This window comes from Cheilinus undulatus, linkage group 6, assembly GCF_018320785.1.
Source record: "Cheilinus undulatus linkage group 6, ASM1832078v1, whole genome shotgun sequence".
Lineage (NCBI taxonomy): Eukaryota > Metazoa > Chordata > Actinopteri > Labriformes > Labridae > Cheilinus > Cheilinus undulatus.
The window spans coordinates 26,131,237-26,275,415 of NC_054870.1; the positions used below are offsets into that span (position 1 = coordinate 26,131,237).

Sequence of the window (144,179 nt, forward strand, 5' to 3'; positions counted from 1 at the left end):
TAATGCATTTATAAAAACTTAGCACAAAAAGCAAGGAAATTTGTGTTTGGTAGATTTTTTCTTTGTTGTAACAATGCTTCTTGGCAATAAATCTTACACCATTGGAAAGTCTGTTCATTACCCTTTTAAATGTTGCCACATTTGTAAGGAACATACATTTATGGGATGAGCAGCAGAGCTGAATATGTGGGTTGCGCCCATGAAAAATTTGCCAAATCTTTGTTGTCAATGCCAAACAGCTGATTCTGCCATTGACTCTTGTTTGGTGTTTGGTGGACTGGATGATTGAAGTTTGAAGAAACAAGACATATTGACAATTTAACAATTTATTCATTTAACAAACAGGAGCCTTAGTAGCGTGTGGAAGAACCATACACAGCCACAACAGCCTGGTACCTCCTCCTGATGCTGGTCACCAGCCTGGTCACACACTGCAGTGGGATGGCATCCCATTCTTCAACCAGCATTTGTTGCAAGTTGGCCAGCGTGGTTGTGTTGCTCACTCTGACACAAACATCAAGCCCAAGCTGATCCCACAAGTGTTCAATGGGATTGAGGTCAGGACTGCTGGCAGACCATTCCATCTTCTCCACTCCCAAATTCTGGAGGTAGTCTCTGATAAACCCCGCTCTGTGGGGGTGAGCATTGTCATCTTGAAGGATAGAGTTCGGTCCCAGACTGTGGAGAAATGAGATTGCCACTGGTTGCAGAATCTCATCTCCATATTTCTTTGAATTGAGATTGCCTCCTATGATAACAAGCCTCGTTTTTCCAGTGAGGGAGATGCTGCCCCGCACCATCACACTAACTTCACCAAAAGATGTTACTTTTTCGGTGCAGCAATCAACATAGCATCTTCCGCGTCTTCTCCACACTTTGACCCTACGATCCAACTGCAGTAGGCAGAATCTGGACTCATTGCTGAACATAACGTTCCTCCACATGTTGAGGTTTCAGTGCACATGTTGCTGACACCAGCACAAACAGGCCTGACGGTGAAGGGCAGTCATTGCACGCCTCCTGGCAGGCCTATGAGAGAGGAGATTGGCTGCGTGCAGTCTGTTCCAGATTGTCTGGGCAGAGAGCAGTCGGCCATATCGTCCTGTAAACGTTGACTGCAAATCTGTAGAAGACAGCCTACAGTACCTAAGTGCTGACAGGGTGAGGTCTTCTTGGGGTGTCGTCTTCTTGGGACACCCACTTCGCAGCCTGTCTCTGGCATCTGCCTTTTTATGGAACTGGGCCTTCAGTTTGGATATGATACTAGGGTACACTACAAACAATGTCGTATCTTGGTTTTGCGGAACACCAGCTTGAAGTTGCCCTATCGCATGGGCCCTATCCAGATCAGTCAAACGTGGCATGCCGATTCTTGGAGCAGACACCTGCTGACTACTGTAGCAGGGCGCATGCGCATCAGTCAGGCAACTGATTGGCAGCACCTGGTGGTACCAGAAGCTCAAAACAAGAGTCAATAGCAACAGCAAAATAAGCTGTTTGGCATTGGCAGAGAAGATTTGGCAAATTTTTCATGGGTGCAACCCACATATTCAGCTCTGCTGCTCATCCCACAAATGGATGTTCCTTACAAATGTGGCATCATTTAAAAGGGAAATAAACAGGCTTTCCAACGGTATAAGATTTATTGCCAAGAAGCATTTTTACAACAAAGAAAAAATCTACCAAACAAATTTCCTTGCTTTTGGCATTAAGTTTAGATGAAAGAAAGGTCTTTGAGGAGCCGGCTGGCCTGAAGACAACATTATTGTGTGTAGAGGGAGTGTATTGCAGTGCTGCTGGTTTAATGTCAGAAATGGTGTAAGAGGATAGAAGGAGCAGAGGATACAGAATAAAAATAGAGACATGAGGGGATGCAGAGGGTGACAAAATATAGAGAAAGGGATGAGGAAGAAAGCTTAAAAGACTGATAGGATGAGACTGATGGATGAAAAAAGATAAATAAAGATAAGAAAGAAACCCTCTGCACCTTGAACACTATGCACTGGGACAGAAATCAGAGGCTTTTTGCTGTTGTCCATGGACGACTGGATGTCTGTGGGGTATTTTCTTCTATCTGCAATGATTTTACTTAGTTGTTTTTCCTAAACTGAATATGGTCCCTGTATGGTGTGGCACCCAGAGAACATACACAATCTGCACAGATTGTGAATATAAATATAATGTGAATATAAACCATGGAAATATGACAGATAAAGGCATAAGGTTGTTCTCACAGCCACAGAGACTGAATTAAAAGTTGCTCTCCATCTCTCCAACTTGGCACTGCTGTGGCGTGCAAGCTGGTGTCATATGAAGCTCTCTGTCGTGATGGATGGATCCAGTGTGATTTTTAAGGAGTGAAAGTGAAAGAGCCACACTTTCATCCTCACTGATTACGCACAGTGACACAGTACATACAGTGATGTTAGCTAGCCAGTGTTAATTTGTTGATACATAATAATAAGGCATACTCTTTTACTCACTAGTCATGAATGTCACGCTGCACGCACATTTGAATGCGCGTCATTTTGACCCATTTATGGAAGAGTGGAGTAGTAATAAAAAGAAACTGAATTTCATAAAATCTATAAAAGGTAAATTTAAAATTTAAATGGTATGATATCAATAACCTTTAATTTTTCGAGGAATAGCTGGAATATGAAATAATAACTATTTTTGATTGCAAAGATAATGCAAGAAAACAATCTTCAGTCATCATTTTTGACCCACCTCTGCATCTAAGGGTTAAGAGATAATAAGCATGATGAGCTTGTCACAAGAACTTAATGATTATGCATCTGAAGTTTATTTTCCTTTAAAGTAGAGCAATCCAGCTGAAATGCAGGAAATGATTAAATGTGGTTGCCATGTGACTGTTAGATGTTTAAGATATTAAAGAGCTGTTCATATGTCAAACAGTAGTGACACATTGTTTTGGATGCTCAGGTGATATTAAAGAAATAAGTTTGAGAGGTTTTTTTTCAATGGGATCTGGTGTTGCTCAAAGAAATCAAAAGAGAAAATGACTGAGAGGACTGAAGGAAAGCCTTAAAATAAAAAAGGCATCACAGGAGATCAAGTGAGCAACAAAAAGAAAATCAATATTTCATTTTGCAGGCAAACATCTTCACAAACAGTGCTGGACCTCAACAGCTGAGCCGTTGAGGTGCTTCATTCAGCAGAACGTGATTATTTTACCCCCTGCTTTTTAATCTTCCCAGAGATGAAAATGATATGATGGAGTCATCCAAACGCACCTCAATGCCTCTCTAAGCACTCTGCTCTGGCCTCTGCTGATACTTGATTAAAATATGATAGTGATGAGTGGCAATCAAAGAAAATCAGCCAGCAGGAATAATGAATAGGATCGATTTTTTATCATCAGTCCGTATCCATTGAAGACACATTGCTTAACATTGTGTCAGATATTGGAGAAGGAGGAATGAACAGATTATGAATGTGGTTTCATGATGGATGGATGGAGACATTTCATTACATTAATGCGAGAAATCTTGTTAATTAAATTGCCATAAAGCCAGATGATTAATAGGAAACATTTCACATAATGACCTGTGACCACAGATATGAGGAAAGGTAATGGTTAACCCATGTTTGATTTCATGGTTTTGTCCTGATATCATCTACCTATCAGTGTTCCACTAAATGAAAGAAATTACAGAATAACATGGGTTATCAGTCAGACTGACAGCTGAAAGATGAAATAAATTCGTTTAACATTAATTAGGTTGTTTTAGGAACTTATTGATGAATCAGTTGGTGCAGGTTTGAAAGAGCACTACCCTGGTAAGAAAGTCTAGTTCTTGACCACTTTCAGGATGTCTCCTGTATGAGTTAAGCATAAAAACATGGTTTGGCAAAGCATGATGCAATGATCACAAACCATTGTGAAAACAATATGGTGGGTAAGCATGCTAGACTAGTGGCAGAAACGATCATAAATAGATTAAAAAATAAAAAAGACAGTCAGTATCAGAGTGATTGTTGTGGATTTAATCTTTAAAGACACTGAAAAGTCACCCAAGTTCCAGGCTGACTAGAAAAGCCTCTATTGGTGCTACAAAGGCATGGACAGCGTCATTGGAACAACAAAATGGCAGGTTGCAAGAGGGAAAAAATAAAGTCTCTGTGATTTATCATTCAAAATATGTAATTTTAAATAACTTGTGTCTCTTCTTGTCATAACATTCAACAGTCTTAGAGGCTTAAAGCCATGATATTTACCTCCCTGTGGAGTCATAATGCAGGAAAGAGGCGATCGTAACACAATTGATGACGGGATAAGCAGCACTGTGTGTGTGCATGTGTGACTGTGTGTGTATTTGAGCTCCTGCAATACTTAAATGCTACATGAATTTCCAGATGGGGACTAAATATCATCCTGGTACTTTATCAGTGTTAGTGCCTCAAAGACTAATGATGGTGAAGCTTCATGGTACTATCATAGAAATGCACTGTGAAAACAACTTTTCGTTGTCTTTTATCTACGAAGGTGAGAAAGTGCTGCTCAGATTATTATATGTTTCTTACATAGGGAGCAGAGGGCTGCCCTTTTTCCTTTTTCAATATTTCTCAGAATTGCATTATTAATGCCCTTGTTTTCCCTTATTCCCTTATTCCCATATCAAGTTCCAAATTGTTTTAATAATCCAAAACAGTGCAACAAAAGTTGTTCAGAGCTGTGTGTTTGGCAACCAGACTGACAGAAATCCAATATTCACATTCCTTTAGCTCTGTTTTGTCTGCCTCACCAGCTTTGCTAAACCCACTGATGACAGCTGAAAGGCTATGTTTTATTTTACTCAGTTTCCCATAACCACCAGTCATTAAGATCTGTTAATTTCAGATCTGGAGATAGTATCTCAGTATCTCCAATTTTCCTTGGAGCCCACCCACCCATCCCACATGTACCTAAGAAAAGTGTTTCCCCCCAGGACCAAAGAGAGAAGAAGTGACACTCTTTTGCCAAAAATCAACATTGATTTAACTTGTTTCACTGATAAAACCCTGAAAAAGGCCTATGCATGCTTTTCTAATCAAAAGAGACATGTATACACAACTTAATAACTGCTTTTTCATGGTTTTAGTCAATATTTGCAGATCTAATCGTGGCAGCCTCAGAGCAGACAAAGCCTCCCGCCCCCCTAAGATCTTTGGGCCAAAGAAAACATGATGATGAGTAAGTTCCTTAAGATCATGAGAGAATGTCTGAAATCAGCCTCCTATTGTTGGAAAACAACTGTTTTAATACCAAAATGATCAGACAAAAATGTGCATATTTTAGAAAACAAGGTAAACACGGCCTGATCTCTTCTCAGGGCTTACAAACAGAACAAAAATAATTCAGCTAAAAGACGTTTAACTGCTTCTATGGGCTGAAAACCTTGTCTGTGAGGGGTATAATTTCTCCTTTGCTTAACCAACAGGGGGCAACCTTTAACAGAACATTTTCTCTTTTAATAAAAAAGTTCTAAATGGGAAAAGCTTAGCCAAACATATCTTAGGATAAGGGTACACAGACAGCTCAATAACATTGTGTTACTATCCTAAAACTGTTCTGTTGTTCCTGCATATCTAAGCCAGGCTTTGTGGGGCTTCTTTTTGTTGCACGTTTAGTTTCAGTAGTGAAGTTTACTCTGCTGCTGCTTCTTAAATCTCTGTTGAACGTAGCTACCTCTGCCGAATGCCAAATGTGTTAAAATGCAAAGTAGCTCTTTCTCTTCTGGAAAATGTGAGGCTAAAGGCTAAAATAGAGAAACAGCAAAGAGCTTCTTAGTCAAATATTAATCAGTGTTGGATGTATCTGAGGTCACAGATTCTGCCCCTGTGGCCTTTGTTAAACCAAAAGAGAAAATGCGTGCAACAACCTTTCAAACCAGGTCAGGGTAATGCACACAAACACTCACACATGCACCCCCTCACACTGCTTCAAATTCATATGAGAATTTCAATGTGGTCCCTGTTCAAAAGAAAAAATATATTCACACAGTCAAAGCCCTCACCACCACATAAACACACAAACACAAACAACCATATTACAGAGATGGCTCTGTCTGTCCTGCAGCCTCCTGTTTTTGTCATCTGTGATAAAAGAATTTGGTGATTCAGAGATACAAATGATCAATTAATTGAGCATTAGTTAATAAAAAAAATATTAACCTTTCCCCCTTCCAAACAGTTTAAACCACTGACTATATATTAGCTAACCTACACTAACTTAATGATTAAATGTCTGAGGTCTTCCAGATTGATACCATCCACAGCAGAGCAGATTCTTGTGTCTAATTTGGAGCAGACACCAATGTCCCCTATGTTATCATTTATGAGAAAGGGTCAGCAGCCAGTCAGCAGAGAGAACTTTAAACATTTCAGCTTCACTCCCAGGTGACAGTTGCTCCTGCCATACAAATATACATACTATGGTTTTTACTAGGGATGTCAAATTTCCTGTGGCTGATACCAATCTAGATCATATGTGGGATTAGAGGACACCAGCCATATCTAGTGATTTGTGGTAGTGTACTGGGACCTCCTACAGGTGTCAGTGTAGCCTAATAAAAGGAGCATAACAATCATCCTTACTCAGCTAACAAGATGTTTTTATTTACTTTGTTCAACAAAGTAGAGCAAAAACCGCCAAATAAGGAATGCAAAAAGCATCCTTTAGTAAGAATAATTAAATTACACTATTAATGATTCGTTTATATAAATTAATCAACATAATTACTAGCAGACTGAAAAAAAACATTAGAGGCCCTTTTCAATAGGCTAAACAGTGCAAATAGTCTAATGAATTTAATGCATCTCAGAACATTTACTTAGTGGCAATATGCATACGATACCATAAAATAGAATACAATAAAACACAATGTGATGCGAGGCAATAATACTGTAACGGACTCAGTTGTTGTTGTTAAGTTGCTCTTTTGATGAAACACGTTCTGTTATGGCTGTTACTGAGTTTTCCATGATGTCAATGAACACACCATGTTCGGCAGTGTTCATGAGAAACCCTATACCTGTCTGTTATGAGATTCAGACTTGTGATTGGTTGAGAGTGCGTGCAGAGGAGGTGCTTGTGTTCGGTGTATGTGAGCATCTCTCGTTTTGGTGGGCGTCTCTGGGGGACGAGAGTTTTTGGCTGCATGCAAGAGAGTTGGAGTTTCAGGCTGCAGATCTGTTGTATTGGTGTTGGCTGCGGCCCACAGCAGCCCGTGTAAAGCTAGAAATAAAGCCTCACAAACGGTCAGACGTCTCGTGGCTGATTAAGATAGAGAACGCTACAATTGGTGTCAGAAGTGACAAACTTTCTGCCGACTTGGCTTACCCTGTGATGCTAACTGGCTAGTAGCCTCGGCTGTTCCGCTGTTTGACTGTTCCCACGGATGAGAAACATGCTGTCGGGAGACCTGGCGTGGTTGAAGGAAGAGGAGGAGGATGAACAGGGGCATTACGGTGCAGCTTCAGCTCGGAGGACAGCGGAGCATAAGGCGTGGGTGAGAGATATGACTATGAAGATGGCATCTGAGGCTGGTTTTGACTCTCCGCACCTTTCCGGCGAGAAGGGCGGTGGTCAAGCGGACAAAGTAGCGGCTGTTCAGAGGGACGTGCCTGAGCATGTTTCACCACATGGAGTGGTCTCCTGACCTACAATGAAAACCCCCAGGTATGATGGTAAAGCAGACTGGGACGCTTTTCACGCACAGTTTGAACTGTTAGCTCAAGCCGCTAAGTGGCCAGTGGAAGAAAAAGCTCTCCAACTGGCTATGTGTCTGGCGGGTGATGCGCTGTCAAGCCTGCTGCTGCTTAGCCCTGATGATAGAAGTGACTATGAGGCACTAGTTGGAGCTTTGAGGAGAAGATTTGGATTGTGTTCGGCGGATAGTCTGCTCCGCTCTGAATTGTGTAGTCACCAACGTAAACCTGGGGAGCCGTTGAGAGAGCTAGCTAATGTTATCGAAGGGCTAGTACACCGCACCTATTCTCACATGTCTCCCGCCATAAAGAGTGAGTTAGCATGGGACCACTTCCTCCAGAGCCTGCTGCCTGCCGATCTGCGTGTCCAGACTCTTCTTGCTCACCCCAAGTCTCTCCAGGAAGCTCTGGAGTTGGCTACAGAGAGAGAAATGCTGTGTGCAGCCCCCTCTGTGGCCATGGATTGTACTTCACCTAGGGTGAGAGCAACCAATGTGACTGAATATAATGCTACTGAACCTGCGGGTGGCTGAACTGTCCCAGCTTGTCCGTGCAGCTACAGTGAAGGAGGAGAGATGGCCCGGACTTCACCAGCAGAGGTGCTGGGGGTGTGGCCAACCAGGTCATCTTGTCCGGCACTGCCTGCACATCCCTATCAAGCAGGGAAACGGGACTGGGTCCGCGTGAACGGGACCATGCGGACCCCCAACACTGTTTCCCGACCATTGCTGCAAACTGTGACACCCCAGCTGGCCAACCACACTTTGCTGGGGTGTGACACAGAAGGTGAGCTGGAGAGAGTTGTCGTGCTGGGCCGGACTTGGGTGGGGGACTGCTGGTATGCCCCCCTGTCCGTTGGGAAGACAGGCTGCCCGGCACTGGTAGACACAGGCTCTCCAGCGACCCTGGTGAGACCAGAAGTACTGGACAACTCGACCGCTGTTTACCCCACACTGTTTAAGCTGCAGACAGTCACAGGAGAGCGGGCCCCCATGGTTGGAGAGACAGTAGTGACACTTGGGGTGGGGAGGAGATCGGTCCGCTGCCCAGTTTGGGTCGCGGCCCTGGATGACTGTATACCAGGGCTGGATGTCTTAGGGGCACTAGGATGTGTAATCGACACAAAAAGGGGAACTCTGAACTTTCCTGATGGCCATACCATCCAGATGCACAAGCGACTGCCCCAACCACATGGCCCTGCGACTCACACTGTGACCCTCCTGACAACCGATGCCCCACCCAAGGCAGCCTCCGAGCCAGCATCAATCCCCAGCCTACTTTCAACACCAACCTTGCCTTGCTCTACCATAGCCACCACAGCTCCACCACAATTACCTACCTTGCAATCGGCCCAAACCCCCTATGTCCACCATCTGCAACCGACGCCCGGAGAGACTTCCCTCCCATCTTTACCCTCACCTTCCGCCTCGGATGAGAGAGTTTCAGCAGTGTGGGAGGTCTGGAAAAAGAACTCTGATGGACTGTCTTCTAAAGAACAAGGTCTGCTGTGGCAGCTATTGCTTGAGTTCAAGAACTGTTTTTCACTGACAGAAGACGACGTAGGCAGGACCAACCTCATGAACCATCACATTGACACAGGGAACGCACTACCCATCAGAATGAGGCCTCGGCGGCTACCCCTGGCAAGACAAGCAGCAGCTGACAGAGCCCTCAGAGACATGCAGCGGGCAGGGCTGATTGAGCCTTCAGACAGTGCCTGGGACTCTCTCGTTGTTATGGTTCCTAAAAAGCAAAAGGATGATTTGCAGTTCTGTGTTGACTTCAGACCCCTAAATAAAGTGACCAAAAAAGACCCTTACCCACTCCCGCGCATTGATGAGACTCTGGATGCGGTTGCTAAATTGTCCTGGTTCTCATCCTTGGACTTACGTAGCGGATATTGGCAGGTTCCCCTCGCCCCTGAAGCCCGCCACAAGACTGCTTTTATCACCAGCAGGGGCTTGTGGCAGTTTAAAGTCCTGCCGTTTGGCCTCTGCAACGCCCCCGCCACATTTGAGAGGCTGATGGACAAGGTGCTGGCTGACATTCCCCGCCAGGAGTGTGTTGTGTACCTGGATGATATCTTGGTCCATGGGGAATCCTTTGACATGGCTTTGGAAGCTCTCGGGCGTGTGCTGGGGCGGATTGCAGGGGCTGGACTGAAACTACATCCCCAGAAATGCTGCTTCATGAGGCGCGAGGTCACGTTTCTGGGACACAGGCTGAGGGGTGGTGGAGTCGGCACCATGGACGAGAAGGTAAAGGCAGTGAAGGAGTGGCCAACCCCCCACTCTGCTGCTGACCTGAAAAGTTTCCTGGGCCTGGCCTCTTATTACAGGAGGTTCGTGAGGGGGTTCTCTTGCATTGCGGCACCCCTGTTCCGCCTGCTGCAGAAAGGGGAGCTTTTTGTTTGGACTGAGGAGTGTCAAACAGCGTTTTCCACCTTGCAGAGAGCCCTCGTAGAGGCACCTGTCCTTTCTCCACCAGACCCCAACTTCCCTTTCATCTTGGACACAGACGCCAGTAGTGCAGGTTCAGGTGCTGTGCTGACTCAATTTGTACCAGAGGGAGAGAGAGTGATAGTGTACTTCAGCAGGACATTCAACAAAGCTGAACGTCGCTACTGTGTAACCAGGCGGGAGCTGCTCGCTGTGGTCAGTGCCATCCGACACTTCAGGTACTATCTAGGAGGCCTCCACTTCACAGTTAGAACCGACCATTCCACACTACAGTGGCTGTTGTCATTCAGAGAGCCTGAGGGCCAGCTGGCACGCTGGATTGAGGAGCTGCAGGCATATGACTTCACTGTGGTTCACAGACCGGGGTCACAGCACTGAAATGCCGACGCACTCTCTCACCAGCCCTGCTATGTTGATGGTTGCAGTTACTGTGAAAGAAGGGAGGTCAAGGAGGAGCAGCTGTCCTCTGTGAACTGTGCAGCTCTGAGCCTGGGAGCCGGGAGACCGGCCACCCAGACAGCCGTGGCAGTCGACGCAGGGGAGTGAGTGCTAGAACAGGAAGAGGATGCAGACATCCGACCAGTTCTTTCCTGGGTAGAGTCCCAGCATCGACCCCCATGGGAGGAGGTTGCCATGAACTCTCGAGCCACAAAGGGCCTCTGGTCAATGTTCGAGGCCCTGCGCCTGTGTGACGGAGTGCTTCAAAGAGGGTGGAAAGAGCCAGCGACAGGGGAGGCAAGGTGGCAGGTGGTGGTACCAAAGGCCCTGCGGGAGACAGTACTGCAGGCAGTGCATGGTCCTCCAGGTTCAGGACACTTTGGAGTCACTAAAACACTGCGGCGTCTCCAGCAAGGGTTCTACTGGGGCCAACAGAGGCGAGACGTGGAGGACTACTGCCACCGCTGTGACAGCTGCACTGCCCGTAAAGGCCCCACAGAGAGGTCCCATGCCCACCTCCAACAGTTCCCCACAGGGTCCCCTATGGAGAGAGTGGGGATTGACGTCCTTGGGCCGTTTCCCCGCACGGACAAGGGGAATCACTACATCCTCACTGCCATGGACTACTTCACCAAGTGGCCGGAGGCATACAGCCTCCAGACCAGGAAGCAGAGACCATAGTGGATGCGCTGCTGGAGGGGATGTTCAGCAGATTTGGGGTCCCTGAAGTTATCCACACAGACCAGGGAAGGAACTTTGAGTCCCGCGTGTTTGCATACATGTGTGAAAAACTAGGCTCCCACAAAACCCGTACCACGCCCCTACACCCCCAAAGCGATGGGCTTGTTGAGAGATTTAACCGCACGCTAGCGCAACAGCTAGCCATCGTAACATCTAAGCACCAGCGTGACTGGGACGCCCATCTTCCCCTCGTGCTGATGGCATACCGTTCAGCGGCCCAGGACTCCACTGCTTGCTCCCCGGCCCTCCTAATGCTGGGCAGAGAGATCAGGACCCCAGCAGAACTCATGGTTGGCAAGCCTCCTGACACCCCTGCCGACCCCCCAGGCCATGAGTATGTCAGGAAGCTACAGGATCGCTTGGAGTCTGTCACACAAGTTTGCCAGAGACCGACTTATCAGAGCAGGAGCGAGACAGAAGAGGAACTACGACGTGCATGTGAGAGGAAGACATTTTGTAGCTGGAGAGTTGGTCTGGGTGTATAACCCCCAGAGGAAGAAAGGCAGATGCCCCAAACTGGACAGTGACTGGGTGGGGCCCTGCAAGGTTCTGGAGAGACTGGGGGAAGTCGTTTATAGAGTTCAGCTGCCCCCGGGGGAAGGAAAGTTACTCTGCATCGAGATAGGCTGGCCCCATACCGGGGCAGTACATCGCCACAGGAGCCAGGAGACAGACCGAGGAGAACAGCGGATGCCGCAGTGACCTCCACCCAGGCCCCCACTGATGACCCTGGCACCTCGTCTTCCCTCACGGAGACTGAGACTGCTTCCCTTCTTCCCTCCCAGTCCTACCTCCCCAGTTCCCCCTCATCCCCTGCCAGCCATTTTCCAATCCTGGAGCCTGAACTGGACCCCCTGTCCCCTTCTCCTCGACCCCGGCGGCCCAGGAGGGTCCGTAGGCTGCCCCCCCGTCTGAGAGACTTTGTCGTCCCCTTGGGGACGAGGGACTTTGAAGGGAGGGGGTAGTGTAACGGACTCAGTTGTTGTTGTTAAGGTACTCTTTTGATGAAACACGTTCTGTTATGGCTGTTACTGAGTTTTCCATGATGTCAGTGAACACACCATGTTCGGCAGTGTTCGTGAAAAACTGTATACCTGTCTGTTATGAGATTCAGACTTGTGATTGGTTGAGAGTGCTTGCAGAGGAGGTGCTTGTGTTCGGTGTATATGAGCATCTCTCGTTTTGGTGGGCGTCTCTGGGGGACGAGAGTTTTTGGCTGCATGCAAGAGAGTTGGAGTTTCAGGCTGCAGATCTGTTGTATTGGTGTTGGCTGCGGCCCACAGCAGCCCGTGTAAAGCTAGAAATAAAGCCTCACAAACGGTCAGACGTCTCGTGGCTGATTAAGATAGAGAACACTACAATACGATATGATGCAATAAAAAAATCATACAATACAGTACAATGCAATGCAAGGCGATGTCATGCAATGCAGTGCTACAAGATGTGATACAATATATAGCGACAGGACACACAATACAATACTGTGCATTACACTGTGACATGATGCAACAAGATGCAGTACATTAAAATATGATATGATACGATACAACACGATGCAATATGATATAATATGATACGAAACAATACAGTTCAATAAGATACAATATCATATTATATTACACAAAACAAATTGTCACTGCGCCAAGCTGAATCTGTCGACACCTTCCCCCTGGTGCGCCGCCACACCCATCTCTGCGCAGCCTGGTCTACCAAATTGCCAAATTGGCTGCGCACGGTGGTGCGCCGGACGAAATTACCACTGCGCAGGGTGCGCAACGCTCCGCCACCCTGCGCCACCCTGCGCTGCGTGACGAAAATAGAGCCCTAAGTGGGCTTAATACAACATTTAAGGGATCTTACCATGGTTGTTTTGAGTGAAGGGTGATGACACACCTACTGTAGAAGCAGATACGTTGATTTTTTTTTCTCCTGACAGTGAATGAAGCTGCTTACACACACTGCATAGTATCTCTCTGAGCATAAGACACAAGGATAGTGACCATGGGTGTTTGGTCTATAAAATCAGAGAACTCTGATTGATCGATCACATGCTCATTATCAAAATCAGCTTATGATGATCAGTTGCCATTCACTGATGCATTTCTAGTTTCAACCGATCACTAATCTTCTTCCTCCTTTTTAACACCTAATAATCTGTCCTTTTGCAAGGAAATATATGAATATACAAGAAAATGCACAGAAGTACATTTTAAAAAAGCAAAGTTGAAGCATGACTGGCACTATTTCATCATATATTAGCTTGTTTTATTGGAGGACATATGCCCCTATCAGTGACATCAAGGTTTCTACAGATTCATTGGAGTCAGTTGAGTAAAAAAAAATAAACAAAAACTGTGTTTACATGATTTTGTATGAGCTTTGATCTTTAAATAGTATCAAATAATAATCTGAAAATGGTTGGCAATGAGCTCTGCTAAATGTCACTGAGCACATTAGGGGTTTAGATTTGTATCATCAATGTTCTGTTTTCAGAGGGGAGGATTTACACCACACAAACACACACAGTCAATCAGGGCACTTAGCTGTGAAATGAGTTGATCTCAGTGTGACTGAAGCAAGCAGCCACAGCAAAGAGCATCAAGCCTCCAAGCACCCGCTCTCCTTTTCATTTCCTCTTTTACCCATCACATGTTAAACACAAGCTCCATCAGCTGCACATCACTGCCTCTGTGTGTATTTGTGCAGGATAGTGAGTGTGTGACATGTGCGTGGGGGTCAGACTTTGAGTTGCTTTGTGTGTCTAAGTGTGTGTTTGTGTGTGTATGTTGCGCAGCTGTCTTCTGCCCTCTGCTGATTGTAACACATCCTCCAGTCCACTCTGAAGACCTCTAAAGCTGACAGCTGAGTGTGGTCTGCACAGAAACAGAAGAAAGCATACAACCAAAAAAAACAGTTGTCACTGGCTGCCTGTGAGCTGCATTTTTATTGTCATGGTTACAGCAGAAGAAGAAGATGCAACACATTGCTGTAGACTACAGACTTCATTAAATCTCACTGCTAATCTTATGTGTCTTATGTTTAATGCAGTGGTATCGAATCAGACATTGAAATCTTTTGACTTTTAGTAGGACAAACATATAGCAAAGTGTAAAATTTTGGCACTGTGACAACCGTGATGAGAACTAGGAAAAGAGATAAAAATGCAGTTCTGTTAGGGCCTGGTCCTGCATTTTGCAACTCAAAAAATCAATAACATCTAAGCTTATCAATTATGCTATCATGTCTCATGGGTTCTGTCACACAATGCCATTTATCAGATCAGTGGTGCTAAAACATACACTAAATAGACAAAAGTATTCAGCTGCCTATCCATTGTACTAACAGGGACTGTTAGTATTTAAATACATGGGATTTTGAATACAATGCAGCCAACCCTCCTTTTGCACCTAAAACAGCCTCCACTCTTCTTGGGAGGCTTTCCACAAGATTTTGGAGTATTTCTCCAGGAATTTGTGCCCATTCATTCTGTACAGCATTTATGAGGTCAGGCACTGGTGTTGGATGAGAATGCCTGGCTCACAATCTCCGTTCCAGTTCATCCTAAAGGTGCTCGATGGGGTTGAGGTCAGAGCTCTGTGCAGGCCAGTCAAGTTCTTCTACACCAAGCTCATCAAACCATGTCTTAATAGTTCTTGCTTTGTGCTCTGGGGCACAGTCATGTTGGAATAGAAAAGGGCCTTCTCCAAACTGTAGCCACAAAGTTGGAAGCATAGCATTGTCCTAAATGTCATGGTATGCTTAGCATTAAGATTGCACTTCACTGGGAGACATGGGGCCTGAAACAGCCCCATATCTATATTCCTCCTCCACCAAACTTCACAGTTGGCACAATGCAGTCAAGCAGGAAACATTTCCATGGCATCTGCCAAACTGATTTTACGTGGTCTTCTGCTTTGTGGCTGAGATGCTGTTGTTCCTACATGCTTCCACTTTCTAATAATATCACTTACAATTACCTGTGGAATATCCTTCTTACTGCAAAGGTGACATTTATCATAAAACCATACATAAAGTCACTGACCTCTTCAGAACGATCCATTTTGTATCACAAATGTTCAAAATGGCTAGGTGCCTGATTTTATGCACCTGTGGCAACCGGTCTGATTGATACACTTAAAGTCAATGATTAACAGTGTTGGCCAAAAAATTGTCTATGAAGTATGTAACAATACTTGATTCTTGTGAGAACTTTTTTCATGCTTCTAAGAAACTTTAAAGTGAAATCTTTGGAGTGCTGCAAAATTAGATAAACCATGACCGGATTTTTGTTTGATTTTGGGGGTTGCAGGGGGGGTTGAAAACGGGGTTGCTGAGAGACACTAAGCTGACTTTAGCTGGTACTGTGAAGATATGCCAAGCTAGTAAATTAGCCATGCGGCATGTTAAACTTTGAGTGGCACTGTTAGAGATATGGACATAAACTGCATGGCTTTCCATCACACAGTGACAATGAATTCTGGCATTAAGACTGAAAAGACTTTCTGTATCAATCTGAACGATCATGTTTTCATTTGTCAAATTTAACATTTTATAAAAACAAAACCATTTTATTTGCATGTCAATTACAGCATGGATGAGTAAAGATGACTGATGAGGCAATTGTCAGAGCATAATTATGATCATTTATCTGAAATACTGAAGGATGCAAACACAGGTCCAGACTATTCTGTTAAATTGCACATTTTTGTTGCACTCTTATGACAAGATTCAAACACAGCAATGGAAAAATGTTTGGTTTGTGGGTTTGCTCTAGCAGCACGACACAGGAATGTATAAAACTGTGGTTAACAAGTTCATGGGGTTTTGTCACAAACGTTGGTAGCAATAGAGCCAAAACAGCCAAATGTCATGCATATAAACCTTGTGCCAGACTCTAAAAAATACTCTGTTTCTTCTTGTTTTCAAAGATTTTAAAGTTTCAGCGTCTTGGTTGGTTGCCTATTCTCCACAGACAGGAGGTGTGAAAAGATTGGCAGCCATTAGTTAAATGAGTACCTGCATGTCTTAGTCTCTAATTCACACCACCATTATTTTCAAGTCCTATTCTTTTGCATTTCTGCCTCATGAATGCGCGTGTTGTTTTGTAGCTCAGTGGCCAATCTGTCAATCTCACACAACCCGAAAAAACAGCCACTTAAAGCCATTGTAGATCTTTGTAGATTAGACATAATAGATCTGATGTAATTAGGCAAACAGCAGGTCATGTTTTTAAGGTGTTTGTCAGAGCTTTGTTCCTTTTAGACAAATAGCTGCAACAAAAGCAGAGAGAAAAACTTACAAAAAGTTGAGCTGCATATCTCTACATCTATAGGCAACAAGGTTGGTGATAGATAGGCCTGTTCACTTTCTCTGAGGTAGGGACGAGGGCAGGTGAGAGAGGGAAAAGAAAAGAAACAGGAGAGAAGTAATGAGACGGAATGAGCAAGGAGCGAAAAAAAGAGGCATAAATTGAAGGATTTTAGGGAAAGAAATGTGAGTGGAGGTAAGGACGTGGCCACAATGGATCAGAAGTAAAAGACAGTGATTAAAAAAAAGTTCCTGCATGAAAGAAAACAAGAATGATGGTGAAAAATAAGAGAAGGAATGACAAAATTGGAAGAGAGACAGGAAAAGGGTTTAAGCCCAGGAATGCTGACAGACAGTTCAATTTTATTTCAGGGAAACTTGAAAAAAAATAAACACAATGTCATCAGTCAGCCTCAAGCAGCTTTGTAGCTCACCTTCTGTTGTGTGTGAGTGTGTGGGTGTGTGTGTGCTCTGCAAAGCCCCTGCTGCCTTTCAACAAATACCAACAACCGGTCCACATAAGCCGCGTGATAAAAGGAGTAGCGGCTCACAAACCGCTTTAGTCCCCCATCAGTTCCTATAGGAGAGTTTTTACATTCAACCATGATGGCATAGTGATGGTGATGAGGCTGAGGAACAGGGGAAACACAAGCTGTACGACCTCGATACATGGGTAAAATATTACATAAATGTGTGTTTTTATCAAGGATGGAACAAGAACTTGGAAATATACTGTAGTTAGGTGGTATAATCTTCGTTTGAACTTTTTTTCATTTTTAAGTGCTGTGTGGCTATTATGGCCACAGCCATAACACCCCCATGCCTACAAACAGTACCCTCACAGTGTTTGTAAGTTTAGGGAGAGAGATGGACATGAGACTGAACATCAGCTAAAACATTTTCTTTCCCCTTTCATGACCTATGTCAATATAGAAATCCTGCACGAGCAGAGACCACCTCATAAGATGATGGTTGGTGTTTCTCATCTGTGCCAGAAAGACAAGTAGATTGTGGCCTGTAAACACCACAGCGGGCATTGAACTGGACCCCACATAAACCTCAAAGTGTTGCAGGGCAAGCAACATGCACAAAGGTTTCTGCTCAGTGGTACTGTACTTCAGTTGGTGTTTGTTAAACCTTTTTGTATTTTTTTATTATTTATAGAACACCAACATTTTTGCAAATGTCTCTGTAATAGGCTGCCACTCTAAAGAATAGAGAGAGCTCACATCAAGTTTGAGGCACAGGATAATCAAGGATGGCTTAGATTTTTCTTTTGTGAGGGCACATCTGGCCTTCCTCCTTACCGAGGTAAGTTATTGTGGCCCTGCTAAGTTGCATTTGGCCAGGTTCAGAGTGAGGGATGCCTCCTGCAGCAGTTGAAAGTAGTATTACTCACTTAGGTTGTTTTCACACCTGATAGTTGGGGGGGAATCTGTCCGTTTTGGAATGGAAATTGCAACATTGTTGCATTTTCCTTTGGTTTGGATCGCATTCACACTGCTCTTGGTCAAATGGACCAAACTGTCTGATCACCTACAACCTCTGCCCATTAGGGCGCTGACGTCACAAACAAAAGGTGGCAAGAAGACAAGAATGTGTAGAAGAAGACAAAACTGGAAATCCATCTCCTTCCGCCAGTCTTTTCTTCCACATAAACAATGAAAAAAACACAGAATTTACACTGCCTTGGGGTTTCTGCTCTTGCATTTGGACATTATGAGCAGGCAGCAAGGCGGTGAGGTGTCCAGCATGTCATTCTTTACATGAGACGAGTAAGCCAGCACAGATTACGACGTGTTGCTATGGCTACACAGACACCAAGCGAAATACGTACATGTATTGAGTGTATCAAATCACACATAAATCACACATAAATCACACATAAATCACACATAAACTCTTACATCATTACGCTTTATGCGACTTCCTGCCATTGGTTCACAAGTTGGTCCGCTTTGCTTTCACAACTCAAATGAACAGCACCAGGGTTGAAAGCGGACCAAGACCCCCTGTTTTAAAGCGGACCGGAGTCCGCTTGTTTGGTCCGCACCAGAGTTTGTGTGAGCTTTTACACCACTCCAAACGAACCGGACTATCCAGGAAAACAGACCAGAGGTCGTTTAAAGAGGACCAAACAGCTCTGGTGTGAATGTGTCCTCAGTCAGTCAGATACATACAGACCCATGTGTAGGGCTGACCTAAAATCAGTGCCTAAAAGTACTGATAAAGAAGTACAATAACAAAATAAGTGAAGTAGAGGAGGTTTATCATGGTATTAACAACAGTGCTGGCTGTTACACAGAGGAACCTTAAAACAACAATTGCAGAAATTTGTAAATGGGAGTTAGCAAATGTTATTGATGTAACAAGCTCTATTTATAATGCAAAACAATGTTTACACATTATAGTGAAAGTGAAAGTAAATGAAAGAAAGTACTGCATAATGAACATAATAAATCCAGGCAGTTATTTTCTGTGGCACTAAATCTTTGAAAGGATGGCGAGGTAAAGAATCCAAAATGCTTGTTGGTCTGCAATCGTAATAAATCCATGTAATTAAAAAGAAATCTAATCTCATCTTAAAACTATGTACACAATGGATTTATTCACATATGTGACCTTAATTTTCCAAACAGACCTCTATTTATTTCTAATGAGGCCAAAAGAAACAAAACAAAAGCAGTAAGAGCAATTTACTAAGTAGGCTCCATATACTGAGCTTAGAGAAGACATGAATACCATCTGCTCTCTAAAGCTACGTATGTTTGATGTTTGGTATGTCAGTTTCTTTTAGATCTCTGGATATTTTAGTCCGTACTCAACCTTTAAATATGGAATGGTCAATGCAACACAGACAGCAGCTTCTGATACCAAAAAATTGAGTCATTCACCTGAATGTTCAGCATTCGGTGATGTGTGTATATCTGATTACCAAGGATTACTAAAAGAATGAAAGTGTAACACACATGCACACACACATATAAAGCACAGTGTCTCCAGTGAATTATTCTCGCTGTGCAGGGATATTGAGCCCTGTGGGCAATGTTGTGGTCTAATCATAGACACCAAGATTTGTTATGCTCCCTGCTTGAGTCACACTGTACATTTAGAAACAGAAAAAAAACTCCTCAGTATCATGATGGGAGGAAAATATTTACCAGCTGCAGACTATGATACTGTCAAAGAAGCTGAAGCTGCAATCTGAACCTAAAAACAGCAAAGACGGTGAGTTCCAGCAGATAAGGAATGGTGTCAAAAGAGTACTCTGCGCTAGGAAATAGTATAAGAAATAGAAATTAAATTTGACATTTTTAATCAGCAGCAATGGTGTGGTGATCGTGGCACTCCTTAGTTTTATTTTGAAAGTTTCTGGGTGTCTGTTTCCTGTGTGGTGTGTTTTGTTTCTGTCTTCACAGAGATTGGGCGCCTCCCTGCACTGGTTCTCACAGCGCTATTGCATCTGCACTCAATCACCGCAATCACCACCTCCTCTTAAACTCTGTGGCGAGGCTTCTCAGGCGCCAGATTATTCCCACATCTCATGTGGTATCGACCTCTCACTCATGCATTTGTGACTCTCTCACAAGTATTGCAAGTATTGCCAGTGTTCTCCTGTGCCTGTGACTAATCCTGTTCTCCTCCGCCTTTTCCAGTGCCTTCCCGTGCCACCTGTGCTTCAGCCCAATCTCTGCCACGCTGCCACACTCTCACTACGGACTCTCTCACCTACTTCCTGCACAGAACCTCATGCCCTCACGATCTCCCCCCTCACGTCCTGCACCCTGGATTCCCCTCCCAACCTCCTCTAAATCCCCCACAATAAATTTGTTAAACTGCTTCTTCTGTTTCCGGTCTGCTTCTGGGTTCAACTAAAAATCATAAACCAATCATTACAAATGGAGCCTAAAATCAAACCTTTGCAACTGCCTACACCTTGTTACCAACGTTTAGCATGTTCAATTTTAGCGCTGTCAATAATTTGCACCTTGCTCTGTATTCTGTCCTTTTTATTTTATCAGCAAGTTACCTGAGACGACATTCAAACACAGTTTCTCTGCTGCTTGTCAAAGACTAATACCAACGACTATGATTAGAGAGCATAATTGATATGTTCAATATTTCCAACAGAGTAGAGTCTAACACCATAGTTGGACACCAAAACAGCTTTTTGAAACTGGTATCTGGAGTTGCTGGCCAACACTCAGATTTGAAGAGAGTCCATCCCAAACCCTTTGCACTGGTGTTCCACAGGGATGTGAACTGAGCCCACTGGAGTATGCCATTTTTACCTATGACTTTTGGTCCATTCATACAGCGGACGCCTTGCTCAAGACAACAAGCACCATCATCAGTTCACAAATGGGATTGACTCTTGTGGTTTTATTGTCTGACTAGAACTACAGCCTGGCAGTTTTATGCCTTACAAGATGTACATTTGCCAAAAGTGACGGACTGGCCGTCTGGATAGTTTTCGTTTAACAAGAATATGATGTTGGTGAAGCAAGCAACATTTGAGATTACCTATTCTAACTATCTAGTCCTTATTTATGAACGTATTGTCATCAGAATGGCAATATTTGGAGTAAACTTGGTAATGTTATCCACTGTTCAAAAAATGACAGTCTATCAATGGCCATAATATTACAAGCTTTATATTTATAAACCAACCAATTCATCTTTTTTTGTATAGATTGATAACCTAAGTTATATCATGACACTTTACCAAGACAGGTCTAGACCATACTCTCTGGTGTGGCCTGTTATAGTTGACCTTGGTCAATCGTTAATATTTTAATAGAGATGACCTTATTGTAATAGAAACCAGTGTTAAACACCATTTAATATCAAAAGCTTGTTTTTTGTTTTTTTTTTTTTTGTTTTGTTTTTGTTTTTTGTTTTTAAAGAAAGAGTGAAAAAAAATCTGTATTTAGGTTTGTTGTATGACAGGTCATAGTGTTAAGAACACCTAGTTCAAATTTAAAAAAACAAACTACAAGTTTATAAAATTAAGCTTTAAAATCATGAAAAATGAGCCCCACTGTGGGTTCATGACATCCCCAGCCCACATATTTGCCCCATCCAAATTAAACCAAGCCAGGAAAGAGGAGAAAAACTAACAGTCTAAATCCAATTCAGTCACATGTAGATCTCAGTGTTTACAACAACCGTATTTGAATATACAATGCTCAGCATAAATGAGTACACCCTTATAGATTTGTCAGAAAACCTTTAGTTTCCTTTCAGAATCAACATTTTCTCTGGGATACTATGCCACAAAATACTCCTACAAATGTGGGCCACTGTTTGGAAACAAGTTTTGTTAAATAGCACACTCAAAAAGGTAATTTTCCTAACAATACCATTCAAGACCATGTTGCAAAAATGAGTACACCCCAATTAAAGTCTAAGGAGCCATGCAAAATTTTAGACCACAAAATTCTAATTAAGAAGAATCCAACCACAGGTGAGTCTAATGATTTATTATCAGGTGTCCAGTACACAATTGGCTATAAAAGGGCATTACTTAACAAAGAAAACCCTTTCCCATTTCATGCCGTCAGCAATGGCACCACATGGAAGAGAAATGTCACAAGACCTGAGGACGAAAATCATTTCTTTACACCAGAAAGATGAAGGAGGAAGGAGGAAGAAGAATTCCAAAAGGTGTTCTTGCAGTCACTGAGATATTGAGTAAAATTGTAATTTTCAAAGGGGTTGTACTCATTTATGCTACAAATTTTAGATTTCACTTTACAGGGTCTTTAAATAAACAGCTTGTCTGTTACAAATGCCAGGGCCTTTTGTTGAGCCAAATCTGTCACTGTTTGTCAGACAGTGAAAGAACAGTAGTGGGTTAAGAAGGAGGGCTTAAGGTGGTCTTTGGTCATGACCTTGTACATCCAAGATGTACTGAGTTTATCACTGCATCAGAGTGAGTGTTTGTGCAAACTTTAACGAGAGTGCCTTAAAGCATTCTTGAAACAGCGTGTACAGATGTACTTATAGACTAATGTACTGACAAGCCCAAAACATGATGCCTCCAGTCCATGGCTTTGTGTACAGGAATGAGTTGCAGAACACAAGTTCTGCTGACAACCTCATTCTTTTCAACATGAAGTCTAAACTAAGGTTATGTTTTACCAGACTCTACATGCCTAACACCTCTGCTTAAAGATCCTCTGTTGCAAACATTATTGACTAATCCATGCTTACCACGATAGTAAAACCCATCTTTTCCCAACACCTCATGAGTGGGCCTTACATGCCAAACATACCCAAAATAACACACACAAAAAGCATCTATAAAAATCTACAACACCCACACTGACTGATGTCTCTACAGTGAAACAGCTAGATTGTGTGGTACCAATTATCAACTTTTTAATTGCACTGTGTGCCAGGAAATAGGAAATCTAGAAGGTGCTTGTTGTATTTCCGTTATGCAGTGTAGGATTCAAATAATGTCACAGGAACCTTATTTTACCCCCAGTTAGGTTGCTTTCTGGGAATGATAAGTCTAAAAGTACATAGACTGTGGAAAAGTACCATCAGTGGAGAATTTCACTAACTGGTGATTTATTTCGCTAACCTTTATGCGCCTTTTGACCTTACTGGAAACACCCAGCAATGGACTGGAGAAACCTTGTTACAAAAGTAACCCATGGCAGTCAATGGAAGGTTTACTTTTGGTACAAATGTAACCTATACATACACTTAAGGTAACTTCAAGTGTTCACTTCATGGTAGCACTGAATGAATGTTCAGTGATCCCCAAATGTTGGCCTGTGGGCAAGGTCCAGGTAGTCAGTCCATTTAAGTGGCCCACATGGACCCTTGTCAAAAGGTATTTCTAAGTTGAGACCTTCTGCACCTAGCCCTTATTTGTTATTTTCCTTTTTTATTTTTTTGGATGACTTTGATACAGGCTTTGAGATTTTAATTACTCTACTTCCACTACAGCTTATACTGATTATAAACTAGAAAATTACTCAGAGAGCGCAGACCTCCGCCATTAGCCCTAGCTCCCAATAGTAACGAATCCTTTAAAAAATTCCTGGATCCAGACGGTGATCCGGATCACTCCCAAAATCTAATCAGTTCTTCTTCATGCCATTTCTGCCATTTTCTGAAAATTTCATCAAAATCTGTCCGTAACTTTTTGAGTTATGTTGCTAACATCTAACTAACTAAATAACTAACTAACAATCTAACTAACAAACCCTGCCGATCACATAACCTTCTTGGCAGAGGTAATGAAAGGTAAGTGAAGTAAAAAATAACATCTACAATAGTTATTGTGGAAAACTAGCATGTATTTCAACCCTCTGCATGGTAACCTTTAGGCAATTTGACCCTGAGGATAAACTCATTGAAGATTTGTGAAATATAACTAATAATGTGATGTTGGCACTCATCAGAATTTATGGGGCAGAAATGTAGGCATTTTCTATAAAGCTAGTCCAGTTTAACTTACAATAGAGGAGACACTCTAGCTTTTCATCACTGTTTTCTATTTCCCTTCTTTCATTGCCTTGTCTTTAACTTGCTCTCTCATTGACCTGCTTTCTTGGCCCCTCTTGTTGGCAGATGGAAATGATGAGACCTTGGAGCATTTTTCAAGCTCTATCACCTTGTTCACTGCAGCATGATAATGACAAGATGTCCCCTATTCTTAGGACACTAATAGATTTTTAAGGAAGTAGATAGATGCACATTTATTACAGTATAAAAAAAATGTCAATTTCAAGTTTGATGAAGTATAGACACAGAGATTACAAGAGGGGCAAAGTTTTAAATTCAGCTCTTCAGCCACTAAGCTGCACTGTGTTTCCACAGTGATGTGTGATTAAGGAAAAACAGTGACAGATACAAATTCAAAGGAACTATGTGACAATTACTTTTGCATTATGCATTTCATGTCTTGCATTATTACTTTTTTCTGTCTGCTTTTTTTGTAGATTTATATCCTTTCTTGACACACTGTAAATAAATTTTAAATCAAATATCACAAATCTGAATTAAACAGAGCTTCTGCTGCAATATTAAAATTTACTGCCATGATTCATCACCAAACTAATGATCTGTCTGTGGAGCAAAACTCCTCTCTTGTAAAGAAGTCTTGCAATGCAATTACACATTTGCCTGAACAGGACAAAAGTACTGGTCAGACATACATTTGGGTCATTTCAGGAGCTTGTACACAGTACAGTACAAAAGGAAGGACACTAACTGAGCTGTAGAGATCCTCTGTGGAGATGGGTCAAAGTTCTACAAGGACAACCATCACTGCATCTCTCCAGCAATCTGGGCTTTATGGTAGAGTAGCTAGACGGAAACCTCTCCTTGACACATGAAAGCCTGCTTAGAGTTTGCAACAAAGCTCCTGAGAAACTTTCATACTGTGAGGAATAAGATTCTCTGGTCTGATGAAACTAAGACTGAACAGTTTGGCCTCAATTCTTAACATCATGTCTTGAGGAACCCAGGCCCTGCTTAGCACCTGCCCAGTACCATCCCAGCATCATGCTGTGGGGGTGTTTTTCAGCAGCAGGGACTGAGAGAGACAGTACAGAGATACACTCAATGAAAACCAGTTCCACAGTGCTCAGAACCTCAGAACCTTCCAACATGACAATGGCTTAGGACTCTGTTAATGTGGGTTTTGTTTAATTTGGGTTGCAGTTTCTCATTTAGGAGTTGGTGAGAGGTCCCGATGCCCAACCATTTGAAAACCACTGATCTAGATGTTCATATAAGTTCACAATGAATGTCTTGGTCCGTCCTGTAATTCTCCTATCCTGATGACATTAGACAGAACAGCTTCAGGTGCTTTCCACAATGGCAATGCTTCACTTGATCCTGCCAAAGAAGTCTGACTGTGCATAAAGCAAACCAACAGCTGGTTATGGAAATACAGGTCACAAGATGTCAGTCAGTCACCATAGAAAAATCGTATTATGCAAATCATCCCCTATGCTAATTAACTGAGTGCTAACCTAAATTAGTTTAACCTAGACTCTATATCATCTGAGAATAAGTGAGTGTGTTCGCCCCCTGGTTTCTGTGTGTTGGTGAAAGTAATATTGTCAGAACTGTTCTGGAGACAGTCACCCTGCATTAAACCTGTGTCTGACCGCTAAATCTACTGCCTGCTCACTGAGCCAAGATCAGCCTAATCCTAATCCTTGAATCTTGTTTTTGTAACAGTTCTACATTTACCGAGTAGAACAGGGGTTACGTGTTTGTGTTTGGGTGTGTGGGTTGATAAAAAATAGAGAAAAAAGACAGCAAAGGCTGTTATCATGCTTATTATGCAACAATCTCACGACAGAACAACAAGCAATTTTATAAACCAGCACTATCAGAGTACATTAAATGATTCTGATCTTAATCTGGTTCAATAGCACGAGGATATAGGGAAATGTGCTTCACAGCAAATAGAGCGGATATTAGAGGTATTATGGCCTGTCTCCACTGAGGACCTTTTATGGACTAGCAGCACCCATACCATACAAAATCAATTAGAGATGCATGATCTTGGGTTTGTGCCCATATCTGATATTCCCAAACTCATTTTAGCCAATACTGATACCACCCTATTTTATTGTAAAGGAATCCTAGTGTCTCCTGGCTGAGTCAAGCAGAGCTCAGAGGAGTGGGGTGGTAGTCAGTCTGGTAGTTTTTTTACATTTGGGGCTTCATTCAAAATGTTCAGAGCTGATGGTTAGCACCCTAGAGTGTGTAGCACCCTGGGCAACCACCTATATCTGAACATACAGATGTAGATTTTGCTGATATTTAAGGCAGGTATGTGAGTTATACTGGCTTTATGTATGTCCTATGTCTCAGTTGTAAATATCAAGAGAAATTTTCCTATCTGCCAATATTATATTTTTAAGCTAATATCTGCCAATATGAACATAATGCAAATATATTGTCCATCCCTCAAATCAATGCAATTCTGCATTTCCAGTGCTGTCCTTGGACCTCCCGGTCTTACTATACTCTTGTGAGGGCTGGACATTGACTGATGGCCAGAGGCTCCGACTGGACTCCTTTATGACAACTTCTCTTCTGCAAATCTTTGGGTATCATTGGCAAGACTGTGTGTCTAGTGCAGACATGCTCAGATGAGTGAGGATGGTAAGGTTCAGCTGCCAGATATGCAAACAGCAGCTGCGCTTTCCCGGGCCTGCCAGGACACTGCCAGCTCACTGCATACTGGGTGCCCAGTACCCGGTGGGCTGGTCCACACTCTCGTGGATGCATTTTTTGACATCTATCTGGTTGTAAGAAGAAGCATGAGAGTGCAAGGGAAGTGACAATCATATTGTTTAAAAAGGTGCTGATCGATTTTCTTATCAGGGTACATAAATGACTCTCAATCACAAAAGCATGATGAGTGCAGCAAATGTTTTTGCTTTTGACTCTGTGTTTAACGAGTCTTACACTTGGGTCCATTTGTTTGGTTTAGTATCACAAATATTGGGTTCTGATGTTGAAATGATTTAATCTCATCTCTTTATAAACCCCTGTTCACCTCTTTCTCCACCAATGTATGCCACTTTTCTGCACTTTTAAACAATTTTGGTCAATTTTATCCCTATTCATCTCTTTTTCTGCCCTTTTGTGCCAATGTTTACATGTTTTTGCCATTCTTTTGACAATTTTAAGGGATTTTGCCACATTTGTGATACATTTTTGCTATTTTAACCAACTTTTTCCACTTTTTCGGCGCTTTACACGTATTTTGACCCATTTTAACCTCTTTTTACTACTCTTTCTGCCGATTTCTGCCCCTGCTAAATTCTTTTTTGCCAATTAATTTGCCACTTTTAACTAATTTTTGCCACTTTTAATTCATTTTGGCATTTTTAACCAATATCTGCCACCACTTTGGCCTTCTTAACCCATTTTGACTCTTTTTAGCCCCTTTGCACCACTTTTTCTGCTCATTTTTTGCCCCTTTTTATCAGCTTTTCCCCTTTTGTCATTTAACTGATATTTGCAACTTTTGAGTCATTTTTGCTATTTTAACTAATATCTGCCACCTTTTTGCCACTTAAAACCCATTTGGGCTATTTTTAGCCTCTTTTCTTACAACTCTTTATGCCAATTGTAACAATTTTTCCCTTCTTTTGTCATTCTTCTTGTTGCTTTGACAAGAGTTGTCTTTATTCAGGTTAAAAAGAACTTAAATTTACAATATAACATGATTTTCCTGATCTCCATGAGCCCCCCATTTGACAGGACCCAGAAAGCTCTCCTCTTTATCCCCCCTTATGGGCAGCCTTTATGATAACAATATCATACGATAAGCTAGTTCCTTTCCTCACATACAGCTACACTTTTTTTTCAAGGGTACATCTTCCAGGTTTTACAGCAGCTGCTGATGCCAGGCCACAATTCCATTTCATTGTTTCTAAATCTTTTGGGAGAGAAAAAAAAAACAAACAAACAAAAAAACAAAACAATAACAACAACAACAACAAAAATTTGGGTTTTACTCTGACCCTTAGTATGTCATTCCCTACTATCTCATCTCTGATTCAGCTGTATCCACTAAAAGCACAAAACTTAGACGGAAGCAGCAGTGCTGCCATACAACCTTTCTAAGCAATGTCATTACCAGTGAGGCATTTGTTTGTGGTTATGATTAGCAAACAAACAACAATAAAAAACTATTATTGGACTTCAGCCTTTAAAGTTACTTTGTACTCATCTGATATCAGATTTCTGTTGTCTCACCATTTCATCAAGCCACAGTGGGTTACAGAAAAGAGCCCATAAGGACTGTCCTGGTTCCTGCTGATCAAATAATGTCCCAGAGTCATAAACATCTACACACACACACACACACACACACACACACACATTAGCTTGTGTCTGGGCCTGTAACACTCTTAATATGCTGATTCAGTGTTACACTTTACAGTTGATATTTATGGTTGTTGTGATTAATTGAGGCAATAGTTTATCATAAAGTGCAGCAGTGTCCTTTCAATTTATGGCTCTAACAGGCAGACATAAGGCTTGTAAAGCAGAAACGCTGTAAAATAAAAAAAATGGTCTCACCTGGCACATCTTGTATATTATTATATGAGGAGGACAGGCTGCAAAACTCTCTGATGGTCTGTGGAGGAGCTAACACATAGAGTTCAGTCTTTCTCTCTCAGAGAATTTTGGCAAAAACTATGAGACAATAATGTGAAAAGGAAACAAATGAATATTTTACAGCTTCTATCTTCTATGTGCAATATATCATGATCAAATCTTACTCACTGCACCCCTACAGATATGTCTGCAGGATCTGAAGCAGCATCAACAATGCTTTTACTGAGCACAGTTGTTATAAATCAAAATGTCACACAAGAATGTAACATAAATGTGTTACAGTGAAGGTAACATGAACAAAATTAATTAAATTCGCAGATGAGCATCACAGTTTTCACTCCCAGGTCATCTAATAGTATCTCTTTATCTCATTAAAATTTTCCCACAGAGTTACACTGGAGCTTACCTGTCATTATTTCTTATTTATATTAGGTAGGTACCCAATTGATATCAGGAATATGTATTTATTGATTTGGCTTGAGTTTCTGATCATTTCTGGCTGTTAGGGAAAGGAGGGAGAGAGGGAATGACATCAAAGTACAGAAGCCTGGAGTCAAACCTGTGGCCAGTGTGTCCAGGACTTAAACATTTGTATACGGAGCTCCTGCACTACTGACTGAAGTGAACCAGTGCTCCATCCATAGCTTAGTATTTTAAGTATAATCTTTAAACAGAAATTATTTTGCCTCAAAAATGATATTTTCCTACACTAAAGGCACCGCTATCATAATAAAGATACTAACAATAATTCCTCCCTCTCCCACCCGGGCGATATTGTGTCTACTTCAAGCTTGGGTCCTCTACCAGAGGTCTGGGAGCCTGAGGGTTCTGCACGGGAACTTAGCTGTTCCTAGGAGTGCACACCTCTGGACGGAGATCTCAGACGTTGCTCCCAGTATCTGCTGGAGCCATATCCACCCAGCTTGGGGGTTACAGCCCCCAGTGCCCCAATCACTACTGGCGATACTGTTGCCTTCACACCCCACATCTTCTCTAGCTCTTCTTTCTGCCCTTGGTATTTCTTGAGTTTCTCATGTTCCTTCTTCCTGATGTTCCTATCGCTCAGTATTGCTACAACTATCACTACCGCTGTCTTCTGATGTTTATCGACCAGCAATGTCAGCCTGATCAGCCATCACCATCATGTCAGTCTGAATCTTTAAGTCCCACAGAATCTTTGCTGGCTTTTTCTCAACCACCTTAGGAGGGGTCTTCCATCTTGACCCTGGGACCTCCAGTCTATACTTGGCACAGATGTTCCTGTTCTCTATGCCAGTTACCTGCTTATGCCGTTCCATGTATGCCTTGCCTGCCGGCATCTTGCACCCTGCTGTGGTGTACTGCACTGTCTCAGGGGCTTGCCTGTGAAGTCTGTTGCTGAATAACACTCCAATATTGGATTTTTGCATGTCTAAAAATCCCTCTGTTTTGGCCCTGCTCAGAACGAGCTGTTTCTGTGTCTGTAGCTTTAAAAGTTAATGAGCTGTCTGACTCCGCCTCTCTTAGGAAATGGATGTGGCTCAGGAGAGGAAGGCTGAACTTTCTTCCAAGTGGGGAGGGCCAACCAAACTTTGGGGCGGTTCTAACTCCCCACAGGACATCATGAGGGGGAAATCTGAAAACGGCTTGTTTCAACACACTTTGACTCTTGGGGGGATTGTGGACAGGCCAGGGGCACACATTTTTCTAGAAAAGCCTGAAAAAGTGTATTTTGCATAAAATGTGACCTTTAACTTGTGTTGGCGTCTAGCTCAGTCCCTCTCTCTTTCTCTCTGTCAGTCTCCCTTTTTAGTCCTTGAAACTGTTTCATGATGTCTGATACCAAGCTAAGACGACTAGCTGGAGGAGTCTACTAGCAGCACTTTCTGTCAGAAGAGTTTATACTTGCTAAACACAAATAATGTAGTGTAAGAACAAGCATCAAGCACAAAGATTATTAAAGACAGATGTATCATTCTGCCTGATTCAAGTCACTGAACCCTCATAATGACTTGAAGCCTACATACAGGTTTTTGCCTCATTGATACAGTTGTACAGAAAGCTTTAGTGTAATTCTTACCTCACATTACCTCCACCAAGGAGGCTATGTGATCGGCAGGGTTTGTTAGTTTGTTTGTTTGTTAGCAACATAACTCAAAAAGTTATGAACAGATTTTGATGAAATTTTCAGGAAATGGCAGAAATGGCATAAGGAAGAACTGATTAGATTTTGGGAGTGATCCAGATCACAGTCTGGATCCAGGAATTTTTTTAAGGATTCGTTACTATTGGGAGATAGGGCTAATGGGGGAGGTCTGGGCTCTCCGATTGCTTTTCTAGTTATTGTTGCTTCTATCATATCATTTTTGTTACAACTGTTTTCAACATTATTGTTATACTGTAGTTACCATAACCGTCTTTATTTTCTATAGTTATTATTATTGATTCATTTTGATTGTAAACATAAAGTTTCCCTTTTTTAAGATTTGTTTTGGGGCTATTTTGCCATCATTAAAGAGAGATAGGAAAGCGGATAGAACTGGAAACAGGGATGAGGGAGCAGGGAATGACATGGAGTGAAAGAGCCACAGGCTGGACTTGAACCCGGGCCTCCTGTATTCATCTGAACCCCATCTGTGCCCCAAAGGGAGGATGAGTGTTACACTGTGAGAGCTCTCTCTACCTGATGAATCACTGCCCCTTAGAGGTGACACTGTGAAGCATGTAATTGGTTGGCCTTTCTTGGAGTGATAGTAGGGAATCATCAGAAAAGTATGGTTTAAGATGAACTAGCTGGCTGGGAATCAAATATTTTATTTTATAAATGAAAGTACAGGCTTTTAAAATATTGATATTGTAAGTAGATAGTATCTTGAGTTGAGAAAGTAGAGGTGCTGCTAGCTGGGTGCTGAATTTGCAAGTCTTTTAAAACATTTTTGGATTAGATGTAGTTGAAGCAGGTTAGAGGAGTGGGTACTGGCCTGTACTGTACTGCAATAGCTAAGATAAGTATAAACTGAAGTATAATGGCCTGCTTAACTGTTGGGCTTTGTTTAGCCATTGGTGCAGGCCCACTGGTGGAAAGGAGAGGCTATTAGCCAGCTGCTAGGCAACTAGCATGTAGTGCAAGGGTATCCAAACTATGGCCCAGGGGCCAATTGCGGCCCTTGGCCCATTATTAATTGGCCCGCAGCAAATTCTATAACATACATGAAAAATGGCCCCCATTAGAACATGATGCTCGTGCTTGACTGTAATGGATATTTGATCTGTTTTCTTATTGAATGACAAGTATAGTTTTGTGTTACCTTGGGGGCTCGTCCGAGACAGGAACACAAAACTATACTTGCGTGTCAATAAGAAAACACAGAAAAAAAATACTGTTTGTGAAGACAGTATGAATTTATTTGTATCAGTGTATATTTTAGTTTTAGCACTAGGCAGTGCTGCTGTGCTAATTCTGTAAACAAACATTTTGACAGGAAAATCTATCGATGTGCTTTTTTTCGGGACTTAAACTAAGACAACACTGTTAATTCTCTGATACATGGAGCGCCATTCTCATTCTGACTGGGGCAGATCCAGTGATAGCCAGGGACAACGAGGGCTCAACTGAAATCCGATAGCCCTTCTTAAAATCCTTGAAATGACTATTTGCGTTGTTAGCCATTAATTAGCAATTTAGGCATATCCAATCGCTAAGCACATCTCTACCTAAATTAGACTAGATTTTCTGACTGCAATATCATAAAGGTGAGGTATGATAGTGGCCCCAACATCCTTGAAACTTTCAGTTTGTAAGGATGATGCCATTGTTTATTGACTTGCAGTACAACAAAACATATTGACATATTTCTCTGAGTCGTCCCTTGATTGGATTGATCGTTAATGTGATTCAAATCAGACCTGACCATCTTGTACAGTAGAGATGCACACCATAACTAATTATATAAACTTTTAACCTAGTTTTAGATTGGTCAAAAAGGAAGAGCAGCTGATAGAGGGGCACTGCCATCTACAGGGCTACACTGCATTGCTAAAGGTTTTATTTTAGCATGTCATATACCCTCAAGCAAAAGCTTCACACTGTATGTCACTGCCATTTTAAATGCCTGTCAAATATCTTTATCACATCCAATTCATTTGATTATCATCCTTTATCAGTGGAGTGTGACGGATGATTCAGATTTCATGTATAATTATCCTGAACATCTCTTCCGCTGGTCAGACCTGAATACACTTGTTAGAAACAGTGAGCGTGCACGTCTCCTCAGCACGTGCACGCACATACTCACAGCAGCTTCTATATGCAGACAAAAATAATGGCATACAGCTACAGAGCATAATTACAGTGCTTTTTCTGAGCTGTCATGTCTAATAACCACTCAAAATCTCCTGGTCATACCCAATGAGACAATGACATTGAAATGTTGGAAAGGCTTTCTTCAGATTGTACATTAGTCACAGTGAGAGCAGACTCTGACAGACATTTTTCAGACCATTCAGAGGCAGAATCTTTAATCACAAAGTAAAATAAATGTTTAAGAGATGACATATCAATTCACTCGCCAGACAGGAAGCATATTTTTATGCAAATTCAGATATATTGATCTTTTGAAGTGGAAAGGGAGCATCAGAATTCATGGGGCTCTTTTTACGCAGAAAGTTTTTGTCAATTACAAGATGGTACTATGAAATTAGAATAACTGATTGACTTGAAATGAAATTCTTGGAAAGTGTTTTATTTTATAAGCAGCAGATGATATTGGTACTCATACTAAAAAAAAAAAAGGCACAATCCTTGGACAGGTCAAATAAGTCACCTTTAAAAAATCAGATGAACTCTTGTAGAGAAATGTCCATTCTATGGTGACTTATGTTGTCGCTACTTCCATAGAAAGAAATTAACTGTTTTGATCTATACAGTGAAAAGATCATTTAGAGCTCTGATGAAAAGATCAGGCTTTAATAATACAATTCTCAAAGCCTGATGTTCTCTCTCCCCTCTAATAGTTCTGTCTAAATGCCACATATACTCTGCAGTGCTGCCCACAATAGCTCCACTTATCATCGAGGTGACAGGCACATAATAATGCGGCTCTATGGCTAATGGCTCCCACACACTCAAGGCTTAAAATGTATTTTTCTCTGACTACATAACTCCTGCCCTCCTCCTTCTCAAACATGATGGGATAATACATCTAACAAAGGCAATGCTTCATGGGTAATGAGAAGCATTAATGTAGATGGACTTGTTCTTAGCCCAAAGCTAAAACCTTTTCATATCAGTTTGCTTCAGTCTTTTATTCACTTTCCAGACAGATCTTATAACCTTTACAATATTATAGTAGGAAACAATATCAGGAAAAAAACTGTTTAAAAAGCACTTTTTTTCTATTGAGTTTTCTGTTAAAAGCTTGAGTTAATAATAGCCTAATCTGGTGTGTATGTTAATGACACTGCATTAGATTTGATAATAGCAACAACACTATGTTTACGGTAGTATTAAACATTTTAAGCAGTTACAAAAAAAAAATTGTCAAATTTTTCTAGATAGTTCCAGAATATGACAAAAGCCGGGCCTCAGAATTTAACCCATATCCATGTTTCATCACTTTAAACCCCTTTTTGTCTCTTGTTACTTGTTTGTTTGTTTGTTTTTTACCACTTTTGACCACTTTTTAGGACCATTTTTCCAATCCTAACTGCATTTCCCAACGTGTAACATCTATTACTGTGACTTTAAACCCGTTTTTACTACTTTAAAAATTGAATTGCACCTTTTCTGCTCTATTGCCACCTTTAAACCATTTTCATCACTTTTTCTGCCATTTTTGATCATTTTTTGCCACCTTCTACCTGTTTTTCTCTCTCTTTTAGACAATTTTTTCCTTTCTTAACCCATTTTAACCACTCTTTATCCATGTTTGCCTCTTTGAACCAATTTTTGTAGCCTTTTAAATCCATTTCATCATTTTTTTCCGCTCATTCTTGCCTGTTTTAAGCCATTTTGCCACGTTTAAAAAAATTGCAACCCCTTTGTCTGCATGTTTTTGCTACTATTACCTCTTTTCATGGCAATTTTTGGCAATTTTAACACATTTCACTGTTACACCCATTTTTTTTGCCTTAAAACCACTCGTGTCTTTTGTAAGCCATTAACCCCTTTTAATTGTGTTTTAATAAAAGGGTTTACATTTTGAAGAAGACTATATTCTACAACATAAATGAAAGTGTTTTCATAGTTGCTTTGATAGAGGTGATTATTTTTCAGGTAAAAAATGAAATATGGTTATCACAGTTTAGCTTTAAAATGGACCAGGATTTTCCTGACCTCCATGGGCCCAGTTTTTCTTGGCTCCAGAAAGCTCTCCCTGGGATAAAGGGGGCATTAAAATATCACAGTGATTAACTTCATAAAGGTGTACCACTTGGCGCTGTCTTTGGCCCACTAAAGCATTAAAGAAAGAAGGACAGAAATCTTCCTTTTCCAGACTGGCCAAAGCTACTGTATGTTAAAACCATGATGGTCTGAGAAAACTGTGATGTTAATGTACGTATGAAAACATGTCTGAATCATTTCAGAACGGTGTAACAGAGATATCATCTCCCCTTCATCTTCACTCTGATATCTTGATTTCAAGTTAATGATTTCTATCATGACAGCTGGAAGCCTGACATGATTTTTAACCACAGCCAAAGTTTGATGAGGAAGAAGGAAACTACCTGCATCTAGAAGCCACCTCAGGGCCCTGCAGGGAAAACATGTTGAGAAAAATTTGCACTGAACACTTAAAGTAATCTGTTTCACAGCACACTAAGGCTTTCCAGACCTGCCAGGTAGTTAATTGCATTCACCTGTTGTCCCAGATGGAAATCAGCCCGTGATTAGACTTAATGGCAACATCCTTCCCCACACCGCATGTTAAAGCCAGAATCCAGTAATGAGCTCAGGTACTGCCAGAGAAAACAGTCAGGTTCGGTAATCAGACGACAATTACAACAGCGTCATTATAGGCACCCACTTTGTCTGGGACTGAGTGACATTTGACAAAAAAAAATATATTTTTTGCTTTTAATTATGTTCAGCTGTGTGGGCCATCTGATTGAAACCACAGGTAAAAAATACAAACTATATGAAGTGTCAGGTTAGTCATGTAATGTAACTGAATTGGCAAAGTATAGAAACTTGATTTATTGTCATATGATATGGAACATTTTCAGCATATTTTTATGAAAACTGCATGTTCACAACTTTTACAGATAGACATACTTTCTGCTTATTATCCACGCCACAGAGTGTACTGTAAATGACCATTTTAGTGCAGTGGTGGGATTTGTTTTTAAAACCAGTGGTATGAGGAATAACTGTCCTGATTATTTTAGTATCACTGATGCTAGTACGATCTGGCAAACAGGTAAAAGAGGTGGTTATTAAGTCCATCACTTACACCTTTTATTTAAGAAGAGAGTTTAAAACATGCAGCGTTGTCTCTGTATGTTTCTCATCATCATTCCCATTCTTGACTTTTTCCTGCAGAGCCCATATGTGTTTTTCTTTCTTGTATCTTACGTTTCATTACTCTCCCTTCACCTGCTCAGATCTGTCCCTGAGGAAATGGTGGCGGGAGTGTTATCATGTGTGTTACAACCTGATCTCTCCTGCGTAAGTGTACTGTATGTATTAGTAGGATGTGTGTACCACCTGGTGATAGACCTTCTAAATCACCATCCCAGTAGATGAGTGATCACTTAGGCATGCTGCTGAGAGCCCTACAGGCTATAAAATCAGGAAAGGAGACTTTATGCCAACAAATGAAGCAGGTATTACAATCTGAAATGAACCATGTGAATGTGCACATGGCTTGTTGGTGTATCTGTCTAAAAGGGGACATGGGCATTGTAACACACTCACCAAGGACTATCGCGTCATCAGGGGACATTCTTCAGGTTTGTGTGTGTCTAAGTGTGTTACAGTGTTACAACATCATTTTTAGAGTTTTTTTTTTTTTTTTTGCAAAGATGCACATAAGCCCCAACCTTTTGATCCAAAGTCAGCAATGTAAACCCCTGAGCTATCTAGACGCCTGAGTGTGACAGTGAGGATTTGTCTTTTTCTCACTTACATAAAATAAGTTTTAGATTTAAGTTGTTTTTTTTAACTTCCAAAGTCCTCATGTGTACATATGAGGACAAAAGGTTTTGTTGGTTTTTCTACAACATAGTAATAATTTCTGCTACAAGACTTTCTGAGATAATTTTTCCTGAATGTCCCATGAAGTTCAACAATTTTGTTTGAAATTACAATTCCTATGACATTTTTATGGTAATGTCAGTGAAATTGTTTGGATATTTGGAGGAATTTGCTCAGAAATTTTCATGTATTTTCATGGACACTTATTGGATATGTTTGTATATTTTGAAGCGTTTCATTGGATGTTTGGGAGAAAATGTGCTTTTTTGCCCTTTTCATTAGGGAGATTTGTTTGGATGTTTTGTGGCCGTATTCTAAAATATTCAGACATTTTCATGGAAATTTCAGAATCTCATTTGTAAATTCTGAGAATTTTATTTGACTTTGTTGTGTTGGTTTGGATTTTTTAGGTATTTTTAATGGAGATTTGGGAAACATGCACACTTTTGACAAGTTGACCAGGAATTTTCAGAGGATCCTTTGAAATTTTCAAGAATATTTAGATGGCTGTTAAGGGGAATTCTCTGTCATTTCCATGGATTTATTCAACAATTTCCAGACATTTTTCTGAGAAATTCAGGAAATGTATTTGTAATTTCAGGGAATTTGTTTTTGATTCCTTGGGGAAATCTGCTTTGGAATGTTATGGAAATTTGGAAATTTGGAGCAAACTCATTTGTACATTTTTGAGATTTTGGAAATTTTGAGGTTAGGAGGGTGGAGTCCTGTGAAATTTTCAAGAATATTTATGGAAATTTCAGGGATGACAGTTTCATTGAATTTGAGGTGAATGTGTAGAGATTTTACAGGGAACTCGCTTGAAAATTGCCTGGAATTTGCATTTACTTAGGGGAAATACTTGAAGAAATTTTAAAGTACTTTAAAAGCATCATTCAGGAATTTTCACAAAAATTTTAGGTAATTTCTTTGAAATTTTCAGGAATTTGTGCAGATTGTGGAAAGTAAAATTTCAAAGAAATGGAGAACTTTATTGGAAATTTAGTTCATGCTTGGGCTTAACAAATCCTTGTGGTCCATCTGCAGATATTTGTGGACATTACTTTTGGTACAAACTACTTCCTGTACAAAGACAAGGCTTAGTTTTTACAATAATCAGGTCCGACTGATCCCAAATAAGAAGGAGAGAGTAAAAATGCATTCCAAACAAAAACTCAGGTCTCAGGAAGTTGATCCATAGAAAAATTCAATTTGTAGAGGAAAGCGTAAGGTTTGCTTTTTGAACATGTTGATCTAATTTTGCACTTGATTTTGTAAATTATTAAATGTTGATTCTTATCAAAATGTTAGAGTGACAGAAAAAGAGTGACAAAAACATAGAGGGCATGTTGCTGATATCATACTGTGGAAGAGCATGAAAGCATGAGCAGCTCTTCCAACTGTGGAAAAGCTGGAAAAGCTCAAAGGTCAAATTTGTTCCTTTAGGGAAAAAACACTAAAAGGCTCCGTTTGTATTTGTTTGCTTATATGAGTGAAGGAACATCAAGACGGTTTACCACCTTGATGTGGATCTGAGAAGTTTATGGCGTCCAGAGGCTGAACACATGGTAGGAATGACGCCCTCCCTGCTGTCGGTTGTTTGCTGTCCTGTCATCTGAAAAAGCTCTGACCGTAAATGACTACAGGTGATGGCTGTGTGTGTGTGTGTGTGTGTGGGTGTGTGGGGGTGGGTGTGTGTGTGTGTGTGTTTGCCATGTGGGTAAAATAAACAATAAATAGATTCTCTCTGTAAAATACTTAAAGGAACAGATCGTCTCCTTCACTGTGTGCATGTTTCTGTGTGTCGGTGTCTCTGTTCAGTTAAGTGAACGAGCTGCTGGGCGATGTTTCAGCATGATGACATCATTTGTTCGCCCTGAGCATACTCAAGTGCATCCAAATCCATCTCCACTCTCCAAAAATGAAATTGTATTTGCACTTTGTTAGTAGGTTTGTGTGTATGCATGTGGGCTTGTGCATGAGTGTTGGTGTGTTTAAGGGTAAATGGCTCCATGTACCAATTAATAGTCATCTGGAAGATTGTGTTCTCATTAATAATCTGATGAGGAACAGCATGACTGCAGAGTTCATATTTCAGATGCGTGTGTGTTGATGAAAGAGTAGAGTACAGTGTATGATTCATAAAGGTTATTTATAAGTGACGGTAGCCAAACCAGCTCTTTGGTGTGTGAGGAGGAAACATGTCTTTTCTGGCTTCAAAACTGAACCGAGGTCTCTGCTGCTCAAACCGTTTAGAAAGCTGTCCAAAATCACAGAGCGTGATCCAAACAGATCAAGGATCAGCTGTGTTTGTCCAATAGCTGCCAAACTAACAGATTAAAACTGAGATCATGATTGTTAAACAACTACTAATTGATTTTGCTCTATCTGCATCTGTGCGCAAGTTTCAAATGTTTGGAAAAAACTCATTGTATAGCCTTTAAAGCATAGGTTCTCAAAGTGCAGCCTGCGAGCCAATGGCGGCCCACAGAAACATTTCTGGCGGCCCGCGTAAGTTTTTACATATATTCTGAAATGGACTGCACACAGGACTGTTATATCCCAAATTTGACTATGGGGGCAGAAAACCCCAGGGATTTTGTGTGCATTACAATGTTTCTCAAGGTTTTCTCAAGTTTTGCCAGGTTTAGCCTAATTTATTAATTAAAACATGTTTATTGCACATTATTGGATGCAGACCAATAAATTTAAACTGTAAAGATGCAACCTGGTCATTAAAATGATTACAAATGGGATTTTTTTCTGTTTTTTTTTTTTTCCTCCATTTTTTTTCCTCCTGCAGCCCTCAGTCCAATGTTGGGTTCCTAAATTGGCCCTCAGCTATCATAACTTTGAGAACCCCTGCTTTAAAGGTAGCAACATCTGTAAGAAAATTATTTTGCTTTGGTCCAGGCCTGATCATATGATATTTCACACTTTTACATTTTGAACTAAATTAATTTAATTCATGTTTTTTTTCCTTTTATTTTCATCAAGCTTCTTTCAGAAAAACAAATCGTATCTTGCATTTTTCACTTACGAGTTAGGGCCATAAGCAGAAGTATTATTATTATTATTATTATTATTATTATTATTTTACATTTCTTTTTACATTAAAAATGTAAGCTTAATACAGGACCATCAAAAAAGTATACGTAGAAAAGAAGAAGTTAGAGAGTGAGATCTCAAGTGACTAAATATCATCTGTAACCTGATGTTTTAAATCTAATGCTGTCAAGTGATTAAAAACTGTTGCATCACTTTGCATCCTCCTTATCCCCCAACAAACCCACACACAGTCTGTACCTCTGCTCAGTCTTCACAAGGCTGTCTGTATCTCTGCCTCTTCACTGGTGTTTTGTTAGTCTTAAAAGTGACGCTTTCATTCTTCATGAACAAGTTTTGATTTTACTTGTGTGTGCAGGAAGCTTCTTGTTAGTGACATTGCGAAAGTTTGTAATGAAGAACGTGCTGATTCATTTGCCAGATTCAATGTTTGTCATCAGTCTGAAATATTTGTCCAAGTACCTGCCCAGTCACCATCATCTGAGGAGAACGAGGCTGCAGCTGAGCGCAGGGTTTAATTGTACTGAAAGCCAGTAGATATGGCCCCTGCTGGTGTAGCAATCAGCTTGGATGTAGCTATAGTATAGCAGCAGGTTTATCAGAAATGCTCATATTTCTTTATTGATAAAGAACAAAGAACGGCACAGAAAGCTATCATGGAGGAAAAGATGTTTTTCGGTCTTCTCCCAACCTGCTTTGGCATTAGTTTGTGATAATTATGGCAGGGCTTAGTTTTGCAGTACAGCAAGCCAGTAGCATTGACTACCACCGGTGTAATGATTTGCTTGAATGTATCTTTAGAATAGTGGCAGTTGTCATCAGATCCAGACAGCATTTCTTTATTAAGAAGTGCAATGACCCACATTGAAAGCATTTCTTGGCAGGGAAGAGGTTTTTTTTTACTTCTCCCAACCAGCCCAGGCATACGTTTTTTTTCCAACAACAAGCCCCACTGTTCATAACTGCAACAGCGCCTTACTACACGCATTGAGTGCCATCCAAAACCTTAGAATGCAGACTGAGAGTGAGTAGTTAAACCCTCCATCAGTGAGTCTGCACTGATGCTGAATTACTGAACACTTATGACACCTTATAGTTCCTCATGGGAGATGCACTTTGATTAATGTTATCACCGGCACAGACTTCCATCCATCCATCCATTTTCTATTCTATATTTTATCCTGTTGGGGATCAAGGGGGCTGGAGCCTATGCCAGCTGTCAGTGGGAAGGGACGATAAGTAAACTGAAATGATTAATTCACTGTTCACCAAAATCAGAATATTTAATTCATTTAACATCAGACAACATCAATATCATGATGGCTGCTGCTCTGTGCCTATATGTGGAGCACTTTTTACATAGATGAATAATCCACTTTAAAAACCTGAGGTATAATGTCTGAAGTACTTGTATGGCACTTGTTGGCTGGTTGGTGAGCATCACCACTGGATAAATCTGAAAAGTTGCCATGCATTTTTACCAGTGAGCTCCTGTTTCATTCATAAAATTTATGGCCAATCAAGCCTTCATACATGCATTCCTTAAAGTTAAAAAAAATGTGTTCTATGAATTAAGAACATTCAACTCAATTTGATGTCATATTTGACATGGATAGTATCTAAGCATGCTGCTTTAGATACAGCCTAACCTTTCTGAAAGGGTATTAAGGTTTGTCTGGAACAGTGTGCAGCTTATAACGTTTCCTCGATAACAAAGCCCATGTTCAGTACTGAGAGAACTTAATGCAAAAGTGCTATGGATGAAACTCCAAAATAAATGCGGAGAAATACAAATTCCAGCTGTGAGGTGATGTGACAGCTTGGTTTTGGGGCAAGTGATGAATCATTATGACGTTGATACTGGGCATTGGAATAATGGGGGATGATTCAAGTTCAGTCTGACTTTAGTCTGAGGGACACAAACGTTATTTGAATTGGGAATGGCGTGGTTATTATTCAGGTTGGGTAATTTGTTCAGAATGATAACATCTGTTGCATAACAGACAAAATAGAGAAGCTTCTTAAAGTGTTCTTTTTATTCCACTCAACAGAGTGCTTATGCTCTCTAATGTCATAATCATGAAAAATCCACTGAGTTGTTTTGGCCAGCATTCACCTGCTACTTTAATTTAAGTGGTTAGATAGCTTTATGAAAATACAAAATAATCATTCTGTTTTCAAGAACATCTACAAAGTTTCTTGTCAACTGTATGCACAAAATACTGTATCTGTTAATTTTTTTGGCAATAAATGTGAAGATCTAAATCCACCTGGCTCTCTTTGAAAGGGATGCAACCTCGTCCATTGCAACATCAATGTGGCTAATTTACCTTCTCTGTATGCTGCATTCCTTTATTTTTCATATAAAAAAGCTGAAAACAATTCTGATCCTATGATTGTAAATCATTTATTGTACTCTTCCTGATCTTTTAAAAGGCTTTTTGCCTGGTTGGCTAAAACAATGTCAGTTTTGGATCTTGCAGTCTGTTACAGTCTGCTCCATGGTCACATTGCCACTCCAGCAACTCAAGCTCTCCACAAGGTTCAGCCGCCTGCTTATCTCTCCAGGGCCATACACTGTCCTGTTCCCCCTCCATTATTTCACCTCTTGATAGGACACCCTTGGATTTCTCCCCCTTTATGTAAGTTTGCAGTATCAATCATTCCCACAGTTTTTGTGCTTTCTTGTCCCCCAGAAGCCCTGTTCCAATTTATCTGGATATTTTTGTTTGTTTCCGTGGCTGTTCCGCCTCTGTGTGTGTTGGCATTTCGCACCTGAACCTTTAATGTCTCTGCCTGTGCACTGTGACCTGTTTACCTGCCTACTTACTACCCTAGTGCAGTGGTCAAGCTCTTAACATTTGTAAGTGGGTTACCCTGTCCATGCAATGTCACCGTTAACAGTGAGAAAAAAGCGAGAAAAGACTATTTCATTTCCCTTCTGCCTGTGTCCAGTTTCCCTGCCTGTCTGCTAGTTATTGCATAACTCCAGTCTGGGTGTTTTGATCTGCATTCGGTTCCTCTCGTCATCACTGTAGTCCCCAAAGGTTTCTTAAAGTATTAGAGAAGAATATAATCAAGTTTGTAATAATTATCTCACTTAGTCCTGAGCATTTAATCTTCATATGTCCTGTACAAAAGTCCCCCAATATTTATGGCATTAGCAGCTGGATAGATTTCCTCTCCAATACTGGCTGGTACCACATTTAAGCCCAGTATTACAGTAGTTGTTTTTAGATTCAGCTGACTTGAAAGGTTGAGATGGTTAACAAAAAGATTATTATGACTCCCATAATGAAAATGTGCAGGCATGCATTGACTTCCCTGCACAGAATTTTCATTTTGTAATTAAAATATCAGGAGTCAAATTCAAAATGACAGTGTCAGGAGATTTATGACATCCACCCTCACCAACTTTGTCCCTGCCCTAGAGTCTGTTTTAATGATAGGCTGTGAAGCGTGAGGCACTGAGGGAGTGTCAAAGTCTTGCCAACTGTCAGAGTTCCTCTGTGAGCGTGTAGATAGAGACTGAATATGACTGTAACTACAGCACTTGTCATTTGTAGTAGCAAAGACCAGAGAATAAGAGAGATGCATACAGACATGGACAGCAGAGAGGGTGGATGTGTGAAACAAATCTATCTGGCATGTCAGGTTACTGTTAACCAGCTTCCACCCTAATTATCAATCCAAATACTCATGATTTATTTACACTTTAACCCTTTAATTGCCAAGTTTCTCTCATGATGCAGCCATATTTTATGGCCTAAATAACACAAAACATGATATATTTTCAATAAACCTGATGTAAACTAGCACGGAGAGAGCCCTCGCCATGATTATGGAATCAGAACTGGAGCCCACGGACTCGGACATGGGGTCCGATATCGATGCGGCCCCACTACGCTGGGCCACGGCGTAGTGGGTGGGTCCTGCAGTAAGCCCTGTTTTAGTGGGGATGTACTGCAGGGTGTTGTTGTGAGTCGGGCTCCAGGAAATCTCTCTGTCCCTGGACATCTACTGCCGGTCTGCATTTTCCTCCTCTCCCTCGGTGGATGAATAAGAGGTGCTTGAAGCCTGCTGCATCCATTCCTCCTCGGCTGAGGAAGTTGCGTCCGCGGCCACATCAGCATCGGACCCTGTTTCCGAGGTCCATGGACACCGGGTCCGATTCCATGGGCTCTGGATCAGATTCCATAATCATGGCGAGGGCTCTCTCCGTGCTATATCCCTCATCTCTATCTCAAAGTGAAATGAGGGGCTATCCTGATGCAGTGATGTGCGCACTGTGCTCCACCTGCAGGTGTGTGATCAAAGTCAGAGTCTTTTTTTTGCAACTAACTTTTATGTGCTTAGGAAGGTAAGTTTCGGCCCCTGTATTTTTCTTTATTTTACGTATTTCATAATATAAAGTTTCAACGTGCTTTGAATGTTGGCAGAAAAAAATATCAAACTGAAGATGTAGAGTAGGTGCTTCTACAAAGCCACCTGCACCTTTTTCATCAGTGCCACATAGGCTATGTGATAACCAAGCAATGGGCACGCTGTTAGACAGGTGCGCGTGCACACACACACACACACTCAAATACATATTGCTTTCATTCACAGACACACTGGCTTTCATGCCAGTGCAAACATAATGTCTAAGACTTAGCTAAGGGAGAGGGGTAGAAAAAGACTGCAATGGCTATGGTAGAAGCAGAAACTTGCTCCTGTTGTGAAATTTGAGAAATGACCTCATCAGGAAGGGAATCCCACCAAGCACAAAACTTGCAGTCACAGGCTTCAAATGAAGCGGAAAGAGAAGACAATGCATGATCTTCACGTTGTATTCAAGCAGGATCAAAAACAGAAATTTTAATGGGTTTCAATCTGCACACTTTTGTGCTATGGAGAACAATAGGGTGGATGTTGCGTGAATATTGTTTACAGTGGGACACTTTTTTTTTTTCTTTTTTTTTTTCAAAACACCCCAAAAAAACATCCTTGACATTAGTTATCAACAATATGCATGAAAATTAAAACAATTATATAGAAAAAACAAAATTCAAACAAACTAGTGTGCATGGAGAGTTATAGGGTTAAGAAGCTTCATTGTTTAAAAATATGTGTATATTATGTTTCCTCCACAACCATGTAGTTTTTTTAATTATTATTATTATCATTTTTCTTGTCCATGTTGACTCTGATTAGCCGGCCTGCTGGTTGTCAATCAAAGTGCCAGCGTGACATTTGATAATTGATCAATGTGGATTTGATCAAGAAGTGATGCTTTTGTGCTCTCTTTAAAGATAAGAAATATCCAGATATATGTATTGTAATTCAGCTAAACAATTCATTCACCCAAATTAGTTCTGTGATGCTCTGACACACTGACAACAGATGATTTAGGGGAAGACCAGCCCTTTTTTCCACTTAAAGCACTAGTTCAAAGGGTGTTTGAGATATTGTAGTCACAAGAATGGCCAGGCCATCAGCTATCACTAGCACAGAGGCATATCTGAATGAACAATTGACAGAGACTTTGTCCAGGCACTCTTGTTACTGAAACAACAGTACTGATACCTATTGTCTAAAAATGTAGCTGGTGGTCCACTGACCTTTCACTGTCCCTGACCTTGAGTGGGGAAAACCAAACCTTCCAGCCAGGCCGACAGACAGACAGATGAACTGAAAAAGAGAAAAAGAGAGAGAGAGAGAGAGAGAGGAGAGCAGGGTTATTTTATGGTGGTTGTGGTTCACTGATCTTAATTGTATTGTACATGGTGTGGCTCACAGCTACATCTCTCCATGTCAAAGAGAATTAAAGTTACAGGAGTTCAAAGTAACTTTAATGTTGGGCTGCGATGCCCTCAGCCCTGCGTGGTTCCACTTTTATCAGCTGGCTAACTCTCCACAGTCTGGTTTCCACTGCAGGCCAGAGATTACTCATTACACTGTTTACTAGGAGTGGGGTGAAGATGTTTTCTAATACAAAGGTGCCCTGGAGCAAGGCTCTGAGAGGATTGAAAATGCTCAATGGGTGAAGAAATGCCAATCAAACTGGATAAATGAAAAATAGGAAGAAATACAAACAGCAGGACTTTAATATATCACAAATATGTAGAGATGCGAACAGAACAGCAATATTTGTTATGTTGTTTCAGACTGGGTGTGCAGGTGGCTGCATGGCAGCTTAGTTTGTACTTCAGTGTGCATGTTAACAAGTTGGGGTTTTCAGACTGCCTGCATGAGTACTGTGTCTCATGCTAAAAATGCATAGCAAGGCGTGCCTATTTTTATCACAAGCTATATATCTCTCTGCCAAATAAAAAAAACACTATTAATAGAGAGTCTTATTTACCTTGATTTAGCAGCTATGTTGGACTTGTTTTTAAAAAATTTAACAGGGAATATTACCAAAGTACAATCACACTTCTGGTTTGCGCAAAGCAAAGACTATAAAGACATGGTTTGATGAGTTTGGTTTTGACTGGCCCTAACAGAGCCTTGACCTCAACCCCATCAGGCACCACTGGGTTGAACTGGAGCGGGGATTACAAGCCTGTCCTTCTCGTCAGACATCACGTGCCAACCTCAAAAATGCTTTACAGATTGTATGGGCAAAATTCTCAAAGAGATACTCAATCAAAATCTTGTGTAAAGCCATCCAAGAAGAGTGGAGGCTGTTATTACTGCAGTAGCTTCCTGTGTCTTCACAGAAGCTTTGGATAAATCCTTCACAACTGATCCAGGACAGTTTACGGTGAAATTTTGGCAATTGTTTTGGTGCCTGCAACGCTTTAAGGAACTTTTACACCCACTGGAGGACCTTTGTGCATCACACAAGTTCCTAACTCAATTTCTCTTTGTCTGTATTTGTAATCCTTTTTTCCTTTTCAAACTCTCCATCACTGATTTTCCTCTGTCTCTTTTCTTCTTCCTAAAGCTCTCTTCACACAGAAGAAATAGTCTCTGGGGAATTATTCCACATCCTTTTACCTTCATGAACAATCCTTCACAATGGATCATTAGAACCGCAGAACTTATCAATGACCCTGATGCAGCCGTGTGAAGTCAGGTCAAGGCTTTACACCCTTTTAAACACTCACTGACATTGCTGCCAATGAAGACTTTGAAAATCTTCCTCCGTAGATTCCTTTATATTCCTCTTCTTGCAGTCAGTTAATATAATCAGTTTTGCAAAAAGGAAACTAAAAGGAAGAAGAATCCAAACCATTTTATTTAATCATACTAATCTGAATTTGTTCTAGTCTGTGGTTATCAAAGGAAACTCCGCCTGTTCATCTCCACAATCCACATAAAAAAAAAGACATGGGGATGTGTTGGCATTTAGAATCCCTTGAAAGGATTTTTGCAGCAGGCAAGGATAGCAGAGCTGAGTGTTATGGAATTGCTCAAGGGTTAACAGCCGCTGTAGGGTAGAGAAAATGGAGAGAGTGAGGGACTTTATGTAACAAGACATCATAAATAGAGTATGCCCGCAAAGCTGGCCCCTATGGCTATGTTAGGTGTGTGTTTGTGTGTGTGACTACATGATATCCCTGATGACATTGCAGACTATTGAGGATACTCCTACTGCTGGTGAGAATGAAGATTAGCTAGTCAGACAAGTTAATCCTTCTATCACTGTAGATGCTGACAGTATTGATAATAACGATACAAAGAAAGACACAATCTGACAAGTGTTCAGCTAGGGTTTTATCTGGAGACATTTAGCAAGTTGTAGTTATAATGGAGATAATTTGAGAGGAAATAAGAAACAAAAATAAAGAAAAGAGGAAATGGTCGACAATATTAAAAAACTCAAGCAAAGGCAACTTAGAACTTCAATTTGAGCAACTAACTCATAATGAAAACAAATATTGTCAGCATATTTATATAATGAATAAAGCCCAACCTATTTTTTGTAACCTACTTTACTCTCTACTCTCAACTAATTCTTCTGCAGTCTTTTTATTCATCACTGTGTTTGTGCTTTTGAAAGTGGACTTATAACATCCATGTTACCATGCTAGTTTGACTGACGTCATATTTGTCTCAAAGACAGTCTGACTCACCTAGATAATATAGTTTGAAATTAATTCCCTTTTGCATTTATTCACCTCCATCAGACCACACTGGCCTTGGTGTCGTTTGCAACATCTTTGCTAAGGTTTGATCAGGTATGGGACTATATACCACCTCTGCACTACACCACATCAACCCTCTGTACAGCTCTGGCCTCTTATGGCCATCATCCAGGCCTACCCCAGGCCCATGCCCTCCAACCATCTGCCCCCTTCATAACACTCGTGGTTGCCCCCAACATCTGGACCAGCCCATTGGGTTCTGTGTACCCATTATGCAGTAAGCTGAAACGGCCTGGGAAAGCACACCAGGAGCAGTAAAGGTGCAGCCACCATTCCCATATCAATCAGCTGGCCCTTTCCATCCTGTCAGCATTAGACCAATCATACCCAAGAGATAACCAAAGAGAAGCTGGCACAAAGAAGTCCAGCCAAGACCTCACTGGCATCAGTTGATGTTCATGCCTCACAAGAGTATAGTAAGACTGGGAGAACCAAGGCCCAGAAGACTGACTTTAGTCCGCATGCTCGAATACCAGGAACTGCGCACTGTCTTGCTCAGTGAATCCTTCGCCCCATGTGCAAGTCCAAGTCTGTGGTTGATCTCAGCCTTGCAGTCAGCAGATCCATAGATTACACTGCCAAGGTAGGTCAGCTGCTCTACAACTTCCACACTCTCACCACTCACAGAAACTGATTCCATGGCAGCCTCCATGCATCCCCAAATGCCTGGATCTTTGTTAGAGTCCAGGAGACGTGCAATCCAAACATTTCGTCTACAAGTACATGCTCAATCTCTTTCTTTGTGATGCCATCATTGGAATGCCAAGTCCAGTGCCGCAAATCAGATCTCTGGAACCAGCAATCCCCAAGCTCAGCCTGCTGGCAAAGTCAAGGAGCATGAGGAGCTGTCATCTCGTCCAGAGCCACGCGGACCAACACATGCCTTGTAGCCCTCAGTGCCAGTGGTCGCATTGAAGTCACCAAGAACAACCAAGGCATCACCCATGGGGACCAAATCTAATCTGGTGTAGAACAATTCTTTTGCAAAGTTTACTCACCTCTGTTGAAGCATAAACTGGGACAAAGAGTCAAAGCCCAATGAATGGGTCAGTCCTGAGTGCAGTAAACACTCACTGGCAGGCCTTAACTCTGTTATAAAGGGGGCCAGTTGACTCGCAACCGCCAGTGCCACCCCCTCAGTGTGGCGTCCATTAGCATGGCCACACCTGTAGTAGTTCCACCCATACTTGTCCCACCAGTGCAAGGGCGCCTCACCTCAGAAAAGACAGCAATGACAATCCCAAGCCAAACCAGCTCCCTCAACATCACAGGTGTGCGAGAGTGCTCCTGAAGAGAAGTCACATTCTAGGCACCAACACAGAAAGACTGCCTCAAATTTAACCAAAACAGACGCCCTTCAGCACCACCAGCAACCTTTAACCTACCTGATCGACTCTTAATGCACAAGGATTTCCCCCCTCATCCTTCAGCAAAGGTCCCAGTGGTTTTGCCCTGCCGCCTTCATATAATGTGCAGCCCGTCTAACGGCTGTAGCGTCAGGAGTACAACCCTTGCACAGATCTTTCATTCGTGGACCACACTGGCCTCTATCGGGGGGCCAGACCAGGAAAATTTGAGATTGGAATCAACCAAACAAATTATAGTTAAATGATGGTTTAATTGCTACGAGTGCATGACATGTTAAAGAGAGCTATTCACACTTTTAATCACAGAGTAAAAACTTGATCTCCAAAATGAAGTTCCAGGACTGTTCACCAGTCCTTTGCTTCTTGTAGTTGATGACATCTGAGCAGCACAAATTGCTGCTGAAGGAATAACGCTGAAGTAACTGTAAGGACAGTGGATTTTAGTTGGTTTTTTTTGCATCAGTGTGGCACCAAAAAGCTGTGAAAAAGCATCCCTTTTGCCAATTGGGATGACCTGGCAATGCAGGGTTAACAGAGATAACTCTTCGTCCTTCAGGAACAATAAGCTCACAAAATTTCCAATCAATCTACAGAAAGTTGTTCAGCCAGAACCAAAGCTTGGGATCCACCAGAAACACAACCTCTGTGTTATTTGAACTTCAAGAAATAGTTTTTTTCTTCTCCCTCTTACTCTTTGAGGATCCAATCTCCTTGCTGTCAGAGGAAACAGTAATGGAATCCATAAAGACCAACTTTAAATGCATTTCCTACACATAAGAAAAGAAGAAAACCTTACACAAATGTATCTTTAACCCTGATGAGTTCAGTGAACTTCATTACGGTTCCTAGAAAGGAAAAGGTTGGTTCGAAATACATGGATTAAATGCCACTCCAACGTAACATTAGTTCTTGAAGGGGCCTAACACGTTTTTCATTTCTCTCAAGGGTATCTGGACAGTACAAAGTCGCCTTTCCATGAGTGATGGTTTAAGTTATCAGGCTGGATTTACACGTCGCCAGAAGTATTCACACTTGAGACAGAGTTATGATGGTTAGAAACTAATGGTACTACAGAAACAACTCTTACCCAGACCAAGAGGATGCCATGATCCCAGAAACAGATAGTATGTCATCTAAAGAGAGTGAGACTCTGCTAAGGTCACAGTTTGTCTTCTGTGGACTAGACACTTCTCTCTGACATGAAAGTGTTTCTGCTAAAGGGAAATGATGATGGCTGTAAAGCACTCTCTCCTTTAGCTGAGCAGACAATAACTGTTGGACTTAAGCCATGCATCCCAAACAGGATGTTCAAGACGGCGGCTGTTTTTTGTGGCATGAGTCACTCCGGATGGACTGAGAAAAATGACATGTCCTTTCTGCGTTTAGTGCTTATCTGATTTGGGCATGAATAGATTAAAATAGCACCAGGATGCTGTGTTGGAGTGTCTTCTATTGAGTATGTGTGGAATAATTCACATAAGAGTGTTTTTGTGTGTCCTGTCTACTTGTGTTACTCAGTGAGGAATCACTGCAGAGCCTCTTTTCAGCTGAAAAATTAATTTTTGCGGCCACGTGAGATTTCCTGATTGTATTTTCTGTGTTGCTGTCACTTACATTACAAGTAGATAACAAGCTATGAGACCTATTTTTTGTTTGTGTTTGTGCTGATGTGGCATTCAAGCAGATATACTGTTGCTGGGTCAGTAGCAGAGTACCCTCTGTTTACAGATTTTCATTGAAAATATAGTCCATGAATAGTCAGTATTTCAATTAGACATAATTAAAGTCATCAGTGATCTTGAACTTGAGAAAATGGATCTTCTTTTATCAAGAAATCTATTTCTAAAGTCAAAAAGCATTCTCTTTTACATTTATCAGCCAACATTTCCTCTTGAGCTCTCGTTGACATCATTTTCACAACTATTATTTAAAACCAACCTCAGTCACAGTCTCATTATATGTTTTTGTTTCCAAAAAAGGCCCTCTTCACTCTCATTGTCTGTTACCCACTGTTACTCAGCTAATTGTAAGCACACAGTTAAAAGAGGAGCCATTTTTATCTCATGGTAAATAATTTAACAGCTTTCATTATTCAACAAGTGTAATAAGTGCAGAATGCTGGTTAAATGAATAATGGAATGGCGGTCATTTAGAAAACACATTTCTCACCCGGTCTAACTGGTAACAGCTTTTTACATCCCTGCAGTGTATTCAGGCTGCCTTCCAGTGCCATGCTGTGCTGAGCCATGCTGTGTAAGCTTACATGCATGCAAATGGGACCTATGCACACTGACCTGACTGCTTAGCAGTGCAGTTTGTCTACATTTTGTCCTTTACACATGCTTGGTGGTTAGTGCACAATCTTTATCTCTTATTTGCGTGGGTTTGGAAGTCACAAAAGCAGTGCAGTCCTTTTGTCAATCCAGCCATTAATCTTTTTAAAGCCAAAAACCAGTTGTATTTTTTCCACAGATTTTCCAATAGCATCCAGACCTGTCTAAGGATGAAGTGATTTGAGTTTGGAAAAAGGACTGTTGACCCATTTGTGCCAAAATTTTAAAAATATTTTTATCCACAAAATCAGCAGCAGCGTGTCTGTCTGTGTCGTTTTGCATGCCACACTGTTGCTTCTATTGTCCTTGATATCTCTCAGAAGACTTCTTGGTTGTACTGGTGTGAAACTGGTGCCAGATCAAAATCATATAGGGTAAGGATTTTCTAGAAAATCCCAGAATGTTGTGCTGAGTCATAATTCGGTACTTCTTTTGCACTCCATTTACCTTGGATGTTGGAGCTAGGACTGATGTTACATTGGACTTGGAAGTGTTCCATTTGCTATGACCATGTCAGAGCAAGTGACAGGGCAGGAAAACAACAGGACTTTGTTGAAACACACCCACATGAAATGTATTTGGATGACATGGTACACCTGCTCCACGATGCCCAGTAAAAGTAAACTTTCTTTAAAGCACCTCTCCCTGCTCATATTAAACAAGATATGACAGCAGATGTGTCACACAATGCTGATAGAATCATTCACTGAGAAATTAGGAAATAAGGGATTAAGAAAGAGTCCTGGGCAGGGCTCTAGTTATGTAAATTGGGTCTCATGTTCTGTATGAAAATGAATAGTTATTATTTTGAAAGAGCTTCCCTAATTAAGAGACAATTTTATAACATAGAAAATGTGAAATGTGAAGGTGGCCAATAGCACTGATTTATGAAAAAAAAATTTAAATAAATAAATCATGACAAATGGAGCTGGAACATTTTGGGCCCAATGCCAGCGATATGTAAACATTTATATCTGGAGTTTAATTCTTTAAAAGTCTACAGTATAAAAAACAGTTACCTCAAGTTAGTTAAAAAAATAGATTTCAAAGTGTTAAATAAAGTGTTTCTGGTCTAATTTTTATCGCAAAATGCCTATTTAATGAGTATTTTGTCAGATTGTGGTACAACTGAAATGTCTGGGTTCGTTGCAGAGGGATCTTCTGTAAGCAGGATGTCTAAAATAACCAATATCAGCCAAATTGTGCTTTTTTTTTTGTAAGTGGCCCAGGGTGCCCTCCAAGTGGGCCAAAACTGATAAATTGTCTCTTTGGACCAGATAAAGGGCCTTCTAAAGGGTACATGACCGATTAAATGTGATGAAGTTCATTTTCAGTGATATCTGTACTTGTGTATATCTTTGTGAAATATAGGCTACGATTTCATAGTTAAAAATCCATCATCTGTCATATTACAGAGGTGGAGAACATTTAATCATAATTAGTGGTGGGGCTCGATTAAAAAGTGTAATCTAATTAATTAGAGGCTTTGTAATTAATTAATCTCAATAAATCGCATATCAGTATTTGACACATGAAGCAACATTTTTCAATTGAAATGGATTTTGGTATATGACTGAATCAATTAATAGACACATAAATGAGCTTAAACAACAAAATCATTTTGATTTTCATCACTGAGTGTTAACATAAAGTGCAATATTATGATTGCATTGTTTGAAATTTTCTTTCTGCATGGCAGTTCATAATTTGGGTCAGACGACAGTATCTGTAGCACCGCTTCTAGCCCCTTATCTTCTACCACAGAGAGTGGTTGACAGTCAATCCATTTTGCCAGTGAGTTTGTTAATTTGATAGGCAAATTCTTTCTTGCACAATTTGCACACAATTGTGCTTTTTTCCGGGTGTCCATCCGGTAGTTTTTTAAAACTAAATTTTCAGCCCACCAAACCCAGCAACGACTTCTCATAGGTTTTCATGGTGTTTGTCATGTTGTGTCCTGTGCATCAGTATTACTGGTATACTGGGAACTCTTGCAATGAGAAACGTTCCACGCTGTTGGGAGTGCAAAATTAAATTGTGATTAAATGCGTTACTTTTTTATTGCGTTATTTTTTTCTGTAATTAATCAATCTTAATTAACGTGATAAAGTCCCAGCCCTAATCATGATACAAATCTTTAATCTTAACAGGCAAGAGCCTGAGTGTTGCAAAACTGAATTTAAAAAAACAAAGTAAGAAACATATTGTTGCTGTTGGGCCAAAACCTCCTATCTCAATTTTTCATCATTTTATTTTATTTTTTCATAAATCAGTGCTATTGGTCACCTTTACAGCTGCCAATAGTTTTTTTTTTTTTTTTTTACAAATTTCAAACCAATAAAAAGTGCCAAAACAATCCTAACTATGGATTCTGAATGGACCATTCAGTGGTTAATAGTTTGAAAAATAAAGTACTTTTCCCCCTTCCCTGGAAAATGGAGGTTTTGGAGACAGGAGGTTATGGCTCAATGGCAGCAATATTCTAAATTCAGTACATATGGTAAAGATACTTCTAAAACCAAAATAAAGTCTGCATAATCTCCATGTCTTGACTAAAAAATGCTAGGCATGGTCAATGCCTTCTTCTGGATATCCAAACAAAGTATGTTGTTTACATGGCCTGCCTATCAGCAGCTGTCAGTCATTTCAGCACCATTATTTATGGCTGCTGGAAAAAAGAGCATTTTTAATACTTTTCCCTGCCATTTTTCACTGATTTTAAATCACGAGGAAGAATTTCAGAAGTTGTATTATTTGAAACTTGTTTTAAATACTGCTAAATAAATGTTATACTGCTATTAAAGCTACATCTAAAACCCCAAACAAGCCCACCATCTCCACTTCTCTGATACCCATATTACATTTTATTCAGCTCCAAATATCTTAGTATTTTACTCTGTTAACAGGTTAAAAACAGCAAAACTGGATGGGCCTCAAGTTGTTTGGCAGTCAGCCAAAGTTATCCAGGCCATTAAGTAATTGTGATAAGTAAGACCTTTACTCGAGCCCAAACAGTGTCTCACTGGGTTATCTCACTGTCAGACAGACTAAGCAATGATGAATAATCCTCTTCAAGGCTGGCTCATCATCACTGCAGGTAAAATGATGATGCTGCTTTTTCGTTTTTGCTTCTAGTCCTCTCTCGCTCTCCCACAGTGAAAGATGACACAGTCTGTGTGACATTCAAAGAGTTTTGGCAGAAAGAGACAGATTGTAGATAATGAACAGACGGCAGCTGGATGAGGTTTGGGTGAGGTAAATGTTGAATATCAAGCTTATTTGTTAGATAAACTCTGTCTAAATCATCTGAGCCTGAGGGGAAATAAGGAATCTCTCTTCATTATCCGTCTTCTGATAAACTCTTTTTTTAGCTCTTACTCCTTTTCTTTCATTTCTTCTTAAAATTTCTTTTTCTTATATAACAAGTCTGATTTCAAAGGCACTTTGCCATTCAGTCACTAAAGACGGATGTCCACCAATTAGTCTGTTAAAGGCTGTATCAAAGTTTGGCATGATTCCCAAATGTGAAGCCAAAACGTGTGAAGCTCCTCCTACTGACTGGCTGCAGAACAGGGCATAAGAGCTCCATGCTTACAGATGCTGCATGGATGAAACTGGGGAATCAAAATATATTTCTCAAACACAGCCTGTTGATTAATACCCTGCTGTTTTTTTCTGTAATTGTTCAGCTTTGGTTATTTATTTGATGCATTTAAAAAGGAGTGACTGGCAGCTCTGTTCATAAATGTGGCTCCTGTGTGCACCAGATTTATAGAGTAGAGGAAGAACAGGCGAGAGGTTCTCTAACACAAGAGTCTTTGACCTCCCCAAAATCCTTACTGTTCACCACAATTGCGCAATTGATGAGAGCAATTCATTTACATTGCCCACATGATGCTGGCCCCACCTCTTTATGGGTAAAACTGTCTGATTGAATAGCTGTAAATAGGAAAGACAGTCTTAGTCTTAGCAGTTAAAACACTTATAATAGTGGAACTATACAATGTTTGACAGTTATAGAAAGCCCAATGGCTAATAATGTGAACATAACAATGATTACTATTCTGAATTAGGTTCACAAGATTACAAAATAAATATATAGGTGTGTTTGAGTGTCTGTTTAGAGTTTCTTGATCAAACTGGATAGAGGACCCCATCTTGTGATCGGCAGCGATGCAGGGGTTAGCCCTGTTGCCTCACAGCAAGAAGGTCCTTGGTTCACTTTCCCGTCAGAGGAGTTTGCATGTTGTGCGAAGTTGGCATGTTCTCCCCGTGCATGCGTGGGTTCCCTCCGGGTACGCCAGCCTCCTCTCACCACCAAAAACCATGCTTAAGATGTTATGTTAATTGGTGACTGTAAATTGGCTGTAGGTGTGAATGTCTGTCTCTATATGTCAGCCCTGTGACTGACTGGTGACCTGTCCAGGGTGTACCCCGTCTCTCGCCCAATGACAGCTGGGTTAGGCTCCAGCCTATCGTGACCCCCAACGGGATAAGCAGTACAGAAGATGGATGGATATTTTGAGGTATAATAATCTGACACCAAAATTGTATGTTAGTAGTCTTAGCACAGTTGGACACCACCAAAAAAAACTCTTTGTCTTTAATGAGAAAACAGATTTCTACAAAGTAATTTCAATAAAAATAAAAACTTCATAAATATTAACCCCTTTCACGTCAGTATTTAGAGGATGTGTCTTTGCATGTAATCACAACACAGTCTGTGTGGATAGGTCTCAATCAGGCTTGCACATCTGGACACTGCAATGTTACTCCACTCTTCTTTGCAAAACTGCTCAAGCTGTGTCAAGTTGCACAGGAATCAGACATGAACAGCCCTTTTCAAGTCCAGCCACACGCCTTCCAGGACTGGCTGCTGAGAAACATCCCCAAAGCATGATGCTTCCACCAGCATGCTTTACAGTGGGGATGGTATGTTTCTGGTGATGTGCAGTGTTGTGTCTACCAAACATAGCGTCTGGTCTGATGGCCAAAAAGCACCATTTTGGTTTTATCAGACCAAATAACTTTCTTCCACTTGACCATGGGGTTTCCCACATGCCTCCCACAATGCTTTGACTGGTGAAGAAAAGTTGTTGTAAGCAGAGTCTCTCCCATCTCAACTGCTGAAGATTGTAACTCCTTCAGAGTAGTCATAGATGTCTTGGTGACCTCTCTCACTAGGCCCACTCAGTTTGTGAGGACAGCCTGATCTAGGTAGATTCACACATTTGCCATATGCCTTTTTTCTGACTTGTTTGGAGTGTTCTTTTGAGTTCATGGGTAGCCAGGAATACTGATAAGCCAGTGACTGGACCTTCCAGACATACGTGTCTTTATACTACAATCACTTGAGGCGCAATCACTGCACCCAGGTGCTCCCCATTTCATTAGCTGTAAGGCTACTAGCACCAATTGACAGGACTTTGTTGAATTAGGTCAGTCAGTTTAAAAGGGGTGAATATTTATGCAGTAATTTATTATAAACTATATATTTTTGAAAAAATGACTTTTGTGACAAAATAAAGCCAATATTCTCACAGCCTGGTTTCTGGAGAATCCTTCGTCTGAATATTTTATGTCTTTATTGATGATCAAAAAAAAGAAGAGAAGGAAAACCTATGGGGTGATGTTTTAAACTGATCCATTTTGAACTGGGCTTAAAGTTTCAAAAATATGTTGAAGTCCATAGTTGGGCCTCAAAATGCTTCTCCAGAAACCAGTGAGTGATATCATGGGGACTACGTTCATGCTTGTATTGCCAGTGCTTCTCCCTCTTTCTCTCCAATTTATATTACAAAAAGTAATTCTATTGACCAACTATGTCAATAAAATGATTAGATAAACAAAACCACAATGTTTTATATACCTTAATTATAATGTAAATTCTGTAGGGTGAAATGTTCTGATAACACCACCATGAAATGACTTCTTTTATCACTCGCCAGTCTTCCTCCTCTCTCCAGGTACTTGCTCTTTTCCATGCTTTTATCTTGGTGTTATGCTTTAGTGATTCTCTTTCTTTTTCTCTCATCTTCCTTTTATTCTCTGCGGGTGTCCATATGTTTTCCTCCTTATGTTTTCACCCTCCCTCCCTCTTTTTTCTTCTTCATGTCTCATTAACTTAGTCTCCTCTGGCTGGCACCTCAACACACGCACACACACTTCCCCACATTTCTTTTTATTTTCTGTCATTTCTTCTTCTCTTGTGTTTTCATTATTTTATTTTATATCCATTTAGGTGACATCAAATCTCTTTGTTTCTATTTAGGTGGCCAGGTCACATCTGTCTGATGAAACCACTGGCTTTCTACAGCTCTGGTGCCAGAAATATACTTAGGTACTTACAATTCCCTTGTTTCCCTTCTGCCCTGTTTTCCCTTTTCATCATTGTTTCCCTCCATCCTTCATCCCCCTTTCAGCTTAGATTGCTTAATCCTTTTATTCCCTCTTTTATTCTACCTTCCCATCATCCTTTTGCAAACCCCTCACTTTCTTCACCACTTCGACTGCCCTCATTTCTCCATCCTTCTCTTTCTTTCTCGCCCCTTTTGCTGCACATGTTCTTGCCTTCCTTCTCCTTGTTCTCTTTCTTTTGCCCTTTCAGTTCTCTAGTTATTATCTAATCTCCTTTTTTTCTCACTTCCTCTATGTGATAGCCCCTCAATCCCTCTTTTCCTCCTCTCGCTGTTTCCGCCTCTTGCCTTCCACCTTCCTTTGTTCACCTCACCTAACACATTTCCACTGAAAACTCATTCCTTCACATGCTTTCTTCCATTTTCCTCCAATCTCTTTTGTTTATGTCAAATAAAAGTACATGCCGGCCCATGTGCACATTCTGCCACCTCTGTCTCCCTCTCTCTCTCTCTCACACACACACACACACACAAACCCCTAAACACCTCAGCTCTGAAAGCACTTTCTTGCAGCTTTGACCACTTTTCCTTTTTTTTTTTTTTGCTCTTTTTGTTCTGTTCCTGTGCCTTTGTCTCTCTCCTTCTTCCAGTCTTCCTTACTCCCTATTTTTTCCCTCCTAAGTCAGCTGCTGCAGGAAATGATTTTAAATATATATGAACATTTACACTTTATGAATCCTAAAAAGGTTGTGACTAAAGAAGAGAAAAACCAGAGACAGTGTGAAGCCATGATGAACTTGGTAAAAACACAATGATTTGGAGAAAATGTCTCACTGCCCTAAAGAAAAAAGAGCTAGGTAAAGAAACAATATCATGAAAATGAGATGTTGCCAAAGGGAGGCCTTTGTGCTGTGTTTTTAAAATTTATTTTACCCAGTGTAAAAATATTGCTCATAAATAGGGAAATTATGGTTAAAAATACATTAAAATGCATAGATATCTGTAAAAAATTACGCAAGATTTGTTACTTGGCTAGCCAGTTAAGGGGGCCCTGTGCAATATTCTCTCTTCCTTCTCAAACTAACGCTAAATGCATAAATAAAAAACACATAAAACAACAAGCATCTTTCAACGCGTTTCTGCATCAGTTCACATGAGAAACAGAAGACTAGTACAGACCAGCGACTTGTCATCCTGCAGCTCTGAGCAGGGGCATGCCTACTAGCAAAATTACTCTTCACAAAACACAACTTAAACTTACTCAAAATATTACAACATCGTCACAAAACTCTAAACATGTTAGAAAGTTATTTTGGACATGCTAGCTGTTTTTATGACCGTAACCTACCTGAAAAAGGGGAGAAATAATCTCAAGAGTGATTCTGTGCCATTTCCTCATCAAGAGCATTTAGTAGAATGAGTAAAAGACAGCATATCCCCCTAGCGTGTCCGTGAGGCAAAAGCAATCGATCACAGATGATCTTAGCTCAACCTACTGAGTAGAGAAAGATAAACATTAATAAATCTCACTTTTAACATTAAAGAATGAGATAAATAATGTGTTTAAACCCTCTTTTAGTACTTAAACTATTTCTTGTTACACCAAACTGATTTTAAAAGTATTTTAAATGTTTTTAATATTTTCAGTCACTTTTACTGAACTTTCTTATGCACATATCATGCTCTTGAACTAAATCAAATTTATAATAATCTTGCACATCATTAACTTGTTTTTATCCTTACTTATTCATGCATAACTTGTCACACACAAGGCAGATAACCAATAATTGATAGGTTTTTTTGCTTCACATGATCCTGATGACTCTCAAAATTCAGATTGAGGTTGGAAGGACATTGCTTGGGAATGGAGTAAAGTTTGTACATTGTAGCTCTATATGGATCTGCGCAGTGCAGTTTATAGTCAGAGGAAGTTTACATATATTGAGTATGATCCCTGAAATTGACCAAAAATATATTCCCACAGATTTACAGATTAGCCTGGAGGCTATCAATATCACGAATGACTTAGTCTTGCTGACCTGAAAAGAATGAATGGTGCTCTAAAAATTAGCTTGCCCTAACTTACTATATGAAGTCTAATGATTCGTTTTTGCATGTACAGCTCATGTGTGATTGATTATGAATTAAAACACTGAAACTGAAAAACATTTATGGAACAAAAGTCAGGTATTTATATAAAGAACATCCATTTTACTGAGACAGTCCAAATGTTTTGTGCTGAAGATGAAAATAGTCTTAAAAACTAAATTTCTGGGGGTGATGTAACATCAGCCAAGAGATGTTACGCCAACTGCTGGCAGAGTCTCTATCAACAAGACATGTAATTATTTATCAAGTGGAAAATTGTTTTTCCCATATTGGGCCGTGCAGCTAAGGGGCAGAAAAAGTCAAATTAAGGTCACTCGTTCAGTCATTTATTCCGGGGATCTGTGCTTGTTCTTCTGTGCACTGAACATCTGTGTTGATGCAGAGACCAGTCAACCAGCAGCTTCACATATCTACTCAAACAAGGTCAAAAACAAAGCGAAAACAAAGGTGTACTGTCAGCTCCTGTCCCATTCTGTGTGAGGAGTGATGAGGAGTAGGAGGAGAGAAGAGGAGGTGTCAGAGAGGGGGCAGCAGGGAGTTGGAGTATCGATCCACGTCAGGTTAAGATGACCGTAAGACACGTCCGCTGGGAGAAGACTTCAGCTCACTCTAACTATGTGCTTCTCTCTTTCTATTTCCTGCTGCTCTCGGCTTTTGTTCACTCTGCTGATGTGTTTTTGCCTCATTTCAGTTCACCTCAAGGTCCGGGGGGGGGGGGGGGGGTGATGTTTATATCCTGTTTCTGCTGCAAAGCTAGTTCAGGCTACGTTCATAATGAAGCTGCTTCAAAGTCTCTTCTCCTCACCAGTATGTTTCTTTACAATCTTTTGTTGAAAAACACAGAATTTACAGAAGGAAAAAAGTAGCGTATGAGCATTGGACCAATGTCATTGTCGACCATCTTCAATGTTTTGTTTCTGTGTCTCATTTGAGAGGTTGCATCCTTAAAATGGGATTATACCTCTGATCAAATCCTTGCTGAAGCGTCCTATGCCACAGTGAGCACTACATACTTGTGCATTGGTGTGTGTGCACAGTTTGCAATAACCAGGCCTGGAGTGGCTAATCTGAAGCACCAGGAGAATTCCCAGCAGGCCGGGCTGGTCATAGGGTTATGGATGTCAGTTTACAGTGACAGTAGGCTAAATAGATCATGAAAGCTGCACTCGTGAGGAATGGGAGCAAGCACTCAATGCGCAAGTAGCATTTCCCTTCACATCTCCATTCTCTCGCTGTACCTCCTGACAGTAATGTTCTCTGATGAACAGCCAATCAGTGCGCTTGGTCGGGGATGTCTGTCTGTGTCACTCTGACCGGATGTGGTTTTGTAACGTTTGTTCATGGAAAACAGTAAGCTCCAAAAATTATGAAAATAAACAGCAGAAGATGTATAATAAAAAGGTGTCAGTGGCAAAGTTAGATTAAAAAACAAATAGCCTTCAAAGCTGACACTAAAATTTAAATTTTTGCTTATTTTTATATGAAAACAAGCTTTCAGCTTGCTTTAAATGTGCCAGGTACAAATAACAGAGGCAAGCATTTATGAATGAATTTAGTGTATTGTTAAATAGGTTGATTTATAGAAGTTGTATGCAAATAGTATGACACAGCCTAAACTTAGTGTGACAACGTAGTGCAGCTATAACCCCTCCACCAGTTCGCGACTGAGGAAAAGCAACACCACCAAGCACAAGCAATGCAAGAGGCAGGGAGATCATTTTTCTGTTTAGGCAAGAGCTGCATGACTTTAAAGTCATAAATATTTATTCAGAAGAACAACCAGGCCTGCCTACAGAATTTGGGCCCCTAAAACCCCCAGAGAATGGGCCCCTCAGCTGTGTTTATTAATGAAATCAGTGCGTGTGTGTTGGGTCAGTAGCATTGTGCTGGTATTGTGGCTAACAATTATCTCATTTAGGAATTAAAAAGTGAGTTCTGATGTTGCAATTACTTATTCGTACTACTTTTAAACCCCTTTTCAACATGTTTTCTGACCATTTTTGCTCCTTCTTTATTGCCAGTTTTAACCCATTATTTCTGTATTTTACACATTTTTGTCACTGTTTTGCTAGTTCAAAGCCAGTTTTGCCCCTTCTATTTGGCCAATTTCAACCATGTTTTGGCACTTTTTTCTATTAACTCATGTTAATGCTTCCTGTCCCTTTTGCCATTGTTTGGCCATTTTTTAATTCCAATTTTGCTGCTTTCCACTCAGTTTTTACCACTTTTTAGCCCTCTTAACCCATTTTTGTTTGCTTTTTCCCAATTTTTGCCCTTTTTGTCATTGTCAACCCATTTCTGCTGCTTTTTTTGTCCACTTTTGGCACTTTTAACCCATTTTAGCCACTGTTTGGCTCTTTTTCCCTGCTTTTTTATCCATTTTTCCCACCTGTTTGGCACTTTTAACTCATTTTTGGTTGCTCTTCACTCATCTTTACCACTTTATCACCCCTTCAACCCATTTTTGCTGCTTTACTTTGTTTCTTTTGGCACTTATTTCATTTCATTTATTTTCTGGCAACCTGACACATAATGGCTTAGCTCTAAAGTCTGACTTTTCTAATCGTTGATATCAATGTGCCAATTCTCATCGTAAAATCACCAATAAAAAGATATTTCTGTTTTACATAACAGTTTTACATTTTGAAAAAAGGCTATATTATACTACAGAAAAAGTAAATAAAATTCACATATTGTTACTTTTACTATTACTCAGGTTAAAAAAACTACAGATATCACAGCTTAACTAAACAATGGACCATGATTTTGCTGACCTCAATGAACCCCCAATTTAGCTGGGCCCCAGAAAGTTCTCCCCTTTCTTCCCCCTTATGGGCAGCCTTGAGAACAACAGCATAAACAACAGTGGGAGTTCGGAGTCCAAGTTGCAGTTCAAAGATAAAAGATCATATAACTGAAGCAAAAAAGCATGATTGATTTTCAGAGAGAAAGGAATCTGTACAGAAAAGCAATAAGAGGTGAAAGGAGAAGTGGAGGTGATGTTTAAACTACTAAGAGCGCTGTGGAGTGTCGGGGCTGAAATATCACGATTCTGTGATTTACACTGATAGGAGGTCTTACTTCAAGCCAGAGGCATCAGCCTTTGATAGGATACGAAGAGTTAAAGATCAAATATAACAAGAGTATGCCAAAGGGAGTAAGACAAGATGTAACATGAGTCCTCTTGGGCCTTAAATTTGTGCAGAACACCTTGGAAACAGCTTTTCTTTGCCCTCTTTTTGTTATGGAAGAGCATTTAAACTCTCCTTCTTAATTTGGGGAAGAAAACAAATACATTCAGTAGAGTTAAAGACTATCAGGAGTCATTTGTTCTTAATGTCTTCATTTAGAGCCCCTGCACACCAGTGTTTACCCACAGAGGTGTTTCACTTGATTTGCTTGATTAGGTTTTTTTTCTATGGGCTTTTACAAATGATCCTCTTCTATCAGCATCCTTAGATCATTAGGTAAAACTTTTCCTCTGTCATTCTTATCAGCAAATGTTACTAAAAGTTAACTCAGACATAGATCCACACAGAGAGAGCTTTAGCAGAGGAACTAACACATCTGCAAAGGTTGAGTTCATTGGGTAATATACACTGATATGTTTTGGCCATACATGCAGGCATGCTTTTGTCCAATCAATACCAGGTCTTTTATTTTCACATTATACAGAGAGCCTATGCTATGTCCTCAAGAGGAGGCCATGGCTCAGCTCCCTTTCTAAGTTTTATTCCTTCCCCTCATTCTCAGCCCCCCTGCCCCTTGAAGCAGACTTAGAAAGGGTTATAGATAATCTTTCCCTATGAAATGGGCCCCCTTCAAGCTCCTGATATGTCATCAGTCAAAGAGACTCAGCCAGCGTGTCCATGTAGGCCGTATGCAGGCTGCAATACGGGTCCCATGTGGACTTATCAGTGGTGGCCCCACCTGTGATTGCTCATGTGGACTTCAAGTACCTGTAAGATCTCTTTGGGGCCTATAGTCTCATATGGGTAGGTCCCAGTTGAAGTCCATGAGAGCAATCAGGTCCACCATTGAACCCACAGACAAGCCCATGTTGGACCTGTAACACAGCCAAAATATAAACCATGTGGGGCCCATAAACAAATTTAAAAAAAACACCCAGTACAAACTTCTCTGATTTAAAACACTAGAGGAGCTATATTTACCCCCCACTCCTCCCACTAAAGCCAAAACCAAGAAAAGTGACTTAGACTTTTACATAAAACTCTGAATGATGCTGTGATTAAGGGGAAATCCTCTTAGAGAAAAGTATCAGCATTGATTCTTTCAACAAAGACTCCCACCTACCACAGCCACACAGCCGGGATGTTGCTTTTTTCCTTCTTCTTCTTAGCTTACAGCTTTCAACACATTGAGGGTGAAAGTGGTGTAATATTGAGGAAATTATCCTGAATATTATGTAATTGAGACACATACACACTGTAAAAAAAATTCCGTTAAATTTACGGTAAAACGCTGGCAGCTGTGGTTACCAGAGATTTACTGTAAAAATTACGGTGAGAATGTATGAGAAAAAACGGTGTTTTCATTCTACAACTGTAAATATTACAGTTCAAACCTGTTTTTTTTTTAACTGTAAATTTCTGTTAAAAAAATACAATATTGTAACCGTTTATACAAGGATTTGCTGTAAAAATAACAGTTATACTGTAACCATATTTACGGTAATTTGCTGTACAACTTACTGTAATTTGATGTAGAAGTTACAGCTCTATTACAACATTTTCTACAGGGATTGGCTGTAAAAATAACGATAATGAAACAAACCTGTTTACGGTAAATTACTGTAAAAACACCAGAAATCCTGTAAACCTAAATACAATCTATCTCAGTAATAAAAACAGTAGACCCGTATAAAGTTAAACGGTATTTTATTATAACTACTTAAATTTTACAGTAAATTACTGGCAGCTGTGGTTACCAGAAATTTACCGTAAAAAATACAGTACAAAACATGAGAAATTACAGCTGATATTTGCAGATTTTACGGTAGTAGCAAAATACTGCCCAACTTTAAATTTTACAGTAAATTACTGGCAGCTGTGGTTACCAGAAATTTACTGTAAAAAATACAGGACAAAACATGAGAAATTACAGCTGATGTTTGCAGATTTTACAGTAATAGCTTAATACTGCCTTACTTTAAATTTTACGGTAAATTACCAGCAGCTGTGGTTGCCAGAAATTTACTGTAAAAAATACAGTACAAAACATGTGAAATTTCAGTTAATTTGCTAGATTTTTGCAGTAGTGCCCTAATACTCCTACTTTTAACAAAAGATTCAAGCTCTCTGATAAACAATAAGAAACTCTGCAGTTATATGTTTGCAATAAAAAACCTTTCAACACATCTGATAACTTGTCTGTATACTCACAAAGCAGTTTAGATCTTGGAAGAAAAAGCTTGTGTCCATATGTATGACAGGTAGTCCTTGGTGTAATGCATGAAGATGAAACAAAGTCACTTGCCCCTAAATGATTCAAGAGTAATGAGTCCAGTCTTGACTGAAGAAGGCCTTCCACTTGGGAAGCTTCACATGGCCAAGAAACTTCATCTTCTTGAAGACTCGAGCACAGTTCATCAGGTGTTCTACTTTGGACTGGCTCCATCCTCTCTGCAGGAAGTACATATACAAAACAAAGTTAGAGTGATTCAGTGCTTCAGTTTAATGCCTACACAGATGTAAATTTGAGAAAACTAGGCTCTAATAAGCCATGCTTACAATCAGCACAACAGAATAAAATAAACAGTGTGTACAGTACATACAGATCATTTCTATAATAGAATATGGTGAAGAAACGCAAATGTACCCACAAGTGCCAGCTATTAAGTCAGCAATCACCTAACAACAGCCAATTACTTTTTCCGTTATTGATTATAATGAGACAGTTATGACATATTAATTGCAATTTGCTTTTCCTTTATAGTTTAGAGCTGTGGTGCCCAGGCTTGTATCCACTGAGCTCCCCCCTCCTTCACATATCCAAGAAGATACGGAACCACAAAAAAAAGTGACATAGCTATTGCTGTAAAAACTAAACATAAATTTGAATTGATTTCATTGTTTAAAGAAGTTTTAATTTTGGCATATATTTTTAATTTTAGTCTTAGTTTTAGTCTTTAAGTGAAATGAATTTTAGTTTCAGTCACATTTTAGTCATTTCTGTCCATTTAGTTTTAGTCCATAAAAGTCCTCACATTTTAGGTTTTACTTTTAGTCCAAGCATTTATTGTCTTGCTTAAATCTGGTACCAAGTCATAGTGGAATGTTCTCTGCACCCTGCCAAACCTGGGGTCCCTGCTTTCTATAGCTGAGAGACAGAAGAGCTACAGCTGCATTGTTTTTTGACAGAATTACCCACAGTGGAGAGATATCATGGATTTTGAATGTCCAACGAAAACTACATTACATTCTAGTCAAAAACTAAACTTAGTTTTTGTCAGTTTTAGTCATCACAGATCTATTTTTGTTCGTCTAGTTTTTGTCATGGAAAACAAAGCTGTCGATGAACATTTTTAGTCATAGTTTTAGTCGACGAAATTAACACTGATTTAAAGCTACACACAATAGCCCAAACCACAAGTGTTAGCAAAAGACCTTGGTATGAACCATTCATAAGGGTTATATTGTGATTTTAGGTAGTTGAACCACAAGATAAATATTTGCAAACTATGCTCTTTATTTATATATTTACTTGTAAGACCACCCAAATAAATATAGAATTTGCTTTTACATGTAAATATAATATATAATTTTATATATAATTTCTATATAATTTCCCTTTAGGGATGAATAAAGTTATTATTGTATTGTATTAGGGTAAGCCTACCCATTAAGCCCAGGCACCATTTAAGCCCACTTGTGACTTTGAAGTCAATTTAAAAAAAAAAAAAGAGGGGCCTGTCTTATGCTATACATTATTTTGTCCAATCACACAATTTCTTAATTATATGTCAGTTTTTGTTTGACACCAATCACATTTGTAGATATTGAAAAAGGCCCGCCTACATTTGTGCAGTCTCAAGAAGGCTCAGATAAAGTCGCCTCAAAACTTTGGTGTTTTGGGACCCCTCAGAAAGAACCTCTTTTCAACCATTTTCAGCCACTGACTTGTTAAGTACATTCATATTATGTAATTTGAGAGATTATTGATTTGTTTTTTTGTGTATAAACAGGTAGTTTTTTGTAATTTCTTACTATTTAGTTTTATGTGAAAAGATGAGTCATGCTAGCTAGCGTAGCAAGCTAATCACTAGTCAATACATGTAGCCCTACTGATAGATACACTGCTTAATGATTAAAAATGATAAGTACACAAACTAAGTGTTTTCTGATTCATTTTACATAAATCTTACATAAAACTTTGAACAAGAATTCCTTGATAATTCAGAAAGTTTGGCAGAAGAGGAATAACTGTGATGGCAAGTTTTGCAGCATATTTAGGCTACAGGCATTTCTTTAAACATTTGTTTAATTTTGGTGAGAACATATTATCTTCATTTCCCTGGTAGTCACTGTAGTACCATTTAAGCCCAGTGTGTTCCATTTAAGCCCATCTTATGTGTTTCAATAGAAAAAAATGAAATTTTGAGGTTTGATAGCTTTTCGCTGTAATCATGTTGGATGTTGTTATACTAACTTCATTAACACGAGTACATCACAGATCACACACTGACCAGAAGAATTGTTATGTCAGTTAATTTTTCATAATAAATTGTTTATAGTGAGAAAAATGCCAACAAAAAAAGAGGAATTACAGCAACTGTCCTAAAATCATCATTGTTACAGCCAAACATTAAATCCAAGTTCAATAAGATATTGTTGATTCACTGTAATGTCATTTAATACTTTTAAAAACAAACACATTTTCTTTATTTTGTCAATATTGAATCAAATTTTGTCAATATTAAATAAAATGTTCAATGAAATGTTAAATACTGAAGCCAATGAAAATTAGGTTTAGGCCTACTTAGTCATGTTTGTGGTGGTCCATTGTTACAAGCCAAACATTAAATCCAAGTTCAAAAAATAAATTGTGTTTAACATGTATAACATGTTACTGAATTAATATATGTTTACTACTTGAAAAATGTAATGATTTTTTAAATTTCTGTCAATAAACGTGGTTGTGGGCTTATTTGGAACACACGTGGGCTTAAATGGTACTTAGGTACCAATTAAGCCCATGCCAGACTTTTGACTTTATTCATAACATTTCTTTAATTTGTTCTCTAAAATATGCATAAGTAAATAAATATACCTTCAAATGAGGGATTAATCCTTCATTCTAACAAATGATCATGTTTATAAACCATCTTAGTATCTATGAAAAATACGTGAACTTAGATTTTGGTGGGCCTAATGGGTACACTTACCCTAAATGCTTTGGGGTACAAAAGGATTTTGCTGTAACAAAGATGATGGGCGCTGAATTTTAAATCAATCATAATGAAAACATATGACTCACACAGAAAACTGTATTGGCCCCCATATGGTGTGATCATCAGAACACTGAGAACAAGCTGGACAAAGCAGTGGCATGGCAGTATTCTGGGTATTTCTACATGACCAGATTAATGCAGTGCTTGGTGTAAACTACATAAAATAAACATAAAATGGCTTCATGTTGCTTAAAGAAAGATTAATCTAAAGAATTTATTGAGGTATGTACAAATGCTGTGCAAGGCTTACCATTATTTTTCCTTGATAACTGGCGTCTTTTTAGAAGAGTGGAATACCGGAGACAGTATAAAGTAATGGAGTCCTAGTCACCACTAGCAGAAGAAACAGGACCTTAAAAAAGAGTAAGGAAAAATAGAAAGACAAGGTAAAGCACCAAATCATGTCAACTTAGAAGTTTTGAACACTTATGTATGCACTGATTGCAAAGTACTATCCAATTTTGAATTCACTCAAAAAAGGAGGGGACCCAATCTCTTCTTGTCCCGTGAGCTGAATGTCTTGTCACATCCCTTGTGTTTTGTGGCAGAAGCTACAGCAGACACAAAATGCAGACATACATGTAGAGTGATCCAGCTGTCAAGCAGTTATCAGACGGGTGTTGCTGTGTTTATATGTTCTTCTAAAATCAACACTAAGCTGTGACTGGTGCTACCCTCTCCACTTAGAGTGTGTGTTGATCCCACAGCTCTGTATGTCATCTTGCTTGCCCTTGCGCTTTTTCTGCTCACAACAGTTTTGGTTTAGAAAAAAATGCTGCACATCTATTTCTTTTTTGTTTTTAAATTTGAAAATTTGGATACTATCAAACCTAAAAATCTGAACCAGAATCTTTATTGTCATTGTACACAAGTACAACGAAATTTTGCACAGTTCCATTCAGTGCAATTATTATTACCTCTGCCAAGGAGGTTATGTGATCGGCAGGGTTTGTTTGTTGGCAACATAACCCAAAAAGTTATGGATAGATTCTGATGAAATTTCCAGGAATGTCAGAAATGGCAAAAGGAAGAACTGATTTGATTTTGGGACTGATCCAGATCATCGTCTGGATCTAGGAATTTTTAAAGGACTCTTCACTATTGGGAGATAGGGCTAATGGCGGAGGTCTGCGCTCTCTGAGTGCTTTTCTAGTTTATTATTGCAACTGCTCTGGGATATGTGCTGTTTTTCAGTCTGTTAGTTTTGGCTCTTATTGTCCTGAACCGTCTTCCTCAGGATAGCAGTTGTTACAGGTGACAATAACACGGTTATAAAAATAACTGATATTGTATCACATGATGCACATGGCTGGAAGGAAATAAAACATTTTGCCAGCATTACACTATACCATATAACTACCTCTAAAGAGGAAAAATTATTACCTCTGTAGGAACTCCTGAGTGGATCCCAATGCTGGTCAATGCATAGCATGAGCTGCCTTGAAGCCTAGCAAGAGGCTCCTGGGAGGATGATAAAAGTAGAAAAGAATTACAAGCAAATCATCCATTACCATCCAAATGAGTCTTTAAAGTGTTTCTGAGATCCACTTACTACAAAAACAATACATGGGGCAGGCTTTCCACTGGTACCCCATCTGGCAAGAATGTTTCAACAAGGCAAAAGAGGTTGTCTTCTTTTTTGTCGAAACAGGAGAGAAGGGGAAACACCATACCCTTTATGTCCTCTGAGCAGCCCTCCAACTGTCCTCTCTGAATCTTGAGCTTTGTGGCATCCTGCAAAAATCAAGTGAGCTATTAAATCTTTAGTGCCATGACACTGATGTGCACATATCCCCATTGTGCATTTAGGAGGTGCTGGAGCCAACAGGTAGTGCCCAGGACCACCACAGTCCACCAACACACTATCCCCCTTATTCCTGGGGCCGCTACTGCAAATGTGAATATGGGCGAAACTTCCGGTGCCAAAACGGAAGTAGGCTACATTAAATACATGTATTCTAGTACAGCAGCTAACTATAGACGCTAACAAAGAACGACAGTTGTTTCAATAGGAATTCTTCTGGAATTTGTAAATATTTATATTTTTGTTATCACATGTTCACACTGTTTGTATTATAAGCTGTAGATAAGTAAATAAGGTGGATACCACATTATTCCTGGGGGTCTACTGTAGCTATGAATGGAAGTGGAACTTCCAGTACAGTAACAATAATATCAAAACATGATTCTTCCAAAGGCTTACTAAAGTGATTTAGTGTCAACAGTGGTTGTTCTGAAATAAATAAATATTTGCTGTAATAAATACTGCTTCATTTTTGTTAAATCAATGAGCTGAAATGTTTTAATCATATTTTCTGTAATGCTCAGTACCTGCTGCTATGTTCATGGTACTAATATTATGACAAAGTTAAATATGTCTCTCACAACATGCTGTCCACTGTCTAAATGCATCGGGATGTGATTCTTTTAGTATTAATTTATCATTAATTCTTAATACAAAACTTGACATTTACCAAACTGAAGAGCTGGCAACTTGAGTCATGGATAATTTTATAAATATAATTCCCATATTTAAGAGGGATTAGTTTGTAAAATGAGAATTTCAGCAACTCCACAAACTAGAAATGTATCTTTTTATACCGATATAAAGCTACTAAAGTTAGCTAAATATGCCCTTGTAGGTTATCTAAAGTAATGTCATCAATTTGAACTCTCCAGTAGAGGCTAGAGAAATAATAATAATATTATCCCGTCTGAGGTGAAGCAGTCGAAGTTTATGTAGTTTGGTATTAAAATTGCTTTAATAGTCACGTTTAGCATCTGGTTTCTATGCAAAGTCCCATTTAGATAGAACAGAGCGGAAGTTGCGCCCATATTCATGGAGGGGTAGGAATAAGCTGGAAAGCCTGCCTCAGGGGACTCTGAACACAGATATGAATATGACTCTGAACACAGATATGAATGTGACTCTGAACACAGATATGAATGTGACTCTGAACACAGATATGAATGTGACTCTGAACACAGATATGAATATGACTCTTAACACAGATATGAATGTGACTCTGAAGGGGAAAAAATCCTTCACCTTAGGTCGCTCTGAAGCAGCAGTGCTGCGGCGGGACTCTCACTTTTTGGCTAGGGGACATCACGGTCCTCACGGTCACTCCCACCTCATCTGGAAAACTCCGTCCTTTTTCTTTCCCTCTTCCCAGTGTTCCCAGTATCCAACCGCCCATTTTTTGTGCATTTTTCAAAAGTCTGAAGTGGGCGGAGTTAGCTCTGAGCTTGGGGTTCACTTATGGTCCCCAACACAGCAAGTGTTAAACGTTCTCCACGCTAAAATGACAGCAAAAAATACAAATCAAACAGCAATGTTGGCTGGTCTAGAACTGAAACAAAATGCCTCCTGACCCATTTAACTTCTACCTATAAACACGTGGTGTTACTGAATGAAAAGAACTCAAGAAATATTTGACACTACGACAAAAGAAGTTCTACATACCTTACCAATAGCTCGTAGGCTGATGCTCCGGGTGACGTCGAATTAATACACGCCAATGTCCTGCTTTGTATTCCATCTTCGTTTGCAGCTCGTTCTACGAGCAGACAGCAACTTTATGAAATATTTACGCACACGAGACCACAGAAGACACGAAAACGCTGTAGTTTACCAGGCAGCCGTCGGCGGTTTGATTTTCCAACGAACCACACACGCATGCGTATAAGGTCCTTCTTTCCCCGCGCCTGCGCGAAACCGTATTCGCGCATGGCAATTGACTGCAACCACAGTGCGCAAACGCATTTCGAGAAAGCAGCACTGTTAGTGTACATGGAGGGAGGTGACTGAAAGCTGTTCACTCTGTAGCTCGTTTCCAAATTGTTCCATTTTTAAACACCCAAATCGCTGTTCTAGTACAGACAGAATAGAAAACGTTCCTGTGTAGACAGGGTTGAATGGCGACGGGAAACAGTTTTTCAAAATTATTTTTATATATTTATTTTTTATATTGATACAACTTTATTGAACAGATTCCAATAGTTAATACAGCATTGGCACATGAAACAAAACGTATTTAATAGACACAAATAACCCCACATACAGGTAAAGAGAAGTTTAGATTAAATTACATAAGGTATGAGAAGTAAATTAAAATTTCAGAAACTAAACCATGGTTTCATATTGTTTTTTTTTTTAAGATTTTTTTTTCCCCTTAGAAATCAATTTGATAGACTATATGTACAGTTCCCATTCATTTTTAAAACTGATTATGGAGGGTTTCTTGTCATTCTATTTGCATTCATGTTTAAGTTGTTTAACCAGTAAAAATAACTATTGTATTTATATAATGTATATACTATATATTCAACTGTATTATATACATATTATATATACAGTATGTATCTCTCTCTCTCTCTCTTTATGTATATATAAAGTAGTTCTTTCCAATTACCTTGTTATATTTCCTATCGGTAATATGTGTCATCCAATTCCAGTTCTGAAAGATTGACTGAAACATTAAAGTACATCAATGTATTTTGTGTTAGATGCATTAAAGGAAGTGGAATGGCTTTACAAATGCAATGGCATTCTTTGTGAGAGCAATTAACATCATTCTTTTCCAATAAATCAGTTAAACTAAAATAATTGACCACTTTCATCCATCAAATTAAGAACAAACAAAATGATTTTTGGTACCATTCTTGGTTTCAATAAGGTTTTCATATTAACTGTAACTGTCCATTTATTTCACAAGGCAGCATCATGTGGTGTAGCACTGAGAAACAAATGTGGACATAACAACAAATTGGTGCTTGTTCACAGGTTTTGCAGGTTGACAGGTTTTTACTGTATTTTCGACAGAACTTTCCTGATCATGCAGTATTTTTAACCTCTTGTCCCTGCTAAAATTACGGTATGTGATTGCAATTTTTTTCACAGATTTTTACTGTGAATTTAAATGTACATGAGAGAAAAGTCTGTAATTTTAACAAAATACTACTGTAATATTTAGAGTAATTGCCCGTCTTGAAGATTACAGTATTTTTCCTTTATTTTCACAATCTTCTTTCGTTTAAACGGTACAATTTTGTAATTATTACGTACTTTAATTGTAAAAATTTATGTTTCATACCGTTGCTTGATTTACAGCAATTCTGTGTATTTTATACAGTAATATATGTTTATTTGTTTTACGGTCTTTTACTGTTGCTATTTGACAGTCTTTTGCCGTATTTTCTACGGACATTTTTTACAGTGCATGGATAATCACCAGTCACTCTGCTCTGTGGAAATCTTGACTCTGTGTGCTCACGCTCATTTACAGCTTTATATATTTGCATACGCAATTCAAAACATGTTTGCACTAATAAATGCATGTTCAGGTAAACAAAACTGAGGAGAAATATCAGGTCAGAAGGAGACCCTCAGTGTACAACTTGCAAACATTTAGGGGGTGTGAGACAAAAACACATTGATTTAAATATTTTCCTTAATAATGTGATATTTTAGTATCAGAGTTTGAATCTTTTAAATATCAGACTGATTCCTCCCAGCAGATTCCTTCCAGTCCCAATCTAATCCATGCTGTGTAGACGATGACAGACAGAAACTTATTTCATTTCCATCTTTAAACAGGTTTACTTCACCCTTCTCTTGCCTTGTCTCCAAGTTATAATAATTGTGTTTCCTGTCTTCTTGATGTGATAATTCATTAAAGAAAAGAACGGAAATAACCAAGACTCTGGGGGATTTATGAATGCAGCCAATCAACAGACAGCCTCCCGTAAAGTCTACCTAATTTGTTCTCCTCTGATTTTCTTTCTCTGGAACTGAGAGCACTTAAGAAGCACAAACGCATCAATCATGATGAGATTATTCAGAGAACATGTATCTAATGAATGATGCAGCTTGTCATGCTTACAAACAGGGTTTAATAAGCAGCAAGCCAAGACAGTTTTATTTTCATATAATCAAATCTAACAAGAAGACTGCATTTGATGTCAAATAAACAGATAAAAATTAGTGTGTTTACGTGTTCCCCATATCTAAATCTGAGCAAGACAGTACCTGCATGCCATGTTCACAGCACTGTCTGTCCTCATGATCTGGCACAGGTGATACCAGTCAATCCACTTCTTTCATTCAAGAGGAGCTTAAAGTGTTTGAATGTTTGTTCTGATATGTCAGTAACATTTTATGTAGGTCTTGTCTGTTTGTCCATCTTGAACTTTAAAATTGGGAGGGTTAAAAATAATGAGGATGTCACCAGTTTAATGATTTTTGTGATTTTTACTTCAGTTTTTCCCTTTTCTTCACTATATTGAAAAAAAACCTTTCTATCTACATCTTCCTGTTTGTTTGTTTGTGTGTTTATGGTGAAAATATGTTACTTTACATTGTTATTGCTTACCTTATAAGACAAGAGACATGTTGTAGGCTAAGTCTATGTCAGAGCGGTATCTTTACCTCCGCCAAGGAGGTTATGTGATCGGCAGGGTTTGTTAGTTAGTTTGTTAGTTTGTTTAGCAACATAACTCAAAAAGTTATGGATGGATTTTGAGGAAATTTTCAGGAAATGTCAGAAATGGCATAAGGAAAAACTGCTTAGATTTTGGGAGTGATCCGGATCACCGTCTGGATCCAATAACTTTTTAAAGGATTCTTCATTATTGGGAGATAGGGCTAATGGCAGAGGTCTGTGCTCTCCAAGTACTTTTCTAGTTTGTTAGTCTGTTGGTTAGTTTGTTAGCAACATAGACTAACTCAAAAAGTTATGGATTGATTTTCATGAAATTTTCGGGAAATGTCACAAATGGCATAAAGAAGAACTGCTCAGATTTTGGGAGTGATCCGGATCACCGTCTGGATCCAGGAATGTTTTTAAAGGATTTGTCACTATTGGGAGATCGTGCTAATGGCGGAGGTCTGCACTCTCCAAGTGCTTTTCTAGTTGAACTTTTGAATTACCCGTGAACACTAATGAGACCTATCCACTGAACTTCACTGTCATTTGTATTTCCTTTCCTTTGTAGCTACACATTTTCCCACACATTAACACAATCTTTTTGTGTGGCATAGCCCACCTGTTCACGTGTTTCACGTCCCCCTTTCTGTTGTCAAAAAGTGATCTTGTATTGATCTGCGGGAAATAAATAAATAAATAAATAAATAAATAAATAAATAAATAAATAAAACCTTTTCAGAGCTTTTTAAAAAAGAAATTGCTTACCAGGAAACTTGGCGTCATCTTTCAATTTCCCTATTTTTCAACAGGCGCAGCATAGACGCCTTATTGTCCCTTGAAGACCCCTCAGAAATCAAATATGGCGGCGTCCATACGGATGTGTTGTGCCCTCCGCATCACACTCGGAGGTGAATTATTTCTTTATCTTTTCATCTTCTGCTTGTTGAAAATACTCTTTGTGTAGTGGAGCATGTTAACTTCGTTAATGCGTGTTATTTTGTTGCTTCGACTGTTTGTAAATGCGTCATATTGTTAACTGACCGGATACTAGCTCGTCGGTGCTGCAGGGATTTAAGAAGCCTTTATGGATTTTGAATCCAGTTTATCCTGGTCCTGTCTATTTGTTATTCTAGACGTGTCCTGGAAAATACTTTAAAAACTTATTTTAAATGGTCATGGTTGAATTCGGCTTGTTTTCATATACATCAGTAGCGCCTCTTAGGTGTTTGGTATTCATGTGAAAAATTGAACCAGTGAAAACCACCTGGTTGTGGCGATAGATGAGGTCACGTGTATATCACCACGGCTATTGGTTTTGTGTTTTCATTGTAGCATCTTTGCGGTTGAAACTCTGATAATGGATGTTTTTACCAGGTGCTGCACCACTTCGTACCTTAGCGGGAGTTCATCCGGTGTCACAGGCAGTGACCCGAGCCTCAGCTGTTTCTCTCCAAAGAAACCCTGCACCTCCACTCGTTCCCCCAACAGCTTGGCAGCAAACCAGGCATGGCAGCTTCTTCAATAAATGTAAGGTGATCATATTGGATCATCATATGGTCTGCAGTTATATAGATACACAACATTGGTGGGCTTGTTGAGTTAAAAAATACAATCTGTCAGTACCACTCATTTAAATGTCTACCAGTTATCTTAACAGCCAAGATGTCTATATGTATGAGTTCCCCTTTGCATGTGTTTACAGTGACAGCTGATGACTTATGGAGAGGTGTGTTGGCAGAGATGGGTGCAGGAGCCAGGAAGGGCAGAGGAAAGCGAACCAAACGCAAAATGAAAAGAGACCTGAACCGAGGACAAATCCTTGGAGAAGGTGAGCCATTATCTGTTTTTGTGGTCCCTGCAGATTTCCTGACTTGGTTTTTTCCATTGTGCAGTTAGGAGTTAAGTAATTATAAATTTCGTTTTTATTTGCTGTAAGCCTTTTTAATCATCTCCTAATATGAAAATCAGGTTGTTTAGGTGCCTTTGTAAGCACTCAGGGTCACATTACAAGGCATATCAAAAAGACGACAAAGATATGTTGCTAGTTAATTAAAACATTTAATAAAACATTGGTAGAAAGAAATTAGTCACACTGATTATGCAAGTTTGAAAGATAGATTTTAAAAGTTTGAAAATGGAGAGAGTTTATATTCAAATGTCTGGAGGGAAGGAAAGAGGAGGAGATTAAATTAAAGGTGTTGGAGGAAGATGCATCAGGTCATAGGTGTTTTGACCAGTGATTTTCTACTCTGCAACACATGATTGGTTGATCTGTGTTTGTAGTTGTTTTACATTTTATGTCTGTATCTTTGGTGAATGTGCTGCTGCTTGTCTTGGCCAGGACACTCTTGTGAATGAGATGATTAATTTCAATAATGTTTTCAGGTTGAAAATGTTTAAATAAGCAAGTATAGTTAAATAGTAAGTCTTTTACAGTTTGTGTTTCATTTCTTTAACTTGACTTTAACCTACAGGTCGTGGAGGTTATCTGTGGCCCGGTTTGAACGCTCCAGTGCTGAAGGATGGGAATCCTCAAGCCATGGGTCGAAGAGGCGAGACTGAGCAGCAAGAGGTGCAGGCTGAACTAGGTAGAGTCAAAAACACTGAGCACATCTGACCACACATCAGTCTCTATGATGTGCAGACATGTTTTTATTTTTATCATATGGTTATATACTGTATAGCTTCCCCCTTTGTTATCTTTATTTTACTCTGTTCTACGTGTTGTTAAAAGTACCTTCATTCAATTCTTGTTAAATTTTCCCTCCCACAATGATGGGTTTTCAGACCAGTCATTGTGTTTTGTATGAGAAACTTGATTAGTCTTCCTTATACAATAGACAGATGTAACATTGGTGTATCTTTCTTTATAAGGCTATTTTACATGAATTAGCATCTTATCTTTGTTCTTTAACAACTCCAGAAGCTGTCAGTAGCTGTAATCTTCATTCTCATGGATTCATCCTGTATGAGATTCCTCAGACTCACTTTGTCTTTGGTCAAAAAGTTTTTAATGTTTTTGATCCGTCGTCTTGGTCTGAGCTACAGGGTCATCTTAAACTTGAATGTTATATTTGTTTAGGAGATTTCAAAGCTAGAATAGAGAACACTTGACCAGTGTGTGCACATTTTTCTGCTGAAAGCTGCTGATTTGTTGGTTGATGTAACCTTTGTTTTTGCATCCTGTTTAATGTCATGTGTGAAACTTAGCATGCTGCTGTCTTAGCCAGGACTCCTTTGTAAAACAGATTTTTGTATCTCAGTGGGAATACTCCTGGTTGAATACAGGTTAAATAAAATAAATAAGAAATTGCTGTCTCTCCTCTGCTCTTGCCTGTACTGCTCACTGTGACTATCAGAGCAGACAGACAGATAAGAAGGTCGAAGAAGCACCTTTGCCGTAGGCTAATCAATTTACAAGCGCAAACATTTGTGTTATGAATCAAGTCAAGCCAAAATGATGTAGCCTACCTTTGACTGTCAGCTTGATGAAAAAAACTGCAGCACTCACTGGCTGTAGCTGTTCTTCTGCTCAAAAAATCCATGACAAGGAGGGTTGTCCCGATCAGCACTTTTGGCCTCCGATCCTGATCCGATTTTTAATACTGAATATCTGCCAACACCGGGTCCCGATCCGATATTCATAATTACTTAGATTAGAGTTTCAATTGTTTTTGTTTAAAAAAAAATAACTGAAGTAACCAGAATAACTACTAGATGTCTCAAACTTATTCCATTTTACTCAGTACAGCCAAAATTGTTGTAGAAAACAAAATCACATTTCTACTCAAAATGGTGTATCAGCTCTGTTTCACTTTAATAATCTCTCAATTAATAAATGAGGTTGCATATTAACCTGACTGTATTAGTCACAACAAAAACTGAAGTCAAAACAGTTTAACTTGAATAGGATCAAAAACAAATGAATCATACAGATTCAAAACAACAATCCCTAAAATGTAGCAGCTTAATCTGAGACATGAACCAGAACACTAGCATTGCAATAAACCCAAATATCAAATACAAGGCACTCTTGTTATTACAGTGCAATTTCTGTGTGCAACTAGAGCTGCCACATCACGTTTTCCTCCCTCACTTTTATTTCTTTACCCACCCATTACTTTACAATGAAGTGTAGCCTCTTGTTTAGGAACAGTCTCGATGGCCTGCTTTACATGCTCTGCTGTGTGAACCCACTAAACTGGCGTGCATACAATACTACATGCTTTAACTCAAAGGTGGAGGACTGTTCAGTGAGACTCAGCAGTGACATAGGGCAAACATCAGAGCTGTAAACATCTGTAGTAAAGCTAACTGCAGCGAAGTTGCTTTTCACATTCTCTAGTATGCTGTCATGTACTTTGTTGTACAGCTCCGGTAAGGCAGTGTCAGTAATGTGATGGGCTGGTTGTCCAAAGCGATGATTTCGACCACTTTTTCTGTTATCTTTTTTGCCTTATCGCTCTCTCGAGGGTACTTGTCTCTTCTCTTAAAGTCCAGAGGTTGTTGCTTCGGTGAAGCTGCCTGTTGCTATAGTGAAGTCAACATATCCCGCTGTATGTTAAGTTCAGAAATGACAGATCAAATTTGTAGTGTTAACAGCTGCTATCAGCTCTTGAAACGGTATTACAGATGCTGCAAGTGGCCATTGGACTTTTTTCACTCTGACGGTTGAAGTTTTTCCACACAGCTGACGTTTTAAACACAGGAATGCTAATGTTGCTACTGCTGCTTTGTTTTGTTACTGGTGTGTTTACAGCCTGTCGTAAATTGTGCTCTGTTAACAACAGCTGATGGAAATGATTGGCTTGGCTGATCGGATCAAATTGCCATTCTCCGATCAATTAAAAATGCTTAAATCGGCACCGATCCGATACATACAATCGGGATCGGGACATCCCTGATGACAAGCATTAGAGAAAAATATTAATCCATTGTTGAAATACCTGTTAAAATAAGAAACTTGAATAAAACAGCTGTGAGGATGAGAAATGTGCTTGCTTTTTCAGCTATATAAAGTAGATATGACTGATGGAATAACTACTTTTTTAAATTTCTAATTAAAAATCTGCTCATTTCATATACTTCTGCTAAAAATGAATTGTTGTTGTCTTTCCTACAAACAGAAAATTATTAATAAGGACTCAAATTTACAAGAAGCTCTGGATTGATAATGTGACTTGTACATCTGTTTTTCTTTGGTACATTCTTGTCCTATCAAATAAGAAGGTAATGTGCCATTTAAGGCATGTGGTATCAGAACATTATCAAAGTATCAAACACTTTGACAACCTTTGATTGATAGTGTTTAACATGTTAAATCTGTACTTTCTACTATTATAGCAATACTGTGATAATATGGTGATATTTTAGGTCGTGATTATCGTGATATGAAATTTGAATGTGGTATCATCTCTACATAACACAACAGCAAAATTTTTGAGTGTTATAAATCCAAAATTGGTTTCTTATTCTTTCTCTGCCACATGTATTGGTTTTTACTGCCACCTGTCGATCCATAAAGCAAGGTTGACTGATCCGTTCACAAAAGTGGTGATCAACTAAATTAAAAAGGGACTCACTCATAGAAAAAAGGTTGAGAAGGTGAGGTGAGAGAGAGGTTGACAATTGAGAAAACAGAAGCAGCAACAGCACACTGCTGTAAGAGGAGTTGTTCATTTGCCTTCATAGTGAGCTCAGTCTATTAGCAGTAAGAACACATTTAAATTGGCAGTGAAAAAATAGGACCATGTCTTTTTGTTGAAGCCATTTTTGCTGCTTAATTTTGATGTTTGTGTCTCTCTGCACAGTGCGTCAGAGGGACGATTGGGAGAAAAGGAGGAAGATGAGGATCAAGCGAGAGAGAGGATGGACAGGAAGCTCCTGGGGAGGTATCAGCCTGGGGCCCCCTGACCCCGGACCCAATGGAGGTAAAGTATAAATGCAGTATGGAGACGTACATATTGTTCGCAGCAAGTTTTTCTAACAGTTGAGCTGGACTGAAAGACCTCAGTCCAGCTGTAGATGTCTGTGTTAAGGATGGATGAAGTAGTAGAGGAGTTATAAGGGGTATCAGCTGCCCTGAGTGATAGAGAGAGAGAAAAAGACAAGTGGCAGGCTTGTATGGTGGCCTATTAGGACTGATGAAGATGATTATGAGACCTAACTGTCAAGTAGGACAAAATCCTAATTTAGAAAGACCTCTCTCTCTCTCTCTCTCTCTCTCTCTCTCTCTCTCTCTCTCTCTCTCTCTCTCTCTCTCTCTCTCACACACTTCTCTCTGTATCCCACTTCTTTCTCTTTATTTTGTCCCTCTCTTGTTCAAGTTCCTCAGCCTCTATATTTCTTTCTATCTATCTCTTTTGTAATACTTTTGGCTTCTCTCCATCTCCATTTAGTCACACTCAGTCTTTCTCTCCTTCTGTCTCCTCTCTGTCAACTCCTTCATTTGTCTCTTTCCTCCCACACACCCATGTCTCTTTTTTCTTCTCTGTTCACTCTCCATTCTTGGCAAGAGAGCTAAAATGACTGCACTGTTTCTCCTCCATATGTTATATTTTCAATATGGCTCATACGATGACAATGCCAGACAGTTTGGCTCAGACTGAAATATTATGACTGGATGACTGCTGTGAAATTTTGAACAGACATCTGACCTCAGCTAGAGCCATCAAGATGTCAGTTTGCTTTTCACAGGATTTTAACTTGTTCTTATTTAACTTAGTAGAGATCTTTCCATTCTAGTTTTTACTTTCAGAGACAAATTCTGATGACTATATTTGAGTATTTGTTAATAATAAGTACCCCTTCCATATCAGTCAAGTAAGAGATGACAAAGGTCTGAAAACAAGCCAACCTGACTGTAGCAACAGCTCATCCTGCAGATGCTCCTAAAGCTGGAAGCAAAATAGTAATATTAGTTGCTGTTTGGCTAATTTTAAAGAAGATAAAAAGTAAATTTAAAGAAGAGGTTAGTGGATTGATAATATATTTTTAACTATTAGACTGGTTATTTTATTTCACCAGAATTATAGGATTTTTAGCTGTATATATGGTTCAGGTAGCCTAAGGACTTTAATGGCAGTTGGAAAATGTGATGGTGCTTACATGCAAAACCAACACAAAAACACACCAGTACCATAGCATGTTGGCATTAGGATGTCAGCTTGTACAGTTAGATTAGTAATTATTTGAACAGTAACACAATTTTTATCATTTCATATCAATTTCTTTTAACCACTTCAGTGGATTTGAAATAAACCAGTCAAGATGTGACTGAAGTGTAGACTTTCAGCTTTAATTTAAGGGGACCACATAAATATGGCATTTACCCCTCTGTAATTACAGCAACTTTTGCAGATGACCTAACTATATCAAAACACAACCTCACAGAGCTTTTAGTTTGGATCTAAACTATTGATTTTTGTGGAGTTTTTATTCACATTTTTCTTATTTCAGAAGATTTTGTAACTTTAAATGGTAATGGGTATATTCATTTGAGGTTTGAATACTATTATTTGCACTTTAAATTGCAACATTACATGTTAATATAGCCTTTTCTCCAATGATTCCTCCACACTGTTGTAACAAAGCTCAGCTTTCATTACAGCTTTGTATGTTTTTATGTACTTATAATTTATTTAGAAGAACAACCAATCCACACAACAACTTTATACTGTTTTCCAAGTGTTTCTTTCTAGAAGCTGTTAGAGTGTTGGTAAAGCCCAAGAGTATGGATGCTTCAAGCCTGGTTTATGCTTCTGTGCAAGTTGTGAGCGCTACATACTTGTGCATTAGTGTGTCTGCATCACTCTGCAGTAATCCACCTAACGCTACCCGGCAGTGTAATTTTGTGCCAGTTCCTGGTTCCGTGGCCACATTTCCCGCTTGTTTGTGTACAGAAAACCATTGCATCTGAAATGGAGCATATTGTGTTAGAGGTGCAGATGATGAAAATTGATCCCCAGTTGATGATAGGACAGTAATTGCAAATTGGAAAATAAAGAGACATCCAAGGAGATGAAAGTACAGCTGCTGAATCAGCAGAGGGCAGGGAAATGTTTTGCACTGGCTCAGTCACTGAGAGACTTGGATTAGGAAATACACATCTGATAATGCCAGTTGTTGGCAGGTAGATTTGACTAGCTGTATCACCGGCTTCAGCCATTTAATTCTCTCTAGAGTGCACACAACATGCCTGTATACATTACTCAGAATCTGACATCACTAGTGCTAACTAGCAGACCAATAAAAGGGCTTGTGATCAGCATTGTTTTGATGCATAGTTACATTTTTGACAAGATGCACATCAGCCTGAGCAGAGTTCTGCATGGGGTTCAGGGCTACGCTGATGTACAGCATAGAGTATGGCTCGGCTGACACAGAAGCGTGAATCAGATAAGATATTCCTTTATTAGTCCCACATTTACAGCAGCAAGAGTGGTATAAACAAAGCACGCAAAAGAGTGAAAAGAGCATGCAATTAATACAATGAATACATACAAAAAAGGAAAATATAACAATGTAACTTACAAATTAAAAAATTATAAATAGGATGTAATGTACATTTTATGTACCTGTATGCACATATAAACATACACAAATATGTATATACAGTGGTGTGAAAAAGTATTTGCCCCCTTTCTGATTCCTGATTTTTTTGCATATTTATCACACTTAAATGTTTCGGATCATCAAACCAATTTTTATATTTCACAAAGACAACCCAAGTAAATAGAAAATGCAGTATTTGAATGATTATCTAATTTTTTAAGGGGGGAAACAATCCAAACCTATCTGGCCCTGTGTGAAAAAGTAATTGTCCCCTCAACCTAATAACTTGTTGTGCCACCCTTGGCAGCAATAACTGAAATCAAGCATTTGTAGTAACAGGTGTTGAGTGTTTCTCATCACTGTGGTGGAATTTTGACCCACTCTTCTTCACAGAATTGCTTTAACTCAGCCATATTGGAGGGTTTTTCAGCATGAACTGCCATTTAAGGTCACACCATAGCATCTCAGTTGGATTTAAGTCCGGACCCTGACTGGGCCACTCGAAAACCTTAATTTAGTTTTTCTTGAGCCATTGAGAGGTGGACTTGCAGGTGTATTTCAGGTCGTTGTCCTGCTGCACAACCCAAGAGTGCTTGAGCTTGAGGGCACATACTGATGGCCGGACGTTCGCCCTCAGGGTTTTCTGGTAGACAGCAGAATTCATGGTTCCATCAACCACAGCGAGTGGTCCAGGTCCTAAAGCAGCAAAGCAGCCCCAGACCATCACACTGACACCACCATGTTTGACTGTTGGCATGATGTTCTTTTTATCAAATGCTGTGTTATTTTTACGCCTGATGTAACGGGACTCAAACCTTCCAAAAAGTTCAACTTTTGTCTCGTCAGTCCACAGAATATTTCTCCAAAAGTCTTGGGGATCATCAAGATGTTTCTTGGAAAATGTGAGAGGAGCCTTTGTGCTCTATTTGGTCAGCATTGGTTTTGGCCTTGGAACTCTCCCATGATGCCATTTTTGCCCAGTGTCTTTCTTATGGTTGAGTCATGAACTCTGACCTTAACTGAGGCCAGTGAGGCCTACAGGTCTTCGGATGTTGTTCTAGGTTCTTTTGTGACCTCCTGGATGAGTCTTGGTTGCACTCTCAGAGTGATTTTGGTTGGCCCACCACTCCTGGGAAGGTTCACCACTGTTCCTTGTTTTCTCCATTTGTGGATAATGGCTCTAACTGTGGTTTGCTGGAATCCCAAAGACTTTGAAATGACTTTGTAAACTTTTCCAGACTGATAGATTCCATTCACTTTGTTTTTTCATTTGTTCTTAAATTTCTTTGGCTCGTGGCATGATGCGTTTCTTTTTGAGATCTTGTAGCCTACTTCATTTTGTTTCTATTTAAGTGATTTTTTTGATTTAACAAATCTGGTGGTAATCAGGCCTGGGTGTGGCCAGTGAAATTGAACTCAGCTTTCCAAAAATTGTGGTTAATCACAGTTAACTCATGATTTAACAAGGGGGGCAATTACTTTTTCACACAGGGCCAGAGAGGTTTGGATTTTTTTCCCCCCTTAAAAAATTAAATAATCTTTCAAACACTGCATTTTCCATTTACTTGGGTTGTCTTTGTGAAATATAAAAGTTGGTTTGATGATCCGAAACATTTAAGTGTGATAAATATGCAAAAAAATCAGGACTCAGAAAGGGGGCAAATACTTTTTCACACCACTGTATACAGATGTGTACAGATTACACATATAAATATGGTATGGCACAGTGATTATTTGGAGCAGTATGTGGATCAGGCTCACATACACACACCCTTACACAAGCACACTCATTTCAAACATACATGTGTAGATATGCTGCAGGTCCAGCCCTGCCCCAACCCCCTCCACCCCTAAAATGCCACCTTAGTAGCAACACCCTTTAGACTTTGTGTATTTCATAAGGCTACCAGTCCTGTCTTGAAAATGTGGTAACAAGGGCTTCTGTCATTTTCTAGTCTTGTCACCAATTTCTTCCTATAAAAACCTTCTCTGTAGGATTGTAACAGGCAAATCTAAGATAGCATTAATAAAACTGCAGACAGAATATTATACATATTCCCACTACCTTTAACATAAGATTTTCTGTCAGGACTTAGTGTTTAAGGTTGAATCTAATGCTGTAATCTAAAACTCTCTGAAGCCAGTAAAGGTGCATCTCCAGCCTAATCAACCTTTCATTACAAACCCTAAGCAACATCTCTGGTTAATTCCTCCTGATGAACTGATGGAGCTCCTGTTCCCAGACTCATTACCAGCTTAAACTTTGCTCTTGCTGACGGACTGAGTTCAGAACATTTAGCTCAAACTGCTGATTGATGAGAGGCGAGGTTCTGTGGTTTACTCTTCTCTTCTTGTGTTACAGCCCTTTTATAACTCCCTGTGTGTCTTATCCTACTTTCTTTTCCTCTTGTTTAAGCCTATTTTTTCCTGCTAACAAGCCTTCACGTTATGTGATACACTTGTGATCTCTGTGCTTTATGTACAAACTCTCTCTGCACAAACAAACACTGTCTCCTACACACATAAAACACAGTGGGCCTTGATGCTGTGATGTGCAGAGAGCTGTAACTAGGATGGCTGTCTCGGATCAGTTTAGCTTCTCACAGATGGTGGGCTAGTGTCCCAGCTTAGAGGTCTCTGCCAGTCAGCTCTTCTTTGTTTGTTGTTAATTGGTTTGAAGTGAACAGACCTCTGCTGGGAGACAAACGTCCTTCAGAGGTCACTGACAATGAAAAGTGTCGACCTGTTACATGACAGCAAGGACTTCTGGGTATTTGTTACGGCAGCAGGAGCTTGTCTATGTGTGTGTAGGTGTGTGTGTGTGTGTAAAAGCTTTTTTATCTCTTTCTTTCTTTCTCCACAGAGACTTATGAAGACTTTGATTCTCGTGTCATTGAGGTGAGTTTTTCCTCTTTCCATCAAAGTGACACTAAAATTGGAGCCCAAATATCCACCACAACTTTTGTCAATTTTAGTTTTAATTTTAGCAGTTTGGTGTGAACACACAGTTAGACTGACACACTGTCAGTGTGAAAACAGACCCCAGAACTTCAAATCCAGAGGATGTATTACTTTACTCTTTTAAGGAAGGAGTCACTCCACACATTTTCTCAGTTACATTTTTAGACTTTAGTGCCTGTTTGCAAACTAGCTTGAAAACAGAGAAAATAGCAAAATGTTTGAGACTGCTTTGACTTTCCCTAGATATTCAGCTGTATTAATTCAGGCTGAGTATACAGCAGAAAAGATCGAGCATAGCGAGCCTGAAGCAGGGGCTGCTTGTGTTAAATGCACCCTGTAACATGAAGACACTACCGGCACAGCTCTGTGAGAGGGATAACTCAGCTTTATGGTCTGGGAAGCATTTAGCTCTGAGGGATTTATCCTGTCAAATTCATGAAAATGTCACAGTGGTTAGCCTATCTCAGAGATAACTAAAATTACCCTGATTAAAGAAACAAAAAAATGACTTTAGTCACCACCTGAGGGCAGCAAAAAATATAAATAAATAACTGTGAACACAACATTTACTCATCAGCAGCAGCAGCTCAGCGACAACCTGAAACTTGTAGTGCATGAGTGTAAGATCAGGTCTAATTAGATATTTTTAAAATTTTGACACTGAGCTTATTGATCGCAGTTCATGACCCTGCCATAGAGAATCGCAGCTTTAACTAAAGCTGAAAACTCAGAATAACCATGCAGAAAGCCTCAGAGGGGAAAACTGTTTTCAGGAAACTCAAAATGGCAGAAAATCCACTGTTGCGTGTGCACATGGACAGTGTTGGAGGCAAATATGCCAAGCAAGGAGAGCTGCAGTTGAGCATTAAATGTCAGGTCATTTTGCAGCTGCAGTGTGAGGAGATCAGATGGATATTAAAATGTTCTCTGTTTGACCTGGATATTTAGGCCTTCCAGTGGCAAAGTAGCATTTGCATCGGTGCTTGATGCCAAACACTTCAAACAATTTCACAATCCTCAGAGCAGCAGCAGAGACAGGCAGACTGTTTGTCAAAGCAGACCAAGCTTCAGTTATTTTAATAGTCTGATAATGGAAAAAAAGTCAAATTTTTGATTTTAGACACTATCTTTCTTGTTTAATGATGAACACATGTGAAACAACAGATTTTCACCCTTTTCCACTCTTAAGAATTGATACCTATTTTGACGCCGAAACAAAAAAAGGGTTTTCAGGATGCTCAAAACTGGCTAATTAGGTATTTTTGGCCCCTAGCCAACCACACGTAATGATTCATTGTTGCTCAAAACCTGACCTCACTTGTTGCTATTTTGTTAAGCAGCTATGCACATGTTTTGGCACCTAAGATTGTAAATGCTGCTGCACACATGTGAAGCTGGGGTAGGTGATATGGCCTTAAAATTTTTATTGCAGTATTTGTTTTTGCTCTTTGCAATAATCATACATGTAAATGTATTTTCAGGTGCTGCTAGCCCCTGTTTCCCTAAAACTAACCAGTGATGGTATACTATACTCAGTGCATTAGATCACAGAGATATTTTTATATATCTATGTGTGTTCATCTCTTTGTACTTTCTGTGGTTTTGACTTTCATTACTCTCCTGCTGTGGTGTGTTAAGCTGCCACTGAAGGCACCACTGATCACAATGAAAGCAATCAAACAAAATAATGACTACAGACTTCTACTGTGAAGGGTCAGTGTATTTTATGGCCACTGGATTTTCTATTTCAGATGAGGAGACCAAAACTAATAAAAGGGCTGTTTCCTAATAACTATTTAAAAATGGGAAGCAGAACATGGATTTTTGTCCTGATAAGAAAACAATTAAACAGAAAGAGGTTGTTATCTGACCCTCTTTGATGTGCGTCTAAAAGAAATAGGGTAATTTGAATGAGGGATGTCATCTTGTTTCTTGATTTCACATGAAGCCTTGACCCAGAAATCATCAAGAGATTGACTGTGGCCATCACAGGATGACCATCAGTCACTCTCACCAGTGTATTGGCTATTGGCTATTGTTTTGTATTGACCTGGATGTCAGGCTAAGCATCAAATGCAATCATGTGCAAAAACAATTATTTTAATGAAAAATATGACAGTACCTGGAAAATTCAGCGTGTTTTTTCCATGGTCATATCATCCTCTCTTAATGTCACGTTTGCCTTCATTAAAAAGTATGTAGATGTGTCCATGGTGGTGGTCCAATGGTGCAGTGTTTTCCTTTTTTTATCACAGTAAAAACCAGGTTAAATGGTTATTGGGAAACCATTTGTTTCTTGATAATGGTGCTCTAATTCAAATCTAATTTTTTTGCTGTAAAACACACTGATCATGGAGAATCTGTCATATAGTGTGTGTTTCATTGATTCAACTTAGCTTTAGCAGTGTTGCCAGCGAGTGTATGGAGCTACGGTGTTCATAGATGCTTTGCTAATCTCATTTAAAACCACAGCCCTGCCTTCTGACAGTTGTTGTAACACTGAAATGGCATATATTTTAAACTGGAGAACATATTGTAGCTGTTCATGAAAGTAGAGCTGACAACAGCTCTGAAAACCAGTCTATCACAGCATGATCCTTGTTCCTTTGTCAACAATTATTAAGAAGCTTCAACTAGACAGATTTTATCACAATTAAAAAGTTTAACAGGCAACACATTAGCAAAGTAATAATCATAGCTACCAAAGTATTAGTAGATAAGCTCACATAAGAATCATTGGCCAAATTTCCATTATGAAACAATTCCACCACCACCACCTATAAAACATACTGCTTCAGTACACCCTTGAAAAACAACTTGGAGTATATTTAGCTGTTTATGAAATTGCACAAAATGAAAGCATGTGCAGTCAAATTAAGCTGATTTACTATCAACACATAGGCCCACGTACTAACGTATAATAAAAATAGATTTTTGAACTTGATTTTTGAAGTCTTGTGACTATTCAGTAGGCATAAGCAATGACCAATGTGAACTGTTGAACATTAACAGGACAGGTACAATCAACACACTGCAGGTGTTTTTATTTGTGTTACTGACACATTGGAAGCAGTTTCATTGGTGCAAGCTGCAACATCACTGAACATTTTTGTTTTAATCATAAATATGTTTATTGTTTAGTCTGAGACTACATAAAGATGGCGGCGCTGGGGAAGAGTTCGTTATTAAATCAGTGGTTTGTGAACGCTTACTCTCATGGGTTTTCCCAGAATCAGGACCAAGGATGACAAGACCAGCCCAGGCTCAAGAGGCATCCTGCCCTGACCCAGCTCTGGGTGGAATAACTGTCTTTTCTTCCTTATCAAAGCTTAAACATCAGACTTTAATTCTCAAGGCTGATTAGTTAGCAGTTACATAAATATAAGGCTTCTGTGTATGAGTGCATGCGAGTGTCTTGAGAGATAAGATGAGCTGTATGAGCGGACAGGGTTCATTTAGATTCTCTCTCCGTAGTACTGTATTTTACCTTAATTCAATTAGCGCTAATGGACCGTACTAAACTAATGGGGGTAATGTAACAAGGTCACAGACATACGCACACACATACACACGCAGTTCCACGCACACATACACAGTTCCACGCACATACTCAAACTGACTTAACTCTGACACATATTTACACAAATTTGGTCAAAAACATGTTCTGTACATTGGCCACACGTATGATCCCCACACTCACAGTATCTGGTAGTGAGTGTGGGAGTGGGTATGTGTGTGTGGGTCACATTGATAGTCTTCCCCAGCCCTCTCACCCACATAAATAAGAGTGGTGTCACAGACATTAGGCTTCCCCCTGGAAACTGACGGACGCTTTTATGGTGCCATCTCCTATAAATACATCCTGTGTCTGTGTGTGGGTGGCTGTGTGTCTGTGTGCACGGGAGGATGTGCTCCACTATAAATTCAGGCCTAATGAAATGAAAAAGGCTTGCTGGAATTAAAGGCTTGTCTCCCAAGGACGATGACGCCGGCATGCCATTAGTGAACACGTCCAACAGGAGGAAGTGGAGAGGAGGGAGGGAGAGAGAGAGAGAGAGAGGGAGAGAGAGAGATGAGATGAGAGAGAGTGGAAGAAAAGTTGTTAGAGTGAGTTAAGAAGTCAAGAGTTGAGAGAGAGAGATTGGAAAGTTAAAAAAGTGAAGAGAAACATGAACAGTACAACAACGCTTATAAAAGGAAAAAAAATCACTAAAGTATAGCTAACAGCATAAAATTATTACAGAAAATTTAATGAAATAAATTAATGATAACAATACATTGAAAACGGCTGAATTTTACTTGCCATCACAAGAAAACTTAGATAAAGGTGTAGATGTTTTGTATGTCCTTTTGCCGCATGTTTTTTTCCTGCCACACATTCACGACCCACTTTTGGGTCTCGACCCACCAGTTGACAACTACTGGTTTAGTTGACAAGCATAGATGAAGGGGATGCATTACTCTGCATCGAGTTACAATATAGTATATACTAGAAACAGTGTTTATATTAAAAACCAACATCAGTCTGAGGATAAAACTAGAGCACAAATTGTGCAAGTTTGAAGAAAAATCTAATCAGGTAAAGCTTCGAAGGTAGATTATAATTTCATGAGATAAAATTGTTCCATTTAAGAAACCGAAGTACTAAATTTACTGTGTTAATAGATGTAATTTTACAAGATAAAAAAACTGAATAGAACAGGCAATAATATTCATGGGCATTAGTTATCTCCCATTGAAAATGTTCTTTTTCTTACTGTCCAATTTTGGAAGCTTTACAAGTTATCATAAACTAAAGTAAAACAAAGCATAGGTGTCTTTAACTATTACAATTCCAACAGCCTAAATACAGACCTATTTGGGCCTTATATAGACTGTCACACTAAAACATCACATCTAACCATGGACTTAAATTATTAATTCATTAATTTATTTCTTAAATTTACATCTTAAATCTCAGAATTAAAGACTTCGTTTTCATAAATACAGTGTGACATAAATCTTTTACTGTTGCGATCTCTGCCTTTTTTTCTTTTATGTGTCCCTAATAGGCTAAACATTGTGACTCCTTAAAATAAGTAAATAAGCACAGAGGATTTCTAGTGTGAGAAGGTAAAGTATGTGGACCTTTTGCTGTCACTTGTTGCCATGGTGAATGGGTCGCCATTGATGGTGGCTTTTTATGGTCATGTTGCCTACACTGAACTCAAGGTGAACCTACTCAGAACTGATCTACCTAACTCAGATTTGCTTTTCTGAAACCAACAACTCAGTGTTTCTCATCTGAGATTAGACTCAGACTCTGAGTTTTTTATTGTCTCTTATATACCAATTTATATCAGTGTATACAGTTGGTGTATCCCTAAAAATATCCTCTACGGTTTCCATTTTGTCTGCTCGAATTTAAAATAGGCCTGTTTGTGCAGCTTGTTTTGGTGTTATCCATCAAACTTCACAAATTCACAGCTGGTTCTCTGCTCACCATGATTAATGCCCTATATACATACATATACATGAATGAACTGAAGCAGTGTTTACATGACATTGTAACATTATTTAAAAAGATATAGTCAGAAAAGCAGGATGTAACTCTTATTCTGTGGGTGTGTATGTAGCTATCCATGGTTCTTAATTGCAACGTTAGTGAAAGATTAGCCGCTGGATTATAAAACCTGGTCTGGTTTATCATATAGCAAACATGCATCCAGAGTTGTGGCTGTGATACCAAGAAATGAAATTCTATAGTGTTATTGGCAGAAATCCAAAAGTTGCACCATTTCTGCTGAACAGCTGTTGTTGCTTTTAGCATATGAGACAAAACCATTGATGAGATTATTGTATGCTTATGTTATCATAGCTTGTGTTGTAGCTCCAGGTTGAAAAAGAGTGCAGTATGTTCAGGATTTGAAAAAAAGATTCAAAAAGATAGGCACCATACTGAATACTTGAATGTAAGACAGACTTTAAAAATCCACTAAGTTCAATCTGGCCCTCTCTGAGAAAGAAATGCAATCAGAGTCTGCAGAGATGAAAGAAGAGGGCGAGAGACAACCGATAGCAGGAAAATGGGAGGAGAGTTAGAGCGACAGACAGAAAAGTGATGTTCATGGCCTCTCTCCAGCTACAGCAGCCACTTGGACTGGACTCAGTGATTTCATTAACAGAGATGGACCGTTGTCAGTGTCAAAACAGGGGTTTTTTATCTTTTTTTTTTCCTCTCACACTGAAGTCAACAACCTTGAAAAGTTTTCTCAAAGTAAACAGGCAGCAGGCTGCATTAGTGTGACTTTTTGGGGGAACTTTCAATTGGATTAAAGTTTTGAGAGCCCAGTGGGACTCACAAAGGCACGCACACAACTTTAATATCTAAAGTGAACGCTTTGTTAAAAGCATTTTCTATATTTGTTTGGATGCTAGGTTGTACTTGCATAGAAAATAAAGTTAAATTGCACAGAAACACATTACTGTTTAGAGCAGAGAGGATTTTAATGAAAGCAATATTGAGATTTGATTCACATCATGACAATATATTCACTTTAACTGACTTTATTTGGAAAAAAAACAACTACAATATCATGTAAAATTGAGATTTTTCATTTTGTTTCCACAAATGTTATACAGCATTTGCTCAAAGCTCAGACAGTGTGACATTACATTACAACATTACATTTATTTTTGTTGAATTTTCTGGTATACCTAAACAGAATCAAATACAACAGAGTCATTAAATGGTTTCTCAAATAAATGATTCTCTAAATAAGCTTGCAAGTCTTAGATTGAGTCAAGCCAACGTGAAGGTGTGTTACACCTTAATTCTCCATAATGGCCAGCAGGGGGAGACTCCATTTTTGGTGAGAAGACTTGTGACAGTTTGCAAGTCAGTGAGACAACAACCTTACTTTTTATTTGATATCAAAAGTAAGGTTTCTGCCTGAGCTAGGTGTCTGGGAGATATTTTTAGAAAGACTGTCCCATTTGAGTAAAATATAACAGTTAAGAAGTGTGTGTTTGAGGGCTTTGCTGTCATGAGTACTTTCCTAAAATACCTTAGGGTGCTTTGGGTTGTACTGAAAAACCCCAGCTGATTTATTTCCATGTTAAATTAATTTCGTTTAGAGCAGGATTAAGCTCAAATTGACCACAACAGTTACTGTAAACTAAGGATGCATCTGTCTTTGTTAGGGTTTAGTAACATCTGCTCCTCTCAGGCTTCAACTCCGTGTTCAGAAATCTAGCTCCATCACTAAATTGGCAACAGCTTAAATGACAAACTGAGAGCTTTAAACCATCCATTCATCCATCCTTTCTCTACACTGTTTATCTTGTTCAGGGTCGTCAGGGGCTGTAGCCAATCCCAGCTGCCATTGTGTGAAAGGTGGGGTACACCCTGGTGTGATCACCAGTCAATCCCAGGGCTAAGGATCAAACCAAGAAACTAGAGCCCTGCACGGGACATTTTTCTTAGTCCTACTCCCGGTGGATTTCTGTCCATTACTGCCCCCTCCCACCCACACCATCAACAGGTGTGTTAAATCGGGCCCGCATCCCACACGGATTCTGGCAATCCTTGTTAATCATCAGAAAAACAATATTTAGTAAAAGGCAACATTGATATGTTCACCTAAACGCGACCATGATTAAGTTTCCTTTCTGAATGAAGGAAACCCTTAGAAAAAAAACATCCTTGTCATGTGTAATGGTGTCACACATTGATTAAAAAAGGCAACTGAGAGCCTCAGACTGATTTAACTTCTGGTTGTGGGTTATTAATATCAGTAGCATACACTGCATGCACTGTCCTTCTTTAAACCCTTCACATTCCTCAGCAGGTCAGAGGAATGTGAAGCGTTTAAAGGACAGTGCATGCAGAGAAAATGAATGAAATGTGTGGAAACATGGCATGCAACTCTGCATCAGTAACTCAGTGAAGTGTTCAGTTTAGTGTTGTTGGAGTTTTGAGCTCTCTGAGTGCCTTCTGCTTCTGTTGGGTAAAAACTCCTCCCCTGCACTGCAGCATATAGACAGAAACAGAGAGAGAGACGTGCAGCAACAGATTGAGAAAATAAGAGATGAAACAGAAGTGAGAGCCTCCTCCCACTGCCATGCTGTCGCTCATCCGGTGCAGGGAAAAACTCAGCCCATCTGCTCTGCTGCTAATGCTGCTCTGCCAAAACTGCTGCATCTTCAGCTAAAATTATGGACATGAAGCCAAAAGCTCAACATCACTGCAGATAATTACACATGCTAGAAATTGAGTGCAGTAGCCACAGCACAAGCATCAAAATGTGAAATAATGCAGTATTTTAGATTCCATTTAGTCAGGGGAGAAATGTTTCCTTAGCCTCATGTTCACATTTGATACATGTCAGCACTGATTTGCGGGAAGGATGTGATGTTTCCTTTGCATGCCCTCAGTCACAGAACAAATTCAAAATGTTAGTGCATATGTGTCTATGTAAGCTATGACATAAATGAAGTAATTTCTCTGTATTTAAATCTGTGAAAGGTGGGGGTGCTCTTGTACTGAATATCAGCATGGCTGTGATTTACTTCTATTAGATAATTACAATCGTACTGAGAATTATTACAACTGCACAATCACATACCATGTATTGCTTTAGAAAACAGTTTGAAAAGCGGTGTGCATAAGCAAAAACAAGCATCCAGATATACTGTTTTGTAGTCAAATAAACAATTTATCTCTTTTAAAAACATATTTCCAAAAACATTGGGACATTGTGTCTGAAATTTGAATTTAAACAGGATGTGATGATTTGCAGCATTTGCTTCAAAGTTTGATATGCTGTCCTTGCTCTCTTCAATCAATTACCCAATCTTTTAGTTAAATCTTTTTTTGTTACAGTTAACATTATATCCCAACTTTTTTGAAACAAGGTTCTATACCTACACTGACTAGCTTTGTATATGGATTTATCTTTAAAACGTTTGTGTCAGTCATTTTACCATCTACGTTTACGAGCCTTCTATGGCCGCCTGTTGAGAAGTATCCCCACAGCATGATGCTGCCACCATCATGCTTCACAGTGGTGACAGCATGGTGTGTTTGTTGTGATGTGCAGTGTTTGGTGTGTGCCAAACATAGTGTCTTGTCTCATGACCAAAAGCACAATTTTGGTCTCATCAGGCCAAAGAACTTTCTTCCACTTGACCGCTGAGTTCCCCACATGCTTTTGGCAAACTCTAGTTGAATGATGAGTTTTCTTCAACAGTGGCTTTCTCTTTGCCACTCTCCCATAAGGCTTTGACTGGTGAAGAAGCCAGGCTATAGTTTTTGTATGCAGAGTAAAATCAATAAAAGGGTAAAACATCCTAGGGGGTGAATATATTATAGGCACTCTATGTGTTTGTTTAAATTAGAGCAAGGTAAGAAATTCGCCCAGGCTTGTGAAGTCTGTGTGGAGGTATTACGACCTAGCAGAGTTACTTCTCCGCATGTGTTTGTGTGTCCTGCAGGGCTGTGTTTTTACTGTGTCTGTGTTCGTTGTCTCTCTGACCTGGATCCTTGTGCCATGGCCCTGCAGTTAAATTACAAAACCGCAGTACTGAGATGTGGGTTACATAACAGTACCTCTGTGTGAGGCTGGAGGCACATCTTCACTTTGAAGTTCCTTCAGCTGAATTCCACACTGCTCTGTCACTTGGGCTCTCTGGCATGGATGAAAGTGTCGAGGTAAAGTGTGGGCTGGCTGAGATAGGCCCCCATAAGGCTACTGATGGTCCCTGCTCAATGGGAAACACAAGGCAGGAGGCACTAATAGACCCATGGCACACCTGGATCTGAACCACAGAGAATAATGTTTGGACTTCATAATGTCAGCATTGGTCTTTCCCACTCACCTGTGCCATGGATAAAAATCACAGATAACAGTGGCATTAACCTTTTAATGCTTAAAATTACTGAAAAATATGTTTTCATTGGTGGCAGAGTGTGTAGGGAAAGCATGGAGCAAAAATTTCTTCACACAAGCGTCTAATGATCTTGATTAACTCAATTTAATTAAGTCATAAGTCCAACTGGCCACTTGTATTTATGGAAGTGGCATTTAGCAGCTCCACTTACTCTGAGTTTTAGATTGTGCTGAATTTGTATCTTAGCAACAGCAGCCTTGTGTGTTTGTGCATGCTTGTGTGTATTGGCATATTTGTGTGCATTTGTTTTAAAATGTCCTGAACATTAGAAATGTCTTCCTATGAATAAGACACCCCATACACATGCATATACAAACTTTCTTTTTCTCTGACTGTCTCTGCCATGTTCAAACAAACAAACATTGTTTGATACTTAGAGCTTTCAATGTCTGCTGTGATTCCTTCTCATCTTCTCCTTTTTGATGTTTTTTCCTGTTTCTTTTGACTTTTTTCTGTTGTTTCTTTTTTATTCTACCATGCTTTTATTCATTCTTATGTATTTTAATTTTCCATCTTGTACATCACTACCTGTGTAGAAGAACAGAAATCCCTGATTCATTTCCTTCTTAACTCTTTCACTCTTTTCTTTCTGTTACTCCTCCTTTCCTTTCTTTTCATTCTCACATTTCTTTGACTCCTCTCTTCTCCCTCTGTTTCAGCTTATCAACTCACTGTTACACTACCAATTAACTTTCATCACATCCTTCCATGTTTTCTCTCTCCTTTCTCATTTCTTTGTTTCTATATCCTCTTTCTCTGTCTAGTCCTTTTCATTTTTAAACCATGTATAGTGCCTATAAAAATAATCACCCCCCTTGATGTTTAAAAGCTTTTTTGATTTTAAATCAATGATAGTCAATATAATTTTGACTTTTCTTGACAAAAAAACTTTCATTTCAAAATAAAAACAGAATTCTTCAAAGAAATGTCACTTAAATAAAAATATGAAAAGTAAAATAAGTGACTGCATAAATATTCACACCCTTTAAAGTGACTATCCAAATTCAGCAGAGGTTCAGCCAATTGGTGCTCGTAGTCTTGCAGTTGGTGAAATGGGAATCACCTGTAGACAGACACCTGTGTCTGGAAGGTGCATTTACTGATTAATCAGTATTCCTGGCTACCATTACACCTTGGAGACAAAAGAACACTCCAAGCAACTCAGAGAAAAGTTTCAGTCAAAATATAAGATACAAAAAATTTACATGGCACTGAACATCCCCCTGAGTTCAGTTAAATCCATCATCAAGAAATGGAAGAAATGTGGCAGATGTGTAAATCTGCCTACATCAGACTGTCCTCACAAACTGAGTGATGGTGTAAGAAGGTTTGAGAGGCCACCATGAGACCTATGACTTCTCTGAAGGAGTTACAAGCTTCAAAAGCTGAGATGGGAGAGACTCTGCATATAACAACCATTGCCTGGGTTCTTCTCCAGTCAAAGCCACTGTTGAAGAAAAGTTATTAAATCTTGAATAGAGTTTGCCAAAAGCATGTGAGAGAGTCCATGGTCAAGTGGGAGAAAGTTCTTTGGCCTGATGAGACCAAAACTGTGCTTTTGGTCACGAGACAAGAAGCTATGTTTGGCACACACCAACACATCACCACAAACACACCATGCTGTCACCACTGTGAAGCAGGATGCTGGCAGCATCATGCTGCAGTGATGCTTCTCAGCTCTTAGCCCTGGAAGGCTTGTAGAGGTAAAGAGTAAAATGAATGAGGCAAAATATGAAAAATCCTGGAAGATAATCGTATTCAGTCTATAGGGAACTACAACTTGGGAGAAGATTTATTTTCCAGGAAAGCCATGACCCAAAGCATACAGCAAAAGCTACTCAGAAATGGTTTGAAGACAACAAGGTAGATGGCTGCTGTATGGGAAAGCTGCAAACAATGTTTTGTTGTGTTCTTAAATACAACAACAGTAAAGAACCTATTCTATTATATTCTACCAAAGCCCAGACCTTTATCCAGTAGAGAATATTTGGCTCGACTTAAAATGAGCTGTTCACGCCCGATTTATGTGCAACTTGACAGAGCTTGACCAGTTTTACAAAAAAGAATGGAGTAAAATTGTAGTGTCCAGGTGTACAAGCCTGACTGAGACCTATCCACACAGGCTCTGTGATTGCAGCCAAAGGTGCATCTACTAAATACTGACTTGAAGGGGGTGAATATTTATGCAGCCACTTATTTAACATTACATACTTCTAATGTAATTGACATTACTTTGTAGAAATTTTTTTTCACTTTGACATTAAAGAGGGTTTTTTGCCAAAAAAGTCAAATTATATTGATGTTGATTAATATTTATCAACTCAATTAAAGGAGAAGCATCCAGGCACTGTAACTCCTCTTTTTTCCCCTTTAGTAAACTCCTTCCTCCACTTCCCCTTTTTTGAACTATTTGGTATCCCTCCACTCTTCTCATCTCTCTGTTGTGTATCGATGCTGCCCCCTGATGGTTTCAGGAGGATATTGCACATATTTGATCAGCCAACATGGTTTCACATGAAAGGATGTGTGCGTTGGATGGCTTGCTCTGTTTACTAACAGATCGATAAAAGTCACTTAAATCTGGACAGGATTTTTGTCTGGATTGGCAACACAGACAGTGACACACACACACAGCACAGCTTTAGGGAGTAGTTTCATAAGTTTGCCTAAACAAACACTCTTCTTGACAGGGATTATCTTCTTCACTCAGTCTGTGCAGCCTTGTGTCACCAACGGAGCAACTCACTCCTTTTCATATGGCATTGCTGTTGTTCTTTTGTAGGTGAAGAATGTGTTCAACATGACTGCCAAGGAGGGCAGGAAGAGGTCTGTCAGCTGTTTGGTTGCTGTAGGAAACGGGAATGGAGCTGCAGGTACAACACTCGCTGAAAAATAAGCAAAGATCATTACACAGAGGTCAAAATATGATTAAAAAATACTGAGCTGGTAAAGTGTGGGCCTTGATAATTGTTTTGAAAGTTAAGTTCTTTTAGTAAAATTTAAATAAAGGCCTGTATAGTATTGACTGTAGGACATAATTCTGATAGTTTCAACATTTTCTTTCATCCTTCATGTGTCTTTAGGTGTTGTTGTGAAATAATGTTAAAGTTCACATAGGTTTTATACCTGTGACATTAATGTAACCGCATTTGAATGAGAAAACACATTAGTTCTGCTTTTCCTGCAGGTTTTGCATTGGGTAAAGCAGCAGACAGAACAACAGCTTTAAGGAAGGTAAGACCACAAAGTTCTTCTGGAAAATAAATCAATGAAAGAAATTTGTATTTATTTTTCATTTTCATGTCTCCAATTTGTAACATGTTTAAGGTCTGTCATTTGTTTTAGTTTAACTTAAGACGTTTAAATCCAGTATTTAACTAAAGTGTTCTCACCAATCTTACAATCAAAGTAAAATTGCTTTTGAACATCGATGTTGCCACACTTTCATAGCATTTGGACAATAAATGGCTACTTTGTGTCCACTGAAGCCTACTATGACAAGATGTTTACAATGGATTGATGCCATTTAACCACATTTCAAATAAGCTCATATTTGTCTCTCTTCTGATTTCAGGATTTATGAGAACTCTCCAAATTTTACAAATTTTAAATAGTGGATCAAAAGTCCTTATCATAGAATAAAGTAATACAAGAATATTGTCCTAAGGATATATTCCCCTAAATGAATTATGATGAAGTTGGTTTAAGGCTTTTCCAACTGGTTTGTCCAACAACATTCCTACTTTAAATACTGCTTTAAAGAACAAAAATCAACTTTATTATGTATGTGCTTATTACCATTTTACTAATCTACAGGCCAAGAACCGAGCAATCCACTACTTGTACTACATAGAGCGATACAACAACAGAACCAGTGAGTATTTGTCTCCTTAATGTACTCTCTCTTCACCATTATTTCTTCATTCATATCCTTACATGTCATAGTAGTGATAGTAATAAGAGTAAGAACAGTAGCTTGGATTTATATTGCACCTTTGATGGGACCGAAGAACACTTAATAAGAAAGACAGAAGACAAGACACAAACACTAAAGATGACTAGTAAATAAGTTGTTTGTGGTGAACAACTCGTGCTTAAGGAGATTAAACATGTCTAAATGAAGGCTGAAGGCTCTATCTCTCTAGGTATGAAGTCTTGTGTGAAGGTGGGTCAGGGTTGAGGTGATGTCCTGCCAGGGCCTAGTGTGGGTGAGAACCCTTGCAGCAGAGTTTGGATGGACACTGTCCAGGACTTTCTGGGTATCCCAGACAGAACTCCATTGCAGTAGGTGATGAGACAAAAGGTGATAGATGATGGGATCAGGGTTTTGGCTACAGAGTCTGAGAGAGATGATCTAAGTCTGCTTTTGTAGTTGTCTGTCTTTGTGCCCAGGTGAGCTAACATCATTGATATGTTTGTATTTTCTAACATCTCGCTCAATAGTCAGCGATATTTCCTCAGAAAACTTGATTAAGTTTTACAGTTCAAGGACAGAGCCTTGAGGCATGCCATGTTTACTAGGGCTGGTAGAGCAGAAATTGATAGTTACAACAGTGTTTTCTGTTTCAGAGGTAGCACTGAAACCAGGAGAGCTGTTCTGGTAAAGGCTAGGCAGTGGGAAAGGCAATTAAGGAGGATGGTGTGTTCTAAAAGTATTTTACATATTTTTTTATCATTATGCTCAATGTTACTGGACTCAGAGACCCAGGATTTTTAATGTGCAGTATGTTACACTGTTATTTATGTAACAGCCTCTAGTTTTTAGCTTTATCAGATGTTTCCTGTGCCAGTACGACATTAGACTACCTTTAGAACTTCAGTGCCCATGAGCCAGTCAGAGGAATGAATCAAAGCAGTTACAAAGGCAAATATTTTCTTTGATACTTTGTGATACCTTCAGCATGGTATTCCTTTAATTACTAAAAAACTGAACAACAAATATAACATTGAAAATATTTACTTTGAGGAGAATCATTTTTAATACCAATCAGCAAACAGTGTGACTGTATTTTTTGTACCTCCAAAAGGTGTCTCATCATTGTAACCCATGATTGACCGTAACTTTTTTTGAAAATGTAGATACAATACCAGTAAACACAAAGATCACATTGGTGTTATAAAACATTTTTTAGCATGTCCACCATGGGAAACTGAAAATGGAGGTTTGCAATGTGTGCACAGTGCAGCATATTCATTGCCTGGTACTTTTTACTAACTGTAACTCTCCTGAAGCTCTTTGTAAAACACTGACTTCCTTTTCATAATGGCAGCTAGCATGCATGATGTCATGGAGCAGATCCAGTCAGAATGATGGGCAGGGCTGAATACGTAACAATCACATACCACGACTGGCATATGTACAGACAAATACTAACTTTGACGTCTAGTGCATTAGTGATGTTTGCTTTCGGTTAAAACAGCAACAGCCTTAGCAATGACACTGGTTGACAAAGATGTGTTCCAAGAAAGGTGCATTGTTTCTTTTCAATCTTTTTTTTGGGGGGGTGGGTATTTCAATTGGTTAAAACTGGGATGGGGCTGTTCAAAAGCAGGACATATTAGTGTTTTATAGATGGATCTATTAGGAGTGGGAGTCATGGAGTTTGAAAACAGGACCGTTCCAGTCAAATTGGGACATGTGGTCACCCTATTGTAATCTCAACCTTATACTTGACGTTTAGGCTTGGCAGTTGGATTTTTCTTTACAAAATGTATCCTCAGTCTTCCGAGATAGTTATGAAAATGATCATGAAGGCTGATATCAGGTTTGACCAGATGAACCAGACACTAGTCATACTCGATCGAGTGTGATTCCACATAAAAATATTTTTCAAAATAAAGGATGGTTAGCTGGCTAAATGGTTCAGTTTGGATATCAAATTAGACCACAAAAGATTTAAGAGACAGTTTATCTAATCTTTTATTTTCTTCTTCTTCTTTTTTTAAACTGTTTTCTAAGCATTTTCTCCACTTTATACTAGCCATTTAAATGCCATTTTAATTTTTATGTAGCAGACTAGGTAAATAGCGGCGAATAGTGAATCAACAATCTTATTCTTTCAAGAAATACACGTTTGATTTTATTCAACACAAAGAGATAATTCAGTTGTGATGTTAAGAGAACAATAAGTTTAAAAAGGCATGCAATGAGTTTTTTTCCCAAAGACTTAGCCAGGAGAGATCCATTTAGGTCTGAGTTGTAATGATGCTCAAACTGTAAGTCAAATAACATCCATGAAAAAAGTGAATGGGACTAAACTTCCTAAAATCAATCAACAGGAACGGCTTCACATGTTACAAACTTCCTTCATTTCCTAAATCTCTTCCATCCCTCTTTCCTCTCCCCTTTTTTCGACCACTTTTCTCTAGTTTCATCTGCAGGTACTACCAGCAGTATTATGTCTAATAAATGGGTTTGTGTAAAAACTTACAGAAATCAGTAAGCATCCCTTTTTCACATTGTAACGCCCCATTTTTCTACCTCTGCCTCTCCTGGAGAGCAAAGTCACAAAATTATAATGCCTATGAGTCATCAGCCTCCGCCGTGCCCACCAGAGGAGAAAGTTAGCTTCCTCTTTTTGCCTGACACCAGCAGAGAAGTCTGTGTGTGTTGGACTGTCTTTCCTCCCAGTTTGAGTTCAGAACTGTGGTGTGTTTAATTTTTGCAGGTTCATGTCATTCCTTATGCCAGCTCACTATGCCACCATCTGCAGGCTGTCTAAACCTCTATGTACATGTTTGTTTACTTCTTTGAACTTGGGCTAAGTTCAATTTTGAGACACACCAGAAAGTCCATTGGTTATTTCTGTCTCCTTTGTTGCTTACTTAATGAATCCATCGCTTCGTTACAGGTGTAGTGAAATGATCTTCTGCTTCAGGCCATTATCCCTAGGATTTGTGATGGCAGCCTAATCTAAGAGTCTTTGAACCTGATGATTAATAGTCCTTCTGTTTCATGTGTTGGTTGGGATATCCAACATCTGGCAGTTTTGGCCACTAACTATGACATGATGGAAAAACAAATGAGGTAAAAAAGAGACAGTAGGGAGGCTGCAGGTTTGTTGGTTTGACAGTTGTTCATATCCGAGCAGATTGAGCTTGGCTTCCAGTTGATGTTGGCAACAGTGATCCTGCTGAATATAAATGTAGCTTCAGTGATCTCCAGTAGGAATAAATATGAAGTCACAGTGATTTAAAATGAGTCTGAATACAGCAAAGTGTTTTCTGTTCTGGGAACTTTTAACCTTTTGCTTGAAGTAAAACATTTCTGCAGCTTTTTTCATCAAACATGAAACACTCTAGCACACAATTTTTAGGCTTTCTGATTTCTGCTATGTGTTATCAATTTTTTTACTTTGCATAAAATGTTCATATTATTCCACTGCTTTCTTAGTCTCAAAAATAGCCATAACCTTTAAATCTTTAATCTGTCCTCTTCTTTGTTGATGTTTTAGCATCCAACAACAAATCTAGTTCTTAAAGTGCCTTAAATTCTAACTGGATATTAAGAAGAAGCATAGAAAACAGCCAGCTGTGTTTCCAGAAACACAAAATGTAAGCCCAAAAGTGTTGGAGTTTTCCATTTTCCCATCCTTCATTTAGCTGCTCACAGTTCCACTCAGGGCCTGTGTGTCTGAATAACTAATGATCCACATCTGCTGCTGCAGCGAGCAGGGTGCGCTGCCATGTGGAGGGACATCTGGTGGGCAGGTAGAGAAACACAAAACCTGAGGGAGAACAGGAGAAAAGATGCACGACAAAACATAAGTGCCTTGGAAACAAACAAGTGAAAATAATGAGACTTTTGGATTATTTCTACCTGGTCCACATCCAGTAGGTGTAATTCAGTTTCTTGTTTTCTCTCCGACAGTTTACCATGATATTGAGTCAAAGTTCAAGAGGACGACGCTCCGCATGAAGAAACAAAGCGAAGGTATCCCTCAATTCTTCAAGCATTTTATTTTTGTTTTACTACTTTGTTTGCAAATAACTCCCAAGAAAATTTTGGTTAAAAAAAAAATACCAAGGTACAGGAATGTACTCGCTTTGTAAAGCACAAAATGATAAACACATTGAATATTTTTAAATTATACCTGTCAGTGGGTTTGACAAATTTTACACCAGTTCAAGTGTCAAAAAGATACGGACTACGATTATTCAGTGTTAGTGGTTTAAAAATTACAGCGTTGTTTTTCCCCCTCCCTGAAAAGTCGATGAGACAAATGTAGCTGAAACATAAACCAAGAGGATAAGCATGACATGTATGTTTTGCTAAATTTGTCCAGTACATGCATATGTCACGTCATGTTTCATAGGTCATGTTTCTGTCATCAAAATTAACAAAAAATGACAGATCCTCGCAGGAGCTTCAAAGAAAATACAGATTTCCCACCATATGTGGGATACATTTTGTTATGCATTCTGTGAAATTTTGGAATGATGATGAAATTGAAAGTCAACCTTGCACAGCTAATAGATTGGCCAGATTCCTAGTCTGTCATCAGGAAGCTCCATCTTACTAAGCTCCAATCTGAAACTTTTAGGCCTAGTCTGAGAATTTATGGACAAATCAGTGTCATTTGAGGAGACTGAGGTTGTAGTTATGGGTTGTGTTTAGTTTTACCACAAATAATGACAGCTGGTGTAACACAGACATAGCTATAGCGGCAGTGCTTTTCAGATTTTCTTTATTAAAAGAAGAGCATAGAACCTTCTGCTCCCACCTGGCTTTGGCATGAGTTTGATTTTCCAACTGCTTTAGTGATAGTAAACAACAATAACTGCTGCCTGTTGAGCCTATGTTATGTAGTTTTCCAGGGGCGGCACATGCCTACCAAGTCCGTGTTTTTTGCTCTGATTGGCTATAATGAATGGGACAGACAGAATGTTCGTCCAGTCATCCTTCAAAAAAATTTTTTTCAAAGGTTCTGCCCTTCCCAAATACCGTTTCCCATATGAATGTAAATTATATCCCATGCAATGGATATATGAAACAGTCTATCCAGAGTGTCAGGTGAATAGGAGGTCTCTTCATCAATATTTTTTTCCTATGAGCAAAAGGATGACACATTATATTGTTGCACTTCATTCTAGAAAGTTTTGTGACAATTGCAAAGCATATATCAAACATTTAAATTGTTATGCAGCTTTTTCTGATTATAGCTTTTTATATAAATTATATATATAAATGTCTTATCACTACCCTATCACACCATATGTCATTTAACAATATTAGATTAGATTTAAAATGGGTTGTTGGCTCATGTGCAGAGGCTACAGTTCTTGTGGTTGTCCTGGGTTCAACTCTGGCCCTCAAAATTTCCTGCATGTCTTCCTCTTTGTCTCTCCCAAATGTCCTCTCTCCCCTACCGTCCTGTCCAAGTAGAGGCACAAAGTGCCTAAAAGTACATGTCAAAGGTTAAATTTAAAGTGTCCTCTCTACATATTTCCCCTGCATTGCTCAGTGATGGTTATATCTCGTTGTGCCTGTCTCTGCAGGTTATGGTCTGCACTGTCACCGGGCAGTCATCACTCTGTGTAAGCTGATTGGCATTCGGGACATGTACTGCAAAGTGGACGGATCTATCAATCTGCTCAACATCACCAAGGCGCTCTTCTGTGGATTAGCCACACAGGTGAGGGGATGAGGTCACACTGAGAAGGATTCATTTGAAATGATTGCGACATGGTCCCTTAATTAAAAAAAGACAAACTGAACTAGAAAAGCACTTAGAGAGTGCAGACCTCCGCCATTAGCCCCATCTCCCAATAGTACAGAACCCTTTAAAAAAATTCCTGGATCCAGACAGTGATCTGGATCACTCCCAAAATCTAATCAGTTCTTCCTTATGCCATTTCTGACATTTCCTGAAAATTTCATTAAAATCCGTCAACAACTTTCTGAGTTATGTTGCTAACAAACAAACAACAAACCCACCCGATCACATAACCTCCTTGGCGGAGGTAATTATATTCATCTATTTTTTTTCTTCATCCACTCTGCAGGAAACTCACCAGGCTATGGCTAACAAAAAGAAGCTCCACGTTGTCGAGTTCCAGTCGCATCAAGGTGTTCTGCCAGTGGTTGTGGCGAACCCTAAGGGTGGAGCACGACCTGACCCTGAGCCTGAAAACGAGATCCCAGACACAAAACTGAACTGGGATGAAGTGAAAGCCACACAGGGAGGCAAAGGCTCAATCTGGGTGGGTGTCAAACGCACCTCCTGGTAGTGTGGGAGTGGACCGATGACAGAATCAGAACACAGGACAAATGAATGGACTCATAGAGACCACGAGATTCAGAGGGACAGTCTCACTTTTAGCTTTGATGAAACAAAACATGAATAAAGGTGGATTATGACCCCTTTGTCCTCAAGAGGAGTATCATTTTTGTTCAAATCTGGTAGATTCTGATTATTTTATTATCTGAGGAATAAAATTTGTCAAACTGTAGAAATCTCCACTGCAAACATCATGTTCCAGATATATCCAGTGAAGGTCGGTGTTGACATAGTAAAGTATTTATGTCTCAGATATCTCAAGCATCTTTAAAATTACAAAATAAAGTGTCCTCTACTTGCTTATCCATGTGACTGTTGCAAACTTTTCAATAAAGTAATAAAGCAGACACGTTTACATTAATGTGGTTTTTATTTTTCTGTATCTGAAGCTTTAAATAAAGCATGCTGTATGTTCTAAGTAAAAAAAAATACAAAGGCTTTTCAAAATACTAAAGTGGCATCACTCAACACAAGCACAGAAGTTTCCTTAATGCTACAGGCTGCAATACACAAGCTGTTGGAAGTGGCTAGAGCAGAAGAGGAAGAGCAGGCTGCAGCAGCAAGTATTTGTAGACTTGCTGGAGTCCCTCAGGTGGAAGCAATCTCTGCAGCAGCCTATCAGCCTCAGCACCAGGACCTAATCACACTCCAACTGCCAGACACACTCACTGAGACAGCCACACCCACTACTCACAGTCTGCAGGAGAGGAGGCAAAGCTGCATTTACAAACAAACCATACAAACCATGACCCAAGGTCATAACACATGCACATTAAAAGCTTGTTTGCTTGAATGAACAAAGAAGTGAATGACTGAAAAGCATTTCTAGAAGACCTGGGGGATTTAAAAAGTGGGAGCAACTGACATAAGAGCAAAACAGCTCACAGTATTTCTACTGTAGTTCTGGAGATGTTGGAACAATAACAAAATGTCCTGTCTGTCAAAATGAAATCCACATAACTTAAAAGAAATGCTACTCTCATCTTTACAAACTTTTTACAGAGCTCTGGCATGAAGCTGATAATCTTTGCTTTGGCTCACAGTCCATTGTACCACATTTTAGGACATTAACTTGTGTGCACTGGTTCTGACAGATAAATGCACAACATGTTCAGAGGCATAGAGGATTTCTGATCATTAGATTTAGCTACGTGAGCTATGTTGGCTACTTAACTACTAAACAGAACTAGATGAGCTACACATGCTGTGCTAAAATGTTTTCATGGAGAACAAGCTTTTTACCTGTAAACAGACTGTTAACTCTGCCCTATTGAACATTTTGCAATCAGGTTTTAGGTAAAAACGGTCTGTGAGAGCAGCCATCAGAGATGTACGGTTTGAAACAAGACCCCTCTCAATAAAAGGAGAAGCTTAACCAAATTAGATCAGAACAATGAAACATCTCTAATGTTGTCTTCCTTATTTGATATTGTAGCTTGGCGCTTAAACTCTTTCATATGTACCAACCCACATGCTGGTACACATTTTTAGCCATTAGATTATCAAATATGTAATAGGTTTAGTTGTAGCTGTCGGTAGGCTTTTGGTCATTCATAATCTGTGTCTCTGCAGGGGCATCAATGCTGTTGACTGCAGAAGATAGCAGTGATTCAGCTGCTTATATGTAATTGCAGCAGTGTTTAAATCTGGCAGACTAGATTAGCATTAACAGCACATAACTGGGTCTTTTTCCTGTAATAATAACACAAATGCTCCAGGTGAGGTTCGAACTCACATCCTCGGCATTGCTCCACAGCGTACTGTCTTATAAGTACCGCGCGCTAACCGATTGCGCCACTGGAGCTGTGTGAGATCTACTAATGTGTTATGATTAAGTTATACCTGTATCCCTTTTTTCTTTATCCTTGAACAATCTAGCTAGCCATCTAGAAGGGAGCCCTGCTTATGAAGACATGTTGACTTTGTGTAACAGTAATGTCTTTTAGACATATGCTGTATAAAGAAACAATCGATCAATCTTTATTTATATAGCACTTTTGATACAATGCAATGTAGCACAAAGTGCTTTACACACAACATACAATTTAAAGAAAAGTACATTAGTTACCCCACCCCCACAACCCCCATCCGACCACCAACCCACCCAGTAACCCCACCCTCTTCCCTACTCAGTCGTCCATACCTTGGCAGATGTGTCGTTATATAATGGATCCCTTACATACAGGAATGTGCACACCAAGGAAACACACTGGGTTTGTACAATTTTGGGGGAATACAAAAAAAATAGATTCACCTGTAACCTGCCATTTTGATGCAATGATGCAGGGTAGTGATGTAATCCGGCTGCTATCCTCATCTTTCCACATCTTTGGAAATGATCTCAGGAAAATAACTGAGGTTTCAAATTAAACTGGGTCTGAGGATGACAACTCACAGGTATTAATAATATCATCTGGCTGCATTATTCTTCCATGGAGTGTCATCCTTAAAACCTTTTACATTTTAAAATAGAGAGCTATTTTTACAAAGACAGCTGACTTTGTATTTGTTTTGCAGAAAATGTGATATGCACTTAATAAATGCCTTTTAAGGACTGACATCACTTCACTGTTGATAGAGCTTGAGCCAGGAGGTTTTAACCTTTGCTATACACCATCTTTAACCCTTTGTCCACATTTTAGCACAACATCCATAAAATAAAAAATTGTTACAACTACAGTGGTCTTGATTTTCTCTGTGAGACCACAAACTGGGCCTCTGCTGACCGGAGCAGATGGCAGTGACTGAGGCACTTCATCTCTTAATCACACACACTGTAACACCTCATACAGCTGATAACAGTGTCATTTACCTGTTGAATGCAGTTAATATTAACACAGATGCTCCAGGTGAGGCTTGAACTCACAACCTCGGCATTGCTCTACAGCGTACTGTTTTATAAGTACCGCGCGCTAACCGATTGCGCCACTGGAGCTGTGAATAGCATTTTATGATTAATCTTTACATATATATGCTTTGAGCAGGTTGATGATGTTGCATCTACGTCAATATATATTTTGTCCAGCAAAAACATGATTTTTTACCTACTTACTTCAGTGAGTTATTGTACAGACTATTCTATGTCTTTAAAGCTTGTGCTCTAGTGATTGTAACAGCCTGCTAATGATATGTCTTAGTCAATACTCCATAAAGAGATGCTAAGGTCAGAGTTCATGATATGTGCCAACATTATATTTCCCTATTGTATAACATGCAAAGTTGTGATTTAATGTTCATCGGGATTTTTGTAGTGGATCTATGCTGAAATTTCCTCTAAATTATTTTTAGTATTATGGCATTATATTTTCAAAATTTATCTCAAAGTGTTGCATAAATCATCCTCAGTAGATTTGACCAAAGGCTGACTGGAATGACGAAGGTTTAAAGATGGCGACAATGGTTCAGTGGTAAAGTCAGTTGTCATGTAACCACAAAGTCAGGGGTTCAATTCCCAGCTCCTGCAGTTATATGTTGATGTGCCCTTAAAAGGAACAAAAAATTGTGTGTTTGGCTGCATTCACACTGTGGGCCTTAATGCTCAATTCTGATCTTCTCTCAGATCTGATTTTTTTGTTTGCATATTCACACTGCAGTCAACTTCCAAAAGATCAGATTCTTTTTTAAGATTTTTGGGCTTTTCATGCCTTTACTCCATAGTGGAGGACAGTGTATAGAGTTGGAAATGGGAGAGAGAACAGGGAGTGACATGCGGTCAAGGGCCAGATTTGAACCCAGGCCACGTGCATACATAGGTAGAGCTTCAGACTGCTAGGCTATCTGTGCATCCCTACATGTGCACCCAAGCAAACACTGAAGAATAAGTCTCAAATATTTGTTGCTTCCTTCAGTCCTCCATATCGTTCCTTTCCTGTCGTCTTATATACTTATATTCAAAACTTCAGATTATGTGAGACTGTAGTTATTGTATCAGTGCCAGTGCCTTACCCTTCTTATCAAATTTAAATATTGAACTGAGAGAGTAAATATTTTCAGACTGTTTCATGCATGACTGTACTTCCCAAGAGAGACAGAGCTGGTTTCAGCTGAAACCCGTGACCAGAAAAGCCATTTGACAATTAAAAAAAACATCAACATTTTGATGACAATGACAGAGGAAATAAAGTTTTAAACAGTGGATGATTTATGTCAGTGTTTTAGGAAGTGACAAATGAAACCAGGAATCAAAAATGTTAAATTTCCTCTCATTTTAATTTTGAGAATAAAAAAGGAAAACCGCTATACAAATATCAGAGTTCTTACATCTAAAAAACATAGTTCACATCCTTAAAGTTCTGATGATTTTTTTTTTTTATCATTAACTTCATTTGATCAAGAAAAATACATAGAAAGTAGCCGTATGAAGACAAAAAATCTCAGAATCAGTGAGAAATATTTTACAACTTTAGTTCATAGTCTGTGAAAACACATCTTTGTCTGATCCCACATCACAAAGGGAACGGTAGCTCAGTTGGCAGTTAAAGAAATTATCTGCATATAAGGGTAACTTGTTGTTTGGATTACTCAGAATGCTCCAGATACCATTTATATAATGACAATGCATAAAGACTTGGGGGCCTTGTGCCTTGAATAAAAGCATGGAGGATAAGAAATAAAATTTGTGGAAGCAAAAAATGGTACATATGCATCAAAGCAACCTCTAAAGCTGTAGCTTCCTTCAAATGTGATTGTCAAATACCTGTCTCTTTCTCTGAACAAAGAAAGACACACCTGGTCTATCCTTCATGCTCCAACAAAGCCCAAGATTTATTGTGTACCATTTTAAATAAGCTGACCTAGTCTTTAGCAGCCAAGCATTTTAATTTTTGTAAAGTTGTAAGTTTTAACACCATCGAACCTTCCAATACTCACTGAAAAACATGAGAAGGGCCCTTAAACATCAAATTATCTTTAAAGAAACAAATTAAGTTATGTAAAGTTCTGAGCAAGTTCTAGGGCAGCTGTTGAGGTGGCTAAGTGTCAGCGGTGACACTTAGGAGCTAGAGGGCATGGTCAGGAAAAGTGAATGACAGAGAGCCTCCTATAAGCTAACTCATTAGTTAGACCTGACTGGTTTATGCAGACTACAGAGGCTGAGCCCTTTGAAGGATGCTATACCCTGTAAAGCTTGTGATGTAACTTTTCATAAGCTTGTTTGTTTAATCTGTTAAGATTACCAGCTTATATCAGGTGAGAACTCCAGAATGCCTTATATTTTGTCTATATGTTACACAAACAAGCTTGACTTGCACTTATTAAGCTTCATCACCTTAGAGATCAACTCCTCTATTCTGTTTACTCACTCTATCTCCAGACTCGTTTCTTGTCTCTCCAATATTAAGAGGTCAGGCACACTCTTAGTTTTCAAAGTAAAATGTTAAATTGAAAAAAATATATCTCTTATGCTTGACAGTTTCTAAACATGATACACAGCCAATTGTAAAGGACAAAAGAAGAAGAGAAATCCATTTATTAAACTGAGCTCCTGCACTACTCTTTTTATTTATGATTGTATATGATTTTATTTTTAGCTTATGAAATTTGCAGGTTACAACAGTTTTTTGTTTTCATAACTCACATGTTCACGTGGTTTACTGGTTTATCACCTATTTTCAATCTTGAAATGAATCTGACCACACTACCTTTACTTATTCCACCTCTCACAAACACGCACACACTTACACGTACACCATCACAATGACCGTCCAGGGCACACAGGATAAACGGTTTGGCTGAAGACATCTGTGAGTGAGGGTGGAGCTTCAGAAGTTTTTCCATCTAATGGAGGAGAGGATTGAGTGGACGAAGTAGAGGAAAAAGGCCACGTAGGCAAACACCTGAGACACACAAACACAGAGCGCACTTAAGAAAATACATCTTTTGTTCTTATATCAGTTGTGATTGACAAATTTCCTCAGAGACACTTATAATGATGTATTCAGTTTTATTGTTGGACTTTTCCTGCTTTTACTAAGTGATTCACTTTTGAATAAATAAGATTATTTGCTCTCCTGATAATAGAGGGTGTGCACTGACGTCACTTTCAGTGCAACACCACTGCTCAGCTGGTCTGAGTGGCAAAAGACAGCTGTCTGCTCTATGAGGAGCAGATTAAAACAGGAGAAAAACAGAATAATATCCTCTTAAATTAAGGACATGTGGACTGGACAGAGATCCATACTGTTTTCTAAAGACACAGAGTTTCCTGATACTTAACCCTTAGCTTACCCCTCTCCCCTTAGCAGAAGTTTAATCAGATTTTATTTTGAAAGTTTAAGCATTTCCATTCCGAGAGATAAGATCAGTGATGAGAGTGGCCGTCAGGAATGAACATGCTGCAGCCAGACTGTCTTGGCACTTAGCCGCAGAAGAACATTTTTTACTCCATCTCTAATTAGTTCTCACCACAGCAGCGATGTCGATCTTATAGATTCTTGCGTCGCCTTCTGTTTTCTTCTGGAAGGTGATGTTAGCCAAAGCCACGCCTGCACTGAGGTAGAACATCGCTGCCAGGCCATGGTACGCAAAGTCCTGGACACACACAAAAAAACCCTCATAACATTAAAACATGGCTTTAGCCTGCCTCTACCACCATTACATTCTCAATCTCCACTCTTACAGCAGCAGCCCAGCCAGAGCTGTTCTTATGACATCCAGCAACAAAGATGATCATCCAGAGGAAGGTCATGACGAAGCAGTAGACAGAGACAAACATCACCCAGCCCAGAGGGTTTGGTGGGTCTACGTGGGTCGAGGCCACAAGGATCCAAACCAAACCACCAAACACCTGCAGAAATGGAGACAGAGGTATTGTTAACTCCTTCATCTTTGATCATCAACCTATGACATTAACTTCTCTCTGAATTGTGTCACTCAGATTAGCATTATTAGTGGTAGAGGTTCCCATGAAGACGTGGAACCATATTATCACAATAAAATGTTCTTTGACACTCTCTGGCCTATATTTTCTTCTTGCCTATGTGGGCTGGAACAGAGACCCCCATTGGGTTGATCTCTGTAATGATTTAAAAGTAAGGGAAAGTTGCACATGTATAGGGAAACTAATCATCTGTAAAATAGATGTAGTGTGTAATGAGAACATGGTCCTAGGTGTCTACGGTATCTAATTCTGATAACATGATTGACAGTTTTATTAAAAGCTCCTAAAATAGATCAGTGTGTCAGCTCTTTCTGCTGTTTTGGCTCTGTTATATACCATTATTTTTACTGCAACTTAGACAGAGCCTGACACGTCACCTGTGTTATTGTTTAAACATGGCCTTGAGGCATGTCGATTAACAAGCTGTACATGGTTTTAAAAAAAACATGCACACTCTGAGCAATGTAACTTGCAAAAATGTCATTTATCTCCAACGTTTCAGAAAGAGACCTTCATCAGGAAAAAGTAAATTAAGAATGAATTTTCAGTCTCTTTGATGCCGTATAGCATATCCAAATTGCAATCAAAGTAAAATTTATTGCAAATCAGCTTTTTTCCATAAAATTATTCAGCCCTAGTGTCTGATTCGATTTCAGTTTGCCTGAGTACACTAGAATAAATGTTAATCACAACTCTCTAGAATTAGCTCATACCATGTAAAATCAGCATAAATTATCAGCAGAGGTGTGCAGTCAGGGGCAGCAGGGCTAGCACTGCTATCCCTGTTAAAAATGACAATGAATTATTTTGTTCATGATTTGAAAGTTACTCTGAAATATGTGTGGAATCAGTTACTCAGTTACTTGTTTAATATGCAAATTTCTTATGCCCTGAACGCATCACAGCTCCTTTCCTCTGCAGAGGCCAGCAGTAGTTGCATTGCAAGCCCTGAGCTGAAGCTGGGCATTACTATTGGGTTACGAAGTTGAGTGACAGTGTCATCAGCCAATCAAATTTTGATGTGTTATTGACATCCTAGGGCCAGCTGAGTTTTTTGTGCTGGCCTGGGTGTTGCCATTCAAATGACCGTATGTGATTGGCCCATGGGCAGGTACAATGTGATGGTTATTTGCCAGATATTATGAGAATGGCGCTGGATTTGACAGCGAGCAGGTGTCTTTTTGAAGGCGGTTATTAGTGCTAACTGCCCCACTGATGCTCCTTTGCTGGGCCTGCTTGCTAGGGTTTATCTACTTTCAAGTGCATTGCAGTAGTTAAAAACTGGTTTAAAGATTGATGCAGTTTACAGTTAATTGTGGTAGTTAAAAAGTGCTAAAGATGTAAACTTGCATTATTTTTTAACAGATTATTTTCCTGTGTCCCTTGTGATACATAAGGACATCCAGAGCACTACAGTGGTTTTGTCAATTCTCCTTCCCTACTCTCAGGCAGCTTACAAGTCACATCTATGCCTTACCTCAGCCTCCATTTTCAGCTCAAACATGCCTACAACTTCTGCACACTATTGTAAATTTGATCAGTGTGTTGATATAGTTTTAAAAAAGGCAGTTCTGGCCCTGAAGTCCTCATCATACTTTTATTCAAGATAAAAACTCCTGAGGTAAATATCTTGACGGCTAGGTCAAATGTTTCCTAATGTAGTTAAATCAAGTTCCAAATATCAGTTCTAAATGATTCCAGACATTAAAGTTGGACAAGAAAAATAAAACTCTTTGGTTTTAAATGAAACCAACATTACCCTTAAAAAAGGTAATGTTAAGACACCACAACACAAATATAAAAAAGTAATTTACTTGCAGTTCACTTTTTCACTTTTTCTGATTAAAAACATCCTCATAGAAGTTAGATGTGTTATGTCACTGTTTTACCTCAAAAATGATAACATAAACTATTAAAATTTGATAAAATTACATGTTTTGGAAAAAAAAAAAAAAAAAAAAAGCCGTAAATCTGTCAAGCCAGCCCACAGAACTGTCTGGGCCCTGACAAACCCAGAGAATGGGCCCTCCCCAGCTGTGATTTATTGATGATATTAATGGATGTGTGTTGTATCAGTAGCTTTGGTGCTAGCGTCCTGCCAAACAGTGTCTTCATTCTCGAGCTGAAAAATGTCATTGTTAGGTCCTATTGTCAAATTAATTATTGTGCCACTTTTTAAGCAATTTCCATCACTTTTTCATTACATTTATTTTCCAGTTTTATCCCATTTTTGCCCCCTTTTTTAGCTTTATAACTGCTTTTTACCATTGCCCACTCATTTTTGACCTTTTGTTGCCCTTCTTAAGCCTTTTGTAGCATTTTGCCTCTTTTACACCTCTTTTTTAGCCAATCGTAACCACGTCACCACTTTTCTTTCACCATTTTTTGCCACTTTGAACCCATTTCTGCCAGTTTTTGCCTTTTCTCTTTCTGCAATAATTTAACTATTTGTCCTTTAAAGTTTTTGAGTTGTTCCTACTTTATTCTCTGACATTTGTGCATTTCATGGTTAAGCTATTAAGTCTGAAATCACTTTTCAAATGGTTTAGTCAATGTACCATCCACATTGTGATCATTAGAAAAAAAAGTTACTGTTTTTAGAAAAAGGGTTTACAATTTTGAAAAAGCTATATGGTAAATAAATAAGATTATTATTTATTTTGTTTCATTATAGTGATTATTATTCAGATTAAATATAAAATATGGTTATCACAGATTAACTTTATAATGGGCCATGATTTTCCTCACTTCCATGGGCCCCTGATTCTCTCCCCTTTACCCCCCTTATGGGCAGCAAGGACTCTACCTTTTAAAAACCCACACCAGCAATTTGTCATTCATTTCCATTCTCAAACTTGAGAGTATCATAAAGATTTTTGGTAAAATTGCCAATGTGCCCCTCAAATAAATCCTCTAAACACAAGACAGCGGTCTGAACACAAGTAAGGATCCCAAAGACTTTACACATTCAGAGTAATCAGAGATCCATATTGAAATGTGCTCCATGTGCTCAATTCAGCTGTTGTATGAAGTACCGTTGAAGAAATTATGAGATTTTATGAGGAATAACAAGATGTGACTAAAACGGAATCTGCAATACAACCTCTAGCATGAAAAAAATGAAAGTATTCATAAACAACCCAAAAAGTACCTTCCTCTGTGCAGTTATTCTTCCAGAGGTCAAAGTAGCAGTTTCTATCTTTTGTTGTCATTCAGAGGAGAAGAAGAGTTGGCCGCATTTTTCCCTTGCTCAGTGGCACAGACACAATGTGAGTGAAACGTGAGACGTGAGCAGACATAGCTGCTCCTCCCATTGGAAGAATATGTGTCATTATCCTGTTACCCCAAAATATGTTTGTTTTATATGTTATTTACAGTGTTAAAAAACACTGTATTTATTCAGAAATTGTGAGCACACACTTTAAAAAATGTTCCTTAGAGATTAGATTATTATTTAGGTTGCAATGTTGAAGCCCTAAGAGTAATGTGAGCTTCATTTATTTTTGCCAGTTATTTATTTTTTCATAACTTTAATACTTCAAGAGTTAAGGTCTGTAAGTATTATTATTATCATTACTAGTGCTGTGTCAACCAAGTGTCTTTGGTACAGGGGCCCTAAGAGGACATGCATCCATACATTTTTATCTTTACTGCATTTTCTTAGGGTGACATTTCTTGCACTCTAAACATAGTTTTCTCATTTTGTTGGGGTAAGTGTGGTAGTTTTACCACACCATTTATCAAGATTTCAAGAAATAAAAAAATATTAGCTCTTTAATGCTGAAAAACAGCATATTTATTGCAAAATAAGAAGATAAATCCATTGAGATCTCAAGATAAAAATGAGAAAATGGAATCATCATCTTGAGAAATAATCAGAAATCATCCTTGTGAAATGAAATTAACATCAAATTAATTGATGCATGTCCTCTTGGGGCTTCCGTAATTTCCTCCTCATAATGCCTATCATTATTTTAAAGCCTTTTATGATATGCATCATTTTTGGGGGGTAGGAGACCTGCTTAAAAATGTATAAATTATATTAACAAATTTTTTTTTTGTTTTGTTTTGTTTTGTTGTCTTTTAAAAGCTCTAAAGCCATATCAGATGTGTCAAAGTCAAGAAAAAATTAACCACTGACTTTAAAGAAAAACAACCCAAAAGTAAAAGTCAGTCTTTGTGAGAGGATTCAAGGTCACCCGTTCAGCTCTCTGTCTTGGTCCACTCACCAGCTCAGGCAGGTAGAATATATCAGGGGCGGTGGTGCAGATGCCCAGTCCGCTGGGCAGGCTCCCCATGGGCTGAGCTGTGGTAGCAGCCATCTCTGCCTGTTCCTTCTCCCTGTGCCGAGTCTTCAGCCACAAGCTGCCCTCTCCTCTGAACTAACGGGGCAGCAGCAGGTGTAACTGACTCTTATAGCTAAGCTAAAGTAGCAGACAAACTCGTTCTGCTCTCCCTCCCCACAACCGCTCCTTGAAGCAGACACACCCTCCATCCCTCTGTGCCCGAGGCTGCCTGTGTTTAATGTGAGCTGCTGACCTGTGAAGAGATTTTGAAACCTTCTATACGAAGAATTTCTGTACCCTTTGGCTACAGTAAAACCTGTGGACGGATCTGCATTGTTGCAGTGAGGTAAAGAAACAGCTCTCTGAGTTTAAGTTGTGCTAGCTTGATGACTCTTTTGGCTGTGTTAGCTGAGTGCCTGCAGCCTCTGTTTATACCAAACACAGGGGCTATAACAAGAGTTTCACTTCAAAATATACATCAGCTTCTCTGAGTACAAAGGGCTGCCTTCTATCCCTCTGCTGATGTCCTCTATATTTATAAGCAGCCTTTTTTGTCATCCTCTTTTTAAAGGTGAAATTTAAAATCCATAGATAGTCTTTGTTGTGTTTTTTCTGTAAATCACTTACTGTTGCATCTTCAAAGTAAAAAAGGAGAAAATTAAGTGTCACTAAACTGTGCAGTCTTTCACAGCACTTTGGGTATTTCAATGTCATGTTTTTTTCCTCTGAATTCTTTGTATTGTATTCTGTCATCATGCAGCTTAGCATAAGTTCAAGCAAGAAGATGGTTTAATTTCCATTCATCCTTTCATTCTTTAATAATCCCTCAGTTACATGGCACCCATTCCCCCCTCTATTTTCCTGCTCTGGTAATCAGCTGGTATGGACATCTGCTCACTCAAGTTCTGAGTCAGTCTCTTCAGCCACCACCTCTCTCGATTCAATCATCCTGCCGCTCTCATATTTTAAAATCTGTTCTCTGCAGTCAGTCTGTTGTTCCAATGCAACTGATGCAGCCCTCCTCCACCCCAGCCACCTCCATTACATCTCATCGGTGTCCTGGTCCAGCTCCTTGTGCATCCTGCATCCCTTCATCGCCACCTCCAAGTCTTCTAATCAGTGTCCAAGTCAAGTCTCTTATCCTTATATCACATCACCAATGTCTGGACTCCATACGGGGCATCCTATCCTGCTGTGGGCCTCACTACTCCTTTAAGTTCATGAACACATCACAGTGGAGTCAACATTACAAATTTGTAAAATAAAAGGTTGTTAATCTCATATAAGGGTCTCTCCTAACTGAAATGTCTTTAGCCACCGCAGTCTTTTGGACACTTGGGGCTGGGGACAAAAAGACTGTCAGTGTTGATCTTTATCATCAGTACAGGGCAATATCTAGTTTTCCAGTAATTCGATGACAGTAGCTGAAGAAGAGACACAAAATTTAAAAAATACTTTTACTTCTATTCTTTAAAAAATAAGGAAATTTTGCAATTTGCTGTCAGAATATATATTATATCCCATAACTGTCATTCATAAATAGTATTGTAAACCCAGTCTTGTGACACAAATTGTGATTTGAGTGTATTGTTAAATCCTCACATGTAGGGCTTCTTGAAGTTCTTCAGACTTTGTGTGGTTATGAAGCTAAAACAGCACACTTTTGGATGTACATTTTGCCAACAACACTAATTTCTATTGTGTCAGAATTAAGAGACTGTTGCAAGTTCTTCAGCCTACTGCAGGGTTTTATTGAATGATCATTTTGATGGTTGATAGAGGTTATAGACAAACTGAGCAAACAGCCTCTTCAAGCAGCTGAGTGTTTATTTACACTCAGCTGCCACTTTATTAGGTACACCTTGCACCAGCTTGGACTTTTTGCCTTTAGAAATGCCTTAATTCTTCGTGGCATAGTTTCAACAACGTTGGAAAAACTCTTCAGAAAATTTAGTTCATATTGACAGGATAGCATCACGCAGTTGCTGCAGATTTGTCGGCTGCACATCCATGATGAGAATCTCCCAATCCACCACACCAAAGGTGCTCTACTGGATTGAAATCTGGTGACTAAGGAGGCTACTGGAGTAAAGTGAAGTCATTGTCATGTTCAAGAAACCGGTTTGAGATTATTTGAGCTTTGTGACATTGTCCTGCTGGAAGTAGCCATCAGAAGATGGTTACACTGTGGTCATAAAGGGATGGTCATGGTCAGCAACAATACCCACGTAGGTTGTGGCATTTAAACCATGCTCAATTGATACTAAGGGGCCAAAACTGTTCCAAGAAAATATCCAGTCACACCATTTAACCACCACCAGAAGTCTGAACCATACAAGGCAGAATGGATCCATGCTTTGATGTTTTTTACTATAAATTCTGACCCTACCATCTGAATGTCTCAGCTGAAAGACTCATCAAATCAGGTAACGTTTATTTAATCTTCTGCTGTCCAATGTTGATGAGCCTCTGTGAATTGTTGTATCAGATTCCTGTTCTTAGCTGACAGGGATGGCACTCAGCGTGGTCTCCTGCTGCTGTAGCCCATTTGCTTCAAGGTTTGACATGTTGTGCATTCAGAGATGGTATTCTGCATACCTTGGTTGTAACCAGTGGTTATTTGAGTTACTGTTACCTTTCTATCATCTTTAACCAGTCTGCTCATTCCGCTCTGACCTCTAACATTAACAAGACAGTTACGTCCACACAACTGCTGCTCACTAGATATTTTCCCTTTTTTTTTTTTTTTGAACCATTCTCTATAAACCCTAGAGATGGTTGTGTGTGAAAATGCTAGTAGATCAGCAGTTTCTAAAATACTCAGACCAGCACCAACAACCATGTGTTCAAAGTCACTTAAATCCTTTTTTTTTTTTGGTTGTCTTGACCATGTCTACATGCCTAAGTGCATTGAGTTGCTGCCATTTGGCTGGCTGATAAGCTATTTTTGTTAACAAGCAATTGAACAGGAGTACCTAATAAAGTGGACTGTGAGTGTATATTCAGACAGGTACTATGGATACTGCATGCGCATAAATCTAAAAACACACATGAATCTTTATAAGTTGTAATAAAGATTCAAAATTTATCTTTTCAAGTTGTTTTTTTAAAACACAAGTATAATGTTTAAGGTAGACACTAAAATCTATAAAGACTAAAACCTATTGCAACTCTTATCCAGTAATTATTTCAACATCTAAACAGAAAATATAAGGAGTTCACAATGTATTAAATCATGCAGGACAAAAATATGGTGCTTTTGTTTTAAAGCAAGTATCCAGTGTTTCAAAATCAGTGTGATCCCATGAGGTTTTATTACGGAAGCAGATTAGGGCCATTTTTGATAGAGAAAATAAGTTTGGGCAACTCGAGATTAAAGTCGAAATGACGAGAATAAAAGTTGAAATTTAGAGAATAAAATTGAACACAATTTTGAAATTAAAGTCGAAATGAGGAGAAAAAGTCAACACTTGTTTTTACTGACAGCGGATCATGGACACCGTGTGTTTATGGGGCAAAGAGAGAGAATCTCTATTTTTAAATCTAATAATGAGGTATAATTTCACATATTCATTGATATGAGGCATGAGGCATACTGTAGAGATAGGCACGATTCTCTGTTATTGTCTTAAATACTCATTAACAGGAGAGACAGGACAGCTCTCTCTTCTTCTCCGTCTAATCTCCTGTAGAGACGCACAGGTGACAGACCTAACCTTGGTAATGGGAGAGTGAAGGGAGATTCATCAGTCATTTATTGATCGCTGTTTGTTGTGGTGCGATAGACAACATCAATATAAACAACTCTACTGACATATCTGAAGGGAAGCATGGAGATGCTGCATGAAAGCAGCAATGAAAACAAATAAGGGGATTATTAGTTCTAAATTCCATACAAAAATGTAATGTGCATCGTGTACATGGCGTTTTGCAAGTAACATTTTCTTTATACATCATACACAATACTGTTAACTAGAGCTTCCAATTGAAAACACATCACAAAGTGTTTCTTTTATTGCCTTTTTTAACATTTTGTCATTAGCAGCAACTTGTCTATGATCAATAAATAAGCGATCAATCTCCCTTCACTCTCCCATTACCGAGGTTGAGTCTGTCACCTGTGCATCTACAGGTGATCAGACAGAGAAGAAGAGTAAGAGACTCGAGCGCTGCTGTGCTCCTGTTGATGTATGAGTATTTAGGACAGTAACAGAGAATCCTGACTTGTCTCTACACAATGCCTTATGCCTCATATCAATGAATATGTGAAATTATACCTCATTATTGGATTTAACAACAAAGAGATTTTCTCATTGCCACACACAGCGTCTATGATCTGCTGTTAATATAATAACAAGTTTCGACTTTTTTCTTGTCATTTTGACTTTAATCTCGAAATTGTGTTTCAAATTTATTCTCAAAATTTCGACTTTATTCTTGTGATTTCGACTTTAATCTAAAAAAATTGTGTTTCAACATTATTCTCGAAATTTCAACTTTATTCTTGTCATTTTGACTTTGATCTCGACTTGCCCAAAATTATTTTCTCCATCAAAAATGGCCCTAATCCACTTCCGTACTAATCCGAGTCCGTATTTTATAGGACTGTGGTGATTGGCCTCAGTTCTGTTTCTCCTTCAATGAAAAAATGTTGAAAAGAAACGCCACAGTGTTATAATGTACATAATGTAGTTTATTGCAAAGCACAGATTTTAAAAAGTGCATGTAAAGTGAAATCATTTCATATTTACATCCTTCAACTTTTTGGAAGAGCTCATATAAATTCCAAACAATAAATCAAATGAAATGACCTTTTTCCATCCAGAGCCTTAAAAAGGACAGGAGCTATTTTTTTCAATCAAATAAAAATAACAACTTTAGAGGGATTTTTACCAGATAAGATTAATACATTTGTCTTTTTTCATTTTTAACATAAATCAATAAAATGTACATTATAAATGACTTTTCAGTTCATATATTCATTGCCTTTTAGATATTTATGGTATTTTTTTTCTCACTAAAGCCTTGTAGGATTTTTTTAACAACGGAAAAGTAGTGCAGTGCTAACACTAAGACATTGTGCTGACTGTCATGTTTCAGATTATTACTTTAATGCTTCTTTGGAGTCATGCAGAAGTGAACCATCACCAGTCTATGAGCCAGAGCAGCACTCATAGACTTCTATTTAAAGGAGGGGTATTTACATCCCTGTTACACTTTACATACACTGTGTAACGCATAGAGGAATAACAGTGTGATAAAGTCATCCCTCCCCTGACCTGCCATAGGAGGTAATGACAGAGGCATAATAAGGAAACCAGCGGACACTGTGTAACGTCAAAGCTGAAGAGACAGAGCAGCGCTGTCTGTGTGTATGTGTGAATGTGAAACCCCCTCTGAGCGTCCGCAACAGCGTAAAGATCTCACACAGTATGACACAATTTCATCGTAACAGATACCATGTACGTGAAATTTTTAGAACTGAAATTCATGACAGTGTTTTAAAACCCCTACCTTTAAAGGGCTGAGAGTCAAGGTCTAAAAAGTAATAAACTTCTTCTCTTCTGCTGTCCTGACAAATAAAGGAAAAAAGACAAAAAAAAATCTTTTAAAAAAAGTCAGTAAGCTATCTGGGATTTTTTTTGTGTATTTTTAACTTCATTGATGGTGTTTGCTTTTTTCGTAGAGGTTAAACGAACCACAGGGCAGATCATGTCAAGGACCATTGTGAACATCATAAGACGTTAAAGACAGATATACGTTATTTAGCTTGACTTAGCTTGACGTAGGAACTAAAAGTTCATTTCTCATATCCTTTTATTAAGTCTGTGACAACTGGCATCTTAATGCCTTGTTTTCACAGACTGATGTCTGTGTATTCGCAAATATACAGATGATGCCTCCCAGTGTCCAACACAAGGAACTTCATTTTTTTAAAGGATGGATTAAAATCTGATAAACTACCTGTAGCCATTGGGGAGAGGATGTCATTGGAATTACTGAGATAAAATAGGATTAATACCGCATAACAAGATATAGTGGAAGAAGTAGGCCAACCAGGAAAGCTGCATATATTTCATATACGGACATATGAATAGCCAAACAGGCTTTGCTCAGCTAACTTGTTGAGCCATTCAGTGTTCGTCTATATCTTGAATAACCTGTTTTTTAATCTACTGACCCCTTCCTTACTTTTTACTTCAAATGTTTAAATATATCTGAAAACAAACTTACAGCACTTCATATCAACTGATAAATCCTTACATTTCTCCTATCAAAGTGGTTAATATGACTGAATTTCATGTCAAGCTGATAAATGTGGCTTGTCTAGGCCTGTTATCTAGTTGCATCTTGGTCAGCTAGCACACTGCCATATGGTCACTCCGAAATCGACTCCAATTTTTTCGTCATACTTGCAGCATCTTCCGGGCAAAAATATTACAGAGGGCAGGAGTTTCACATGCATGTCGGACTTCACTGAGATTCCCATAGGGATGAATTGACTTCCTGTTGGCTTACCTACTTACATAACCATACATACATGGAAACGAGGTGTTATAGAAATACAAATCAATAAAGTTGCAATTAGAGTGCAAGTTAACTAATTACCTCTCCTCCCTTCCCTTTTCCCTTTTTTACCAATTTAGTACCAAACCATGAAAACATTTTTTTCTTTTTTTGTAAATTATATAAAAAAAAATCCTTCATGGACAAACCAGGTGCTTTGACAATAATGGGTGGAATTTCTGGGGTGCAAATAAATGTCAAAAAAATGAAACGTTTGCAAAAATGTTAAGAGGGTTGCAGAAATATATCAGAAAAGGTGTGAGCATTTTTTCATTGAGTAAACTTTGTTTGAAATGATGATAGCATGTTCTGTAACAAAATATAAACTTTTTTTGGACAAAATGGCCTTTTAAGGCCTGTCTGTTTTTAGTAAAATAAGAAATCTAATTTAACGTTGGGCTCTTAAATATTTATGTAAAAATATCATAATGGACTTTGTGTGCCATAGTATTTAATAGGGTTAAGGGTATAATTAGTTATTTACATTTCTGTCTCCCTTTCTTAATTAATGATATTTCTTGACTAAGTGTACTTTTACTCATATCTCTTATTTGTATCCTTTGTGACTTAAGTGTTAAAGAATAAAACTAAATTAAAGGGTAAAAATGGGCCTTTCAAGCCCAACAATGCAATAACAAGTTAAAGTTGTCAATAACTTGATTTGTTGCACTCATTTATTCATTTGATGTTTAGGTACTAGGAATAAGAGTGTTCATCTTGTTGATAGGTAAATAAAGGTACAAAAAATATAAAGATTATTCCATGTTAAGTCCAAGACAGATCAGCTGGTTGTTTGGTGTTCCTGTTGCAGGTCTGTTAAGATCTTCTCCATCGGATGGCAGAGAAGATGGCATGGAGGAAGTAGAGAAGAGTGGCTATGGAGCACATCACCTGAAAGCACACAGACAAAAAACGGACACAAAAAACAGTCACTTTAAGGGAAAAAGATTAGACTGTTTAAAGTATATGTGCACATGTGTGTGACATACCACTGCAGCAATATCCAGGCGGTAGATTTTGAGGTTTCCCGCAAATGATAGACTCGTAGAAACAACTGTACCGGACACAATGGTTATGCCCCACCCTTTCAGAACGGTGATATAAGCCAAATCCACCAATGCACTGAGGTAGAAAACCGCCGCCACAAAGTGGAAGGCCACATCCTACATGATAAGATAAATCACAAAAGAAGAGGGTTAGAGAAAGGAAAGAATGGGGAGGAGGAAATAAGAGCAGGAGAGCTAGAGTCATCAGGGTGTATATGGGGCTAGAGAAAAAAAAATGTAACCTTGCAAAGCAGATGGACTGGGCAGATTCTATGTCTGGGTGAGTTTAAGCTAACAGTTAGGATACCAAAAGTTAAAAGTGAAAAACATGACCTGATAAACAAGATTACAAAATGTTTAATAAAGCTTAGTAAAGTCTCCTTACAGGAAAAAGCTTGTCCTCCATGAAAACAATCTAGCAAAGCTAGTGTAGCTTACACAGCTCCATTAGCTACGTAGATAACGGAGCTATGTAACAAACGTAGCTCAAGCTAAGTTCACAAAGCAGCTACATAAGCTATGTATCTGTGTTATCTTCATAGCAAAGATAACTGTAGCTATGTTTGCTAAAGCTCGCATTGCTAAAGCTAACTTGGCTATAGATTACGTTGTTTCATAGCTAACGTAGCTAACATAGCTATAGCTAAGCTCAAAAAGCAGCTATGTAAGATTCTTAGGTACTCTATCCACAGAGCTTTGTTGGCTTGTGCTATGTTATCTTTAGTTGTTTGCTGAAGCTCTTGTTGATAAAGCTCATGTTGCTTAAGCTAACATAGCTACATTGGCTTAATTGGTTACATTAATAATGTAGCTAGCTTTTGCTAAAGCTAACAAAGCTAAAGCAAGCCACTGTTCATGTATCTATTTCCAAAACAGGTCTATACATAATTTAACCCCGGATCAGATCTCAGATGTAGTATAGCAGAAGTTTTATCCAAACTGGGTCAGATTTCTTTATTAAAAGAAGCGCAAAGAACAGCACGGAAAGCTGTTCATGGTGGAAAAGATGTTTATGCTCTTCTCCCGGCCTACTTAGGCATGAGTTTGTGATAGTTAGCAGTGTTTGTATTGTCAGCCAGTATGTACAGTGACTGCTGGTGGAGTGATTAGGTCAAATGCAGCTTTGGTGGCAGTTTTTTCAGATCTGGACAGTATTTCTTTACTGAACGAGGAGCAAAGAACCACCCTGATGCCCTTCTTGGCAGAAATGTTTCTGCAGTTCTCCCAGCCAGCTTTGGCATGAGTTTTATCCACCAGCTAGCTCCATCATCTGTAAACTACTTTCCAAGCTTACTGTCTACTACCATTTTTTTGTCGTTGCTCTGATTAGCCAGCAATAAATGGGACTGACAGAACATTTGTCCAATCACCTTCTGAGATTTTTTTTCAAAAGTCCTGCCCCTCTTAACCCTTTGTATGGGAGTTTTCTTAGATGAATGTGAAATACAGTGTATCCATGCAATGGATGAATGAAACCATCTATCTGGGATGTCAGAGTAAAGAAAAGGTAAGAGAAGGATAAAAATAAAATTAAAAAACTAAATAGCATGTGATAAAATAACTGAAACAAAGAATCAGACAGAGAACAGAGCAGTCAAAGGGTTAACTCTGTTGTTAATGCTGCTATCACTGCTGAGCTTTCCAATCAAACACAACTGCTTTCAAAAGAGTTTTTAACATAACACCCAAATTGTGATTTCTTTCCCCCTGATTTTGATTTTTATGCTGATTTCAAATTCAAAATACGTATGTTTATTTTAAAGTCAGAGGTGCTGTGAGGCAGATATTGTAGGCATTGGATGAAGTCAGTGGCCAGCTGTGTGATGTCTCACCAGAGCGGGCCAGATGCTGCTCTGATTGGCTCCGCAGAGAAAAATCAAGAACCAGAGTGTCGTCAGTACGAAGCAGAAGACGGAAACGAACATCACCCAGCCCAACGGGTTGTCTGGAAAGACTCGAGTTGATGCCACCAGGATCCACACCAAACCTCCAAAAACCTGCAATTTCACACCAGAAGGGATGGGTGAGTAACAAACAGTGCACAACTTTACAATGGCTTTATGATGTCCAGAGTAGACTTCTTAATGTTTCTCTCTTGTTTCTTTTAATTTTAGATAAGATTACTATCCTATGGTTTATCAGTAACAGCTTTGCACATTTAAACTTGATGTTTTTTTTCTTAAACTATTAAATTTCAATGAAGTACAAGGATGTACCTCGCTTTGTGGACTTCTAACTATTTAGCAGGTTTGAGATTTATGAAGTAAAGAAGCAAAAGATTTCCCTGTGGTGCTTCTTGTTAAAAGCAGCACCTTTAAAGTAAGGGCTGGGCCTGTGGACAACCCTATGAAAGAAACACACCCTTGCAAACACCCATGATGATGCGTGCACTATTGAACACCCTAGGTGTACAATACCTCCCTCTCCTCCTTTAACAAACATTCCTCTTCAGAGTCTTTGACATCTAAAAGAAAAAGAAAAAAACTCCAGCATTTGTTCAGCGATAAGAAACACTTTATCATGTTGAAGAAACTGTAAAGGAAAACCATTAAGTGTCCTTCCGTTGGTATTCTGCAATAACACTGTCTTGTTGGTTCAGAGAAGTAATTTTGTCAGGCCATAGTAAAGTTAGGTTAGTTTAAGTCTGTGTCTGTTGTTTATATATTATTAAATGGCCTGCATATTGCAATTTCTTACTGATACACTTCAATAGAAGACAATTTAGAATTAATTAGCCCCTGGCAAGTGGAAAATAACAGCGATTAAAAGGCCTATTGTGTCCTTGCTTTGATTTTTTTTTCCCAGTCTGGGCTTCACAAAGGACACAGAGATGCAACTACAACTCAATCAATTTGCAATTATCCCTCAAATATCATGGGTGCAAAAGAAGAGAAGGAGCAAGCGCTATCTGCTTGCCTTCAAAAAATTAAATTTCATATCAATGCAGCAGTGAACACAAATTTCAATAAAGCATTAAAGTCTGATGAGGATACAGCTGCCCATCTTTATCTAGTAGATCCATTCACCCATCCATTTTCTATACTGCTTATCCTGTTAGGGGGGCTGGAGCTTATCCCAGCTGTCCTTGGGCTAGAGGCGTGGTACACCCTGGACTGGTCACCAGTCAATCGCAGGGTATCTAGTAGATGACCTCTTGTAAATCTTAAACAAAAACGGGACCTTACCCATTGGAAACTCACTGATACACAACAAGTTAATCAGCTAATTTTTCCTCTTAATGCAGTGAAACCATGTTGTTTAAAGCCAGGACAGAAGAGTAAAGATTCAGCCACTGTACCCTTTTGATTTCACAAACCAACATGTAGTCTGACCACATATAAGAAGTCAACCACTTCCTGAATGAACAACGCACCTACAGGTACTTCAAATACTTCTCCATGATTGATTCATTTGACCCCATGAACTCTGATTTATCTGATTTACAGCCCTTTGAAAAGACCTTTCTCTCTTTGTATCACTTATTCCAATACACAGAAGCTATTTACACACATGAAAAGATGGTTTCCATGCACCACTGTTACCACATCAAGAGAAAAAGACTACATATGTTAAGTTTTGTGGGTTTTTTAATGTTTTAATTCCAATGTTAGTTGATAGAGATGCACAGATTGTGAAAATTAAGGTCAATGTCTGATGCCCATACCGATATTTTCATCATCATTTCTTTCAGTATACGACTCCCACAATGCGGACACTGTCTCTCATGTTTGATCTTGAAAACAGATCAGAGTTTGTCCAACTTGTCACAAAAGAGATAAACAGGATAGTGATGCATCTTCATGTCACATTATTTGGAGGTAGCTGTTGTTTGGAGGCTGATGGCCAAACCAATGTATCTGTGCATCCCTTGTACCTGATACTGGTCTCAAATAATCAATAATTGTTGAAGAGTTAAAATGTAATTGCCTCACAATCTTAGTCTGCTCTATTTTGTACAAGTTTACATTCAGACCTTTGATTGGGCAAAACCATATAATTCAAATACCTGATAGTAAAGGCAAACAATGCTGAGTCATCATGATGCAGAGATTAGAAAACCCATATGAAGTAAGAGCTCATTGCCATTAAACCACTGCGCACACTGAGTGCTGAGCAAGCCTTATCAGTCCATGTCAACATCAGTCTTATTCATCTCATTATCAGCGAAACATTACCCAATCCAAACCACTCCATTCACTTTATTTATGCCCCATTCATCTGACTGAGCAATAGGGGGAGAAGGGCCCTGGCAAGAGAAGTGACAAAGAATCTGATGGTCCCTCTGACTGAGCTCCAGAGATCCTGTGTGGAGATGGGACGAAGTTCCAGAAGGACAGCCGTCACTGCAGCGTTCAACTGATCTGGATTTATGACAGAGTGGATAAACAGAAGCCTCTCCTCAGTGCAAAATTTATGTACGCCTGCTTGGAATTTGCAAAAAAAAAAACTCCACATGAAAACCAAGGGGTCTTCATGTGTTTTTGCACTTGATGAGTGTTTTTAGTATGGGGTATGTTTTTATTTTGATTATAGTTGCTAAATGACATGTTCAGCAATGATTGTTTTGATTTGACTGCCTCTCTTACAGACACAATGGCTTATCTTGTTTAGCTGTGCTTCACTGTAAATCATGACATCACATTGGGCTTACCTGTCATGAAATAATACATTTTGGTTTGAAAATGAAATTGCTATTGCTCTTAAAATTCTAAATTAAGAAAAAGAAAGAGTGAGGTTTTCACTTTAGCCTGGTACAGTATCTGCACTTTCCCCCTAAATACCACTGTTTGTGTTGCATAATTGCTTAAGGCAAACCAGTACATTTCCTTGGGCAGCAGCTTGTTTTGTGAAAAGCACTGGCAAGCAGCCAGAAAAAAAGACCCAAGACAGCAAGTAAATGCGAGAAATGATGGCTGGTTTAGATTTACACTACAATCTGCAACTAAAGCTGTTTTTCTGCCTGAGTCACTCAGATTTAATCTTGAATTCCATGTACAGAAACTGCAGGTTGTTTCCTGATAAATTACTAAACAGGAGCCTAGAAACTCAATGACCTATTTAAGGACAAGTTGGTAGTTTTTTACCAGATCAGAGTGAGAACCTGCAGTTTTAAACATTTTGAGACTTCGCCCATAAAGGAAGACTTATGCTGCAATTCAAACATCCCCTGCTTAAATACTTTCCACTTTTTATTCTCATTTCTAGTCAGATTTTTCTAGATTGACTACTCTACTGAATGAGTTAGCTAATTTCACCACTAATATAGTTTCCTGTGCAAAATCACATGAAAACACGTGACTTATGAAGTGTGTTCAGTGGGTTTACAAAGAAAGTTTACCTCTTTGTGTATGCAAAAACTGAAAACAGGTGCAAAAATTTGCAATGGAAATGACTAGGAAAAGTGGTGGGTGATGAACCCACCCACCACTGAGGTCAGGCTTACCATACTTTATCATAGAGAGACCACTTAAGATCTAAACGGGTCGTTTGGTTTGGCACCTATCGACCTACCTGAGCTATGGATAGCTACAGCAGCTTTCAAGAAATCATTTTACATTTTATTCACATTTTAGACTGTGTAAGATTTTAAAATGACCGTGCACTGGGTTAAATGTTCATGTCTAGCATGGGTTATGTTATCACTAGAGTAGAGTAGTGGTTTTCAAATGGTTTGGCAAGGCACACCTGGTGTGCCTCAAGGCAAGTCTTGGTGTGTTGTGGGAATTTGTACAACCATTCATTTTACTACAACTACACAACAACTTAGGCTACTCTGTAAAAGGCTTTAAATAAGATGTTTTGTATAGATATGAATATGGTGTGCCTTGAGATTTTGGCTCGATGTTAGGTGTGCCTTGGGCAAAAAATGTTGAAAACCACTTGTGTGAGCATTAGTCCCAAACCTAGGGACCCCCCTATGGAGGACATTTATAGTTACAATAAATTAAAATCATGATAACACACCTAATTTGTGCATAGTTCAATCAGTAAGAATGTGTGTGTAGGCCTCAATAAAACAAATAAAATGTATGTTTATTTATAACAGCAATGTGTCCTTATTCCATGAGGGTCCTCAAACATCAAAAAACTCTTATGACACTCACAGTGTCAATATTTAGCAACTTTAAGTGAGGGATGTGTGGAAAGAGCCAGTTAAATGATTGTCTTCACCCTGCCACATGAACCAGAATTAAAAGTAAGTTCAACTAGTCATTGATGTTTTCATTTCATGTGTTCCCACAAACTTGGTCAAAAACTGAATTTCAGCAGTAATGGGTCATCTTGACTAAACTGGGGCGGTAGCTAAAGACTTGATGCAGCATCTTGCCCTTTGTTCGAGCAATACAGTCAGGAATAAGTTTAAGCTTGAAAATTGATATCAAGTTGAAGGCTGTGTAAGTTGAAAGTGGCAGATGCACACTCACATTTAGCACCGAAACATGGATATTAAAAGACGACCTAAAGCTGATGCCACCAGCTCTAGTAATGTTAGCCACACATGTAAATTAATCTGATATCATTCACTCTGTCTAAAACATTGAATGAATTGTTTTGACCATAACTCTACAGGTACAAATGCTTCCACTCAACTTAAATACATTTTCCATGTTAAGTGAGGGTTTTCAACTACGTAAAATTCCCTGTGATAACTTTTTAGAATCATGTTTATCTGTCTGTCTTTGCTGACCAATAACTGCTTGTATTTATCTGTTTCCCAGGAGACCCCAGTCACTGTAGTAACCACGTCCACAGGTAGATCCACCTGTTTAGCCAGTAAACCAATCATGCAGACAGGTAACACTGATGACTAGCTGTTGTGTTCATATATGCATTCAATTGCCTGTTTGACACAATGTTTTTGCAACACATCAGATTTTGAGAACAGATCAATAAGTACATACTGTATAATACTGTACGACTGAACAGCTGTAGAATATTAGTTGTGTTAACTTAGAAATCCAAAATAGATATTTCAGCCCTATTTTTCTGGGTTGATTAAACAGTTTTAAGGAAACATTACTCAATTATTTTAAGTGATTTTTGTCTTTGTTCCCAGAATGGCTTTCGGCATTAGACACTTTTGCACTATGAGTGAAGTTACTGACTCAGTTAGAGAAGGCCTGCCTGTAGGGAGATACAGTGGATGGTATGAGAGGACTTTATGAGTCAGTGTGCAGCTTCAGTTACTGTCACTTGTAGTCACTTCAGTTGGCCTTGAGAGGCATAAATTTTCAAGATTAAAATATGTGATAGAAATAAGAGAAAACTGCAGTTGATGAAGAACATGTAGCTTAGTAAAAAGTACTTAAACATGTTTTTATGGGAAGATTTGGACAGAATTTTTGAGTGAAAGTTTCCACAGTGCAGTTTAACTTAAAAGAAAAGCTGAGTTAACCAAACAGAAATGTTAGAAACGACATTTCAACAGAAATGTACTAAAACAATATACCATTTTCTTAAAATTTGTTGTAATCAGTTGCCTCTAATGGACTGAGTTCTATCATCTAATTGGGGATTGTAGTGTAAATTATATATTTTAACTAGAGTCTGCTCAAAAAGTTATCCCCAATATTTAACAAACTTGGATGTAATCAGTTTTAACTTACAGTATACGTTTAACTTGTTCAATTTCACAGTGTAGTAGTTTGTTCGCCAAATCAGACACTACCAAAAGGTAAGGTTTCTGTTTCTATTTATTTGCTAAACTCTGTGTACAAGTGCTAACTTCTGCAGAGAAAACCAACCTTGATATTGCGCTTCGATTTCAAGCAAAAAGTTTTCCTGCTGCCATGGCAGCAAATTTTCTCCATCAGAAACAAGAGGTCACATGGAAACAACTGTCAGTATAAGCTCACTCAGTTGCCAAGCCTAACATAAACAATGTGATCCTGTGCCAGTAGTATTTAAGAGCAGATCAAGGTAGTCGTTTTAACCTCCTCGTCAAGACAAGTAACCTTTGCTAATCCCAAGTAAAGTTTTGAGAAGTAAGAAATATTCAGATACAATTGTTATTGATGGATATACATCTATTATTAATAATATCCCAGTTATAAACACATGGTAAGCTTTAAGTTCTATTAACCATTTGTATTGACTGGTATCTTTTTAAGATGACCAAACTCTGGCTGTTGCATAGGCCATGGTGGTCAGGCCATTTGCATTTGATCTGACCAATATAGTCCGTCCAGGTTGGGGCCTTTCTAAAACAGAGGCTGGCTTTAATGGAGAAAGATAGGTGGATCTTAACTGGTTTAGCCTCAGGACCCACCACTACCTCTTTAATGAGAACTGAGATCCAAAATTATACAAAAATGTTCATACAGTCAATTTCAGTTGTTTAAAATTGCAGCAGTTTGGATTAAATTTAAGTTGTTTTAAAGGCAAAATGTAGTAAAAAAAAAAATCTGCACAGTTTGGACTTCTGTACAACATACAATAGCTTGTTTTTCCAGGGATACATTCACAACACATTGAAAACAACTCCACGACCCACTTTTGGGTCCTTTCCCAGCTGAGAACCCTTGATCTAAATGATGCTGACTGAAAGAAGTAAGATAATATCACTAAGAGAAAATATAAGTCACAACTCACACATAAATCACATAAAGATGCAGGACTAAATAAAAGCAATGTTACATATTGTACAGAGATTATGATAGCAAAAAATGAACAGATCAGAAACTTACAAACTCAGGGATGTAGAAAATGTCAGGAATAGAGACAAAGATCCTGCCCCCTGAAGGCAGGACATCAACTGCTGTGGTGGAAGCCATAGTCCAAAACACAGTGTGTGCGTGGATGATTTCAACTAAAATGAGATGTGCATCCTGTTTTAATCTGCTTTTAAAGGCAGTCTTCTTTTTCCTCTTTCCCCCCTCCCACACCTCCCTGTAAGCCTCCTCTACTCCACCTACCCATCCATTCCTCTGCTCGAAACTATACCAGTCTGACAGGTGCCTTTCAGCTTTGTTTGTGCAACGGGAGGATGGCTCTGTTCTCTCTCTCTCTCTCTCTCTCTGTGTATGTGTGCACTTTAATGTGTTTGTGTCGGCCCTCATGAGTTTATAGTGTTTGTGTGTGTCCTTTTAAGCAGCATCCAGCCCGTTTACATGCACACAAAAAAGTGATTGTGAGGCAACTAATGCAGCTTTCATGTGGGATGTGAGAGGAGTTGCACACAAACATCATTAACTATGACTGTGTTAGTTAAAAGAGATTGTGTGACTAATTTTTAAGCATTTTTACGTTAAGGGCAACTTACTTTAGGTGTTCACATTCAGTGTCATTTTGATGCTTTATTTATCTGTGATGTTAGCTTAAAGTTCAGTGCCACACCTAACAGCCATGTGTGTTTGGGCTCAGTTCCTTTTTCTCTGTAATGCTTTATTTATTTAAGCATAGCTGTGAGGATATTACTCAGATTAATTACTAAACAGTAATAGTAATACAGCACTGTAGCACAACTTAATACAAGTTGAAGTCCAGCTTTAACATATATAATCTAAAGCCCATGTGAGGAGGTCTTAGGTTTAGGCAACCACAAAGGACAAAGTCAGATAATTTATGTCTTTTCTGATTTTGCCTATGTACTGTTTTCTTACAAAAATTCCCATCCTTTATTTTTAATGTCTAATATTCCCAGCACATCTTTGGAAGTTTTCTAAAAAGGCAATAATTTGATAATCAGAATGACGACATTTAAACACCTTAAACTGCTATTAACTATTCAGGATTTTTCCCCCTATGAAGGTTTCTTTTTTAGATCCTTTAAGGCATGGCATTCATAGCATCATCAGCCTTGGAAGGCTGTCTACAATGTTTTGGATTGTTTTGTGGGAATTTGCAGCCATTCATTTATTAGAGCGTTATAAGATCAGACACTGATGTTGAACAAGAAGGCCTGGCTCGCAATCTCCATTCCAGTTCATCCGAAAGGTGCTCATTGGGGTTGGGTTTTGGGGTTTTCCACCCCAAACTTATCAAATCATGTTTTCATAGTCCTTGCATTGTGCACTGGGGCATGACCATGATGGAATATAAAAGGTCCTTCCTCAGGAGATAAGGGGTCGAGGCGAAACCCTGAAAAACAGCCACATATCATTATCCCTCCTATTGTCCATATAATCTATCTTAATTCCACAATGAGCTACATTAGCAACCAAATGTGTTGTAAAATATGACAGGACATTATGTTGGTTTCTTTTAGCTCCTCTATGTTTGTTTACTCCAAAGTTGTGTTTGACCAGGGGAGATTTCCAGTATGAGAGTTGAGACTGGTTGTTTGTGAAGTGATGTTGTTTGGTAGCTGTTTGGATCATACTGTATCTCTGCTCTCCATATTCTATAGGAACAAAATTGTTAAATACAGCATTATGTATTGTCACATTTTCAACATCTGTTAAGATTTTTTTTTTTTTAAATTTAGTTCCTTTTTGCTCACACGCTCACTATCCTGTAGGATTCTGTAGTCATACATGCAGTCTCTCATCTCTTTGTGGGTTTTTGGATACTGTGTCCAAAAGTGTTCATATGGAAACCCACTAAAGTGCATTCCTGCTAAGTTAACTTCAAGGTTTTAATAAATGGATGTAGAGAGGAGAGGTCTGTTTGTTTTGTTAATGTAGAGTGCACTTGCAGGTGAGCAACATAGAATGATGGATCAGGAGGTTGGGGAATGTCAAACAGGGACACTCATGGATGAATGGGTTTGAGTGAAACAAGAGAACAAGTAATGGGCAAACAGAGAGAGAGAGATAGAAGTTGGGAGTGGCAGGAATAAAATTCACTGCCTGTTAAGCCATAGTTTTTCAGAAACTAAATATTCAAAGTAGAGGAGACATTTGGTGAAAGTAGTTTGTGGACTATTTTTTAAGTAAATGATGGAGTTGATTTCCAGGAAAACCCTAAAGTACTGATACTTATGTAAACTTACAAGTGCTTTGCCTATCTTTAACTTTCCTGTTGACAACACTAGCTACCTTTGATGAATGACCAACACTCACCAGAAACTTAGAACATGAAAATGTGTGTCCACTGAAGCCCATGTGGCCGTCTGGAATGTAAACAATGTAGTTTAAATCAGTATAGACTAAACTCAGCCGGGATATTTAATTCACTGTATAGTAATGTAATTACCTCCGCCAAGGAGGTTATGTGATCAGTAAGGATGTTAGTTTGTTTGTTAGTTTGTTAGCAACATAACTCAAAAAGTTGTGGACGGATTTTCATGAAATTTTCAGGAAATGTCAGAAATGGCATAAGGAAGAACTGATTAGATTTTGGGAGTGATCCGGATCACCGTCTGGATCCAGGAATTTTTTAAAAGGATTCTTTACTATTGGGAGATAGGGCTAATGGCGGAGGTCTGCGCTCTCCGAGTGCTTTTCTAGTTAAACACTGTTTTGATGGGCAGTGAAAGCCAATTATAAAGACTGATCATGCTAAAGAGTTGGCTAGCTTGCCATTTGAAAATGTCTTGACTACACTGAAGCTAAATGCAAGGAACACCATGTACCACTTCTGTTGTTGGTACATATGCAATTCAGAGTTCCCAGCCTTCTTGGAATCTCTGGGTGGTGTCCTGGAAGGAGTGCTTCCTGAAGACTTTGTTGTGCTACTGGAGGACTTTAACAGCCATGTTGGCAACGACAGACCCCTGGAGGTGGGTGATTGTGGGGAAAGGCCTGCCCAATCTGAACCTAAGCGATGCTTTGTTGTTGGACTTCTGTGCTACTCATGGACTGTCCATAACAAACACCATGTTGGAACATACAGTATGAATGCTCATAGGTGTCATTGGTACCAGAGTACCCAAGGCCAAAGATCGATAACCAACCTCATGGTCGTTTCATTACATCTGTGGCTGTATGTTTTGGACAGAGCTGTCAACTGGTCACCACCTAGTGCTGAGTTGGGTCAGAGGGTGGGGGAGGCTGCCAGACAGAACCCAAACGAGTAGTGAGGGTGAACTGGGAACACCTGTCAGAGGACCCTGTCAGTGAGATCTTCAACTCCCACCTCTGGAAGAACTACTTGTGTATCCTGGGGGATGCTGGTACCATGGAGTCTGAGTGGTCCATGTTCAAAGCCTCCATTGCGGAAGTGGCTTCTAGGATCTTTGGCCAGACAACCATCAGAGCTTGTTGTGGGGGCAACCTTAGAACCTGATGATGGACACAAGCAGTGAAGGGAGCCGTTAGGCTGAAAAAGGAAGCCTTTTAGGCTTTGTTGGCCCGGGGATGACTGGAAGCGGCTGACATGTGCTGGGCACCCCAGAGGGCTGTGGAGAGAGGGGTGTGGGAGAAGTACTTTCAATTGGCCCCAAAATTGTTGGCAACTCATTCAACGACTTAGTAGGGGGATGCAGGGCTTGGCTCAAGCTGTTCTCAGCAGGGGTGGAGAACTTGCTGAGATGGTTAAAAAGCTTCTCAGTAGCAAGGTGCCAGGCAAAGATGAGATTTGCCCTGAGATGCTGATGGCTTTGGATGTTGTTGGGCTGTTGTGGCTGACACGTCTCTTCAGTGTTGTGTCGAAGACTGGGACAGTACCTGTTGAGGGGCAAACTGGGGTGGTGGTTCCAATTTTTTAAAAGAGGGACCAGAGCTTGTGCCTAAACTATCGGGGTAACACACTACTCAACCTCCCAGAGGAAATCTCTCTAGGGTGCTGAAAAGGGGAATTGTTGAACCTTGAATACAGGAGGAGCTTGGTTCCTCATTTACAGTATTGTAGTAGCTCATGATTGATGAGCAGCATTTTACTAGAATCAGTTCACACAGTGAATACAGTGATTTCAGTAGATCATTATTATTATAGCCACTGGAATAAAGCAATGCTGATTACTTGACTTGATGTCAGTAAAAAATCTTTAATTTTGTGTATGTTAACTCACTGTTTTTTTGTTGTTTTTTTTTTGGATTGATGCATCTCAAGCCTATGAAACACAAAACAAACAACTTGCTAGTAGTTCACTTACAAGCAGGTATGGAAAGAAAATATTCTAACAAGTAGCCTAGAAGTACTCAAGTGAATGTAAAAAAGTTTATTTGAAGTATACACATACTAGGTAGTGAGTAGTTCTTTTTATACCTGGCAAGTTAGAGCTTGAAAGTAATCCTTCTATCAGTAATGTTGTTCGCAGTGCAACAGTGACTTTTGGATTTAATGTGAAATCTTTCTCTTGCTTTTTGCCAGTGACCAACATGGTCGCATAAGCCAAACAGCCAGTTGGTTTCACATATTAAACTGCATAAATTATGCCTTACAAAGTTAAAACTGTTACACTTTGTTTATCGGTTGTCAGGAACGATATCAAGCATTAATCTGTCATTAGTCAATCTATACAAATCGAATCAGATTGTGCTTTGTTGCTGAGTGCTTTTTCACAGCCAAACAAAGCATGCTGGTTTCCTGGATGGGGGATTAAAACATGGCACAGTGTACAAAATCTATTGTTTAGGATGGCTAAACCAAGTGTGTGCAAGTGATGCTGTTACAACACCATATTCTTTGAATGACATATGAGTGGCCAACATTTACTTCTACATCTGCTTGCCTTATTATAACAAGTCATAAAAAATACTATAGCTTTTGCATCTGACATCACAATTGTTGTCCTGCCCCCACCTGGACAGAAAAAGGGACATGTTATTTACTGGGTGCCACTGTTTGAATGAATTCCCAGAAGTTATCTTTGTAGTGCACATTTTGTACTAGGAAAGTTGGAAAACTTAAAATGCCAGTATTAGACACCTACAGGTCATTTTATAAAAGGCAAAACATGAAATTTTACATAGTAAAGCTTCATTTGTAACAGAGACACTGAATGGGCTTGGCAATGTGACTTGTTTATTGGTAACTATCAACATATTGAGCTATTGAAAACAAATATCATACTTGCTAGTGCCTCTTTGTTGATTCTGATGAGCATATTTGGACAGTTTTAATGAAAAATTAAAGAGAAATGCTCCTAGACAGTTACATAGGCATCAAGGCTTTTGTGTGTATGAAGATCACTGCCTGTGTACAGAAAAATGCCTTTTTTAGTCCGGTCTTTACAAGTTTCTCTATTTGAGCACCCTCGAGGTGAAATAACTTATTCAATGGTCACTGATATTTGTGCGGAATAGGTTCACTCTGTTTTGTTACCTACATGGCTATGAAATATACCTCAAACATAATTCTTGACTAAAATGCATATTAGCCTATCGACACTGACACTTGCACTGTCCAGTGTTGTGAGTGATTTTAAAGTAGTCACATGTCTGCAGAAGGTATTGTGAATGCTTCAAGTTAAATTTTGTTTTTCAGGATCTAACTCTGCACTTGACCAGCTGAATTGCTGCTTATAAAACATGTCATTTTTATGCTGATGCTACCACTGATGGTTAACTTTGTTCATAAGTTGCGCAGTAAAACTATCTGTCATGCTCTCCAAAAGAGGGGATATGTGTATGAGAGAGAGAGGCTTGCTTTGTTCTAGAGATGCTGACACACCCTGAGTCAACCTGTTAATTAGTTGGTCACTTTTAAGGTCAGTGAAGTGTGTATAAAGACCGTCCACTCTAAAGGTCAGTAACATCAATGAGGCTAAATTGAGTCCATTTGACATGACTACAGAGAGATTCCCAGAACCTCCTCATTATAGCTTTCACATTCTCTCTAAAAACACTCTGGAACAGGAGAAGTAAGCAGGAGGATTTTAAGCTTTTTCCATCTTGTGGCAGTTATAGCCAATACTGTCAATGCTTAAAATACCTATACTGGCATTTTTAGTCTTCTATCCACCTATAACACTCCATGTCACATTTAACAATTCACATACACTCGCATGCTGATGGCAGAGAATACATTGTAAAATGCTCATCAGCAAACTGATCCCATTCATACACATCCACATGCAATTAGCAATGCCACCTGAGGTAATCTAGGGTGTCTGGCCACAGGATACTTGAATATCTCGGGAGGCTTTTCACAAAATGTTTGGAATGTTTCTGTGGGAATTTGTGCCCATTCATTCTGGAGAGCATTTATGAGCTTAGGCACTGATGTTGGATGAGAAGGCCTGGCTCGCAATCTCTGTCACAGTTTTTTCTCAAACTGTTGCCACAAAGTTTGAAGCATAGCATTGTCCAAAATGTCTTGGCATGCTGAAGCATTAAGATTGTTCATCACTGGAAAGAGGGGGCTTAGCCCAAACCCTGAAAAACAGCCCCATACCATTATCCCTTCGTCACTAAACTTCACAGTTGGAGTTGCAGTCAGGCAGGTAACATTCTCACCAAATCCACCAAACCCAGACTCGGCCATCTGACTGCCAAACAGAGAAGGGTGATCCATGACTCCACAGAACGAGTATCCACTGTTCCACAGTCCAGTATCAGTGTGTTTACACCACTCCATCCGACACTTGGCATTGGACTTGGTGATGTGAGGCTTGCATGCAGCTGCTCCCATTCCATGAACCTGCCAGTGGAAATGTAGCACTCTTCAGCTATGGAATCAGCAGAGTGTCTGTGACTTTCATGCACTGTGTGCCTTCATAGTCATTGATTGCTCGTGATTTTATGTGGCCTTCCACTTGGTGATTGTCTTCTCAATAGTAACTAGAAAAGCACTTGGAGAGGGCAGACCTCCACCATTAGCCCTATCTCCCAATAGTACAGAATCCTTTAAAAAATTCCTGGATCCAGACGGTGACCCGGATCACTCCCAAAATCTAATCAGTTCTTCCTTATGCCATTTCTGACATTTCCTGAAAATTTCATCAAAATCTGTCCATAACTTTTTGAGTTATGTTGCTAACATACTAACTAACAAACTAACAAACCCTGCCAATCACATAACCTCCTTGTTGGAGGAAACAATTATTGCTCAAATATAATTATTCAGACTTTGGTTTGTTGCAAACAGTTGCAAATGTGTTTACAGCTTGTTATTCAGCTCCCGAAATGCAAAATTATAAAGAAAGGTTGTATTGTGATATTGTGATGGGAGACAGAGCCAAAACAAAGACAGGAAGACACTAAAACAGGATGAGACAGACTGTAGACAAGGATACATCATAACACAAAAATATGAAGTGCAGACTATTATTGAATACTCACTGGAATAAAGAACAGGCAGGTGCATTTTTGCGCCGCCTCATACTGCTGTAAATTGAAACCTGTTCAACCCCAATGCACTCTAACAGCTGCTTTATTAAAGAGATCTTAACCCTTTAAATTTTTAATCATTTCATATTTGGATTGTTGATTCAAAGGGCTGAATTTTCTAGATAATTTTGTGTATTAAATTACAGATAATCCTTTGATACTACTTCAGATAACTACACATTCATTTAGTCTTTGGCTTCCCAAACATCTAAAAAGAGTTCAATCTTCTGCTCACATTGTGTTCCTCATCTCTTTCAGTAGGGTGTGCATTGATTCAGAGGGATATTACATGGTTTACTCTGTCCTGTCATTAAATAAATGTTTGTGTATCTTACCACAACCAGCAGAAACCATGCTGACATAGAAACTGGGTTACACTCGCCAGGACGCCAACAAGTTGTGTTTGGCCAGCATTTACAGAGACACACCTTGGACTCGCTCTTCCACCATGGGATCTAGTTACAGACCATGACCCTCGAAAACACACACGCACCTACACACACACACATAAATACTTCCATGGGAACCCCTGCTAGCTCTGTCAAATTACAATGGCTATTTGTCAGCGTCAGGTGTAGTTACACAATGTAACTCACTCACACAAACAATGGTAAAGAATGCACTGTTTTGAGTCCTGAATACCAAAACCACACACTAGTCTAACTAAAAAAGTCAGAAATGTATATAAATGTTTCTATCTTATGTAAACTTGAGTAGGGTGGCCTTTAGCCAGATGGACTTCATCTAACCTTTAGGGACCAGGCTCATTCTGTTTGCCTGTGTCAGCTCTCCTGATTTCCAGTTTGCCCTAGGGCACCTGCTCTGAACCTGACCTCTGACCTCTCAGGAGGATGGCAAATACAAGTGCTTTGTTGTTAACTTATTTGTTAAACAAAAGGAGAGCGCATATTTAACAGAGGGAGAGTCTTTTAGCTGTAAACCTATAGAAAATAATCACAGGTCTTTTGTTCCCCTTCAGACTTCCAAGGCATTTTAGCATCTTTTAGCTCCTTCTTTTCCTCTTACTGTCCAAAACTGTTCATTTTGCTCTCATTTTACCTTCTTATTGTCAAATGACAGATGCCCAGAGTTTACAAACTGGTGAAGACTGAGGAGCATTCAGCAGCTAAAAATTTGTTGGAGACCAAAACAAGTAGCTATAACCTGCCTCTGTGAGGGATTTTTTGTTTTATGTATAATTTAGGGGGAAGATCCATAAAGACTCTGTGCGCCTAGCTTATAGCGCTGACTTTACAACTTCCAACGGGTTCAACAGCAGTGTTGTTGATAAAAAGTTTATCCTGGGATACACAGTACCGGCTGAATGAGGTGGAATGAGGAGAAACGAGAGGGAGAGAGAAGTAACCACCTGGTTTCATTGGGTGTGAATTGCACCACTGTTAATGCCAATGGCAGTTAGTGTTGGCCTTTGTGGATTAGGTGCTATTTGTGATGAAGCTTATTTACATCAGAGTGGAATCATTTTTGTGCTGGATTTTGAATATTCCTTTTCCTACTCCTCATTTGCATACACTAAATGGGACAGGACACAGTTAGCTAGGGTGAGCAGTTTTTGTTCATTTTGTGTCCCCTTTGTGCCTGCGCTGTGTATCACATGCAATTTAAGACACACTGAGTCCGTTTTTTCTGAATTTTTTGTACATTAAAAAAGAAAAAAGACCTCATGTTGTTCTAATTATGTTTGCACACTAAAGCCAAAATTTCCATCCATCATTATTATTTTCAGAACTGGTTCAATTATATGCAAATTTTCACATCAATCCAGGTCCAACACTCATTCATGCTTTCATAACCTCTCGCCTGGACTACTGTAATGGAGTCCTGTCTGGAGTTCCCAGCAAAACCCTGGACAGGCTTCAGTACGTCCAAAACTCTGCAGCTAGAGTTCTCACCTGCACTAGACCCTGGAAACACATCACTCCGACCCTCATCCACCTCCACTGGCTCCCTATCAAGTCCCGTATCAACTACAAAGTCCTCCTCCTCACATACAAATCTCTCCATGCTCTGGCTCCCCAGTACCTTTCTGATCTCCTCCATCCATACACACCATCCCGTAACCTTCGGTCTTCACACTACTACTTTCCATACCCAAAACCAAACTCCGATCCTATGGAGACAGAGCCTTCAGTGCTGCAGCTCCCACCCTCTGGAACACTCTTCCTGCAGACATCCGTAGCACTCCATCTCTGGACATTTTCAAAAAATGTCTCAAGCACCACCTGTTCACCACAGCCTACAGTCTTCACTAAATCACCCCTTACACTCATCCTACCTCTCACATAGTTTGTCCATGTC

At 39.3% G+C, this 144,179-nt stretch overlaps 3 protein-coding genes, 1 long non-coding RNA gene and 2 other non-coding genes across 6 annotated transcripts; 1 reads left to right on the forward strand and 5 right to left on the reverse strand.

The window, feature by feature from the left end:
* Positions 1–13,627: 13,627 nt before the first annotated feature.
* Positions 13,628–76,021, reverse strand: LOC121511489. The gene is made up of 4 exons (XR_005992048.1): positions 75,972–76,021; positions 75,826–75,881; positions 45,612–45,681; positions 13,628–14,224 (listed from the first exon to the last, which is right to left on the reverse strand). It is a non-coding gene; the product is annotated as an uncharacterized LOC121511489 (long non-coding RNA).
* A 21-nt stretch (positions 76,022–76,042) lies between these two features.
* Positions 76,043–107,277, forward strand: mrps5 (mitochondrial ribosomal protein S5). The gene is made up of 12 exons (XM_041790214.1): positions 76,043–76,114; positions 76,581–76,733; positions 76,909–77,034; positions 77,681–77,794; positions 81,017–81,136; positions 86,623–86,657; positions 99,433–99,523; positions 99,838–99,884; positions 100,467–100,524; positions 104,521–104,583; positions 106,149–106,285; positions 106,656–107,277. The coding sequence occupies exons 1-12, from the start codon at positions 76,066–76,068 to the stop codon at positions 106,878–106,880; spliced, it is 1,218 nt and encodes a 405-aa protein (XP_041646148.1). The 5' UTR covers positions 76,043–76,065; the 3' UTR covers positions 106,881–107,277.
* Positions 107,278–108,640: 1,363 nt separating this feature from the next.
* Positions 108,641–108,734, reverse strand: trnai-uau. Its single transcript has 2 exons — positions 108,697–108,734; positions 108,641–108,676 (listed from the first exon to the last, which is right to left on the reverse strand). It is a non-coding gene; the product is annotated as a tRNA-Ile (tRNA).
* Positions 108,735–109,771: 1,037 nt separating this feature from the next.
* Positions 109,772–109,865, reverse strand: trnai-uau. Its single transcript has 2 exons — positions 109,828–109,865; positions 109,772–109,807 (listed from the first exon to the last, which is right to left on the reverse strand). It is a non-coding gene; the product is annotated as a tRNA-Ile (tRNA).
* Positions 109,866–111,120: 1,255 nt separating this feature from the next.
* Positions 111,121–118,213, reverse strand: LOC121510723 (myelin and lymphocyte protein-like). Its single transcript, XM_041788909.1, has 4 exons — positions 118,037–118,213; positions 113,547–113,714; positions 113,333–113,458; positions 111,121–112,764 (listed from the first exon to the last, which is right to left on the reverse strand). The coding sequence occupies exons 1-4, from the start codon at positions 118,127–118,129 to the stop codon at positions 112,690–112,692; spliced, it is 462 nt and encodes a 153-aa protein (XP_041644843.1). The 5' UTR covers positions 118,130–118,213; the 3' UTR covers positions 111,121–112,689.
* Positions 118,214–124,004: 5,791 nt separating this feature from the next.
* On the reverse strand, positions 124,005–134,569 carry LOC121510690 (myelin and lymphocyte protein-like). Its single transcript, XM_041788856.1, has 4 exons — positions 134,394–134,569; positions 127,539–127,703; positions 125,650–125,823; positions 124,005–125,551 (listed from the first exon to the last, which is right to left on the reverse strand). Exons 1-4 carry the CDS (start codon positions 134,478–134,480, stop codon positions 125,477–125,479), a joined length of 501 nt encoding a protein of 166 aa, XP_041644790.1. The 5' UTR covers positions 134,481–134,569; the 3' UTR covers positions 124,005–125,476.
* Positions 134,570–144,179: the final 9,610 nt, after the last annotated feature.

Excerpts from the sequence above, each read along its gene's own strand:
- mrps5 (XM_041790214.1), top strand. The coding sequence starts at position 76,066 with ATGGCGGCGTCCATACGGATGTGTTGTGCCCTCCGCATCACACTCGGA. Across the intron at positions 99,885-100,466 it reads GAACAACAGCTTTAAGGAAG|GCCAAGAACCGAGCAATCCA; the intron begins GTAAGACCACAA and ends ACTAATCTACAG. Across the intron at positions 106,286-106,655 it reads TCTGTGGATTAGCCACACAG|GAAACTCACCAGGCTATGGC; the intron begins GTGAGGGGATGA and ends TCCACTCTGCAG.
- LOC121510723 (XM_041788909.1), bottom strand. The coding sequence starts at position 118,129 with ATGGCTGCTACCACAGCTCAGCCCATGGGGAGCCTGCCCAGCGGACTG. Across the intron at positions 113,715-118,036 it reads TATTCTACCTGCCTGAGCTG|GTGTTTGGTGGTTTGGTTTG; the intron begins GTGAGTGGACCA and ends CCATTTCTGCAG. Across the intron at positions 112,765-113,332 it reads AGATCGACATCGCTGCTGTG|GTGTTTGCCTACGTGGCCTT; the intron begins GTGAGAACTAAT and ends TGTGTGTCTCAG.
- LOC121510690 (XM_041788856.1), bottom strand. The coding sequence starts at position 134,480 with ATGGCTTCCACCACAGCAGTTGATGTCCTGCCTTCAGGGGGCAGGATC. Across the intron at positions 127,704-134,393 it reads TTTTCTACATCCCTGAGTTT|GTTTTTGGAGGTTTGGTGTG; the intron begins GTAAGTTTCTGA and ends GTGAAATTGCAG. Across the intron at positions 125,824-127,538 it reads GCAGCATCTGGCCCGCTCTG|GATGTGGCCTTCCACTTTGT; the intron begins GTGAGACATCAC and ends CTTATCATGTAG.